Source organism: Cyprinus carpio, chromosome B21 (genome assembly GCF_018340385.1).
Source record: "Cyprinus carpio isolate SPL01 chromosome B21, ASM1834038v1, whole genome shotgun sequence".
NCBI classification, from domain to species: domain Eukaryota; kingdom Metazoa; phylum Chordata; class Actinopteri; order Cypriniformes; family Cyprinidae; genus Cyprinus; species Cyprinus carpio.
In genome coordinates, this window is record NC_056617.1 from 16687088 (window position 1) to 16827605 (window position 140518).

The 140518-nt window shown below is 36.1% G+C and overlaps 7 protein-coding genes and 2 long non-coding RNA genes across 11 annotated transcripts; 5 read left to right on the forward strand and 4 right to left on the reverse strand.

The window, feature by feature from the left end:
- Positions 1 to 15983: 15983 nt before the first annotated feature.
- On the forward strand, positions 15984 to 18461 carry LOC122141324. The gene is made up of 3 exons (XR_006157709.1): positions 15984 to 16197; positions 17269 to 17370; positions 17451 to 18461. It is a non-coding gene; the product is annotated as an uncharacterized LOC122141324 (long non-coding RNA).
- Positions 18462 to 25448: 6987 nt separating this feature from the next.
- On the forward strand, positions 25449 to 27546 carry LOC122141277. Its single transcript, XR_006157657.1, has 3 exons — positions 25449 to 25833; positions 27021 to 27122; positions 27203 to 27546. It is a non-coding gene; the product is annotated as an uncharacterized LOC122141277 (long non-coding RNA).
- Positions 27547 to 28934: 1388 nt separating this feature from the next.
- traf4b (tnf receptor-associated factor 4b) lies at positions 28935 to 38426 on the reverse strand. Its single transcript, XM_019098053.2, has 7 exons — positions 38074 to 38426; positions 35439 to 35490; positions 32657 to 32761; positions 31565 to 31726; positions 31281 to 31442; positions 31035 to 31190; positions 28935 to 29756 (listed from the first exon to the last, which is right to left on the reverse strand). Exons 1-7 carry the CDS (start codon positions 38214 to 38216, stop codon positions 29097 to 29099), a joined length of 1440 nt encoding a protein of 479 aa, XP_018953598.1. The 5' UTR covers positions 38217 to 38426; the 3' UTR covers positions 28935 to 29096.
- A 1457-nt stretch (positions 38427 to 39883) lies between these two features.
- Positions 39884 to 47570, reverse strand: LOC109083225 (aldehyde dehydrogenase family 3 member A2-like). The gene is made up of 11 exons (XM_042747595.1): positions 47417 to 47570; positions 46103 to 46265; positions 45784 to 46015; positions 44802 to 44887; positions 42937 to 43145; positions 42741 to 42858; positions 42500 to 42641; positions 42220 to 42384; positions 42032 to 42133; positions 41644 to 41882; positions 39884 to 40850 (listed from the first exon to the last, which is right to left on the reverse strand). The coding sequence occupies exons 2-11, from the start codon at positions 46262 to 46264 to the stop codon at positions 40833 to 40835; spliced, it is 1473 nt and encodes a 490-aa protein (XP_042603529.1). The 5' UTR covers position 46265; positions 47417 to 47570; the 3' UTR covers positions 39884 to 40832.
- A 6314-nt stretch (positions 47571 to 53884) lies between these two features.
- On the reverse strand, positions 53885 to 66392 carry LOC109045859 (vitronectin-like). 2 transcript variants are annotated; one of them, XM_042747593.1, is made up of 9 exons: positions 66232 to 66392; positions 66019 to 66138; positions 61732 to 61956; positions 61502 to 61641; positions 59410 to 59566; positions 58844 to 58993; positions 58533 to 58764; positions 58266 to 58423; positions 53885 to 54379 (listed from the first exon to the last, which is right to left on the reverse strand). In XM_042747593.1, the coding sequence occupies exons 1-9, from the start codon at positions 66284 to 66286 to the stop codon at positions 54258 to 54260; spliced, it is 1359 nt and encodes a 452-aa protein (XP_042603527.1). In that variant the 5' UTR covers positions 66287 to 66392; the 3' UTR covers positions 53885 to 54257. The 2 variants fall into 2 exon arrangements, with proteins under 2 accessions (XP_042603527.1, XP_042603528.1); XM_042747594.1 differs by lacking the exon at positions 66232 to 66392 and adding an exon at positions 64049 to 64050 and having other exon boundaries at positions 66019 to 66135.
- A 5131-nt stretch (positions 66393 to 71523) lies between these two features.
- On the forward strand, positions 71524 to 79923 carry LOC109046202 (solute carrier family 13 member 2-like). Its single transcript, XM_042747523.1, has 12 exons — positions 71524 to 71695; positions 73369 to 73497; positions 74738 to 74874; positions 74962 to 75194; positions 76251 to 76434; positions 76573 to 76695; positions 76796 to 77005; positions 77107 to 77237; positions 77337 to 77476; positions 78571 to 78732; positions 78860 to 78997; positions 79118 to 79923. The coding sequence occupies exons 1-12, from the start codon at positions 71594 to 71596 to the stop codon at positions 79253 to 79255; spliced, it is 1827 nt and encodes a 608-aa protein (XP_042603457.1). The 5' UTR covers positions 71524 to 71593; the 3' UTR covers positions 79256 to 79923.
- A 631-nt stretch (positions 79924 to 80554) lies between these two features.
- Positions 80555 to 103418, reverse strand: LOC109083230 (protein unc-119 homolog A-like). The gene is made up of 5 exons (XM_042747524.1): positions 102893 to 103418; positions 87654 to 87767; positions 85688 to 85787; positions 84662 to 84834; positions 80555 to 81997 (listed from the first exon to the last, which is right to left on the reverse strand). Exons 1-5 carry the CDS (start codon positions 103401 to 103403, stop codon positions 81885 to 81887), a joined length of 1011 nt encoding a protein of 336 aa, XP_042603458.1. The 5' UTR covers positions 103404 to 103418; the 3' UTR covers positions 80555 to 81884.
- Positions 103419 to 105805: 2387 nt separating this feature from the next.
- Positions 105806 to 108803, forward strand: cryba1b (crystallin, beta A1b). The gene is made up of 6 exons (XM_042747525.1): positions 105806 to 105952; positions 106388 to 106460; positions 107151 to 107269; positions 107359 to 107500; positions 107783 to 107925; positions 108111 to 108803. The coding sequence occupies exons 2-6, from the start codon at positions 106416 to 106418 to the stop codon at positions 108256 to 108258; spliced, it is 597 nt and encodes a 198-aa protein (XP_042603459.1). The 5' UTR covers positions 105806 to 105952; positions 106388 to 106415; the 3' UTR covers positions 108259 to 108803.
- Positions 108804 to 109417: 614 nt separating this feature from the next.
- On the forward strand, positions 109418 to 120781 carry cpdb (carboxypeptidase D, b). 2 transcript variants are annotated; one of them, XM_042748257.1, is made up of 21 exons: positions 109418 to 110192; positions 113571 to 113771; positions 113864 to 114006; positions 114078 to 114244; positions 114326 to 114669; positions 114757 to 114948; positions 115019 to 115201; positions 115286 to 115368; positions 115516 to 115606; positions 116281 to 116426; positions 116509 to 116678; positions 116755 to 117030; positions 117272 to 117467; positions 117973 to 118111; positions 118185 to 118316; positions 118627 to 118722; positions 118829 to 118890; positions 118990 to 119121; positions 119218 to 119403; positions 120173 to 120269; positions 120513 to 120781. In XM_042748257.1, the coding sequence occupies exons 1-21, from the start codon at positions 109598 to 109600 to the stop codon at positions 120722 to 120724; spliced, it is 3843 nt and encodes a 1280-aa protein (XP_042604191.1). In that variant the 5' UTR covers positions 109418 to 109597; the 3' UTR covers positions 120725 to 120781. The 2 variants fall into 2 exon arrangements, with proteins under 2 accessions (XP_042604191.1, XP_042604190.1); XM_042748256.1 differs by having other exon boundaries at positions 109419 to 110189; positions 113568 to 113771.
- The last annotated feature ends 19737 nt before the right edge of the window (positions 120782 to 140518 follow it).

Here is a 140518-nt window from a genome sequence, read left to right on the forward strand (position 1 = left end):
CTTAAGACTGCACTGAGAGGTATTTTTTTTAAATGCTGAATGAAACACAGGTTAACCGAGTATATAAAGTTAATATAAAGGGGGCTCAAGTCTCGGGTCGTCAATACCATGACTGAGGTGCCCTTGAGCAACTGCTCCCTGGGCTCCGCAGCATAAATGGCTGCCCACTGCTTGGGGTGTGTGTTCACTGCTGTGTGTGTGTGCACTTTGGATGGGTTAAATGCAGAGCACGAATTCTGAGTGACTTGTTTTAAAACCACATACTCTCTTGTTGCTTACTAGCCTTTACATTCAAACGTTACAGCTAAATGTATTATGTTACATTACATTTAATCATTTAGCAGACGCTTTTATCCAAAGCGACTTACAAATGAGAACAGTAGAAACAATCAGATCAACGAGAGAACAACAACGGTATACAAGTGCTATGACAAGTGTCAGTTAGTCTAGTACAGAACACATAGCCAGGGTTTTTTTTTTTTTTTTTTTTTGAATATGAGCAAAGTTTCCCTGGCAACGACGATCACGCAGTAGTCTAATGAGAAAACGAGGCAAAAACACTTACAAACTGCTGTCCTTATCTGTCACTCGACTGTTTCTGCAATAAATAATAAATAATAGTAAATAACAACAGCAGTAAATTTAGGATTTATAGACTCTATAGTGTTAAGTGTTTCTTTCCTGAAACTTTGTGCCTGCATGGAAGTTAAACACAGAACTGAAACCGAAAGGTCTGACTCTACCTCAAGACTCAAGAGTTCCTGTATCAAGCTACAGTATATTGGATTTGAGTATGAACACGTTAACAAACAGTTTTGCCTTGCTTAAATGTGATGTTCAATCCTAACATGTCATCGGCCTGAGTAATTTGTACCATTATAGATTTGTGACTGCACAAGTAGTGTAGTAATTTAGGAGGTGAAAATACTGTGAAATTACATATGTACAAATGGCAGGAAATTTGAAAGCATAACAACTGAACGTCTGGGTCAATATCACCATAGTGTGCCTTTCAACTCTCAATTAAAAAACAATTAATTTCCCATTCACTTTATGTTATGTCATAAAGAGTAGACACTTAAGAACTATAGAAACATATTAGCTGAGCTCCCACACATTTTTTTTTTAATTATTCGAAGCATAAACCATAAGATATGTCATAAGTTTTGTGGACTTTTTTATTTATGTTTTATTGTTTTTTATTTTTTTATTGTGATGTTAATTTTAAAATTATATGTTCTAAAAGGCCCTTTCCTAAACAGTGTTATTTGTTTGCTTTCAAATTATAAATACATAAAAGATTTTATGTAAACCATGTGTTTTTAAAGAAACTCATACAATTTGCACAAGTATGTTTTCTTACTTGGAGAAAACTGTGATATTTGGATGCAGTTTTTTGTTTGCATATTATTGCTCCCACACCTAGCTGATTGAAATGTTATTTAAAATATCATTTTCAAATATCAAGATGACAGGGTGGACCAGCACATGATGAGGTGGACACATAAAGCAGAACACACAAAGCATGATAAAATATGTCAATGAAAAATGTATTAAACTTAAAAAAAATATATATATAATAATAATAAATAATGTAATTCTTAATCACGTTGATATAGCAATTTTAATTTTTTAAGCAATATTAATTACAAATTAATGGTATGTCCAACATTTTGGAATGACAGGGTGGACCTTGTAAGCTTCAATTAGCATATTGGCTTACAAAAAACTGTGACTAGCTAAATAGTTAGTCTGGTTGTTGAAGAGAATTTGATATATTTAAACTTACATATTTTGAAAAATATTGTATTCTAATCACTTCCAGCATATTTTATGCCGACAGGGTGGACAAGTTAAGCTTTGGCAAAGCAAGCAAACTCATAAGTAGAAAATTTGTCAGTTGAAAAGTCACCAACTTACTCACCTCAGCCGTTAGAATTTCCCGCCACTGAAGAGACAAAACAAACTGTTGTTCTGATGTCACTAAAGGGGAAGGCCTTTTCTTAAATGGGTGGATTCCCCAATATGACAGGGTGGACAACCATTGAAGGGACATGGATGAACTCTTCTTTTTGAAAAAAAAAGAAAAAAGAAGAAAAAAAAAAAAAAAAAAAAAAAAAAAAAAAAAATATATATATATATATATATATATATATATATATATATATATATACAGTACAGGTCAAAAGTTTGGAAACATTACTATTTTTAATGTTTTTGAAAGAAGTTTCTTCTGCTCATCAAGCCTGCATTTATTTGATCAAAAATACAGAAAAAAAAATGTAATATTGTGATATATTATTACAATTTAAAATAATTGTTTTAAAATTTATTATACTTTAAATTATCATTAATTTCTGTGATGCAAAGCTGAATTTTTAGGATCATTATCACATGATCCTTTAGAAATCATTCTAATATGATGATTCATTATCAAAGTTGGAAACAGTTCTGCTGCTTAATATTTTTTCAGAACATGTGATACTTTTTAAGGATACTTTGATGAATAAAAAGTAAAAAATAAAAAAAGAAGCTATGTTTTTAAAATATAAATATTTTGTAATAACAATATACACTACTGGTCAGTAATTTGGGGTCAGTAATTTTTTTTCTTTCTTTTTTTTTAAATAAAATCAATACTTTTATTCAGCAAGGATGTGTTAAATTGATAAAAAGTGATAGTAAAGAAAATATATTATTAGAATACATATTTTTAGATTTTTTGTTTATTTTGAATAAATGCAGTTCTTTTTAACCTTTTATTCATCAAATATATTAGACAGCAGAACTGTTTCCAACACTCATATTAAATCAGAATATTAGAATGATTTCTAAATGATCATGTGATAGACTGGATGTTACATGTGACACTGAAGGCTGGAGTAATGATGCTGAAAATTCAGCTTTGCATCACAGGAATAAATTATTTTTTTAAAGTGTATTCAAATAGAAAACTATTATTTTAAGTTGTAATAATATTTCACAATATTACAGTTTTTTTCTGTATTTTTTATCAAATAAATGCAGGCTTGATGAACAGAAGAGACTTCTTTCAAAAACATTAAAAATAGTAATGTTTCCAAACGTTTGACCTGTACTGTATATATATATATATATTGTTTTTATTATCAAATGATCAATACATTCAAATTGAGTAATCTTTTATTTAACAAAATATTAATAGGAGAACAAAATTTTTACATTTTATGATTTGAGGACATTCTACTGTCATTCAAATTTAATGAACAGTGCATGGGACATAGCAAAATAACACGCATCCTCTTACACAAACAAAAAATCTAGAAAATGTATCTAAAGAGCCAAGTTATACTTTTGTTTTGAATATAAAAACTTAGCCTAATTAAACACACCCTTTCATAGTCATTTTTATGTTAAGTTATCATGGCAGTTATCATTAGTTATTTATGTACTGGAAACCAAAAGGAACCCTACAGTGATATTGACCCATCTATGAAATGTCAGTCAATAAAGCATTTTTTAAACAATGGCACTTAAATTTTTTTGAAACCATATAGCCTATGAATGCATGAAAATGATTATTTTTCAATTAAAGAAATCTTAGAGAGTTTGGGCTGTTTCTGCTGCTTGGATTTGTACTTAAGCAACTAGGTCCAAGTTTAAGAATTAATTTACATTACTTTTACATTTAATCATTTAGCAGATGCTTTTATCCAAAGCTAATTACAAATGAGAATAATAGAAGCAATCAGACCAACGAGAGAACAACAACAGTATACAAGTGCCATGACAAGTCTCAATTAGTCTAGCACAGAACCCGTAGCTATATATATATATATATTTTTTTTCCAAGAATAGGATAGACAAGAAAAGGTAAGTGCTAGTATTAGTTGGTCAAGTGCTGGTGAAAAAAATTAGTCTTTAGATGTTTTTTGAAGATGAGTAAAGACTCGAATTGAGATCGGGAGGTCATTCCACCAGCTGGGCGCAGTCCAGGAAAAGGTCCATGAGAGTGATTTTGAACCTCTTTGGGACGGCACCACAAGGCGTTGTTCCCTTGCAGAACGCAAAGTTTCTGGAGGGCGCATAAGTTTGAACTAGTGAGTTCAGGGATATTGGTGCCGTGCCAGTGGTCGTCTTGTAGGAAAGCATCAGTACCTTGAATCTGATGCTAGTGGCTACTGGTAGCCAGTGTAACCTGATAAGGAGAATAGTAACGTGAGCTTTTTTTGGCTCATTGAAGACAACCCTCACTGCTGCATTCTGAATCAGTTGTAGAGGCTTGATAGTACATGCAGGAAGGCCTGCCAGGAGAGCATTACAATAGTCCAGTCTGGAGAGAACAAGTGCTTGGACGAGAAGTTGGGTGGCTTGCTCTGACAGGAAGGGTCTAATCTTCCTAATGTTGTATAAGGCAAATCTGCAGGACCGGGTTGTTGTAGCAATATGGTCTGTGAAGCTTAACTGATGATCGATCACAACTCCTAGGTTTCTGGCTGTCCTGGAAGGAGTTATGGTTGATGAACCCAGCTGTATAGAGTAGTTGTGATGAAACAATGGGTTAGCTGGAACCACCAGCAGTTCTGTCTAAGTAAGATTGAGCTGAAGGTGATGGTCATTCATCCAGCTAGAAATGTCACTCAGACAGGCTGAAATGCTACCGTCGGATCATCTGGTTGGAATGAGAAGTAGAGTTGAGTGTCGTCAGCATAGCAGTGATAGGAAAAGTCATGCTTCTGAATGACAGATCCTGATTTCGTCATGTAGATGGAGAAGAGAAGTGGTCCAAGTACTGAGCCTTGAGGAACCCCAGTAGCAAGAAGTTGTGACTTAGAAACTTCACCCCTCCAAGACACCCTGAAGGATCTATCTGAGAGGTAGGACTTAAACCACAGGAGTGTGGTTCCAGAGATGCCCATCTTTCTGAGGGTGGACAGTAGAATCTGGTGATTAACTAGCAAGATGAGTACTGAGGATTTGGAAGCTGCTCTTGCGAGTCGCAGGGTTTCAGTAACTGAAAGCAGGGCAGTCTCAGTTGACTGGCCACTTCTGAAGCCAGATTGGTTGCTGTCCAGGAGGTTGTTCTGGTTGAACACAACTCACTCAAGTGTCTTTGCAATGAATGGAAGAAGGGATACTGGTCTGTAGTTTTCTAGAATTGCTGGATTTAGAGATGGTTTCTTAAGCAGTGGGCTTACCCGAGCCTGCTTAAACGCTGAGGGAAATGTACCAGCGTGAAGAGAGGTGTTGATAATATGAGTAAGTGAAGGTATGACTGAAGAGGAAATTCCTTGAAGGAGGTGAGTGGGGATAGGATCAAGTGGACAAAGTAGTAGGATTGTCTTATTTGTGACGAAAACTGCAAAGTCGTCAGCTGTAAGAGTCGATGAAGGAGGAGGTGGAGGCGGACAAAGAAGAGAAGAGAAAGTTTTAAAAAGTGTGCAAGAGTCAGAACAGTTGTTAATTTTGTTGTGGTAGTATGATGTTTTAGCAGTGAAGACATTTGCAGAGAAGGAAGAGAGGAGAGACTGATACACACTGAAGTCGGTAGAGTTTCTTGGTTTATGCCATTTCCTCTCTGCAGCCCTGAGTTTAGAACAATGTTCACGGAGAACATTGGACAGCCAGGGAGCAGATGGGGTGGTGCGTGCTGGTCTGGATGACAGTGGGCAAAAGTTGTCCAAGCAAGAGGTTAGAGTAGAGCAAAGAGTGTCAGTAGCACTGTTCGTGTCCAGAGCTGAAAACTGAGAGAGTGAAGGAAGTGAGGAAGAAACCATAGAGGATAGGCAAGATGGTGAGAGTGAGCGAAGGTTCCGTCGAAAGGTGACCTGCGGTGGAGTGTTTGCCGCTTCAGGAGTAAGTGTGAGGTTAGCAGTTACGAAGTTATGAGGAAGTGGTCTGAGGTGTGCAATGGAGCAACTAAAGTGTTGTCCATGGAGCAACAGCGCGTGTAGATGAGGTCCAGTTGGTTGCCTGAATTGTGAATCGCTGTAGTAGACGCTCACTTTAGATCAAATGAGGCGAGCAGAGTGTTGAAGTCAGCAGCCTGGGGTTTATCTAGATGGATGTTGAAGTCACCAAGCAGTACCAGAGGAGTACCATCCTCAGGAAAGTTTGATAGTAAAACATCCAACTCCTCCAAGAAGTTTCCCAGTTGACCTGGGGGACGATAAACGACCACAAAGTGGATTTTAACAGGGTGCGTTATAGTAATTGCATGTGATTCAAATGAACTGTTACCTGTCCATTCTTTTGAGATAAGGACACCAGTACCTCCACCCCTCCTGGTCGTATGAGGAGTGTGGGAACAAGTGAAATTAGTGGAGAGGGCTGCGGGAGTTGCAGTGTCTTCAGGTTAGATCCAAGTCTCAGTTAGGGCCATGAGGTTGTGACCGTAATGTGTAGCAATAGAAGAAATGAAATCTGCTTTGTTAACAGCAGACTGGCAGTTCAAGAGACCAACTGGAATAGAGAGTAAAGTAGAAGAGGTCAGAGGGACAGGCCGTAGATTATTGGGATAGGCCTGCCTCTGACGTACAGTGCGTGCTCTCAGAGTGTTCGTAGTAATAGTAGAGATCTGAAAGCACATAGTGAGTACAATTGACCTAAATAAGTATTTGAGAACAAGCTATACAAAAATTAAAGAAAGGGGAGAAAATCAATACTCAAGTGCCTTGTCGGTGTCCTTGCTTGGTGGAGTTGCGTAGTTAGTCACACGAGGAGGCTTCACAAAAGGACTGCACCGAGAGGCAGTTTATTGAAATGACTGAACAAAAGAGTGTATAAAGGTAGTAAAAAAAATTAATTGGCAGTAAACATTCAAATTTATTCACCCCGAAGCTTCTAAGACCTTTCTACTGGAATCTTGGCCCATTCCTTCAGTTTCAAGATCTTCGATTTTCACGTTACCTTTGCTTTCTTCAAATTTCAAAAAATATTTTAAAGGGGTCATCGGATGCCCATTTTCCAGAAGTTGATATGATTCTTAAGGGTCTTAATGAAAAGTCTATAACATACTTTGGTTAAAATTTCTCAATGGTAGTGTAAAACAACACACTTTTACCCTGTCAAAATCAGCTCTGTTTTCAGCAACCCATTTCAGTGCATGTTCCTTTAAATGCTAATGAGTTCTCCCCTCTCTTCCCTGGTCTCATAAGTCTCTTAACTTTAGCCGCCGAACTGGCTAACTAGCACTTATTAGGAATGGCGATTTGCAAAGATTCATAAAAAACCCTTATACTCACTTCTTCTGTAGGAGAGGTTGGATCTCAAATTATTTGCGTGAACATAAATGCATTTAGTTAGATCTGTGGCGCATTCAGCTCACTGAGGGCGAGTCTAAGGTAAAACGCTAGTGTCAGTCAACAATCATGGGAGCGGCCTGGGTCTACGTGACGTCACACAGACAGACATCTGAGAATGGCTTGATTTGAGAAAGGGGACATTATTTAATGAGATTTAAAAAAAAAAAAAAACACACTGGGTGGACCTTAATTATTATGGGGTGGTTGTGTAAACACAATGCCAACACACATTTCAGTTCAAACTAAAAAGTGCATGTAGCATCCAATGACCCCTTTAATGACATTTAAATCTGGAAACCAAACAGGCCACTCAAGAACATTCTATGACTGATCCCTGAATCAAGATTCAGTAGATTTTAATGTAGGCTTTGTTAAGATAGTCCTATTGGAAAGTCCAGTAACTGAAATGAGCTTCAGTCTATTTACAAAAAACATCACAATATTTATCAAAATGGACTAATACTTTAAAGAATCCATGATATCTTTCATATAGTCAAGATTTCCACTTCCTGCAACAGCAAAGCATCCTCATAAAAAAAACTGATCCTCCTATGTGTTTGACCATGGAGAGGATCGCTCTGGTCCCTACTGTGTGTAGCAAGACAATATGCCAGTTCTGTGACATAATGCTATTTCTTGTCTTAAAACCACATACTTTTTTGTTGCTTACTAGCCTTAACATTCTAACATTATAGCTAAATGTATTATATTAGAATTGAACATCACATTTAAACAAGTCATAATTGTTTGTTAACATGGTCATACTCAAAGCCAGTATAGCTTGATTCAGCAGCTTTTGAATCAAGGCATAAATTGAGGCAGAATCAGGCATTTCAGTTTCAGTTCTGTCTTAAAAAGAAACACTCAAGCAATCATGTACATATTTAATACTATATATATATATATATATATATATATATATATATATATATATATATATATATATATTACCCCTGAAGTCTTCTTAAAGTTACAAAAGCATTTTGACATGTTTTGATTAAATGTTTCTCATGTAAGACAATACAGGAATGAAAAATCATATTCAAAAAATGATACAAAATTCTATTTAATTTTCAATTTAATTTCTGTTTTAGCTTTGAAATTAACTTTTTATTAACACTATAGTTAATAAAGTGTTTGTTTTTATAAGGATCAAAAGCACATTTAATGCTATTTTATGGTAACTAAACAGAAGTAACTGTTCACATTTTATTCGCATGCTCATTCTTAGTGGGTTGTGTTTTGGGGTTTTGGTTTTTGATCATCAGAACTGCATCCTGTGTAAGCTTATATAACGCTTTCATTTGTAACTAGAAAACCACCGCATCACACATCGTTTTTTAGAACAATCAAACAAGTTTTTTTAATTATATTTTTTTAACTATGTTCAGATTTGACATGTTGAGACCAAAGCTCATGGAAGAACCTTCAGAAGACCCTTGAAGAGCAACTAATGGATATAAACCTCTAATGTGGTTGTGACTGGAGATGACAGATAGAGAAGTGACAGATAAGTTTGTTTAAAGAAAAAAATTCTGCTTTTATGGCTATTTATTTATTAATTTGTTTATAAAGCCTGTAATAGACATGTAATAAATGTGATGTTACAATATTAGACAATATTAGTTGTTAAAATAAAAGTTTGTGACTCCTACTAATTCTGTCCAAAATAATTATCATATATGCATTTAATATATTGTTAAACAATTTATGCTTATTTTATAAAGTGATGTAATTATTTTCATAATTTTATTTGTTAGCCATCTATTTTTTTTTTCGTATAATTTTTTTTACTGCTAGTCTTTGGAGGACCTTCGTTAGGCGGCGCACTTGTTGTCAGTTGTGGAAAAGCAGTTGTTATGGTAGGCTAAATTTTGCTCACGGTAAATATTTCCATCTAAACCTTTATTACCTTATCATTTTTAAAGAAGACATGATAATATTGAGTAACTATTGAAGCTATGTTACAATGTCAGCAGTGCTACATTTAGGTTGCTACAAAAATCAGGCTGTTAGCCTATTAGCCTTGTGGCTTTTGTAAACTGCTGCAGGTTACTGTTACACTCTCTGTGTTTGGTCTATAGAGACTATAAATTGCTAAAATCTTAAATTTACTGCTATTGTTATTCACTGTTATTTATTTTTAGTTGCAATTTTTGTTGGCTTCTTGTTTTGGGCACATGTTCATCCATCAAGATGCTTAACCACTTTAACTGAGGCCTATAATGAGGCCTTTTGAATATTACCGTTGTGAATATTACTTTGTAGCACATACAGTTTTAAAAATGCTTTATGTACAACTTGTGGTGTAGTGGTTAAATTTCTGGTTTGGAAACCTGCGAGGCCCGATCCATGAGCTACCGTCATGATAAACTGAATTATTCATTTTTAGTTCACTTGAATTAGGTTTTCAGTAACTTCAGGACAGGGTCATGATAAAACATGCAGTGTAAACATATGACTTCTTTTGAGGAGTTCAAGTCTTCATTACGATGGTCAAACGTCCTTATAATTCACACTCTGGATTGGGGTCCTGATAACTACTGTTTTATTTGCATTTGTTTTCAGGGTACATTACATTGTCTCCCTCATCAACCCTCAGTGGGTCAAATTAAGGTATTTGTGTTTGTGAAATGTTTTGTATTGCCGTATGAAGTCAGAAAAATGGCTGACTCATAATTTTTTAAATAATGCTTACCGTAAACAGCTAAGTAGCCTAATTCATGACATTAACAAATGCAATGGTATATTTAGACCCCTGTCCAGTGTGCGGAGAACCCTAAAGGATCAGGTGGAGTTATAATATATGACCAGATGATGTTCGCCATGAACAAACAACACTTGGTAGGTTTACATGCTTTACTACTTCCACTCCAAAACTGAATGACTAGCATCTTAGTTTATTAAAAATCTGATTTTGTCTTCTGCAGGTGGCAGTTCTTCTCTCTAGAGGTGAAAAACTCTGTCAGACCAGTTCTGTTGTAATGGCAAGTGAAGACAAGAAAGAGAAATGATTCCCAAGACCTTAACATCTCACCATTTATACTTCAAATAAAGGCATTTTACCATCATTTGTGTCTTTGTGCCTTTCAAGAGGTCTATAGCGACTTCGAATATGTCAATGTGAATATGTCCCCTCCTGAATAAAGGAGCAGGAAATCTGTAAAAATGAAAGATCCAACACAAAACTAGACCTTCAAACCACAATAGTGGCTAATTCACACAAATACAGTGAGTGCACTACAAAATACAGGACTACAAGAAACAGAAAAAAACTCACTTTCTAGATGCTAAAGCTAATACAGACAGGCTAGTTAAAATTTTTTATTTTTTATTTTTTATTTTTTACAGTGACCCATAGAAAACCTATAACTAGCTGTAAGGATGAGAATAAATAGGCCTACGAACTTTATATTTAAAGATTAGCAGTCCTCCCTTATCATAAGAGAAGTGCACTTTAGCATAGGCCTACTAAATATTTATAAAATAAAAAAAAAGGGGTCTTCTGTGTCAACCGCGCGACAAGGATACGTTTTCTACATGTATTTACGCTTTGATTTGAAAGAAAACAGCGCATCCCTGCAGCCCGGCTGACAGAGACGAGCATACGCAGTTTGCGTTCAGCAGGTGTTTTCCAAAATTGCCCAACGGTGATGTGGGGAGAGACAGAGGAGACGAATTTTTGAATAAAGTCATTATTTTTGTTTTCTTTTTGTACAAAAAGTATTCTTTTTGTAAAAGTATTAGGGGTTGATAAGTTGCAAAGTTGTATATATGTGTATGCTGCCCCAGTGACCAGTTAAAGGTAACATGTTTGGACATTTTTCTGACAATATATCAAATGGAATTGACTAGCTATACCAAGAAAGCCAAAACATATATCATAATATATCACCTGAACAAGCAAGCAACAGATGACGTAGAAGACATGACGTAAACACGCAAAGACGTTGCATATAAAATTGGCTCCATTTCACACATGCAGTGACACGGGCCAAGAGAGGCTTTTACAATTTCGAACGATTACAAACAGCTATAGATTGGTAAATGTTGAATAGATGTGAATTTCCAAGGATAAGAGTCAGATACATTCACTTTTGAGATCCAAAAACACCATTAACTGATCAACGGCAGTTTTAGTTGCTCTTCGACATCTCCGTCACCGAAGCCATGGTATGTGAAGTAAGGAAAATATTACTGTCGTCATCTAATTTGTCAGTTGTGATAAAGATAATTAGCTTAACTCTATAACTTTTTGCTGTAAGTTAAGTCTATAACTCATAACAACACTTAGCATATGCACAGTGAGTGTTCACAGAGGGTTTAGATTTAAAACCATAGCATGCATGAACTTGTAAAGGCATCTAATGCGTTTTATAATGTGTTTTAATCAATGTAGTTTCTCATTTAAATTAAAGAAACATATTTAAATCATTGTTGTATGTGTTACAGAGTGAGACAGTAGCAGGAAACACTGGAGAAATTCACCCTGAAGCTGGTTTTGATAAAACAAACACATTTAGAGTAAGTAAATAATACCTGTTATATTATTAGTTTACCATGTTATTATTTGCTTTTTTATTCCTAGTTTTTGGTTTCCGACTACTGATAGCTAGCTCAAATGTTACATGAAAATTTATTTGTATTTCTCAAATTTTGTGAAATTCTTGACTTGATTTTAAAAGATTCTATTGTTTGATATTTTAAGGTTTCTGTCCAGTATGTGGACAACCAAGAAGCGATTTCTGAAGACACATTTGAGGACAATAATATATTAATTAGGCCTACTGTAAAGGTAATGAGAAGAGTGCTTGGATCACGGTTACCCTTAATGAATTAAGATGCATTACTAATGATTACACATCTTCAGCTTTCAGTGCAATGCATGGAGAACCAGAGAGGCCTTCATGGGCAAATTGTGTATGATGATGTGTCATACCCCATCCATCTCCAACCTCAGGCTGAGCCAGATGATGATGAAGGCATTGTAATCGACACAGAGGAAGATAAAGGCCTATGTGCATTTGATGTGAACTGCATCATATAGAAGGTCAGGTTATAGCTTGAAGGTCTTTTCACATTAAGAAAGGTTTAGTTAACGTGGAATGAGATGAGGACAAGATTATTAATGGAGACTACCTTCAATTATAAAGCATAGTGTTAGTTCTGGCAGGTCACATCAGTCAAGCTCATATCAGTTGACTCTCTGCTATAAGAATACAATGCCTATCTCATTATATATAGTTCTTCAGTATTATCAGCAGCTTTCTCATTGCTCAATAGCTAATTACTTTCCTCCATTCCAGCTCCTCCTCTCGTTCAGTCAGGATTCGGCCTTTTGATTCTCCATTGAATCAGACTAATTCTAAAATGTGTACATTAAATTATTGAACAATAATGATCTGCAATACATTTATGTTGGTTCTGTTCTGTTTACCCTGTTTATTGCTGCACTCTCTATTCTTATCCATGCTAGGCAGCATGAATGCGCAGGGAGTTCAGAACAGAACCATACTGCCAATTCAAACCATATGCTAATTGCTACCTGGTCTCATGGCAAAAACGTACCTGGCGGCACTTTTTTGCGAGATGCGAAATATGTACCAATAAATACTGTACATATCATTGCAGTTTCCAAAAAAATGAACACTAGAGGCAGTAAAACTCCAACATATTTTATTTCTTTTCACACAAATTTACAGAGTTTCGATTAATAAAGCATAATTTTCACACAATTACTTTAAGAACACCATGTTATGACGTGATGCAAATCCCACAGACCAAGGTACACTTTGTACCATTGGCTCATTTTGTTACCACTCGAAGGTGATTGGGCTCTCGGGCGAGACCCCATTCGTCAGTCTCTTTCTGCCGTAACATCTCCGTTCCCTCCTTCAGGGAACGAGGGTTACATACGTAACCTAGACGTTCGACAAAACAGTTCAAATCTGCATATAAGAAGCTCAATTGGCATGGTTGCATCAACAAATATGTTTCAACAAATACATTTTTATATCAGTTTTGCATTTGTTAACACTATCGGGTAGGTTAAGGGTTGGGTTTGGTGTAGGGTATATTTCCAACACTATAGAGCATTAACTTTTTGCGACAATCCCCGGATATTTGAATTCTGAACTGCCGCAATACATACCTGAATGTCAAAAAACCACAGCAATACACACCTATATCATCGAAATAAAAACGTGCCAAGGTTCACGTATTGAACCCGTGTTTTAGCGCCATTCAGTGGACATTTTCTCATTGAAACTGCAGCTAAACATGCAGTAAGGTATACGTAAAAACGATGTTGCAGAAAAGTACCCAGAGTTACGTATTTTTATGAGACCAGGTTGGCTAATTGTCAATCATCTTTAACAATAGTGGTCCTGGCAGAAATCCTTGTTCAGTAGTGTGGAAACAAAATATTTAACAAGCACTTTTCTCTGAAGTAATGTGAAAAATTTCAAATGAATGAATTAAGGTGGGACATTATTAACGTCCACTAAATTACAAGGTATGAATGAAGTTTACTTAATTTGATTTTTTGCACAATTAAACATGAAGTATATCATTTTTGCACCACTAAATTCCCCAAACGGAATTGTAGAAGTGATTAGGGTATGGGGTTCCCTCAAATTATTGACTCACTATTTTTCTTATTAACACTGTAAAGCTGCTTTGACACAATCTGTATTATATAAAGAGCTATATAAATAAAGATGACTTGACATACTTCTGTCCAATTCTCTTGAATGTCAATGTAATGCTATATAGCATTAATATTTGTCCTCAAAGGAATGACCAAAATAACCAAATCCATACATTTGATTATTTATCCTGCCTTATACTACGGGGCCATTGAATGCTTGAATCTGATTGGCTGACGAACGTTCTGAGGTGTGCAATTATTTTCTGGGAAACACACGGCGAACGTAGTTCCAGGCAGCTCTCTGAACGCATTACAGTTCCATATCACTTCGCATAGTGAAACTGTAATAACGGAAATTACAGGACTATCAAAAAACAATAACATGACCAGTGTTGGGCAAGTTACTCTGAAAATGTAATCAAATTACTGATTACTTATTACTCCTTTTAAAAGTAATCATGTTACTGTTCTGATTACTTTATTTCAAAAGTAATTAGTAATTAGTTACATTAGGCTACTTTTTTTTCTCCATGAAATTTAAAACACCGCATTCTGTCAGCAATGTAACGCGGCAGTAACATATAGAGACCTCGGCTTGTAACTATAATCTAATTAATTTAAAATTAATTTAATTTACAAATTATAACGCGTTAGATTACTATGTTACTAAAAAAAGTAATGAAATTACAGTAACGCGTAACTGCCCAACACTGAACATGACAGACGATTTTCCGAAAGTAAAATACACATGACATTTCTCACTAGCGAGGTAATAACAGCGCTGTTTAGAGACGCTGCTGCAGAACACTGTTGAGGGACGCGCAGAGGTAGCCTAATTCACACAAGTGCTCTCTCTCTCTCTCTTTCTCTTTCTCTGTGTGTCTCTGTCTCTCTCGCTCTTCCTAATAAATTGATTAATAACTGCATTAGAATGCTATCAACGGCTCAAGCCTCCATTACCAGCTTTAAAATGATGTTTTGGAACTAGCAAAAGAGGCGTTGGATGAGATGTGGAAGAAATAATCCTACTCACAATAGCGATTTAAGTACAAAAACCGGACGGATCCATTTAAATATATAATCTGATCGATGTCTTGAGCTGTGGTAACCATAGTATAAGTGGAATAATTGACTCCGGGCCAATTATTAAAATAATGCACACCCGAGGTTTAACGGCCACTCGGGTGTACATTATTTTTTAATAGGCCTAATTCAACTGCCAGGAGTCAATTATTCCTTACATATTCCACAGCAGCACCAAAAAATAAAATAAAATAATAATAATAATAATAATAATAATAATAATAATAATAATAATAATAATAATAATAATATTAAACCTTTCTTTGACCTCAAAAACATGTTTTTTAAACTCCAAAAAGCATCATACAGTACATGACTCATTCTTGTGAAGTCATACAATATCTACATTTAAGTCATTGTTCACTGTAAATCTTAACATTCACTCCAGCCTTCTGTGAGAGTTCATGAAAAAAGTATGATGTCTGATTCAAAAATTAATCATTCACAAACTGAACAAATTGTTGAAAAGTTTCAAAATAAAAGAACAATTCATTCGCAGTTTCAGTGATTTATTTCTCAGGATTTCAATCAAGTACGTGATTACCTTAAAAAGTTTTTTTTTTTTTTTTTTTTTTTAAACAAAAGAAAAGAAAATATGCTTTATAGAGATTGGGACCATGAAACCTTGAATAGTTTATTTGTAAATAAACTGATTATTCATTTTATTAACCCTGATCCTGGAAGAACTGAAAACTGATGAATGCTTAGTTTTTTATTGGCGAGAGCACATTTTTGGAAATTTCCAGTACCCTTGTTATTTTTCTATGAGTTTTGTCATGTGCTTACTGTATGACTGTCATATCTGCAGTTCTCTCTGTTCCAGTCACGTTTTTGAATCAGCACCTGATAAGAAAGCACAGAGAACCCTGCTTTTGTATGTGTGGTTAACCAGTGCTCTGCATACAGTAATAGAAGCAATGCAGCACTGTTATGATGTTCCTACCTACAGTACTTTCAAATCACATCAAGTCATTATCGTTCAGAGATTACTAGAATGAGAGACTGTAAAATGAGACTTGATGGCTTAAAATCAGAAGCTAAAAACTTTAATTTCTATTATTTTACATATTTCTATTTAACACATTTCTATTATGGGTTTGGACTGGATTGAATATAAATAAATTGACTACTATTTTGAACCCAGAGAAGACAACTGGAACATACAACCAATGGATTTTGGAGGTAAGTTCAAGTAGACATAATGCATTTTCACAAATGACTGAAAATTAAATATTTGATTAATCAGTTTTAGGCCTATAGATGGATAAGAAAGAATCATTCAACTTTTTTCCTGATTTTACAGCAATTTAATGCTGTGGGGGAAAAAAAGAAAAAAAAAAAAAAAAACCTTGAGATTCTTTAGAAAACAACATCAGGCATAAGATTAGAAAATAAAATACATTTTTATTACATTTATTTGTTTTGCATAAATTTGAAAAATGATGAACAAGTCCCTGCAAGGAAAATGCAATTTTTTTTAAACTAAACCTTTTGGATATCTATATCCTTGTAAATTATTTGTGTGTGTGTGTGTGTGTGTGTGTTTTGATGTTTTACTTGTTGCTCTTAGCTAGTATGATGTTAGAATTTACAGTTTATGCCATTTTATCATACATGTAGTGTGAAATAAACATGTGCTGTGTGTAATACGGTCTCACTCTGAAGCTATAGTAAGCCCAGCTTGGGAATTTTCAATTTGTTTCCATTATGTATAGTTTTTTTTTTCTTTTTTTTTCTTCTTGTGCACATTTTATGATTATTTTAATTTAATTTCTGTAAAGCACTTTGAATTACCATTTTGTATGCAATGCTGCTCTATAAGTAAATCTGCTTGACAAGTTTTGCTGCTGTTGCTTTTAGATGATTATCTGTACAGTAGCAGATAAAAAAAAAAAAAATTGTGAATTTGATGTATGGACGAATCCATCCAAATCTTATAGGTCACAATATAGGTCACATGTGCCATTCAACCCGGAAGGTTAATATTTGTTTCCGGTGGGTCGGAAAAAAAACACCAAGCCATTTTCCAACAACAGTATTCATCTTAATATTTATTAATTAATTGTTCTTATACAACATCTGTTATTAAACAGCTTGGAAAAGATTGTCAACACAATGGTAAGGTAAAACTATCATTGCGTTATGACCTCGAAGTGTTTTAAAAGAAAACTTGCATTACATTATATTTATACATACTCTTATTTCTAAAGTTCTGTTTAGATAATAATAAAATAACGTTTTTCATTAAATAAGGGTCAAACTTGCTGCAAATTTGCTCAAGGCCCGTCTGTAGAGAAACACATTCTCTTGACAGAAGAAGCTGTGGCTGATGAGCTGTTATCTAGTCAAGCTCAGGTATATCATTATACAGACAGAATTGTTTTAGGAATATGAATGATGCACAATCTCTACAAATGCCTGTATGAATATTTCAGATTTCCATCCAATGTAAAGAGAACTCTGAGGGTCAAGACGGAATGGTGCTGTTTGACACGGAAGCCTTTCCTTTGGTCAACATCCACTGTCATACCAGTGCAGAAGATCTTCCTGAAGGTCAATGTAAACAGCAGTAGATCTCTGCAGATCTCCTCATCGGTTATTTGGGGATTTTAGCATCAAAAATGCTATTGTAACTAAAGAGCCTATGCATACTATTTTGGATTAACCATTACAGAAACATACAAAAAAATATTTTGGTAATCATTAATACTGTGGCACAAACCTTACACTTGGTGCTGGTCTAATAAATTTGTCAAGTGTCCCTAATGTGTTGTTGTGTCTCTAATAAGATTGGTCACAAACATGATCCCTGAATAATCTAATCTGTTACGTTTTATTACGTCACTGTCATCCATTGTCTGTAACACCTTTCTTCTCCCTCGTCATCTTTCAGCCATTTCCTCCTAAAGAAACTTTTAAGCATCTTAAACATCTTCGGAATTATCCGCACAGCCATTTGCCACAGTTTTTACACTGGATGCCCTTTATGCAATCCAGCACTAATTCATGCAACCCAGTTGAAGCAACCATATAAATAGTTTAAATAATGTTTGATGTTTAACAAGTTGTCTACATGACGCAAGGAGTGACTCATTAAACATGTAAGCAAAGTTGAGAATATTCATTTTGAGTCAATAATGACAACAGCAGCAGTGTTGTTATTGAATAAAGTCACCTATTCTGTGTCCTAAACTCCTGAAACTTTGGTGTTCACGCAGCTTACGAGCGAGCGCACGCTGTCACTGCTGAATTGCCTGAGTCCCGATCTTTGGAACCTACATGTGTGGGTTTTGGACGGGTCACAGAAGGTTTAGGTACTTTGCCACCTCAGGTGGTAGCTACCATCACTTCGGCTAGGGCCTTGTCTACAAGACACGCCTATGCTTTGAAGTGGAATCTCTTCGTCACTTGCTGTTCACTCACTCACTTCTTCACATCGTGAAGACCCCTGGAGATACCCGATCGGGTCAGTGCTTTCCTTTCTTCAGGAAGGGTTGGAACGAAGGCTGTCTCCTTCCATCCTAAAGGTCTATGTGGCCGCCATTTCGGCTCACCATGACCCTGTTGACGGTAAGTCTCTTGGGAAGCATGATCTGGTTATCAGGTTCCTGAGAGTGGCAAGGAGGCTCAATCCACCTCGCCCTCAGCAAGTTCCCTCTTGGGATCTAGCAGTGGTTCTATCCACACTGCAGAGGGCTCCCTTCGAACCCTTGCTCTCAGTAGAGCTAAAGTTTTTATCATTAAAAACTGCACTCCTGATGGCTTTGGCTTCGGTTAAGAGGGTCAGGGACCTGCAGGCATTTTCAGTTGATGAAGCATGCCTGGAATTCGGGCCGGCCAAATCTCATGTTATCTTGAGACCCCGCCCTGGATACGTACCCAAAGTTCCCACCACTCCTTTTAGAGATCAGGTGGTGAATTTGCAAGCGCTGCCCATGGAGGAAGCAGACCCAGCCCTGGCGCTGCTCTGTCCAGTATGTGCGCTCCACACTTACGCAGACAGAACTCAGTGCTTCAGGACCTCAGACCAGCTCTTTGTTTGTTATGGAGGCCAGCAGAAGGGAAAGGCTGTCTCCAAGCAGAGGTTATCCCACTGGATAGTGGAAGCTATTGTCTTGGCTTATTAGGCTCAAGACCTGCCCTGCCCCCTAGGGGTGAGAGCCCACTCAACTAGGAGTGTGGCTTCCTCCTGGAAGCTGGCGCATGGCGCCTCACTAACAGACATCTGTAGAACTGCAGGCTGGGTGAGATCTAACACATTTGCAAGATTTTATAATCTCTGTGTAGAGCCCGTGTCCTCCCAGGTACTCGCCCCTTCAGGCCACTAACAGGACCTGCTCGGTGTCAATCCACTTGCTGCGCCATTCCACTCCACGGACTGGATGCATGCGCTATTCTCCTCAGGTGAGTTCCTCAGTTTAGAACCCTGGGTTCCTCCAGCACGTTGATGTCCAACACTTGCGTGCATGCCCTTCGGTCAGCCCATGTGTTGGACTAGGTGCCTCCATGTGTTGTGTTTCTCCTTTTTTGGGCAATCCCATGTGTGTATTTTCACAGTAAGTCTCTTGGTAGCATGTGTCTTTCCCTTGGCAAGCCACCTTGCCATCTCTGTCATTGAAACATTCCACCCTGCGGGCTGGGTACCTCAGAGATTCATGTTTATCACCGCCACGCAGTTGGTATCTGCCCTTGTAAGTCCTCCTACGAGCAGGCAGCCTGCTAGCATACGTCCAGCTGGGATATGCTACCCAGTACATTCTGTGTCTGGTATAGGGCCTCACTCATGCTGGCCTCACGACAAGGTGCTATCACTTACATGGGTCACTGGAAGACAGCCATGTGGAGTTTTGTAAGGGACCCCATTCGTCAGTCTCTTTCTGACATAACGTTGAATGTGACCGACTGAAATGGAATGTCAAGATTACATATGTAACCCTCGTTCCGTGAAGGAGGGAACAGAGACTGTTCCGCTAAACAGCCGGGGTCATTTGGCTTGGCTCCTCAGTGAAGATTGAATGCGAGTTGAACGCGCTGCTCCTTATATACCCACACAGTGGGGCGAAGCTCGTGATGCAAATCCCACAGACCAAGGTACACTGTGTACCATTGGCTCATTTTGTTACCACTCGAAGGTGATTGGGCTCTCGGGCGAGACCCCATTCATCAGTCTCTTTCTGCCATAACATCTCCGTTCCCTCCTTCAGGGAACGAGGGTTACATACGTAACCTAGACATTCGACAAAACAGTTCAAATCTGCATATAAGGAAGCTCAATTGGCATGGTTGCATCAACAAATATGTTTCAACAAATACATTTTTATATCAGTTTTGCATTTGTTAACACTATCGGGTAGGTTTAGGGTTGGGTTTGGTGTAGGGTATATTTCCAACACTATATAGAGCATTTTTTTGCGACAATACCCGGATATTTGAATTCTGAACCGCCGCAATACATACTTGAAGCAATGTCAAAAAAACACAGCAATACACACCTATATCATCGAAATAAAAATGTGCCAAGGTTCACGTATTGAACCCGTGTTTTAGCGCCATTCAGTGGACATTTTCTCATTGAAACTGCAGCTAAACATGCATGAAGGTACATAAAAACGTTGCAGAAAAGTACCCAGAGTTACGTATTTTTATGAGACCAGGTTGGCTAATTGTCAATCATCTTTAACAATAGTGGTCCTGGCAGAAATCCTTGTTCTGTAGTGTGGAAACAAAATATTTAACAAGCACTTTTCTCTGAAGTAATGTGAAAAATTTCAAATTAATGAATTAAGTAGGACATTATTAACGTCCACTAAATTACAAGGTATAAATTAAGTTTACTTAATTTGATTTTTTGCACAATTAAACATGAAGTATATCATTTTTGCACCACTAAATTCCCCAAACGGAATTGTAGAAATGATAAGGGTATGGGGTTCCCTCAAATTATTGACTCACTATTTTTCTTATTAACACTGTAAAGCTGCTTTGACACAATCTGTATTGTATAAAGAGCTATATAAATAAAGATGACTTGACATACTTCTGTCCAATTCTCTTGAATTTCAATGTAATGCTATATAGCATTAATATTTGTCCTCAAAGGAATTACCAAAATAACCAAATCCATACATTTGATTATTTATCCTGCCTTATACAGGCCATTGAATGCTTGAATCTGATTGGCTGACGAACGTTCTGAGGTGTGCAATTATTATCTGGGAAACACACGGCGAACATAGTTTCAGGCAGCTCTCTTAACCGCATTACAGTTCCGTATCACTTCGCATAGTGAAACTGTAATAACGGAAATTACAGGACTAACAAAAAACAATAACATGACCAGTGTTGGGCAAGTTACTCTGAAAATATAATCAAATTACTGATTACTGAATACTCCTTTTAAAAGTAATCACGTTACTGTTCTGATTACTTTATTTCAAAAGTAATTAGTAATTAGTTACATTAGGCTACTTTTTTTCTCCATGAAATTTATGAAATCCCAGCATACACGCGCCCGATATTGTTATCAAAGCATCAACATTCACAGAACACTTATTTTTAACTAAGCGGCTGCTGCGTGCATGGTTTGGCAGAATGCCAGAGCTCTGCATTTAATCTCTAAAATAAATCTCAGTTCATCGCAATCTCACATCTCTGTCATAACACAATAAATAGCCTATATGCATAATGAATCTTTCATAATGTCTACAATTCGGGTGTTACTCACTTAAAATGAGAGGATTCGTGAGCACACAAATTTGTGCACTGCATTGCTCAACGCTGCAAACGCGTGTACTGTAGCCTTAATAGAAACTCTGCATACGTTTGCGCCTGTTAAACGTTTATATTTTATCAGGGGCGTACAATACGCGGGGGACGCGCCCCCCACCCCCAACTTTTAATATCACGGAAAATTCGTGCCCCGCACTTTTTCGGTCAAGTGTGTTCGTACAGAGGTTTTCAAGAGCTGGTGTGAATACATATAGATTTAAACTCAAAGAGACAGAATAGTCTGCGCATGACCTGATCTTTTATTCGGACCCAGAATCAAGCGAGATGAACATCAAAGAGCGCTAAACACTCATGCAGTGTGTGTTTCATTCAACTCGAAGCATGGGGGCGCTCTCGCGCAGAAAGTCGAACCAGGAAATTCCTAATATGGACAACAGCGTCCAGCTATGGCTGTATGATAGGGTTGGGCATCTAAGGTATAATGCCGATCCGATACGCATCTCGATACAAAGTATCCGATCCGATATATTAACGATACATGTGTGGCATTTTGCGATGCAATACGATACGATTCACACCCATATCACGATACGATGCGATAATTCAGCAAAGCTAATTAGATCAAGTTTATGTGGTTTGTGAAAGAGGATGCGGTGCCATTGAATTAGTTTGATTATTATTAACCAAGTAAAACCAATACTTTTTTACAAACTGGCTTTTCTCTCAGAGCCCAAGTGTCGGACACAGTAGAGGGCCATTTTATAACACATGGCATGGCACATTGTTATTAAGTATTTCCAAGATAAACAGAACGTATAAGTGCAATATATACTAAAAAAAAATCTTTCCACTCTTTCAACAGAGTGAAGGCTTACCATTGCAGCAGGAATTGTGATTTCACTTTTCAACAATGAAAATAAGTTTTACAAAGATTTAGAGGCAGGGGATGCTGGGGCACTGGCAGACGCTTCCACACACAACACCAGCCGCTTCAAGTGAGATATCAGATTAGTCGTACTGGCCTTGTTTTTTTTTTTTTTTTTTTTTTACAGATGCGCTTCTTTTACAAATTGCATCTGTCTTGTCAAGTCGTCCGTCTTTCTTGTAAAATCCAAGTGTTCCCAAACTTAGATTAAAATTCAGTAAAATTATCTCGGCGTCCGACATGTTTGTTTTGCTTACTCTTCGCGCTTTCTGACAACTTTGGGCGCATCACTGGCTTCATTCGCGCAGCTGATACATTGAGTTGTAGTGTGCAGTACATGTCAAGTCCGTTGCTTAGGCCTATTTTATTGTAGGTCGATTAAATTATGCGCAAAAAAACTGACAACACTTGTTAATAAATAAAGCATACATTCTGTATTAAAAGGATAAGCTGTATTCGGAAAAACCGATGCGTCTCGCAAAAATCTAATGCATCTCGATTTGCTCCAAAATTTCATTCATCCTCTGCTGCTCTACCGACTGCACTCGCATCGTGCACGCGCATGACCGCGTATCGATACATATCGGTTAATCTTCCCATCCCTACTGTATGAAAACATTTATTTTAGCAGAAAACAGAAACTTTTGGAAACACGAAGACATTAAACATTCGATTGTGAAAATATATGGTCTATATATGTTTTTTAAGTCATCTCCAGCAAGTGATAAATAAAGTATATGAACAATGCAGTGCTAATTGACATAACATTTACAGTATAGAAACTATACTGCCTTATTATGTGATAAAAAAGTGTTTGTAGTATATAAACAAATCATTATTATTGGTCATTGTCCAGCAGTTATAGATTCCTGAGCCAATTTAAAGCTAGAAATTAGAGAAAAATTAAAGTTGCCTGTAGTATCCACTACCAGTCAAAAGTTTTTGAACAGTAAGCTTGTTAATGTTTTTTAAAGAAGTCTCTTCTGTTTTCCAAGCCTGCAATTATTTGATCCAAAAATACACAAAAACAGTAAAATTTTGAAATATTTTTACTAGCCTATTTAAAATAACTGTTTTGTATTTGAATATATTTCAAAATTTAATTTATTGAGATTTCAAAGCTGAATTTTTAGCATCATTACTCAATCCTTCAGAAATCATTCTGATATTCTAATTTGCTGCTCAAAAAAACATTTATTATGATAATGTTGAAAACAACTGGGTAGATTTTTTTCAGGTTTCTTTGATGAATAGGAAATTCAGAAGAACAGCATTTATCTGAAATAGAAATCTTTTGTAAAATTATCTCTTTATCATCACTTTTGATCAATTTAAAGCATCCTTGCTAAATAAAAGTATTCATTTCTATAATTTATTTTCAAAAAAATTAAAAATTATACTCACTCTAAGCTTTTGAATGATATAGTGTATAATGTTGCAAAGGCTTTTTGGATCTTTGGATCCTTCTATTCATTAAAGAATACTGAAAAAATGTACTCATCTGTTTTAAATGTTGATAATCAGCATATTAGAATGATTTCTGAAGATCATGTGATACTGAAGACTGGAGTAATGATGCTGAAAATACAGCTTTGATCACAAGAATAAATTACAGTTTAAAAATATATTCAAATAGAAAACAGATATTTTAAATAGTAAAAATATTTCACAATATTACTGCTTTTGCTGTACTTTGGATCAAATAAATGCAGGCCTGGTGAGCAGAAGAGACTTCTTTAAAAATATTAAAAATCTTACTGGTCAAAAACTGTTGATTGGTAGGCAATAAAGATTACCGAAATGTTATATTGTAATGTTTTTATATATATATATATGTTTGTGTGTGTGTGTGTGTGTGTGTGTGTGCGTGTGTATATAAAAAATTTCTGTCCCCCTCACTTCTGAAAAGATGGCTACGCCCCTGCACACAAGTGCTCTCTCTCTCTTTCTTTCTCTTTCTCTGTGTGTCTCTGTCTCTCTCGCTCTTCCTAATAAATTGATTAATAACTGCATTAGAATGCTATCAAGTATCATGCTCAAGCCTCCATTACCAGCTATAAAATGATGTTTTGGAACTAGCAAAAGAGGCGTTGGATGAGATGTGGAAGAAATAATCGTACTCACAATAGTGATTTAAGTACAAAAACCGGACGAATCCCTTTAAATATATCGTCTGATCGATGTCTTGAGGTGTGGTAACCGTAGTATAAGCGGAATTGACTCCAGGCCATTTAATTATTAGAAAAATAATGCACACCCGAGGTGTAAAGGCCACTCGGGTGTGCATTATTTTTTAATAGGCCTAATTCAACTGCCAGGAGTCAATTATTCCTTACATATTCCACAGCAGCACAAAAAAACAAACAAACAAACAAAAATTTAAGTCATTGTTCACTGTAAATCTTAACATTCACTCCGGCCTTCCGTGAGAGTTTCTAAATAAAAGAACAATTCATTCACAGTTTCAGTGGTTTATTTCTCAGGATTTCAATCAAGTACTTTACCTTGATTACCTTAAAATGTGTGGGGGTTTTTTTTAAGAAAAGAAAAGAAAATATGCTTTATAGAGATTGGGACCATGAAACCTTGATTAGTTTATTTGTAAATAAACAATTTATTAATTTTATTAACCCTGATCCTGGAAGAACTGAAAACTGATGAATGCTTAGTTTTTTATTGGCGAGAGCACATTTTTAGAAATTTCCAGTACCCTTGTTATTTTTCTTTGAATTTTGTCATGTGTTTACTGTATGACTGTCATATCTGCAGTTCTCTCTGTTCCAGTCATGTTTTTGTACATCTCTAATCTTTAATGAATCAGCACCTGATAAGAAAGCACAGAGAACCCTGCTTTTGTATGTGTGGTTAACCAGTGCTCTGCATACAGTAACAGAAGCAATGCAGCACTGTTATGATGTTCCTACCTACAGTACTTTCAAATCATATCAAGTCATTATCGTTCAGAGATTACTAGAATGAGGGACCGTAAAATGAGACTTGATGTCTTAAAATGAGAAGCTAAAAACTTACATTTCTATCATTTTACATATTTTCTATTTAACACATTTCTATTATGGGTTTGGACTGGATTGAATATAAATAAATTGACTACTATTTTGAACCCAGAGAAGACAACTGGAACATACAACCAATGGATTTTGGAGGTAAGTTCAAGTAGACATAATGCATTTTCACTCTTGCTGTTTTAGAGCAAAATGAACTAAAATACAAATGACTGAAAATTAAATATTTGATTAATCAGTTTTAGGCCTATAGATGGATAAGAAAGAATCATTCAACTTTTTTCCTGATTTTACAGCAATTTAATGCTGTGGGGAAAAAAGAGATAGAGAGAGAAAAAACTTGAGATTCTTTAGAAAACAACATCAGGCATAAGATTAGAAAATAAAATACATTTTTATTACATTTATTTGTTTTGCATACATTGTAAAATGATGAACAATGCCTTAAGTCCCTGCAAGGAAAATGCATTTTTTTTTAAACTAAACCTTTTGGATATCTATAATCTTGTAAATGATTCTTTAAATATTCCATCAATTTTTTTTTTCTTTTTTTTTGTGTGTGTGTGTGTGTGTGTGTGTGTGTGTGTTTTGATGTTTTACTTGTTGCTCTTAGCTAGTATGATATGTTATAGTTTACAGTTTATGCCATTTTATTATACATGTAGTGTGAAATAAGCATGTGCTGTGTGTAATACGGTCTCACTCTGAAGCTATAGTAAGCCCAGCTTGGGAATTTTCAATTTGTTTTTGTTATGTATTTTTTTTTTTTTTTTTTTTTTTTTTTTTTTTGCACATTTTAGGATTATTTTAATTTAATTTCTGTAAAGCACTTTGAATTACAATTTTGTATGCAAGACTGCTCTATAAGTAAATTCTGCTTGACAAGTTTTGCTGCTGTTGCTTTTAGATGATTAGCTGTACAGTAGCAGATAAAAATATTCTTTTGGCATGTATATGGCGGTACTTTTTTGTGAATTTGACGTACTGTATGGACGAATCCATCCAAATCTTATAGGTCACAATATAGGTCACATGTGCCATTCAACCCGGAAGGTTAATATTTGTTTCCGGTGGGTTGGAAAAAAAACACCAACCCATTTTCCAACAACAGTATTCATCTTAATATTTAATAAATAATTGTTCTTATACAACATCTGTTATTAAACAGCTTGGAAAAGATTGTCAACATAATGGTAAGGTAAAACTATCATTGCGTGATGACCTTGAAGTGTTTTAAAAGAAAACTTGAGTTACATTATATTTATTCATACTCTAGTTTCTATAGTTCTGTTTAGATAATAATAAAATAACGTTTCTCATTAAATAAGGGTCAAACTTGCTGCAAATTTGCTCAAGGCCCGTCTGTAGAGAAACACATTCTCTTGACAGAAGAAGCTGTGGCTGATGAGCTGTCATCTAGTCAAGCTCAGGTATATCATTATACAGACAGAATTGTTTTAGGAATATGAATGATGCACAATCTCTACAAATGCCTGTATGAATATTTCAGATTTCCATCCAATGTAAAGAGAACTCTGAGGGTCAAGACGGAATGGTGCTGTTTGACACGAAAGCCTTTCCTGTGGTCAATATCCACTGTCCTACCAGTGCAGAAGATCTTCCTGAAGGTCAATGGAAACAGCAGTAGATCTCTGCAGATCTCCTCATCGGTTATTTGGGGATTTTAGCATCAGAAATGCTATTGTAACTAAAGAGCCTATGCATACTGGTGTGGATTAACCATTACAGAAACATACAAAAAATATTTTGGTAATCATTATTACTGTGGCACAAACCTAACACTTGGTGCTGGTCTAATAAATTTGTTAAGTGTCCCTAATGTGTTGTTGTGTCTCTAATAAGTGCAGTATATGCAGTATAATATATATAACTATGTTTTCAGAGGTGTATAAAGACCTTACACAATGAACCATTATGTTTTTATTAACTTAGAATGAGCAATTTATATCTACATACACCGCATGTTCCCTTACATGGAAGTCGCCACCATGTTTGTACAGAAGCCCTTAAAGGACAAACTGAGTGCATTTCATCACTGTGTTGTTCTTGCAAATAAAACAATGACACAATGATGAACAAGAAACAATAATACTCACAATACCGTATCGTTTTATTGAATAATTAAGTAAATATAATTCCTTATTTTACCTTTGTAAAGAAACCTCATTTGTTGTGGATGTTATATTATTTTTTGTATTGGCATATGTTTTTTTTCTAAAGGGGGGGATGGGACTGAGCCAATGGTTGAAATTCACAACCTGACCACTAGATGTCGCTAAAATTTACACACTGCATCTTTAAGTACTATAACAAAGTATTATTACTTTGTTACATTACACCACTGCATATCTGCACATTTCCCTGTGGTTTGCTGTTTGCTGCTGAATCAAAATGACCACACATTTGGACTAGAAAAGGCATGTTTTTGAAAACGGGTTTCAAAGTGCAAGTTTTTGAAAATGGTACACTTAGCGTTTCCGTGTAAACACCCAATACGGGAATCTTTGAAAATGGTGACATGCGCGTACGTAGTACATGTTAGGTTTGTAGACATGTGCAGTACGTGTTGATTTTAAAGGCAAGTGCTAACAAACATACACAACAATGGCATGGTACTGTTGTTGCTGCTCAAGAGTTTCCTAACGCTTCTTCAGCAAAGTGTGGATTTACTTCACAAACATTACAACCAACAGGGGAGAAACATCATACACATCATATAATCGTCACTTCCCTACAGGTACTTTTTACTAACAAGGTGACAGCGCCAACTACTGGCCTGGCATACATAATACAGCGTTTTTGGCCGCTTTCGTGAATTTGTGTAAACGCGAATTGTTTTGAAAACATTGTCCTGTATACGTGAAACATTGTAAAAGTGCAAGAGAGAAAAACGTTTCCGTTTTTTGACTACATCGTTGTCATATAAACGTAGCCTCAGTGTGATTCACTGCTAAAGATTAAATGATAAAGATTAAATATGAAGAATTTAAATACATTTACACAAGAGGATAAAAAGAGTTAATAATTCTATAAATCATATAAAATAATTCTAATAAATATAAATCTAATGTTAAAGCTAATATAGCTTTATGTTTATATTTATAGGTCCAAGCACTATACACACAGAACATGAAAATTCACATAGTTTCATAAAAATAGCACCATTAGTCATTTTTAATATCATGTTTATTTGAAAAAAAAAAAACATTTGCATTTGCAAAAAAGAATTTGCATTTCTTATCCTTCTCAGTATCTAAATATCCTTCATTTGTGTTAAAGCCCTGATTATATTTAAACAAAAAATTATACATCTTTACTTTGAATATAAGCAAAACGGGCCACAACTGATCATTTTTCACATTATTTAACATTTATTTCAGAACTCAAGAGTTCAGTATCTTCTGGACAACATCTATGGAGGCTTTAATGAAAATAGCGTTGTCTCTGATGTAGTTCCTTTTCCTCATCTCCTCATGGGAGAGGAACTTTGGGTAGCCGAAGCCCAGCATGCTCTCATCCAGACAACCCCCACGAACACTTCCCAGAGCTCCAGGCCGTGGCCTCTGGAAGTTCTTCCAAGTGGGATCTGGACTAAAGGTCTCTGTGATGTGCTGAGGTTTAGTGAGCGCCGGGTCGCTTTGATCCAAGAGCGAGAAGGAAACACAGTAAGGGAAAGGCCACTCCAGCAGCCCATCATACTCTCCTGGCAGAACGCGAATATAGATTGACAGGTGAGTGCCCTCGCCACTACCGTTCCCATTGGGAAAGGCGGACACTTGTAGACGGTAACCATAGTTATGGGAATAGAAGGCGGGACTAAACAACTCCAAACTCCCAGAAGTCCTGCTCTTAGCTTCCTGTAGCCGTTGACTGAAGTCTGTGAGCTTCCAGAGCAGCGTGCCATCTCGACTTCCAGAGAGTTCCTCCACTGCTCGCCGGAGTTCCCTGAGCTCCAGCCTCTGGCGATTCACCAGACCACCGAGAAGAGAGAGGTGGGTGTGTGTGGCCTCCTCAAGGTGTCGCCCCACTGCAGTCTTAGGGCACTATGAGTGGAACAGATAGAGAGATGTCATGACAGAAGAGGTCATGATACATGATACATTCTGATATTCATGTCCTTCTTTAAAAAAAATCTTGGGTTTACATTTTTTCTCTATAGAATTCAACGATGCTCACCCACTTTATATTTTAAAAGGCTTTGTTAACAAGCCATGAACCTAAACAACCATATATGAGATGATTCACAATACTTTTTACATTTGAAAATCAACCAAAAGATAAAGGTACAAACTGTGTACTTGATGACTTTAATGAGAGAAAGAATATAAGATATGCAAATGACAATGTGCAAAACAATTTCCCTATGAAGAAAATGAATGTGATTTTTACTTCTGAAACCCAGCTGTTGCACGATATAGCATTTTTTCTCTTTATTTTGTTCTACAAAGTTTTTTTTAAATAAATAAAATAAATGCTTGCCAGTTATCAATTAGCATTTTTCTTTCTTTTATACTAATTTTGCAACTTGGAACATATGAGTCTGAAGTCTGAATAATAATGTGTACACTAAATATGCAAATATAACTGTATTTAACATATAATTATGTGTATATATGCATATTTGTTGATTTCATATGCAAGTTACTGTACCATAATTGTTTGTAAATTGAAAGTTTAAAAAATTGGCAGGCCGTACCAAACATGGCCACTAGGGGCCACTACCAGAAATCATGACATAGCTTACAATGTGACAGAATATCAGTGTGATATGTTATATGTTTATAGTTAATAATACAATTACAAAAATGTTTTACAAAGAAAAATTTATTAAATATATAAATATAGCTATTAAAAATGGCTTCAATTATTACTTTAAGAACTGTTTTATATTTTATATATAAAATCTTTCATCCTTCAAAGGTTAACTTTAATAGACTTGGTACTGGTCTTTAATGCACAGGACAATGGTGATACCACAACAGAAATATTTACTATTCTATTTAGTAAATACTGAAATTTATTAAATCATGTATTTTACTTTTAATCTATTAATAATAATGAATAAACATGGAAACTCAAATGTGTGACCATTCGGGTCTACCATATTTGATGTGCCATTACCATATTTGATGTTAAATTAAATGAGTCAAAATTTCATTTTGGTTGAGCTATATATAATATATATTGTCACCATCCACAATATACATTCCTGCATTTTTGTATTGTGATATATTGTGACACAATATATTGTTACACCCCTACAAAATAGTATTACATTTAAATTTATCGGTTATCGTATAGTTATCAGTAGTAGATCATACCTTATGTTTGCAGCCAGCCTCCTTAAATGGGCAAAGCACCGTCGCAGTGCTGCATCCTTCCTTTACATGTGCCATTAAAGTCTCTCGAGTGATTCCTGGTGTGCCGCATCTGTTAGGGCACTGCATAGGGAAGCGTGGACACTGCTGCTGATGATGCTGTGAACATAAAACACCTATAAATACACTCATTTTACCATAAAAGGAATAAATACATAAATGTAGGATGGCAGCATATAGTCCACTGACCTGAATAGTGTCATAGAGGAACTCTTTTCTGCAGTATCTGCAGGGCAGTTTGCGTTTAAGACACTCGGACACAGAGTGCTGGTCCAAGAGTCTCCGCACCATACGAGCCCCACATTTATTCTCACAGTACATACTCTCTTCTGGACAAACACCCTGGTGATTCTAAATGAGCACAGAGAGGAACAGAAAATATTAAACATGCTTGAATGTTTTGAATGATAAAGTATCAGAAGAGGGACTTGTGATAATAACAAAACAACAATGAAGAACTGCATGTGTCTGACCTCATACGCCTCCCCAGTGAACTCGTCACCGCAGTGGTCACAGTGTAGTTTTCTCTTCACGCAGTCATGCTGCAGGTGCTCCGGCAGTTCACGTCGCAGCAGCTTCACGGAGCAACGGTTTGGACATGACACCACGTTAAACTCACACACGGACAAATGGGCCTGGAGGAGCAGCCAGAAATCCAGTGTGAAAGTGAGAATAGGGTGTTTAATGTTTCTGAAAGAAAATGTTCACCGAACCTGCATCTACAGTACTTGATCTGGGCCCATATTCACAAAACATCTTAAGGCTAAAAGTAGCTCATAACCTGCCAATTAAGGAGAAAATCTTAAAAATATTGGGCGTGTCATTCCTAAATTTAGGACTCCTAAATTATTGCTCTAATAGTATTCCACAAATTGTTTTAAACTAGCTAAAACTAGCTCCTAAATCTATGAAACGAGTAGTGAAGAGGAGTCCTAAGTCACTAGGCCACAAACTATCCTAAAACGGCTTTTGCCTGCAATCTGCCTTGGAACGTAAACATTTACTATCAGCCAATCACTGTGTGCATGCTGACGAGGTCAACCCCGCCCTTTCTCTCAGACTTCTTCTCTCTATTCCTTAGTAAAATTTGTCTCAGTAGCTTAGTGAAGAGTTTTTAAGAGAAAACTTTTACTGCTCTTTAGGAGAACTCTTAGTGGTATGATTAAATGTTTTGTGAATAAGGGCCCAGAAATACAGTGTAAACAATAATATCGGTGAACTATTATTGCAATTCATTCCTCACCCCCCAGTTGAATATTAAAAAGTGAATTTTCAGCAGCCATTACTCTAGCCACATGTCACATGATTCTTCAGAAATCATTCTAATATGCAGATTTGGTGTTTGGTGCATGTTGAAAACAGCTTTTTCCATTATTGGTATTTGTACATACATTTGAAAAGTACTGTGACATACAATAGCCTACTAACATATGGACAGCATCTAAAATGCAAACACTTTTAAGAGACTTGAGGAGCCATAAACACATATATTCAATCCTACATAGATGTATGTAGAAATATGTACAAATACGACTGAGATTTGTGTTTTTGTGCCATTTGTTCACCTGCAGGAGCTTGTTCTGTGCAGTCCAGCGGCAGCCCTCCTCACTGTGGATGCAGCGGATGGGCAGGGAAAGAATCTGCTGTTCCAGCTCCATATCTGGAAAAATCTGCGGTCAGAATGACAAATTTATGAGATTTATTAGAGTAGAACGTATAGGAAAATTTGAAAAGCATGGAAGTTAAGCAATAAATAAAACATGAGCTAGATTGCTGTTGTTCAGTACAGCTGTGATTACTAGCAAAACTGGGCACGAGATATTGCTTTTATACAATTCAACAAACTCAGAAAATCAGTAACTTATATTTTAGACACAGAATTGTCAGTACGGTCTATTTTTGTAAATAATTCCAAATGAAGTCGCGCACAACAGTGGCGTTTCTGAATGAATTAGGGTTGTTCAACAAATCACTCGAATAAATGATTCAATGACTATGTTAACATGTACTCTTATAATGTGATTATAATGAGATTTAGGCAATATGGTGATTAAACTTTACCTCATGTAAACACTCAAAATGATGTGATGAAGCTCACATCGTAGTACCCATAATATGTGGTGTAGGCCCATTTTAATCACAATAAACAGGAATGTAGAACACCTTAATTGCATTATTCATGCTCTGACTCTGACATACACAGATCACATGTTTTTCACACAGTTTCATGAATGCGTGATATTCAGAATTTTTCCCACCAATCGCTTGACTCTGTCAACACAACTCACTATCACGGGGTCATTCCTATGTTCCCCATGATTATATGGCCCATAAGGAACACATGACAATGTTACCAGACTATAAAATATGTTTTAATCACTTAAGGATTATATCAGTGGTCTTTGATAATTAAACCAGCTGCACTGAACATCTACTTCTCTCGAACAACTTTCCAAAATATTTTTTTACAGTCCTTCACAAAGTCTTCTCTTCTCAACACCAAGTTCAGTAAAGCAATGAAGGGGTCTCTATCTGTGTTGTTACATTGAAATATGAAAATATGTTGTTCTATATGAAATTTATGACTTTTTTTTCTTTTTTTCATCTTGGGCTAGGTTAGGGTTAGGGAAAATTAGTCTTGACCTTTAAAGTTTACTTAATGTGTGTTAACAGAGCATTAAACTGGGAAACATATAGGACCTTTTTATGTGTACCATGTAAATCTGGGAAACATACTGTAGGACCCTGTGAACATAGGTATGCCACCACTGCCACCAGTCTCTGCTTCTTATCTTCATTCAGAGACGGTGTGTAGCTTACTAAAGACGGGGCAGCAAAGTCAACCCCAGTTAAAGCGGCATTTGTGCGTGCTCATCATTTGTGCTGTGCATTGGGGTTTGTGAAGAATGGTGGGCAAAAACATATTTCTTAGCAAACAATCATAAGAATGAAAATTGCATGTAAATGGGAGCGAAGAGGTTTGCTTGTGGCATCTTACTGCAATTAAGTCTTTACTTTGATAATTGGAAATAATTGCATTATTGGTGCACATGTAAGCACAGTCAATGACTCACTCGTGTTACTAGTGGCATAACAAACAATGTTAATGGACTTTGTATCAGCACTCTTGCAAACACTGCTTAGCCAATCAAATTTGAGCAAAGAATCTAACTGTTGTAGGCAAGTTTAATACATTCAGGACTGGCCTGTGTAAGTATTTAAAATAAGTAAAATTTCTATGTTTAGTTTCTATGTTTAGTTTAAGGTTAAGCATGCATTTTTTGGATGTTCTATTGCAGCGATTCTCAGCTGTGGTCCTGGGGACCCAGTGCTATGCACATTTTGTATATATCTCTTATCTGACACAGTGGCTACATCCGAAAGCTGAAAAATACAGACGTAGGAAGTCAACAAGGCACGTCCGATTCCAATGGTCACATCACATCCAGTCTGCTGAGATACCTTCACTTGATTGATTTTTGAAGGCAGCATGGCATGTATCATTCACTGTCCTGTGTGTTCAGTTCTATTACAGTTGAGCTAAAAAAAAAAAAAGGCAGCTAAATGTTGCAGTTGGTGGTCAGTTTGTGCGTAAACCCTGTTGAAAAAAACAGCATATGTTGGTTAACTATATGTTTTGAAGCATGGCTGCTGGTTTAAGCTGGTCCTTAGCTGATCACGAACTGGTTTAAACTAGTCCTTAGCTGATCATGAACTGGTTTAAGCTGGTCCTGAGCTGGCACTAAGCAAATATAGCTCCTGCTCAGGACCAGCACATGACCAGCTTAAACCAGCTCAAACCAGCAGCCATGCTTCAAAACATACAAGCATACAAGCATATGCTGCTTTTTTCAACAGGAAATGCATGTTTTTGACCAACCTTTCCCAATTTTGATGTATTGTCTAGAGAGAAATTAGAATTGTGGTTTGTAGAATTGTAGAATTGTAGTTAGTTAGTTAATTGTAGTTAGTTATCACCAAAGCTTTTTTCTGTTACAGATCACTGAACTATTATGCTGCATCAATAACCTGTCTGAAATCAGTTTTGGGGGTTACTTGGGCAAACACTACCTGCAAAATTTTGCCTGATAGGGCAGCAATGCAAAAAATCAGCTGCCTAAGATTTTTTTGTGCTGGCACTAATTTCAGTTAATGGATCTCTTTCCTAACAAGCGCTTTTGAGCAGTCAAGAGTTGAGAACCATTGTTCTATTGTATAGTTTAATGACATTATACAATGTCATTAAATTATTCAATTATACAATAATTTATGACATCAGGACAATGATCATCCTTTGGACGAAATCAGAAGACATTTGAAATTGTTGTGTTATGAGGGTGCACTTACTTTGGCATAATCCAGCGGCAGCTGGTCCTCTGGGCACTTGAACACACCTTCACTATTAAAATTTAGCAGAGAAAAAAAAAATTCAGATTCCTGAAAGTTAATGATTCACATACATTCTGAAAGCTATGCTGTATATTTTGGAAAAAAATCACCATGGTAAATATGTTGTTTAATATGTGCTCAAATTACAAAGTCAACAAATAAAAGCTGGTTGTCTATTCTTAAAGCATTTTTTAAAATGAAGAAAATATGTATTTTTGCTCTCCTACATAACGGAAAGTGACACTTACACATGAATGTGTTAGAATTTCATTTGCATTCGATTAATTTTTACATTATACAGTATGTAGTGGGTTGAAATGCAGTTCACAACTGCCACCGACTGATGCCTCCATGTTATAAAGCCTAAATGAATCACAGCTGAACTGATTTGACAGGAACTTCAGAATCACCTCCCACACCACAAATTGACGAAGGGCCTTCAGGAGAATATGAGTGAATCATCCATCTGGCACAGTGACGTCCCGCAGCATACATTATATGGGGAAGCAGTGCGACCAACACAACACATATTAATAGAGCTGTGATCTTTCCATTACGTGTGACACAGAAGCACATCGTCATTTCAAAATCCTACAGGGAATTTTCCCAAAAGTCCCAGGAAGCTTCATAAGAAGATGCAAAATGTGATTGCTGCATTTTTGAGGCAGATCAAAAATTTCATGCAAGTGCCATCTCAAGCTTTTCAACCAAGTGGATTTTGATGTTATTTAGATTAATAGTTTTAATTTTATTTTTCTTCAGTTGGTCATGTCTTATCTTGCCTAGATCAGTGAATTAGTCAGAACTGCAAATGACGCCCCTGAAAAAGCAACGCATCATGCCCTTCAGGCAGATACATGCTATAGCATGTTAAAAATGCTGCTATATGAAATCACAAATCATGTGCGAACTATTGTATGTTTCTAACAATATTACTTTAAGGTGACAGAGAAAGCATATGTACTGTATCATTCTTGCTCTGAATGTGAATTATTAATTCATTTAAATGAATAGTTTATTTGAAAAGCATGTGTTAGTCTGACAGATTGTGAATGGACAAATGATAACATCCACAGGATAACACAGGACAATGAATGTAATTGTTTCACTCATTACACTTGTGAGCAACACAACTCTGTGTTATGACTATAGGACTGAGAAGACGAGGCATGGAATGCTAAGAATGGGTCATAACCCAAAACTGTGCAGTTGAGTAATACTACCAAATAAACTGACTTACATACTTTCTTTTCACTTTAATTCCTTTAGGCTGTTTTGAAATCACAATACTTCTAAAAATAATCATAAAAGAATCCTGTAGTATTCCTGTAGTATTATCTTTTAAAATGTAAAAGAGAAAAACATGTTATTTTATGTAAACATGACCATGTAAAGTCTACTGAGACAGAAAGCACTACTCTGTAGCCTGAGGCATTTTGTGTCACTCTAACATCTTGCTTGGCCTGTTTGGCATTTGTTTATTACTTCTCTGTCACAGAAGCAATTCTTTGTAAGTGAAACTTTCCACACAGACAATGACCAAAGCTATTAAATTATTTAAAAGTAAATTAAAAATGCAATGGTAAATACACCTCTTGTATGATTAAAACTAAAATGATCTATGTGATCTGATCTAAAGATGTATTTGTTTTAAAATGAAACTCAGTGTAAAACCATAAATGTTACCTCTGTAAACCCTTAAGACCTCCTCACCCCTAACCCCAATATTAAATACACTTTTGTAATCTTTTATTTAGTTATTTATTTTTACTTAGAAGGTTTGTTAGATTTTAGATGGAATAACCCTGAAAAAACTTCATGATGTTCATAATTCAATAATATAGATATATAATTTATACTAATGTTCAAATATTTTGATTCATTAAGGTTTATAAAAAAAATGTCTCTTAAATGTTTAAGTCTGTTATGTTTATTTATTTTTTCATAAATACAGAACAGCAATATTGTGAAATATTATTTTCTATTCAATTTCTATTCGAATATATTTGAAAACTTTTATGTGACAACAAAGCTGAATTTTCAGTGTCACGTGACCCATCAGAAATCTTTCTAACATGCTGATTTGCTGCTCATGAAACTTATTATCAAAGCTGAAAGCAGTGCTGATTAATACTGTTGTCCTTGCTGAATAAAATATTAATTTCTTTTTTAAATGTAGTATATACTTAGAAAAATGTTTGGAAAATTATTAGAATTATATTTAGTTTATTAAACTCACTTGACCAATGATTTACACCTAACACTTAAGTATTAAATATTTAAGAAATATATTGTGCTGCATGCTATGGTTACACCTCTTGACATTTTGAAATATTCATATTAATTATGAAATAATTAGAACACATTTATAACTTTGAACGTGTGTTTTAATGTTTCTTTTATCTCTTTTACTTTCATAATTTGTCCCAGATATAATGATCTATAATTTGTTTTTTAGACATGTCACGTTAAAAACTACGGTTTGCACATTAAAAATTCACTTGGAATAAATATGAAAGTAAACCATTAAAATGCAAGTCGCCACAGTTTGGCATCGCTTTGATCATTCAGACAGGTTAAGGGCAAGCTTTACCTGAGGTACTCCTGCAGGCAGGTGTCGCAGAATCTGTGTCCGCAGGTGGACACCTGCACGGGGTCCCGCATCGGCTTCTCACACAGAGGACAATAAAACCTCCTCCTCGGTCTCTCCAGAAACTTTAAATCTAACCCTGGCATAATACCTTTGTGTCTATCAACTGCAAACTGATAAACTGCTGGAATTAAACTTTACAAAGAATCTTAATGCAAAGGAGAAGAACCACTATTAGTAGGTTAATCGCTCGTTTATCGAACAAACAATAAACACCAACCGACCTCTCAGGACATTTCCGTCTTTAGCAAGGTACAGCACAGGGAAATGTTTACTCATTCCAACTGTAGGTCTGCACTCAAGGCCGCCCACAGGCGCGAGAGGAGGAGCCACCAGCCTCCACTTATGATATTGCATGGGCAGTGTTATTTTACGGTCATCAACATTTAAATCAGTTTTCATTCATATTTTGAATTGTTTTTTTTTTATTATTATTTTTAAGTTTTAATTTTTAATAAAGAGTTAAATGTAGATATTTGATGTTTTTGTCATTTTTATTTGTTAATTGTTTTATTTGTTTATTTCGGAGGATTAGTAGCCTACTGAAGAGGATAAGGGCCAAGCAATAATAAAAAAAAATTAAACCATCTCGAGATTAAAGTCGTTAAACAGAGGTTAAATTTAGAGAATATTTTGATGTTAAGATAATTATATTGTGAGAATTTTGTGGTTAAATTGTGTGAATTAAATTTTGGGGATAAAATGTTTAGAGTAAGATAATTAAGTATTGTGAATTGTGTTCGAGAATAGTTCCTTAATAGGAAGCTTCATTTCAGTTTTAATTATTTTAGCACATCAAATTATTATTATTATTATTGTTGTAATTGATTGTCTGTATAGTATATATTATTTTTTATTGCAGTTTTATTTATTTTTTTAGTGCATTAAGTTAAACTAAATGAAAATAAGAAATATTATCAATTAGCTGATTTTTATTTATAGGCTATATTTATTTTTTAATTCATGTTTATTTTAAATAACAAACATGTTTTATGGTCTATAACACTGAATATTTAGTCAAAATTTAAGTAGAATTTAAACAATGATGAATACAGGTGTCTCTTTCCTCTACCCCCATCCACCTGTTTTACAGGAGAGCATAGCACCCTCTGTGTTAATGTTGAAATTTGATACCGCTACACCTCCCAATGGCTCTCACATTGTCTGAGACATATTCATTTACCACATTTGCTGTTGATTTGCTATAAACACCCTTACAGTGGGTTATTTACATTGCATCACAAGTAGCTACTGATTCTTGTCTTACTAGTGTGTAAATGTAGACATTTTAGACGGTTTCATCGAAACAGGTTTCAAGCTGTAGAACCAGTTTTACTTCCTCGTTCCACAAAGGAATATTCAGGTTGACCTTGGACTCCTTGTATCAGCAGTAAAAAGCACAGAGCTTGTTCAGCACAGCTGCGTTAAACTCTGTTTGGAGCATGTAAAAGATGCGTTCATGCTCAGCTATTGCGACTCAAATAACCCTTCTGAAAAGGGCTTTTGTTTGCTTTTAAAAATGATTCATTTTGGTTAATGTGTCAGTGTGCCGAAGAAAAGCAGTGCGTTTAATTGGTGTCAACCACGAGAAGGAGTACACGTGAGCTTTTGTATATTTGTGTAGGAGGGCAACAAAGAGCCAGATAAAGAAAAGAATAATAAAACTCAAGAGAAGCAACAACAAACATGACAAACATTCTTCCACCTGCTTACACAGTCAGTGAGATGCCAGAAGCTACACAATTAAAACAGCTGTGTAAAATCAAGTTTATTGTTGCATTAAAAATTATTTCTCTATGTCATAAAAGTCTTTCAATATCTATGGAATTATTATAAGACACATACAGTATGTTAGGACTAATGGAAATGTGGAAACTGTGGATCCATCCACATGAAATGTTGTTTACATATTACATATATTGTAGTTGGTCTGCTTTTTTCAATTAATAGTTCACCATAATTTTGGCACTCACACTGTTGTGTGGCAGACCCCATTCACTTCATTGTATGAAAAAAGAGCAGCATGGCTATCTTTCAAAATTTCTTCATCTTGTCTCATAGAAAAAGGAAATACAAATGGGTTTAAGAAATCATGAGGGTAAGTATACGATGACAGAATTTTCCTTTTTTGAGTAAACTTCATTTAAATATAAAATAACTACACATTCTGTATTTCCGACAATAATACTTTCTTCACCTGAAACAATTCTTCATAAATCTGACTGAACCATATACTGTAACTGGAGCATAAACTTGTTAACGAGTCACAAAACTCACATTTAGACTCTGTTTGAAATGTGCATTTCTTCAAAATGCTGGACTTCTTATTCAAAATAGCAAAAATTATAAGTTATTTTTTTATATTGCATAAGAAAACAAAATCATTCTATTTTGAGAAACCTTCATTTCCTTCTTTAAAAAAACATCCTAGACACGTCGGACAAGATGGCAAGGTTCTTTGATCTTAATTAAAAGAGTGTATTCTAAAATAGACACTGATATCATAGTAATTTGTTATAAAACTGCATGTTGGTTTAAATGACAAAAATGCAGCATTGTCATAATGACTGAAATTAGTCACGGCTATGATTATAAAACTACGGCAAATGAGGGAAGCAGCACTTCAGTAGGAGTCAGCCGACCTTCTGTCCAAGGTCTTGTGTTCAGGGTGGAGGTAAGATTTCTTCATATTATTCACAATCTTAGTCAGTAAAGTATCCCTGTTAAAGAAAAAATTATAATTAGTAATTGTGAATTAGTAATTTATTTAAAAAATTACTCTGTCACATGAAAAGCTCATATGCTTTTTATATCTGATTGGATGAGCCATCCACACTTTTCTGATATTGTATTTAATTTTATTTGAGTTGCAAATTATTTTTAACATTTCATAATTTAAAAAAAGTTGTTTATGTTTATAATACAAAATAACAATATCAAATATGAAACTATTTTAAATCATGTTTATACAGTATATTTATGTATAATTTATATGTGGAAGAATTTACTATTTTGACTATTAATATTAATACAGTTTATTAACTGAACATTGGCATTTTCAATCATACAAGAATTTCTGTTTTTATTAAAAAAATATTATCAATATATTTTATATGTATAACAATCTAATCTAAAATATTTTAACAATGTTTACATATAATATTATTCATCAATCATGTTTATTATATATTAATATAATTATAATACATAATAACTATCTAGTAGTATTTTGATTTAGATTATTTTTAGTAATAATGTATTTTAATTTGTATATATTTATACTATAAATGTATAATTATATCATTTATATTAAATATAAATATTATATTAATATGTATATTACATTTTAAAATATTACAAAATGTGTATGTGTACATTATATACAAATATTCTATAAACTTCTGTATTTAACACAAAACAAATGAATAAAATCTCTAATAAAAAATGAAAATTCTGATGTATGATTCAAAAGTTTCAAAAATCTTATTTCACATGGGTAGAATGATCTGTTACCTGTAAAATCACTGCAACAAAGACGGCCATCAGAGCCAGCAGCACCATGCGGCCCAGGCTGCCGAAGTCGACATGTTTGAGGATGAAAAAGCGTGCCCAGCCCAGCTTATCTGCTGTATGTGGTGGGTAACGCATCTTATTCACCCCCTCCATCTTCAACTGTTTGATTAGACAGCCGCGCAAGTGGCTCAAGTTATCAAAGCCATACTTGCCATGATAGTGGCCCATCCCACTGTTACCTGCAGGGGGAGCCAAAGAGCTGAGATTCAGTACAGTCCACACAACACAGACATGTATGCTTCTGCAGCTTCTCTCGTTGACATCTTTGACTGGTCAGAATTACTGTTATATTTATGAAAAAGACAGAGGTTTCAATAAAAGAACTCACCAACTCCACCAAAAGGCAAAGAGCTTACTGAGAAGTGCATCAAACAGTCATTGGCCACCACTCCACCACTAGAGGTCTCCGCAATCATACGCTTGATCAGCTATGATGAAAGGACAGTTTTTTTGTGTTGTTTTTATTAATTATTTATTTTTCTTTATATTTTTTGTAAATAAATAGCTTTTTTAATTGTTTTTGTGTGGTGTGGAGATACAAGGCAAGGGGTTTCTCTCTCTGGTTGATGAATTTGATGGCTTCATCTGCACTGCTAACTGTCAGGATGGGCAACAGGGGCCCAAAGATCTCCTCCTGCATCACCTTGGCATCCGGCTTCACATCTCTTAAAACAGTTGGACCTGTCAGAAGATACATTTTGAATACAACAGAGAATTACAAATTTGATTACGCTGTTATTAAACAATAAATTGGTTTCATTAGCTTCTAATGACTTGTAGAATTAGTAATTTATACCAATGTAGCACTCCGACTCGTCGTTTTCACCACCCACAGCGATGGTGCTGCCCTCCAACAACGCCATCAGTCTCTTAAAGTGGCGCTGATTGATGATGCGTCCGTAATCCATACATTTTTTGGGGTCTTCTGTATAGAAATCCTGATCATCACAAAAGAAAGTATGTGTTAGCTCATTTGACATTTTACATTCGTAGGTTGTTACCAGGCCAAAACTGTGATTCACAAATAACATACATACTTTAATATTCTTCTTGATCTCTTCAATCACTCTGTCTTGCATACTGGGGTCACACAGTATATAGTCCGGAGCAATGCAGGTCTGACCACAGTTTGAGTACTTCCCCCACGCAATACGCCTGTAAAGTCACAGAGAACATGTATTCAAAATCATGTTACAGCTTCACAAACGAAGGATTCGTTCTGAATCGACTGACCGGCAGGCAATGGCGAGGTCACAGTTGTTGTCGATGTAGCACGGGCTCTTTCCGCCCAGCTCCAGAGTGGTAGGGGTTAAGTGTTTAGCAGCGGCCTCCATGATGATTTTAGCCACTGTGCCGTTTCCAGTGTAGAAGATGTGATCAAACCGCTGCTTGAGCAACTCTTGGGTCTCTGTCACCCCACCGGTGACAACTGGATACAGCTCCTGAGATCAACCCAAACTGTTAGTCCTTTTTATTTATAGGGGTCATGATTGTTATTTCAAAAACAGCTTTTATTGAAGCCAAGCTGTCAAAAGGACTCGTTTTGGAATTTGTCACATTATGATGTCATAGTGCACCTCCTAAAGACCGCCTCTGCAGAAGAAGATCAACGCCTACTTCTACATCATTGCCTCTTTAGCCCCGCCCACTGATTGGTGCATGTAGTAGGAGGAGAGGAAATACTAGAGAGATGCAATCGCAGGATTACTCCATCAACAAAACCACTGAGATGCCTGCATTTCTCTTTCACGCCAGAACCAGTGTGAACGCTCAAAATACGTCAGAAATATGGGAGAACGGGACATCAGTTTACTGTTGGGGTTTTGTTGTATCAATCCGTGCCACATCCAGTGAAGACAGAATCACTGACTATAAAGGGTTCTGTTGTCTTTAGTCATGCTGCGCTGCTCTCATCCGGTGTAAACATGCTGTAAGATTAGGAAAGAGCTCCAGAACGCCTCAGTGAAACACTGTTTGTTGCCTTTACTTTACTGTGGATTCATTTTTAAACAGAGAAACTGAAAGAAATATGATGCAGTGCTGAGCCTGACTACATTGGATCCAAGTGTGAGTATATGTGTTTTTACCACTATTGCATTGTCTTTTCCAGATTGTTTGATATATAGAGACCTTTTTTTATACGTTTTAACCTCCCGGCAACCTCCAGGCTCTCTCATGAAGCCAACATGGAAGTTACTAAAACTGCAACTCATCGACTGGCCGCTAGAGGCTGGCTCCAAAAGGGACTCAGTCCCATGGTCTCCCCATGTTAAAATGCCCAATTTACAGCAGATAAAAATGTGTTTACAGCCTGGTAAAAAAGTGGTTGTGGTCTATATTGCTGATTTTTTTTTTATAACTCATCCGTTTAAACTATATTAAGCCTTAAAGTTCTGCATAATTAAGGGCGTGGCCACTTGAGTGACAGGTGAATTGCCACTGCAGTCACCGCTGTCGAGCTAGGTGGGCGTGGTTTCAGCAACTAGCTCCCGCCTCTTTGCCCATTTTCGATTATCCGGGAGTGACACACGGTGACACGCTGCCAAGATGGCGACGGCCCGCTCCGCCCACTTTCAGCTTCAAAAACGCTCTTCAGAAATCTACGGGTGACGTCACAGACACTACGTCCATGTTTTTATACAGTCTATGGTTTTAACCTAAATGACCCATGTTGTTTTCAGAGTATGTCACAGCAGTATCCATCTATTATGTTAATATGCAGTGGGGGTTTACTTCCGAGTCACCTTTAAAACAGAGTGTTCTGCAGAGACGGTCAAAAACATGATATAATATCCTATTACTTTTACATTATGATGTTTTTATTGTGAAAATCTTGCTAATATTATAAGCAGACCTCAGAGAATATTAGCCATATTAGGCCGTTTTTTACACTTGAAATAGGTCATTCTACACCGTCTGATAAATGGTTTAATAACCTTTAGAAAGCGGTGCTAACCCTGCTTCAAAATTACCACAGTAAAATGTACCTTTATTTGGGGTTAATCATTGGGTTTAGAATGACAATAACCCAAGATTAAGCACAGTGTAAAAAGCCCTTTTGTGTTCATTCAGAAAATTATGAATAAATGGAATCTCACTTTGTCCAGGTAAAGCGGTAAGAGATCCTCCATTACTTTGGAAGTGTGAGAACTGACTTCAGATGGCTTGATTACAGCTGCATTGCCTGCCAACACAGCATTCCTTGTAATATGACAAATACTAAATAATTACAGTCATTCTTTATCACTAGTAAAATCCTAGCTCTTTAAAAATAGTGTAGATGTATAGCTCAAATAAAAAACTCTTTCACCATTAAACACTTCAAATTTATCTCTGGTGCTAAATATTCTTATTTTATACACTTGCAATAATATTAGCAACTTGTATATGAAATATACAAAACCTGACATTTTAAAGAGTAAAGGGTGACAACATTCTTAAAGACAGATAACAGACAGAGGGGTAAAAGCTAGTTTAGAGTTTAAATCAGTTGCTGCATTTTTACTGCATTTTTTAAATTTAGGATTTGCAAATAAAGTTCAAAGAATAAATAAACAAACAAATAAATATAAATTTTGTATGTCTTATGTCATGTAAATGCCTTCCTGAACTTTACCACAAACTTCTAAAATATCTCTGGGAGTTCTTTTTGCAAGTGTACTTTGGTCTGTTAGCACAGGGCAGTGTCGCATAAGTAGGGCAAAGTACAGCCCAGTGTTATTTTAGTATCATTAAGTATCAATAATCCAAACATGAAAATAAACAGAAGATCTTGACTTTAAAAAGTCATGGATGGTGTAAATCATTAAGAAACGTTGGGCGATGATAAAATGATCATCAGCTTTTGCAGAAGTTTGTGGAGCTCATGCAGCTTGAGTGTTGCTATTATTAAAGCAAAATGGTTGTTAAACTGATATGTGAAAAGCATTAAATTAGAAAAATGCCACAGCAGTAGTTTAAGACCACATAAGTCCTCTAGATATGCTTATTGGTTACATAAAGAATTCATAAGCTTTAGTCATAATATTTTGCACATTTCATGTAAATTGTTTCAGATGGTCTTCAATAGACCTCCATTACCTGCTGCTATAGCTCCTATAAGGGGTCCGATGGTGACTGCCCAAGGATAGTTCCAGGCCCCAATGACCAGCACTACTCCCAGAGGCTCAGGCTGGATGTAGACCTGGTCTGAGATGGTCATCATGCTCTTGCTCACAGGTCGAGGAGCTGCCCATTCTTTCAGATATTTCACAGCCAGGTTAATCTCACTTTCCAGACCTAGAGTCTCATACAACGGAGTTCCACCCTCACTCTGTCACCAGGTATATAAAACACAGATCAGTTACATCAGCAAACAATGTTTAGAAATGAACGATACACAAGCTGATGGGTCACCAACCCTTCCGAGATCCTTTTTGAGACCCTCTGCGATTTCATTTTGCCGTTCTCTGACAAAACGCAGCATGTTTTTTAGCTGGGTGATGCGGTACTCCAGTGCTTTGCTCCGGCCGGTGAGAAAGGCCTTCCTGGCACGATCCACTGCTTTCTGCTCTCGAGACATACTGTGAAAGGGGAAGTCATTCATTTCACTCAAGTTATACTTCTGTCACATTTAGGTAAACTTCATGCAATGATCTCATAAATTATAAGTGAGAGTCAAGTATAAGATCTATAATGGACTGACATTTGGGCCTTTAAATAGTGGATGATGGAACAAACAAATCTTTTCAAAACTGTTTAACAATATCAGAAATCATATGACAGCTCATGACCTAAAACTTTGCATTACAACATGGCTGTCTCTGAGTCTGCACTTTTTTTTTTGTTTTCAACATCATGTTATTTATAACCACATCTCTGTTTCTGTTGATTTAACATAGAATTTCTGTCATTTATACTCAATTTTATGAGCTTTCAGAATGTCAGCTTTTTTATTATCATTAACAATTCAATTCAAATTGATTAGAAAAGTGCAATGATCTTATTGCAGCAGGTTGTAAGTTTAACACCACCTTATTTACAAAAGAATGCCAGCTTTTTTTTTATCATTTTATTATTAGTTTAGAGGGTAACTTTTTTCTACAGTGTAACAAATTATCTAAATAATTTATATAATAGTAATAATAATTGTTTTATTATTAAGTTTAATAAGAAGAATATAGTGTAATTATAGCTGTAGTAGTAAATACACTAGTACATAGTATACTAATTACTAGTGTCTAATAATAAATATCTAGTAACTAATAGTTACTAATTAAGTAATTAAATAACTACTAATAAAATAAAAATAGATAGTAGTTAGGAAAAAGTGTAGTCACGTGACAGCCATGATTTCAGTTTAGCAGTAGTGCACAGTAGTTTAGAAATTATGCAACACACACATAGCGGACTATGAGACTGTCATAGTCACACAGTCATGTAGTCACACGTGCATGCAGAAACACAATGAAATTATACGTATTTGCCGTCCATACGGGTTATAGGGTCTCATCTCTCTCCTATATAGTTAAGATTCTTATTGTCTCATAGTCTTGTGCAGTTGCAATTACACGTTTATAACAGGTTGGAATCTAAAAAAAATGGATTACACGGGTTCCGCTCTTGCTTTTATTACATTGTTGCACGACATCGCTGCTGTCAGAGGCTTGCTACTAAGTAATCGATTAATACGCTTTCGAGAATGACAACAAAAAGCCTTAGTTCCGTACATTACCTTCGCTTATTTCACAGTGCGTCCACGCCTTTCGCTGTGTATGTTGTGAGGCGTTCAAATGAAGCGTCCAGATCAGATAGCGAAGTCAAGCGGAACGATCGTAAACATTAAACTATACTGTTCCGTTAACAGTAGACACGCAAGCGGAGGGGGCGGAGACTCGCAGTGGGCTCGGCCACAAAGCTTCAAAGCCAGCCCTGAGGCAGTGTATTTAGGTATAATAAATACACTGACAGAGGACTACAGCAGGCTAGATGTAATGCGCCAGATGTAATACTTTCAGAATCATATTTATTTTAATGCTAAATTAGAGAGAACATGTTATGTATTTTACTTATAGTCTAAAGAGTATTTAAAACATAGCTTATAAGTAGGCTACTCCATGCTATTTATTCTTGGTTAACTGCAAACGATGGGAAAGTTAATATTTAACCCAACAGAATCAAAATTTAAAACGATGTGTTAAAAAATGTATAGCACAGAGATAGGAAAGAGGTATTAAGAACTTAAAGTGAATGACTGTTGTTATACAGGATCAGGCAGACAAATATACAGCGTGCACAAATGTACAGATGAGAAATGCAAATGAATTCAAATGACCTGAGAAAGTATTTGTTTTTATTTGTATTGCACATGTAGACTTAAACTTATTAAACTACCCAGCTCTTCACCAGCCATTGAAAACAGTTCCTCAGCATCTGTGCACAATCTATCATAGCCCCTTCTCTTTCAGGTGGATCTCTGTGGCATAATTTTGGCTTTGTATCAAAAATTCTTCTCAGTAGCACTATACCTCTAAAGTATGAAAACTGGCAGAACTCCTTGAAATATTACCCCAAACTGGCAGAATAAATGGTAGATGTTTCCACATCAAACAAAAAGACAGCCTCAGGTGTTTGCAGACTGTGAATGGAGAGGAACGCAGCTGCGATGACACGTCATTAGCACCATTGTGACAGTACTGTGCCCCAGGAGTGGGAAAAAAACAGAGGATCCATTGGAAAGAAAATGTATGAATGCAAACACACACATTCCCACATACCAGGCATATATGCACTCATACACAGAGTAGAGACACACACACAAATTACTTTGTGGCTCATTACACTTTTTAAGCCTATGGGAGCATCAGAATTCTGAAATGAATTGCTGAACACAAAAGAAGGTATTTCAAAGAATGGTAGCCTTTGAATTTCATTGTATTTTTTTTTCATACTAAGGATTTCAATGGCTACCGCAAACTGTTCAGTTACCACCATTCTTCCATATATCTTCCTTTATGTTCAGCAGAAGAAGAAACCAGTGTTGGGGTAATAATGCAAATAATGTATGTAATCAGATTACTTTTTTCAACACATTACTTTTAAATTTATTTTAAATTTATAGAAGGTTCTTTATAAGGTACTTTTTAAAAAAATTAGTAATTTTTTGTCTTTTATTTATTCTATCCCTGTGTTGAGAGAAATTGGGATTGAGGTGCAGAGGCTCTTCCTCCAGCCTGAGTGAAAGGGTGAGAGAGAAAGGGTGTGAAAGGGCCCTTACAGTTGCCAAAAATATAACTTTTGGGTATTTTGTTATTTTAAAAAATTGAGCAAGCCCAGGTGACAAAAAGTAACTCACAGCAACTTTCCATCAAAAGTGACTTAATAACACAATTAGTTACTTTTTATGGAGTATTACAATATTGTAATGCATTACTTTAAAAAGTAACTTTCCCCAATACTGAAAGAAACTAATACAGGTTTGAAGAAACATGAGGTTGAGTAAATGATTAACAAATGAATAATAACATTTTTGTTGGGTTGACTATCCATTTAAGAACAATGCACGTTTACTTTTAAAATGTAACATATGTAGATATACGTTTAGCATGTGCAGAGTGATGATGCAGCAGTCAATCTATTATTAAGGGAAATAAATAGAAACATTTGTTTAATTGTATTTTGACAATTTAGTTAAATAATCGAATAACCGATGAAAGACAGTAGGATCCCAGTAAAAGAGATTAATCTAAAGGTAAATTTATTCTATGACTTATGTATAGGCATATTAATATTTACATATTTAATTGCCCATATTGCCCAGATATTTAATAATAGCGACAATATAGTCAAGTCATGTCAAGTCATCTTTATTTATATAGCGCTTTAAACAAAAAAGATTGCGTCAAAGCAACTGAACAACATTAATTAGGAAAACAGTGTCAATAATGCAAACTGACAGTTAAAGGCAGTTCATCATTGAATTTAGTGATGTCATCATTCAGCTCAGTTCAGTTTAAATAGTATCTGTGCAATCATTTGCAATCAAGTTAATGATATCGCTTTAAATGAAGTGTCCCCAACTAAGCAAGCCAGAGGCGACAGCAGCAAGGAACCAAAACTCCATAGGTGACAAAATGGAGAAAAAACCTTGGGGTGAAACCAGGCTCAGGGGGCCAGTTCTCCTCTGACCAGACAAACCAGCAGTTCAATTCCAGGCTGCAGTAAAGTCAGATTGTGCAAAAGAATCATCTGTTTCCTGTGGTCTTGTCCCGGTGGTCGTCTGAGACAAGGTTATATACAGTAAATGCAAATTACATGAGTTCACTCAATACATTTATAGGTTTACATGAAAGTATAGGTCTGAAAGGTTATTCTTGAAAAATTTAAACCGATGAAAAAGACAGTAGGATCCCAGTAAAAGAGATTAATCTCAAGGTAAATTTATTCTAGGACTGATGTATTTAATTTTGGTGTATGTTATATTATATTATGTATGGGAGCAGTAATAGCAACAAAGGTTATATACAGTAAATGCAAATTACATGAGTTCACTCAATACATTTATAGGTTTACATGAAAGTATAGGTCTGAAAGGTTATTCTTGAAAAATTTAATAATAACCCCACTCATTACAATAAATATTACATTTTAAAATAATAATGTAAATAACAACGTGGCACTCGGTCCCATTTTAGGGGAACAAAACAAACAAACAAACAAAAAAACAAAACTTTTGATATTAAAGAGCAGGTCATATGCAGTTTATAATGTAGCTATCCTTAAATGAAAACAATCTGCAAAGTTGTTTATCAAAAAAGTGCATGATAAAGATATTGTCTCTCAAAATAGAGAGTCGGCTCTGAATCGCCTTAACGAGTCATCATATTTTTGAATCTTTTGCCTGTTACCGGTATACGTCACTGGGTAATACATTTGCATAATCCCCCCCTGCCCACGAAATACGAACAGAGTTTGACCTGCTCACAAAACACTTCTTTTTCATATTACTGTTTTATGTAACTTTGTCAGTGGTAGCGCTGGTTAACTGACTCATTGACTCCTCTCTGTGCCAATCACAACAGGCTTGTCCAGCTGACCAATCAGAGCAGAGTAGGCTTATGGAAGGGAAGGGTTCGCTCCGAACTTGCTTGGAACTAATCATTTCGAAATCATTGGCAAATGACTCTAATATTAAACGTATATTTTGAGAAAATTACAATGTTTTCTGATCTTAGATGCATTTAAACCTGTTGTAGGGGACTCCAACACAATATTAGGACACTTTAAAATACCATATGGCCTGCTCTTTAAACATAATACAATCTCATAGATCACTATTTTCAATCTCATTTACATTAGTTATCCTCAAAACTGTTTCAGCTGACTAAATCTCACAAATGCTGATACTTGGATAAAATGACAATGAAAAGTGTTGATATGAGATTTAGTGCCATCTATTGGCAGGAGAACCAAACTTAAGGTGATGGGGGTCATCTTCACCCTGGGGTATCTTACCCCTCTTACTCTAGTTAAAGTTAGTTAATATTAATGTGAAAATATGCTGAGCGTGATGTGACTTGCAACTATCAGCATTCTTCAGAGGATCTCTTGTTATCACAGGGACTTTACCCATTCAGAACAGCCCTCTAATAAAAGTGAGCTAGCTTTTTGTAAGAGGATATCACTTGCTTGTACTTGCTTACATGTCACAGCTCAAGAAAAGTGCTTGAAGGACTACAAGAGAAAAGAATATTTATTTCAACATCTCCAAAGTTTGCTGAAGGCAAAGGGTGTTTAAAATGCAGAAATGTTACACTTCCGCATAACCAGTGTAAAAAAAAAAAAAAAAAAACCCTGCAAATCCAACACTTCACATGCTTTCATTCCTGTCTTGGGTTGTTGTGCAGCAGTTGTCTACACTCTAAAAAAAAGATGGTTCTTTAAAGGTTCTTTACATGTAGAACCAGTTCTATTTAGAACCATAGCATCCTGAAGAGCCCTTTTAATGCTGAAATGGTTCTTTCTGTCAGGGTTTAGGGTTCTTTATTCCCACCCTTTTGTTTTGTTCTGTCAAAGCACTTCATTCGTTTCTGGAGTTCAGTGATCCAACTACAGACTGTCAACACACTCTTCACAGGTAAATTATTACATTCTTAAATTTAAATACAAATTTAAGTTTAAAATTGTATCTGTTTTTCAAACAAACATGTTATTTTCTCTAAATTTTTAATCACATGTAAGTGTGAGCAGCTCTGGCTGAAGATACTCCTCGTCTCAGAGTAACAGAGACATTAATTTATAATCCATATAGTTAGAATTTGTTTAATAATTACTTATTTATTACTAACAGAGACTACACTCTAAAAAAAGATGGCTCATTAGGCCTACTGATTTTCTAGAGTTCAACTATCCAACTACACAGACTGTCAACACACTCTCAGCAGGTAAATGATTTCTTTCTTAAAATGTCTATAACTTTTAACTTTCAAATTGTAAATTGTAAATTGCAGCCCTGTTCAGTTAAGGATACTTCTCTCCACCACTAAGTAACAAAAATATTTAATTTACGGTCCTTTTTTTGTTTTGTTTTCACAAAAACAAATGGAAAGAGACACATTGTAACTCAGTTGTGTATTTCAGATGCTGTCACATCCTACAACCTCATCATCTGCAGAGAGAAACGGCCACTCAGTCACACAAAAATAATAATAATGATGGTGTTATTGGGGTCATAGTGGATTATTATGATACAGTATTACACTGGAACTTGGTCTTCATTTCACTATTTCCAGGTTCTATTTTGTTTTACTTCTTTAAGTATTGATTTATGTTCAATGTCAATTGTCATTTATTAATGTATTCTGCCAATAACTGTTGTTAGAGCACTGTCATTTTTGGTACAAATTCACATGTCATTAAAAAAAATAAAAGTACCTCATTGACATATTGTTGTTGTTTTTATGTAAAACCCTAACAGACAGGCAGATAGGGGAGTAAAAAACAGTATTAATAAATAATATATACAGATAATATTTATAATGATATAAATATGTTAATATACTAATATTAATGAAAAATAAATTAAATTTAATTAGGTTGTTTATTTTGTTTATATATTTTTTTTTAAAAATGTTTTTTTTTGTGGATATATATAAAGAGTTTTATTTTTAGCTATAAAGGGTTCTGCTATTGTTACAAGCCGAAGAACCCTTTTCTGGGTACTGTTTAGAACCATTTTTCTTAAGAGTGTATGTATGAACATGTATAGAAGTGTATGGGATTTAGCCGTTGGAGTGGTGTTCACTCATAGCTCAATACTCTCACACTCAGTCACCTTTAGTGGCCATATCTCCATATTGCTGTTTTATGAGTGCCACACTCTTGTGTGCCACTAGAGGATGTTATTGTCATTGGGATTTATACGAGGATGTGAAATCAGAGGAACTTCTTCTTCCATATCTTTATAACTAAGCTTACACTTAACCTACAGTACCAGCTTTTTAAAGATGCTTCAAGATACAACTGGATCACATTAACCTTCTTTGAGGCATGCATTATTCTTTGAATTTTTCTCAAATTCAGGTAACAAATTCTTTTTTAATTTTGTTTCTTAAAGTTGATCCCTCATTAAATAATAATATAATATAATGTAATATAATATAAACATCTTTCTGCTTAAATTCAGGTATGCCGTTTGCATCTCTGTAAATTTGTTTCATACATTAGGTCATCTGTTACACTTTCAAAGTAAATAAAAACATTAATTTATTGTAGATTAAACAAGTTTTGCATAATAGCATAAATTGAGATCTTTGAATGAATTGTTTTTTAAAAGCTTTTTTAATTTATTTTTCCCAAATATTGCTTATTATAAATTGCTGACCAGCATGCTTAACCAGATATTCATCTTACAATGTATTACAGTACTACTTTAGGATATAGGTTTTATTAGCTAGATGTTTTAAACATATCAAAGCATGACAAATTAAGAAAATAACACAATACTGATTGCACAGTTTATTATTCAGTATTTTCATACTTATAACAAGGAAAAACAGTTCATAAGTTCAATTAAGATCATTAAATCATACTGAATCATAGTAATAAGAAGCTTAAGAAGTTTTATCCTAATGCATGCAAAACTATTGTCAGATATTACTATAGTGTAACTGTCACAATTCGCTGGAGCCAGGGAACAAGGAGATTTCACAAAAAGAGAGTCTTTAATGAGCCAACAGGGAGACACTGGGCAAAAATAAGACATTCATGGCCCTACAAGGAAACATGAGGCAAACTACACATTTATACTAAACTTAACGAGGGCAGACAAGTGTGGAGAATCAACTAATAATGAGACAATGAGAACAGGAACATGACTAAATAAGGGAACACAGGAACAGAAACAGGGGCAACACACAATAAAAAAGGTCCATGCTCCTGACAGTAATACATCAGGAATACTCAGAGAACTATAAAATTGATGGTAAAGATTTATCCTCATAAATGGCATTTAATTAAGCAATAAAATTATCAATAACAAATCTTTATTATCAACTCAAATATGGAAATCTTGTTTCTTATCTTTTTTCTGACATGTCCTTTTCTTTACATCCCAGCCAATATTTGCCAATGGATCTTGGGTAAGGAGGGTTTACGTAGTCAATCCGTTTAGTCTGCAGGTCCACCCTGTAATATTTATCTAGTGGAGAAATACCACAAAATTAATATGAATATTGAAAAAATACAAATACTATATGTTTTATTAAGATAAAACATATACACTAAACTGTGTCGGTGTCAGTAAGAATGTTGACCCAAGGCTGCATTCATTTGATCAAAAATAAATTTAAACAGTAATATTGTGAAATGTTATTGCTAATTTAATAATTGTTATAGTTAATTCAAAATACCTTCAAAAAGACTTGACTTGGTGCTCAAGAGACATTTCCTATTATTATCGATGTAGGCTGCTTAATAATTCTACGGAAACCATGATCAATTTTTTTTTAGGATTCTTTCATGTATAGAACAATCAAAGGAACAGTTTCAAATAGTTTCAAATAGGAACTCTATGCTTCGTCCCCTAGAGGGTGCTTTTGGTGAATGTCTTTGGCATGACCGGTGTCTGAAGCATGAGTCTGAACACAACGATGAACTTGACATTGGGACAGTATAAAAGGGCACCTGTAAAATACATCATACATTTGTCTTCAGGGAGACCATTTGTTTGTGTGTTTCTAATCAAGGCAACTATGGCAAGCACTAGCACTGCGAACTTTCAAATATCTGTTTATCCATGTCAGCATTTCTTGACACCTGAGGAGAGTAGGAGACTGCAATTGTGGGGTTCACAGGTGGAGTTTGTCGATGAATTTGAGAAAGTTATGAATTATTCTCATTTGGGATTGAGGAATATCGTTATGTGTCAATGCCCTATTTCTCGGTTGGTGAGGTGCCCGCATTGAAGATGCCATTTCTGCCGACTAACCCACTGCGTGTTACATCATGGCTGAATGGCAGCGCATATGCAACAGTGGGTCAGGCTGCAACGGCTTTGCACACAATGGCCATGCTGCAAGCCTACCAGGCTGACCTGCTGAAGGACCTGGACCAAGGCCAGGGACTCCCCCTGGAGGCGGTGGTGGAGCTGCACTGTACCACAGATTTGTCACTGCGGTTGATTGGTTGATGGAGGCAGTCATGGCCTTATGGATAGAGAGTCGGACTTGTAACCGGAAGGTCTTGGGTTCGAGTCTCAGGTCTGGCAGGGATTGTCGGCGGGGGGAGGGAATACCCAGCACTTTCTCCACCCTCAAAACCATGACTGAGGTGAGACCCTTGAGCAAGGCACCGAATCCCCAACTGCTCCCTAGGTGCCACAGCATTGGCTGCCCACTGCTCCGGGTGTGTGTTCCCTGTGTGTGAGTGTCCATGTTTGTTCACTACTTCACGGACTTGGATGGGTTAAATGCAGAGCTCAAATTCCAAGTATGCCCCACGTCACGTCCTTTCCTTTTTTCCTTTCTTTCCCGATGGTGGCTATGGAGAGACATCTGTGGCTCTTCTGCTTTTAAAAACATTATGCCGCACCGGTCCAGGGCCAATACTCAAGCCATAAAGTGGGTTGGCCCATCCCAGTCTGAGGATTTGAGGCAAGAACACCGCTTCTCGTGCTCCCCCCACCCCCAATACCCTGACTACGGTTAGGTGGAGGCAATGATGCACTTTTGCACTTTTTCTGTAAGTAGTATGTAAGTTACTTACTTACTTACTTACTTTTTCTGGCCCGAAGCTGGACCTATGATGATGACATCTGTGAGTTGTAGGCTTTCTGTGAGCCTCCTTGCATGATATCCTATGCGTGGGGCTGTCTGCAAGTTATAGGCTGTCTATGAGCCTCCTTATAGGATTCCCTGAGTTTGTCCATTTACTGCGAGCATTGTCAAGCCTCCTCTCGCTAAGATAGTTATTTTCTTTGAGGCCTTAGGACGCCATAGCTCTGCTAGGACAGAATCTGTGAGTTGTAGGCTCTCTTTGGGCCTCATAACAAGATGTCCTGAGCATGGGACATAATAAGGCCTCCTCTTGCTTAGAGGGTCATCATGTTGAGGCCTCCGCTCCTAGAGCTTGGCCATCTACTGCGAGTATTGTCAGGCCTCTGCTTACCAAAGCTTCGCTAGGATAGGGTGTAGTTAGGCAGAATCTGTGAGTTGTAGGCTCTCTGTGAGCCTCCATACAAGATGTCCTGAGTGTGGGGTATAGTTAGGCCTCCTCTCATTTTAGAGAGTCGTCATGCTTAGGCCTCCGCTCCTAGAGCTCGGCCATCTACTGTGAGCGTCTTCAGGCCTCCTCTCGCAATAGAGAGTTATCTCATTGAGGCTTCCACTTCCCAGAGCTCTGCTAGGACATGTTCTGTGAGTGGTAGGCTCTTTGTGAGCCTCCTCATAAAATGTCCTGTTCGTGGGGTGTAGTTATGCCTCCTTTTATTTCAGAGAGTCATCATGCTGAGGCCTCTGCTCCTAGAGCTTGGCCATCTACTTCGAGTGTCATCAGGCCTCTTCTCACTACAGAGAGTTAACTTCAATGAGGTATCCACGTGCCAGAGTTCCACTATGTCATAATTTTTCAGGTTGTAGGCTCTCTGTGCGTCTCCTTGCAAATTTTCCTGTGTGTGGGTTGTAGTAGGTCTCCTCTCGTTGTAGAGAGTTGTCATGCTGAGGCTTCTTCTCCTAGAGCTCGGCTAGGTATTGGCTAGGTGGAATGGAGTGTTGCTAGGCTGCCTCTCATTTGAAAGGTGTTGTATTTAATAATAATTAATAATTCCTTACATTTATATAGCGCTTTTCTAGGCACTCAAAGCACTTTACATTGTCAGGGGGTATCTCCTTATCCCCCACCAGTGTGCAGCATCCACCTGGATGATGCGACGGCAGCCATATTGCGCCAGAACACCCACCACACACCAGATTATTGGTGGAGAGGAGACAGAGTGATGAAGCCAATCAGTGTATGGGGATTGTTAGGAGGCCATGGTGGTCAGAGGGCAATGGGCAAATTTGGCCAGGATGCCGAGGTCACACCTCTACTCTTCAAAATTTTTTAATGACCACAGAGGGTCAGGACCTCGGTTTAACATCCAAAGGACGGTGCTTTGTTACAGTACAGTGACCCCATCACTGTACTTGGGCATTAGGACCCACCCAAACCACAGGGTGAGCACCCCCTGATGGCCTCACTAGCACCTCTTCCAGCAGCAACCTAGTTTTCCCAGGAGGTCTCCCATCCAGGTACTGACCAGGCTCAGCCCTGCTTAGCTTCAGTGGGCAACCGGTCTTGAGCTCCAGGGTGATATGGCCTCCACTCTGCAGAGCTTCATGGGCCAGCTGGCTCTGAGTGCTAGGCTCTCTGTGAGCCTTCTTGGTTGCTGGCCTCAATAAGAGCATAATTAGGCTTCCTTTCTCCTGTGAAGGCCTCCTTTTTTTGAGAAGCTTTGGTCTATGGCTTTGCTGGAACAGGGGTGAGGACCCCTCTGAGTCTTTGACTTAGTTCAGTCATTTAGGCACTCATCCCTTCAGCATGGCGGCATGGGTATTCTGTTCCCCAAAAGCGCCCCCTCTAGGGGATGCAGTGTAAAGTTCCCATTCGAAAGGGAACTTCTCAGGTTACGCTTGTAACCATGGTTCCCTGAGAAGGGGATAAGAAGCTGCATCCCTTTGCCATGCTTCAGTAATTCCTGCAGGTCTCCTTCAGACAAGAAGTAGATGACGTATTTTACAGGTGCCCTTTTATACTCATGCTTCAGACACCAGTCATGCTGAAAACATTCCCCAAAAGCGCCCTCTCAGGGATGCAGCGTTTCTTTCCCTTTCTCAGGGAACCATTCTTACATGCGTAACCTGAGACATTTTTCATGATGTGAATATGAATTTTTTTAGCCAAACCTGGCCCAGCTGCTCAAAATATTAATTCATTATTCTAGACTTACCATAGTGAGTCAGGGTAAGACAAGAACACAGTTTTAAACAGATTTTTTTTAATGATTTACCTTAAAAGGAGAATCAACAGAACATCTTTGTCTGAAGTACCTTTCTTAAAGAAGTAGACATTCTGCACAGGTGTGGCCTTTTCTTGGACAATCTCCATATCTATGTAGTCATCCGGGTCATAGCTCATGTCAAACCAAAATGGACGTCTTCCACGTCCTTTTTTCTGTTTTTTACCACGCTTCTCTGCTCCATAATACCTAAATAACACATATTTAAACATACCGTATAATCTATTAATCCACTATAAATTAACAAGGTATACATCTATGCAAATGTCCTTTTAACAAACCTCAGTAATTAACAAACCTTTCCTCATAGTCCAATCCAAAGTCTTCCCAGAACAGCGATCGGCTCACTCTGACTCCTCGACCCCTGGTCTTCTTTCTCCGTCCAGTTCGGCCCCTGCTCAGGCCGGTGGCTGGAGACGGTGAGGGACCAGGGCTGACGTACAGTCGGCCAACCATTGCTGCATCTATGGGAGGTTTGATGCCAATCCAGTCTTTGGAAATTAAACGTGGCCCTTTGTGATGCCCGTGAACTGGATGGACGGGGAATAATTCAGCAAACCGGACATTTATTAAAACCTCTGCTTAAACAACATATGCACACACACTTACTGTCTTGAAAGAGCAGATCAAACACATTATCCAAGTCACAGTACAGATTTGTATAACGTGTGAAGGCAACAGAGGGTGAGGATTTGGTCATGCGGTTACATTCTTCATGGGAAGGCTGGTGTTTGAACTCATATTGGTAGTACTGCTCTCCTGTGGGAACAAAGGAAACATTAAATATTGAAGAAATCTATTTCCTAAGGTGCACAACCATATTTTCAACCTATGGAGTGCTGCTGATGTATTTTTTAGTCCAACCCAAAAGTAAGTATCACCCCAATTCCCTCAAAAAGCTCTGTAACCAACAAAAGTTTAAGGCAATCTCTGTATTCCTATTTAGCCACATGCTAGTAAAATGGGGGTATTACTGATTTTACTGTCTTGAATAAAACTTGAAAATATCTCGAGCTTGTGTTTACCACAAACCTTATTTCAGGCATAAAAACCCATTCAAAAAACCTACTGACTTCAGGACAATTGAACCAGAAGTGCTAAAATGCTAACTTGTTTCTGGTTTTGGCCTATAAAAATACATCCACTTTGCAGCAATCTATTTTGACCTTTATTACCTTTAAAAAAATACACTTTTTCCTTTCCGTGATGGCCTGGAGCCGGGATTGCAAATGCAGCATCAATATCATCTGGAATCTTCTCAAAGCCCACGGATATGTCTCTTGGATAATCTTCATCCAAGACGTCACCATCAAAACGCCAGTACTTGTTACCCTGTGATTCAGCATGCAGTGAAATATCAGTAGTTCTAAATATTTTAGTGTTGTTCAAACCAGTATATACATTGTGTCCATGATAAATAAATATTTTTAAAAAAGGAGAATATTTTTTTATCTAGTTTAAAAGCATGTGATAAGTAAAATGCATGTGTTAGGAAAAACCTATATAGCCTAATATTTTTAACAAAAGTCTACATATCATGACTCTATAATGTCATGTGATGTAACCATAACATATTTCTCTTACAGTTGAAACACATGAGTAAACACCTAATTATTTTCAGAAATATTTTAAAAAACATTTTGTTCTTTGGAAGTGTCCAGCAATTCAATCTTATTGGTTAGAGGTAATCACTGAAATAAAACTGATATTGGGATTCGAAATTGAGAACAGCTTTGGTACCTTATATTTAGGAAACATACCAACTGATTTTAGTACTCAAGATAAGTACTTAAACTATTATTGGTTGCTGGTAAAAAAAAACCAATAACTAAGAAATGGTTGCATGAGAATCCACCAACAAAAGTATAATGGATAATGATTGTAAAAGATATGTATGATATGGAGAAACTCAACTTCTCTCTAAGATTAAACATGGATAAATTTTACAAGTACTGGTCAAAATGGTTAAAGTATAGGAGTATGGATAGAACATAGTGAGCTATTGTAAGAGGACTGCAATGTCTTTTTTTTTTTTTTTTTTTGTCTTTTAATGCTTTATGAGATGACCTTGAACCCTTTATTGACAAATATTCTCCAGGTGGATTTTTTTTTTTGTTTTGTTTTTATTATTATTATTATTATTATTATTTATTTTTATTTTTCCCCCCTCTCTTTCTTTCTCTTCCGAGACTATTGGACGAGCAACCCCTGATATGAAGTTAACTGTATATGAACAACATAATGGCTATGTGATACCCCTAGTGACCTGTCTGTTCTGTTCTTTTACATGTGTTGCATAAAAAAGAAATAAAAAGTTGAAAAAAAAAACATTTTGTTCAAGGTTAAAAGTAATTTTACAAATATCATGTGTCATTAACTCATCATTATTATTAAGTGTTTGTAAAGTCGCACCACATGTAATTTTACATCCTGAACTAACCTTGCCTTGTCATAAAAATGTCAGATTATCTGATATTTTTATAGAATTGTTGACCTTGAAACACAATTATAAGAGTATGCAGGGGTCCCGTCTATGACATGATTTCCTCCTTTGATTTTTTTCCCCAGTATGTTGGTTGCATAAGAGACTTTTAATAAAATAAGTGTTCAAATAAGTCAATCAACCCTTAAAGGGAAAGTTCACTCAAAATGAAAATTCTATCATTAATTATTCACCCTCATGCAGTTCCAAACCTGTAAGACCTTCAGTTATCTTCAGAAAACAAATTAAGATATTTTTGATGAAATCCGAGAGCTCTCTGTCCCTGCATAGACAGCAATGGAACTGACATGTTCAAGGCCCAAAAAGGTAGTGAGAACCTTGATAAAACAGTCCATGTGACATCAGTGGTTCAACCTTAATTTTATGAAGCTATGAGTATACTTTTTGTGCGCAAAGTCATGAACGCACTTCAAAGACTGACAGAGAAGAGAAGAAATTGTTGAATAAAGTCATTATTTTTGTTTTCTTTGTGCACAAAAAAAAGTATTCTCGTAGCTTTATAAAATTATGGTTGAACCAATGATTTCACATGGACTATTTTAACGATGTCCTTACTACCTGTTTGGGCCTTGAATGTGGTAGTTGCATTGCTGTCTACGCAGGGTCAGAAAGCTCTCGGATTTCATCAAAAATATCTTAATTTGTGGTCCAAAGATGAACGAAGGTCTTACGGGTTTGGAACAACATGAGGGTGTGTAATTAATGACAGAATTTTCATTTTTGTGTGAACTATCCCTTAAATATTTAACCTGATGTACACAGACCTTGAATATATATGTTTTTCCCTGGCAGTTGATGCGTGTGAAAGCAGCATCAATTGGACCGGAGATGCCCCACACATCCTTGATGAGTTTGGGATACCCAGGCATGACAGATTTGTCATCTAACTCAAAGAAATAGTCCCCTAGAAGACAAATGAAGAAAGCACTGTGTAGCCAGCCTGAACTTGAACTGAGGAAAATGCATAGTAATTCTATTCAGCCTCTAAACTCACCTCTAAACGCGTAGATTGAACCATTCTTCAGCTGCATGAAGGCGTCAAAGGTGCGGCCACTACAGGTGACGGCTTCTGGATCAGGTGGAACTGAAGGAGACATAGGAGGGGAACTTTTGGTGGTTCGGAGCGGAGCAGTGGTGGCTGTCACATTTGATTCTTCAGTCGGTGACACAGAAGAGGTTAGATCATCCTCATGTACATCAAACATGTCACCACGGGAAACTGAGGAAGAAATTATAACATTCAAATAGTACAGCATTTTCACAATGTCTGGTTCTCTTTCCATTACTAAGATATTAAAAAGCTATTCAAGATGTAGATGAGTTTGTTTGTTCATCAGAGCAGATTTGGAGAAATTTAACATTACATCACTTGCTCACCAATGAATACACTGCAGTGAATGGGTGCCGTCAGAATGAGAGTCCAAACAGTTGATAAAAACATCACAATAATCCACAAGTAATCCACACCACTCCAGTCCATCAGTTAATGTCTTGTGAAGTGAAAAGCAGTAGGTAAACAAATCTTTAAGGCATTTTAACTTTAACCAAAATGCATAATAAAAGCATTTCCTCCAGTGAAAATGTCCATCCCCTGTTGTCCCATCAGAATTCACTGACATATTTGTCTGGAACTGTTTGTTTAGAAAGGTTTTGGTTTATAAAAATTGCATGATCTGTGTATATTTCACTCCTGATTCAGATGAGACATATTTTTTTCCTAGAGAAAGCAATATAATGGATAGTGGACGGAAGCAACGGTTTGAAGTAAAAATCATCATAATGATGGATTTGTTTATTACATGCAACTTTTTACTTTACAAGATGTTAATTGATGGACTGGAGTTGTGTGAATTACTTGTGGATTATTGGGATGTTTTTAATCAGCTGTTTGGACTCTGATGGCACCCATTCACTGCAGAGGATCCACTGGAATTTCTAAATTTCTCCAAATTCTCCAAACTCATCAACATCCTGGGCATGGCCGTAGCCAGGTTCTGAAAATTAGTGAGGTCCAGGGGGTTTCTGTAATAACCCCCTTATTATAGAATTGTGCTATAATAATCCCTATAAATACAACTAATTATATACAATATTAAAACTTTAAAAGAGACAGAAATTTAGATGTTTGTGAAAGATGTTTTCTTTGTTTTGGAGGGATGATCATTTTTAAATGTATTATTTATTACTTCAAAATTTGTTAATACATACTATATTTATGGGTTGGATAATTTTATCAATTATTATTGATGCAACCATACATATTGCTGTTATAGTTTTTATTTATAACCATTATATAGCTGATAACTTTGTCTAGTGCTATTATGAATGTTTATATAGTGTGATTTGTGAAAATCTAACTACTATACTGAATGACTTAACATAGACTTCTAGTGTTTGCGTATTTCATTTCATTGTGTTATTTATTTTTTTTGCGTATTTCTTTTAAAGTTTTTGAGTTCGTTGATAATGTTTCTGACAGATAATATTATGATTTATTTATGTTTCCCTTACTGAATGTTGTATCTTGTCAGCAGTAACCAGTCCATTGACTTTTTTGTTTACTGCCATTGCTGGCGATGCGATGTTGCCAGATATTGCTATTAAAATAAACAAAAACCTATATACTGTATAAATAAAAATAAACCAAAATTATTTCAAATCTTTAGTAAATTAGATAAGATAAAGATATTGCTGACCCTAAACCACAACTTCCTACTTTATTAACTTTCTAAAGTATCAAATTAAAGGTATAATTCGCCCAAAAATGAAAATTACCCCATGATTTACTCACCCTCAAGCCATCAGTGTATATGACATTCTTCTTTCAGACGAATACAATTGAAATTATATAAAAGAAAAATGTCCAGGCTAATTCATGCTTTATAATGGGAGTTGGTGGTAGCCCAAAATTTGAAGTCCATAAAATTGCACTCATCCATTATAAAAGGAGTCCACTTGGCTCTTGGTGGTTAATAAAGGTCTTCTGAAATGACGCAATACATTTGTGTAAGAAAAATATCCATATTTACAACTTTATAAACCTTAATCTCAAGCTTCCACTAACTGTCGTACGCGCATTCACGAAAGAGAAGCTCCAGCGAATGACATAGGGTGTAGGCGTAGCATAAGGTCTGGTGAAAATATGCAAGTCTCGCGAGAAACAAGTTTTGTTAACAGCAAAGGAAAACCAGTGTCCTCTTGGCTTATATCGAAATCCTCTGACATTTTTCTTTACAAATCCTTGTTTTGTACTACTAATTTGTGAACGTTGATTTGTTTTGCTCTCTCCCCTGTGCTTCCACACTCGTCACTTCTGCGTTCACCACTACATTTGCCTGCATCCTACATCATCTGCTGGACGCCACTCTCTCGTGTGTACGACAGTTAGCGGAAGCTAGAGATTGCGATTTATAAAGTTGTAAATATGGATATTTTTTTCTACACAAATGCATTGCGTCGCTTCAGAAGGCCTTTATTAATATAACATTTTGGGCTACCATACACTCCCATTATAAAGCATGGATTAACCTGGATATTATTTAATATAACTCTGATTGTATTCGTCTGAAAGAAGAATGTCATGTACACCTAGGATGGCTTGAGGGTGAGTAAATCATGGGGTAATTTCATTTTTGGGTGAACTAACCCTTTAAGTGGAAAGGACAAGTCAAAAAAACACTTTCAATAGCTGCGTCTGTGCCCTCACTCACAACTCTCTCAAGCCTCGTTCACTCCGCCAGCATCTTGCAACGATAATTTTTATACCACGGACACTAAACATTCTGAATTAAACTGAATTATACATACAGACATTCAACAGCAAATTAGTCATTCAGAGAACAAATTTTATTTTTGAACATAAAAAATGTACAGAGTTCCTGAACTCAGTGACCTCATAGCTGGCTATGAGTAAATTTTTTAGCAAATTTTCATTTATGGGTGAACTATTTCTTTAAAAGTGAAACGTGTACTTTTTGTCACCAAACTGAATTTCAGACAATTTGTCTGTCCTATGGGTTGATATTAATGAAAATATATTATTAGATATTGTTTTACCCTTGTCACTGACATTTAAATGTACCACGGTTCATTTTCCCAACAACAAACAATTTTGCAAGTAATAACGTTTTATCAAAGGTTAGTGTACTTGTTTAACAAGAGGGTAATTGGGGTCATTGAAGTGCATGCATTAGATAAGACACATGTGATGTGTGAACAAAACAAAGCAAAATCAGGTTAAATATCACCTGTGAACAGGATTTTTTACTGTGAATCGTTTCCAGTCAAGTTGTAAATTTGGTTACATGAAGAAATGCAGGTGGAATTTCAAGATTCTGCAGGCCAATATTTTTAATCAGAGATGGTTTAGGTCTCTGGATTAATCAGAAAATGTCTTCTTTTATTTCAGTGTGTTTTATTTAATTTTTGTCTTTCTTTTCTTTTACTCAGGCATTATGTATGTGTATAGTATATGTTTAATTGTGTTTTAAAAGTTAATTTCACAGAGAAGTTATGTCAGGGTTAAGTCCACAGGGCCTAAAGTGGCCAAAGTAGATGCACAACCTAATTGTAAACAGGTTTCCCAAACCCTCCCCTTGACTGCCATTGGTCAGACTAGACAGAAAGCCCCTCCCCAAACTTACACCATTGGATGAGCTAGTGTTGCAGTGTAGGACTGTTCCAGCTGCTTAAACAAACACAGCAATGTTTTGAGAGCACCACAATGTTTACACTTGGAAATCATCCCATACCAGTTGTCTCTGTTTAATAAGCTAGAATACTAGAAAGTTCTATAGTAAAATATAAATGAATACATACATACATACATAATAAACACTTTAGCTAATAGAACATTCAGCATATTCAAATACAAATATACACTGCCATTCAAATGTTTGGTGTCAGCAGGTTTTTTTGTTTTTGTTGTTTTTTTTTATGACACATTAAATTGATCTAAAGTGACAGTATAGGCTTGTACAATGTTACATTTTCTTTTTTATTTCATATAAATGAAGTTATTTTGAACTTTCTATTCATCAAAAAACTTGAAGAAAAAAATGTGTCATGGTTTCCACAAAAATATTAGGAGAGCAGCTATTTTCAGAATTGATCATAATAAGAAATGTTTCTTGAGTATCAAATCAGCATATTAGAATTCACCTTTGCAATCACAGGAATAAATGATTTATATATTAATATATTATCAAAGTGTATATTAAAATGCATCAATACAATTTTAACATTTATCACTATTTGAATATACATTCTTACAAGTTCTTACTTTTTTTTCGACAAGCACTGTCGAAATCCACACAGCAGCTTCCATAGTACTTGCACATTTTATCACACTGGCATTTCTTTGTAGGATCAAAGCCACTCTGACAGCGTCCCACGCATGTTTCTGTGGAAAATGCAGAAAAGGTGAATTTTTTGAAAGCTCAAGAAAAATAAACCAGTATTTTAATAATAACGAAGCAGACTGTGGGACACTTACCTTCTGCAGCGAAACAAGTCGGCAAAACAAGGCACAATAAGATAACAAATTTCATTTTTTATGGCACATGTGTCAACAGCGAGTGCCTAAAATGCTCTAGAATCACCAGTGTAAAAAGAACGACGGAGGACAGCTCAGATATCTTTGCCGATCGATGGCTCCAAAAGTCAACCACCCCCTGTTTGTTTAGTCTGAAAAAAAAAAAAAAATCAATGATTACTACAAAGTTGTCCTGTTATCATTAATCTTCCATGTTATGATTAAGGCCTTTTAATTGATTTAAAGTTAAGAAAATTTAACAAGGATTTAACCAAATAGATCTGAAAATATGGGTAACAGTGTATTTAACTAATAAGTGGGACTGTGTCAGTTGCCTTTATAAACTATTGAACTACTATTGAGCTGGTTACTATTGATTTCACTGTCTGAGCAGCTCAACTCACTGTGTTTGTAATGCTGTTCAGTCTTTAGCATTGTAATGAGACAAATTAGAGATTGTTATTTCAAAACATTTATATATAAAAGGCTTGAGCTATAATCTCTGTTCGAGGAATGCCTTCAACCCCACTACAGAGGTATTTGCATCAAAAGATGTAAAAAAGGCTGTTTAGAGTTATATGACACATGTGCTGCTGACCAAGGTGCTGAAATAATTTTGAGGTAATAGCAGAGATTGTCTTACTATTGGGAGATGAGAGAGTCTCTATTACTTAATATTGGAGAAAGCATAACGGCTAACTTGGATCATGTGTACCTTAATAACTAATCACATTACATTACTAATTACATCATTGAATTTCAGTCAGAGTTGTACAACAGTTAATCGTTTACGGATACCAAAGGAATGAATGAGAAGTGCCGTAAGCTGAATCCCACCTATCGCAAAAAGTCAGTGACTTCTCCTCTCTGTCACAGTATTTTTTCATGGTAAACTCTAAAAATAGTTCAATCCAAAAGTATTGCTTAGTGTAAAATATGTTGAAGATGAGCAAATAAACTGTTGATTCATTAAATGATAAGTCGTTTCCTCTAAAAAGCTGTTTATTCAGAGTAGTGAAGCCTGTCCTTCACTGACATCCATTCAAAATGGCCTCTGGTCTCCTTTCCCACATACTGCCAGACGGAAGCGTTAGCATTAGCCGTTATGCTTTTTCAGGTAATGGTTGCAGGCTTGCCTTCTAGTGGCTTTACTATAACTCCATTAGCTGCTCTACACTATCAACTCATTTGTATCACAATCATTTCTGTTGTTGATTTCTTTTTAAATTCTTTATTTTATTGTGCTTGCCCTGCTTTACTGTACTGATACTCTACCAATACTGATAACAGTCTAGTTTGGGCTTGTTCTAAAACTTTTACTTTTTCATTTAGCAATGAAAGCATACATTTAGCCTGTGTCACTTAATGTAGATAATCCATTTGAACTTTCTTTTGTGGATGTCAGTCTTGGGTGTTATGTATTTTTCAGCATTCTATATATATTTCTATTATTTATACTTGCTGTGTTAAAAATGTTATAACAAAGATGTAAGATTTGTTTGAAAATCTCCTGTCAGTTTATTTTTAAGCAAGTCAACAAATTTTGAGATTTTGGGCATTTTTGCTTTCATAGCATGTCTTCTCTTAGACTAGTGGAAAGAAAACATTTAAAAAAATAGATTTAAGTGATTACTTTATTAAACATTATATTTGTGCCTGTAGCTTTTAGTTAAAATACACATTTTTAAAGGCCACTTTGTCAAAATTATTATTTTTTAGACCAGTTTTATTCCTATCAACTGTAGGTTGTTATACATACAGTATATGCCATTCACTTTTGACATATTATTCTCCTGATTTATCTAACATTTAATTTCTAAAAAATATGGTGTGTTTTTTTTTTGTGTGTGTGTGTTGGGGGGGTGGATGTTGACAGTATTTTCTGATTTTATATTAAAAATGTATTCTGCAAAAAACTCAGAAATTAGTGCAGATTTAATTAGATCATTTGCATGTTTAAACATAACATTACAGAAATGCTGTAATACAAAACAATGGTCTAAAGGTACTGTGACTAATCAATCTATCAGTTAAAATATCTACCCTTTTCAACTGTGATGTCTTGCATTAATAGAGTGTTTCAAAATAGAACTGACAGTGATGACATACTTAAATCTCATGTATTTGCAAACTGTTTAAACTGATAAATAATGGATCAGGAGAAACAGAAATGGCTGGGAGAAATGTCATGCATCTTGGAACTAAAGATTATTTTGCTGAATTTTTATTGTAAATATTTTTGTATTGCTACTACTGTTTTGCTACTACTACTACTGTGATATAAATTGGAATTTTTTTTTTTTATTATTCTGATTAAGTACGTTGTTAGATATTTCAGTCAATAACTACTAATTTGTACTGGAGTGAAGTGGAATTTCAGATAACTCATATCACTTTGGTTCCTTGACATTTCCTTTTAGGCCATAACTTGATGTCCTGCCAGACATTATTATTCAGAAATAGCACAAATTGCGTTGTGTAAATTGGATGATAATGTAAGGTGAAAGGACTTCGTCCTTTATTGAGGTCAAAATCCATAAATGGGTCATTTAAAAGAGATAAAAGTCCAAATTCAGGAACAAAGAAGTTCCTTATTTAAAGTATTATCTTGACTTAATCCATACAGCCACTGCCAAATTCCAACTGAGTAATTGATATGTCAAGTAATATTGGTAATCGGAATACCTTGAGAGAGCCCTGACCTCTGTTTGATGAGAACACACTGCGACAGACCAGCTGTCTCTGATATGAATTGCCAATATTAAATATTAAATTCCTCAAAAAAAAAAAAAAAATACAACAGGTTAGTTTTAAGGTTAGGGAGGTGCATGCACTCAGAAACAATAGTTAACAACCTTGAGATTATTTCCCAATCGACTGTGTCAGGAAGACTTGGTGTCTGTTAGACAGCCATAAAGATGACTACAGAGTCCTGCCGCAGCCAAGGTCTAGCATCAAAGCTCAATGTACTAAAGAGGATCATCTATAATCATGCAGAACAACTCCATAAAGCTACTGTTATTATGGCATTGTAAAGTGAGAGCAGTACCTATATATTCTCAGCACCTAGACAAGGAAGAAGAAACTGACAGTAACATTTGCATGAATTACATTTTATTGAATTACATACTGGTAAATTTTTTTTTTTTAAATATGTTTAGCCTGAATGCACTGTAAGTCGCTTTGGATAAAAGCGTCTGCTAAATGCACAAATGTAAATATCATACTTGAGCTTTGAAATTATTTTTAAATATAGAGGAAAAGTTATGGGTTTCATTGAAAGCTGTCCTTATATACCACAGAACATACACTCCAAAGGTTGTGTAAGTGAGATTATGTAACACGCAACTGGCTTTATCTCTAAGGAACAGACTCTATAGATGGTAAAAGAAGAACAAAGCTTTGGAGAAATATATATGTTGGACCTTTAGCACATAATAGATGAAAGAGACTTTTCACAGTACTAGTCAATGGGCTTCAAAGATGAACAACTGGTAGTACTTGATTTAATTTCCAAAGTATGTCCTTAATAATCACAAGTGGAGAGTTCAAAGCCTGTAAAGGTTACTAATTTATATTGAAAAAGCTGTCAGTTCTCAGTTTGTACCAAACCGAAGATTATCAGGTGTATCACATGCTTGGCTGATCTGTTCCTCACTAATCTGAATTTATTACAGTGATCCTGCTCAGCACATCATTCTTGTGCATTAATTTGGGTTTTATGAAAAGGCTGAGTTTTGTATGAAACATTCTTTAACCCTTATCTTTTTTTGTCAAACGTAAAATAAAAGCCATATTGCTCTTGCACAAGGCTATATAAAACTATGACATTTTCAAAGTGAATTTATAGAACTGTAAAAGTCAAACGGTAAAGGCACAAAACATTTTCTATGCAATGAAAGAAAACAAAACAAAAGTGAAAGGGACAAAACAAGGAAATAAATAAAAAAAGAAAGAAACAAACAAACAAACAAAGACAGAAACAAAGTATAGTTAGTGGCAAATATTAACTAGTTAACCAGAAACATACAATATGTTTAAATTAGCTGTTGTTGATTTTCCACTATTAGAAACATCCAGTCATCTGTTCCATACATGAACTCATTCTCATTTATTAACAGAAATATGTAAACTTCTGTTCAAAGGTTTGTGGTCAGTAAGATTTTTAATGTTTTTGAAAGAAGTCTCTTGTATTCACCAAGTACATTTATATGACCAAAAGTACATGTCACATGATCCTTAAAATCAGTCTAACATGCTGATTTGGCGCTCAAGAACAATTTATTCTTCTTCTTATTATTATTATTATAATACATATTTAAAACAGTTGGCTGCTTAATATTTTGTAGAAACATTTTGTAATCACCCCCCCCCCCCTTCAAAAAATATGATGAATATAAAGTTCAAAAGAGCAGCACTGCTTTAAAATATAATTCTTTACTTTCAATCGATTTAATGTTTAAGTATTAATTTAAACCCATTAATAATTAAATAACTCATTAAATAAAATCTGTTATAAACCATAACACTTTTTAATAAGGTTGAATGCGCTAACATCCATTTTTAAGCATTATTAGTCTTGGTTAATGTTAATTTCTATATATAGGCTACCAGTAAAATAAAAAATTAACATTCTTATAAATGAACACAAATGTATTATTAATGACCATATGAATTAACAATAATATTTAGTTATTTATAGTATTTTTAAATGAACAGTAACCTAGAATAACAAACACAAACAAACAAACAAAAAATATTTTATGATATCTAATTAATTAAAAAATAACAAACAAACAAAAAAATATTTTATGATATCTAATTAATTAAATAAAAAATAATTTTCTAAAGAACTCATAGGGCAGTGACTTTACAAGCCAGCTCAATGACAATTCTGTTCATACATTCCCACACTTTCCCCACATTTTTTCCAGAAGTGAGCAGTAAGAAACATTCTTTACATATTTCTGGTTTAAAAGAGACATTTATCATGGTGACACCTGCTCTTCCATGATGACATTGGCGGTGTGAAAAGTTCATATATGCTTTTAATAAATCCATTAGTCAGTACTCCAACAATACAATGAAATGTGGCCTAAGAAAAAGATAACAAAAGGGTTAATCTTTTTTGTTTGCCATCTCTTTTACCCTCCCCTCCTTCATACCCCTATTTACCCTCCCCTTGTTCACACAGTTAATGTTTAATTTTCCTTATGTGACGATACCTATAAACACATTGATCAGGCACAACCTCCTTTGCTGATACTTTGCTGTCCTCTCCATCCAGCACACACCTGACATCTGCAGCTGAGGGCCAGAAGACATGGCATCGGTTCTACGCTGGCTGTGGGTTAACAGAAACTACTTCATCATCTTCATCACCCCCTTTCTTATATTGCCCCTACCGCTGGTCGTCCCATCTCCGGTAAGTGCTTTTTGTGAAAATCTTCTGCAAAGCCCTTGACATGAACTTAAGCAAATTTTTGTGTGTGTTTGGGAATTGATATTAGCCAAAGGACTGAAATATTAAAAGGGTCATCTGTATATTTGGTTTCACTTTATTTTGATGGTCCCTTTAACACATTCTGCTGACTATAAGTAATGTTGCACCTATCTACTTACTCTCATTAGAGTGTTAGTAGAGTATTAGTACACTGGTAGGGTTGGGTTAGAATAAGCTAACATGTTCTTGCAAAGTTACTTATAGTGAGTAGAATGTCTGCTGGGAGACCATCACAATAAAGAGTTAGCAGGTATGAAGCAGACAGTTTACTAATATTCTAATGAGAGTTGGTTGACATGTAGCTGCAATATTACTTATTGTCAACAGAATGTTCAAAAGGGACAGTCAAAATAAAGTGCTATCGCATATTTTAAAAAAATCGCCTCATCAGCAGCTGAATGATGGCTGGAAAAATGCACTGTTCTTATTCATGAACTGCAATTTACACAGCTTGCAGAGGTCATCCTCAATTCACAAACAGAGAAAATAAAGTCATATGGCCCAATAAAGTAACCTAAAGATATTATAGCCTATATTATATTATATATACAACCTATTGAACAAAACTGGATATTTAACTAAAATAATGACATTACATTCTTAATACAATCAGACATTTAAGAACCCCAAGTGGCTAAACTATTAAATGCACTTTATTTTTTATATTTTTCAAAACCTTATTCAAGATAGAATTACGCTATAGGCTATGTATTGTTATGTATTTTTTATACATAAAACCAGAAGGTATTGGAAAGTTTAACTCTGTAAAGCCTGTGTCATAGGTGATTTACAATATTGTGCCTCTAAATTAGCAACATGATCAAAATTTTGGTGAAAAACCTGTTCTACACAGTCTTGTACTATACATGTTTATACTTTTTTTTAGCAAGTACATGACTTAGTAGAATTTTAAAAGTGTTCACCTTCAGGTTGTTGTACATGTGTGTTGCTGTAAAATCTTTAATGGTTTTTATTAAGTAAACGTAAGAATAGCATTGACATTTTTAGTAATATTTCTGAGCTCCATATTCTCATGAAATCATTACATCACATTGCATGTACCATAAATGCTTGATGTATCAAATATGATACATATGCATTTTTTTTCAATATTTAAAAAAAAATATATAGATTGTTAAATGTTTAAAAAATGAGATTTTTCTGACTATATTTCATATGTCAGATGTTACAGGGTTAAATAGATTATACTGCCTTTTCCTGTACTGATAAAATTCCTCCATAAAATAAACCCACCCATAAAAGAAAATGCATTCATGCACTAAATAGTTTATAGTCGTTTATGGTCAAGGGTTACTTTTATCAGCATTCTGAGAGCGATAGATGAGTCTAAATACATCTTCAAGATATACAGTAGTGACCCCTGGTACCTTCACCAGATGTAATAGATAGATCCGAAACCAACCTTTTCCTCCCCTAAGATAAAAGGATTGCCATAGATCTGAGATTGCATCATTGATGTGTTATGCATCTCATTCCCATCCAATAATTCTCTTCTATAGAAATGTGTGCCACTGCTACTCGAATAGGTGATGTATTGTCAAGATCACTTACCTTGTGACACTTCTGCTCTTCAGGAGGCAAGATGTGGCTTTGCCATCATCCTGATGGCGCTGTACTGGTGTACAGAGTGCATGCCGCTGGCCGTCACTGCCCTGCTGCCTGTCATCCTCTTCCCAATGATGGGGATCATGGAATCTGGAAAGGTATCTTACAGAAAAATTCCATAATAAGCATTTTGCATCATTATATACCTAAACATAATGTACAAGCAAACTACTCTTATAGCAATCATTTAAAATAAATATGTGTATATATAATAGTTATCATAAACGAAGATCAATTTCATTATCATTATCACAAGCACTAAAGACACACACACACACACACACACACACACACACACACACACACACACACACACACACACACACACACACACACACACACACACACACACAGATTTACCTTCATCAGCATGAAATCTATTTGTATAAGTGTTATCTCTAATGATTCAAGAACTTTATGGACCATAAAAGCAGTTTTTATGAACACCTTGGAACATGTCATCAAGCAGATTGTAATCTGTCTTTTATAGGCCTATTCCTTATCTTTCTTTCTTTAAAGAGAACTGATTGATTTTAGATATTCAGAGCATGTCAATAAGGAAATACAACAATAGCAACCATAATTGCACTGTTTACCGTATCCCACAATACAATGCTCTCAACTTGAACGATCTTGAATGTTTTTCTCAGATTGCCAACCCATTTTTACACAAAACTGGATTAAAAATGCGAAATGCCCAATGTTATATCAGAGAGGTTAACTTTATACTACTGAAATGTTTACCACTGCACAATGCATTTTCGTATACAATTTGGAAAAATACACTATACGACAAAGCCCTGGTTGGACATGGTGATAGAAAAAATATGAGATAGAAAGAAAAAATGATTTTGGATTCACTTGCAAAACTTTTGCCATCTCTCAAAAAAGTGTTGTGTTTCCCCAAGAAACTTTGCATTCACTTGGAAATCTTCCAAGGTTCTAGCTCTTGCATGCCTGAGAAACTTTGCATTTAATCTTTTGCGTGCTCTTGAAAAAGTATTAAGTTCTCCAAAGAACTTTGCATCTACTCGCAAAACATTAGCATTTCCTTGCTAAAGTGTTGCGTGTTCCAGGGGAACCTTGCATTCACTCGGACATCTTTTGCATTCTCTTGAAATAAGTGTTGCAAAAACAATAAAATAGTTTTCCTCATATTATTTGCAGAACAAACGTTTTGCGAAAGAATTATTGAAATATAATTTTTCCTAACATCTCCATTAGCGTGTTATTTTGATGGCTCTGTAGTGCAGACTGTAAACAGCAGGCTAGTATTGCACTGTAAACTGAAACCATATTGAGCAGATCCAAATGTGTAACTGTTACTTTACCTTTCAGGTGTGTGTTGAGTACCTAAAGGACACCAACATGCTGTTTATTGGGGGTCTGCTGGTGGCTATAGCTGTTGAACACTGGAATCTCCATAAGCGCATCGCTCTGAGTGTCCTCCTAATAGTTGGAGTTCGGCCTGCTTTGTAAGACCACACACATTGAAAACTTATAGCCTACTTTATTTCTGTTTCACACTCACCTGTTTTTTTTCTGTCTGTTAACTTCTGCAGGCTGATGCTGGGGTTCATGATCGTAACAGCTTTCCTCTCCATGTGGATCAGCAACACGGCCACCACAGCCATGATGCTGCCCATCTCTCAAGCTGTTCTTGAACAGCTCAGTGCCACAGAGGCAGACGCTGATGAAAAAGAGCTGAGGGAAGGCCAAGATAACCATGCGTTTGAGCTGGCCGAGGTCAACATCAAACAAGCTTTAGACAATGTCACTGGAGACAAACCCAACAGTAAGTCTGACATGTTGACACATTTTTTTTTATTATTATTTTTATTATTCTGCTGCTCAGCAAATAAATACATATGTGGACACTGAATTGAAATTATTTTATTGTTTTATAAAGTTAATCTACAGTATATAGAGCTTAGTCAGTGTAGCTCCATATTTTAGGCTACTGATGTTTTACAACATAAATGATTTTCCAAATGATTAAACATCTTTCTGAAAAAAAGCACTATAAAACAATTTGAAGTTGTCCGTTACAAAAAAATACATGATCTAGGACCTTTATACAGTGCATTTCATTGTAAAGACTATACTGTAAGTCTATCCTTCACAGCCTCGTTTTCATCCGCATTTAATTCAATATGGCATCCAAACTGATTAAGGTCTATACTATCTTAATCATCTCATAAAGCTTTGAATTTGCATGATTTCAGCGAATGATGTCCCATTATGTCATACTATTTGGGTTTCTAAGCATTTCTAAATCTCAGTTGTATGTCAGAGGGTGTTGATACGATAAACCAATGAACCAGTGTCTAATATACGGGTTTAACTGATTTCAGGCTTATTTTATAATGTAGGTTCAGTTTATATATTATATATATATATATATATATATATATATATATATATATATATATATATATATATATATATATATATATATATATATATATATATATATATATAACTTTTACTAAAACATTTGCAACTGGTTTTTAAAGTGTCTAAATTTAAAGTTCTCATTGCCTAGACACCGTTTTGACAATCAGCCATCAGTGTTCATGTTTCAAAAGCTTCCAAAGGAATGAATCATTTTGTGAAGCAATTGGTTCAGTTAATCTGAAGTTTCAAAAAGCTCATTTTGACTGCAATCGACTGCAAACTGAGAAGCAAAGTAGTGCCATGGTTTTGAATGAAATGAGAGACTGAGCGTGTCACTGAAAGGAGTGTACTGTTATACAGCATTGCCAATATTGACCAATCAGAATCAGTAATAATAGCCTAAAGCTCAGTCTTAATACTTACAGTACATCCCACCTGCTTTATATCTTGATAGACAACCCAGACATGGAGGCAGGAATCAATGCACTCTTAGAACGCAGGAGGAGAGAACGGGAAGCAAAGTACCTTCGTCTCTTTAAAGGAATGAGTCTGTGTGTGTGTTACTCTGCCAGCATTGGAGGAACAGCCACCCTAACAGGCACCACACCAAATCTTATTCTCAAGGGCCAGATGGATGAGTATGTTTGTCAAGTGTCCTGTTATATATATATATATGTGTGTGTGTGTGTGTGTGTGTGTGTGTGTGTGTGTGTGTGTGTGTGTGTGTGTGTGTGTGTGTGTGCTCTTCTCACACATATTCTTTCACAATTTTGCAGCATTTTTCCAGATAACAATGACGTGATCAACTTTGCCAGCTGGTTCGGTTTTGCCTTTCCTAACATGGTGCTGATGCTTGCGCTCTCTTGGCTTTGGCTGCAGTTCATGTACTTGGGCTTTAAGTAAGTAACTTGCATGCTTTACATTAAATTAGAGTGTGTGTCTAGGACATAAAGTGTTACTAGTTTGATTATTTCAATTCGAGTTGATTTTGTTTCTCAGTTTTAAAAAAACTTTTGGCTGCGGTTCAAAAAATGAGGGAGACAAAGACGCTTACAGAGTGATGAAGAATGAATACAAGAAGCTGGGAACGATGTCTTTTGCTGAGGGTGCTGTGCTTGTCATCTTTGTGATCCTGGTGATCCTGTGGTTCACACGAGAACCAGGGTTCATGCCAGGCTGGGCTACTGAGCTATTTAACAAAAATGGACAGTGAGTCAACTTCACCCGAAAACTTTAAGCAATAGGTCCCATTAAAAAAATTAGTTCTTTGCATATTAATTTCTTTATACTTTCTATTTTTCTCTGCAAAGATATGTCACCGATGGCACTGTGGCCATTTTCATGTCAACCCTGTTCTTCGTCATTCCATCTCGGCTAGACTGTTCATGTTTAGCCAGTGCTAATGATGAACACGATGAAGAAGCTGAAGAAGTGGAGGAAGGTAAGGTGCCTCTGCATTCAGAGCATTTGAACAGAACATTGTGCCATAAGTTTACACCAGTTCTTAAACCAGATCTACTGGACTATCTGTTTTATAAAGGAGGAGAAAAACCGAAGAATGACAAGAAGAAACTCAAGGGCACTCCTACTCTTCTAAACTGGAAGGTGGTACATGAACGTATGCCCTGGAACATAGTGCTGCTCCTGGGTGGAGGATTTGCCTTGGCAAAAGGAAGTGAGGTAAGATGACTTAAAGGTGACATATCATGAAAATCTGACTTTTTCCAAGTTTAAGTGCTATAATCGAGTCCCTGGTACATCTACTAAGCCAGAAAACATGAAAAAGAACAACCCAGCTAACTTACCTTCACAGATACAATCAACTGTTTGTGCAACTCATGTGTGTTTTTAACATAAACTTGTGTGTATTTGACAGTTTAAGTGCAATAAGACATGAAAGAGAAGAAGAATTTAGTAATCACGTGCCATGTGACTGTGCACTCAGAAAACCCTTTATCAGATGTTTAAACTAATATGGTTTAAAACACATGATTTCAGCACGATAGACATGATAATCAAAACCAAACAGATGTTTTTAACACAGTATCTGAGGAAGGAGCTGTAAAGGCACACTTGCAGTTCCTATTCTGGAAAAGGGGGCGGGGAGCAGCAGCTCATTTGCATTTAAAGAGACATGCACGAAAACTCAAATTAGGCATTATCAAAATGAAATAATAAATCATCTGTTGAGCATTGTGAGCTGAAACTTAAAAGACACATTCTGGAGATGCCTGAGACTTATATTACATTGTGTAAAAAGGGGCATAATAGGTGTCCTTTAATTTTAAATAAGTTGTATTGAAATAATTTAATGCACTTTAGATGCTAAAAAACACATAATAAATATAATATAATTAGTGGTGTCAAATGATTAATTGCGATTAATTGCATACAAAATAAAAGTTTTTGCATAATATATGTGCGTTTTATGTATATTTATTATGTATATATAAATACACACACATATAGTATACATTTTGAAAATATTTACACGTATTTGCATGTCTATATTTATATTCATATAATTTATATTATAAATAAATATACTTAATATATAAATATAACCTATTTTTCAGAAATATATACATGCATGTGTATTTTTATATACATAATATATATATACACAGCACACATACTTATATTATGTAGACAAAAACTTTTATTATGGATGCGATTAATCACGATTAATCATTTTACAGCACTAAATATAATAATATTTATAATATAATATAATAATGTCATTGTGTTTTTTTCTGTTTGTTTGCTTTGTGTAGGTGTCTGGACTGTCAAAATGGCTGGGTCAAAGTCTAGCCCCACTGAGGAGCATCCCGCCCTTCGCCATCTCTCTGATACTGTGTTTCCTGGTGGGAACATTCACAGAGTGCTCCAGCAACACAGCCACCACCACACTGTTCTTGCCCATTCTGGCCTCTATGGTAAGTACACAGCATACAGAGCCTGAAGTAGCTTAACAATACCTACCACGTTATTCTATGTTGCTGAGCTTTTCAAAAATGTAACTTGAGTACGGAAGTGCTAATAATATGTCACCGCTATTTGCAGGCCACGACCATCGGGCTCCATCCTCTCTACGTGATGCTGCCCTGCACCATCAGCGCATCGCTGGCTTTCATGCTTCCTGTAGCCACTCCACCCAACGCCATTGCTTTCTCCTATGGCAACCTCAAAGTCTTGGATATGGTATGGCATGAATACATTTTACATGAGTCTTTGATGTTTCAGTGAGTTGACTGGGAGTTACATTTTTGAGACACTGTTTATGGAAAAATGGGTGGATAATTGTATTTTCTTTTTGTTTGGGCAAAGGCAGGTTTCATTCTCAACATCATTGGCATTTTAAGCATCAACCTTGGCATCAACACATGGGGAACAGCCATGTTCAGTCTAGGAACCTTTCCCTCATGGGCCAACGCCACAAATGTCACAAGCACACCATGAACACATCTTCACATATAATTCTTTGGTTTTGTGAGAATGCTGAAGGGAGAGAGACGGGGAAAAAGAAGCTAATCCGAAAAGCACCATCATCAAATGGACAAAAGGGTCACAGTATGCAGAGCATGTAGCGCCCGTCCCCTCTGGAGCAAAAGCTCAGTTTCTCTCAAACCTTTAGACAGCGTCTTTTCAAGCACTATGTAAGTGGCTGGTAAGAATTTACAGCCTCCATTTAGTGTTTGAAATCTCACTCAAGTGTGAGGACTTTGTAAGTGTGTGTTGGCTTCCATGTAGCACTTTTCAGGTTTTCTGGTCTTTTATTTGTGCTGGTTCACGAAAATTAAATTAATTTATAGGGTCTGGAAAAGACCTTTTATATTTTAGATCCCTTTTTGGATCACAGTCTATTTAATGCATTTTAATACATGGCCGAATCATAAAATCTAAATCTGTTAAAGCTGCAGTCCGTGACTTTTTTTGTGTTCAAAATGTACAAAATTTATATAATAAGTGAGTACACCATGAATGCCAAAAGTTACAGACTGCAGCTTTAAGTAACACAGTTGAATTTTTTTAAATACCACTACTTTGTAAAAGTAAATACTTGTAAGGAAAAGTCAAAGTATTTTTCAGAATATGTGCCTTTTCTCTAATAAAATAAATTTTGTGAAGTCTTGTGAGAAAATTTATTTACAGCACCTGCCGCAACAACTGATTTCAAGTATTTTAAGTAATAATTTCATTAAATGTCATTTATATTATTGAAGAAAATTGCTATTACAAAGTAAATATCAGGACCATATGTGTATGTTTTACTCTTACATTACTGATCAAAAGTTTAGGGTTTTTGAAAGAATATGATTACCAAGGCTGCATTTATTTTATGTTTTCTATTTTAGTATATTTATTTATTTCTGTGATGGCAAATCTGAATTTTCAGCAGTCATTACTTCAATTTGATGCATAATATATTATTACAAATATTGGAAAAGTTGTGCTGTTTAATATTTTTGTGGAAACTATGATACACTTTTTTGGGGGCATGCTTTGAAGGATACAAATTCTAAAAGAACAGAAATTTTTTGGAAATAGTATTATTATTATTATTATTAAAAAAAAAACATTTCTTGTGAAATAAAAGTATTAATGTCTTAAAAAAAATTACTGAACCCATTTTTTAACAGTAATGTAAATCATTTAAATTCATTTTGATAGTGCTAAGCACTAGATGAAAAATCTGAAATAAATGTTCCTAAGAAAATAAAGTGCTGTGGAAAAAAAGACAACTTCAATCATTTCAAAAAAATTCAACATATACATTTATTTCTCTTTTATTCCAGACTGGCGTTTGAACTGTCCGAAACATACATTTCCTTTTCTCCCCCCTCAAAATCATTTACAATAAATCACAATCATAAATAAAGCACATATTACATCTGACTAGAAACATTTTTCAAGTTATTCCTCCATTTTACGCGCTTGTAGAAGTCTTTGAAAGCCTCATTTTTATTCAAAAACCAAAAACAGGCAAATCATTCTCCTAAATCCACTTTTTGCACTATGAATACAAGGATCATAGATACAGCACATCCTTGGATAAGATGTTAAATCTAACCTCTGCTATGTGCACTAAACAGCCATGAAGGGCCTGGCTTACTGGAATGTGTGAGGAAGGGAATGCTAGATGGAGAGATGAGAAGAGACTACTCTTCTTTAGACAGCTCAGAATGGCTATTTCTTTCTTTTTGTTTTGTACGAAGACAAAAAGAAACCACACGAACCAGACGTTTGAAATGTCAAGGCTTATAACGTGTGCTGTGTTCCCTTTTTAGTAGGCATTTTTTACAATGTCGTCTTATCTACACAACCTCTCATTTGGAGCGTGAATTACGTATCATCAGAAACTTTACACAGACCTTTGAATGCAAAAGTTATTCGTTTTCAGTTGTACACCATGAATATCTGAACTGATTAGACTTAATTTTTTGCTTTTATCCACACAAATAATCAACATCTCAAAATTGAAAGCTTGTTCACGTATCAAAATATATCTAATGCAACACAAATCTATCAATTATGTCAAGGTCTCAACATAAAATTATATCATTTTCTATTTAGGATGAAAAGTCCACAACTATCAAGAAACATGATGTAGCTTATTCTGACAGGGAAAGAAATACTCATCAACATCAACAATATATAATGGTCTTATCAGTGTTAAACATCCCCCTCACACACACACACACACACAAAATCCTTTAATCAAAACCCACACACACACACACAGAACGAATAGTAAAACCTAAGTACCATTCACATTACGGTGCCTTGCCCATACAAAACATGGGACTGGAGGGAATTTACTCATCATTGGGGTATGTTACAAAATAAACACTTTAATATCTATATTTGCTGATGTGAACAATGGCAGTGTGAAATCAGAATAGGATATGTATGCATTGGACGAGACCTTATGATATGACTCTCTTGATCTCAAACACAGGCATGACGCACTGCAGGCGGTCCTCTATGACACTGATTCAAGGAAGGTGTGAATGCTGGACAAAGACATGTGATTGGTTCTTAGGTATGTCAGTCAAACTCTCTGCCTCAGTCCCCTCCCACGGCTGTCCTAAGGGCCTCCGCTGTACGAATAATCTGCTTTGTTGTGCATGACCAGCTTGTTGTCAACAAAGTAGAAGCTGTCAGACTGCGTCTCATAAGGATGGAGGATCATCTCACGTACTGAAATAAAGAGAAAACACATAAAGTGATACACAAACAACAATTAAGCTTTTTAAAAGCTATAGTACTTTCCGTTCATAGATGCTGGTAGGTCAAAGACATATTAATTTCTTTTTGGGTCTATTACTACATCCAAAAATACATAAAAAATGCAGTATATTAATTCAGTGACTTCAATATATCTCTTTGTCTTAATGTATTTTTGTATATATTAATATCTTGCATTTTTGTGCTATATTCAATATTGGGTTAAAAATGAAAAAATAAATAAATAAACTACAGACCGGTTTCCCTTCTTCCTTTCATTGTAAAAACACTTGAACGAGCTGTGTTCAACCAAGTCTCTGCCTTTCTCACACAGAACAACCTCCTTGACAGCAACCAGTCCGGTTTCAGAAGTGGACATTCAACCGAGACTGCGTTGCTCTCAGTTGTTAGCCATAAGACTGGAAAGAGCAGATTCCAAATCTTCAATACTTATCTTGCCGGATCTGTCTGCTGCTTTTGACACAGTTAACCACCAGATCCTCCTGTCAACCCTATTGGTAAAGGGCATCTCAGGAACCGCACTCCAGTGGTTTGAGTCTTACCTCTCAGATAGGTCCTTCAAAATATCTTGGAGACGTGAGGTGTCCAAGTCGCAACATCTAACTACTGGGGTGCCTCAGGGCTCAGTTCTTGGACCACTTCTCTTCTCTGTCTAGTTGACTTTCTCAGACCACGTTGCTAAAACTGCCCGGTCCTGCAGATTTTCTTTATTCAACATCAAGAAGATCAGGCTCTTTCTTTCAGAACATGCTTCACAACTCCTTGTTCAAGCTCTTGTTCTGTCCATGCTGGACTATTGCAATGCTCTCTTAGCAGGTCTTCCAGCCAGTTCTATCAAACCTTTACAATTAATCCAGAATTCAGCAGCAAGATAAATTTTTAATGAGTCACAGAGAATGCACGTCACCCCTCTGTTTATCAATTTGCACTGGCTACTAATAGCTGCTCAGATAAAATTCAAGGCATTAATGTTTGCATACAAAACCACCACTGGCTCTGCACCCCTTTACCAAAATTCATTACTTCAGACTTATGTGCCCCCTAGAAGCTTGCGTTCTGCAAGTGAACATTGCTTGATTGTGCCATCTCAAAGAAGCACAAAATCACTTTCACAGAATTAAATGTTCCCTCCTTGTGGAATGACCAACCCAACTCAATCCGAGCAGCTGAGTCCTTAGCCATCTTCAAGAATCGGCTAAAAATACATCTCTTCCATCTTTATTTGACCCTCTAACTCTAGCACTCTCTATTCTAATTCTATTCTTAACAAAAAAAAAACTTGTCCCTTTTAGACTCAAAGCCATTATCAATCATGAGTATGTTTTGATTTAAATGTCAGAAGCTATAGCTTACATGAATTAAAATAAATAAAAAACAAACAAACATAACACTTGTAATTTAAATAATTTGATATATACAGATTTTTTCATTAATGTGTAATACAGGGTTATTCAAATCTTGCCCTGGAGGGCCAATGTGGTGCAGAGTTAGGCTCCAACCCTGATCAAAGTCACCTGCCTGTGATTTTCTAATGATCCCAAAAACATTGATTAGCATGTTGACTAGGGTTGGAGCCAAACTCTGCACCGCATTTGCCCTCCAGGGCAAGATTTGAATAACTCTGGTGTAATATTTTATATTTTTTAAACAAATTAGGAGCTCTAAAAGATTTTCAGGATTTTTACAACTCTTTTGCTTTAAACCATCTACAAATGTTAAAATCATGATTTAAGCAGCAAAACTTTTTCAACATTCATAAGAAATGTTACTCGAACCTCAAATATTAGAATGATTTCTGAAGGATCAGGTGAAACTGAATGCTGAAAATTCAGCTTTGCATCACAGGAATAATTTTTGACAATGACAATATTATGTTTTTTGTTGTATTTTTGAATGTGGTATATCTAATGATCTTTACTGATTTTTATTGTCATACCAGCATCTATGGCTATTTTCAAGGCAAGATCAATGTATTTTAAAAGAAACAATAGTAACAGTAGTAAAAACAACAATTGACAACCAACTCGCATCAGTATAACAAAAAAACAAATATTTGATAAAGTTTAAGATTATTCCTGGTGAAATATTTTTTATTAGATATATATATATATTTTCTTCCATTAGTGAACTTTGAGCAAAATGTTGCCAAGTGACATTTAAAGTGGTACATTCTAACAAAATTTGCGGTCCCACTTTATAAAAAGTGGCCTTAACTACTATTTATTGACATTAAAATATAAGTACATAGTAGTTAAGAAAACCTAATATAAAGTTGGATCAAATATGCTTTATACACAGAGGGGTCTGACAAAAATTGCAAATTGGTCAGAAATTGCCTTTCAGTAAAAACAAATGAGTAAGTTTGGCATAACCAATATGGCATCTTGTGTAAACCGCCTGTTGATGTCAAGAAAATTTGGAAAAAAAAAAAAAGAAAAGAAAAAAAAAAGAAAAGAAAAAAAAAACCGTTCATGCATGACTGCATTGACTTCATGTCACTTATTAACTCAGTTGTCCCATTCAGTTTGAATGATGTATATCAGTACTGAGATACAGACAAACAATCAGCATCATTTTGCAATAATATCTGCAGTTTACGATCTTCATGGCACTTACTGAGATCCTCTGAGAGCGGTGGGAACTCATAGATGTGCTCACAGGTGTTCTTGCTGCTCGGGATGCAGAAGCCAAACTCAAAGTCGAAGCTCTTCAGCAGCTGTTCACGGAAATAGTGTCTCTCGATCATCCGGAAGTTATTGATGGGGATGTCTCCTACTGTGAATTCAACACTAAAAACACAGAAACAAGGCAGGGAAGATATTCAGTTGACAGTTTTAGTTCTTCTGTGTTTCATTTCACTCTATAGTTCTTCACTTGGGTTTGCGGTTAACTACACCCTATTAATTTCCAACAACTGTTCAGCATTCCATTCCTCAATGTATTGTGTGAACCGGATTCATTATTTATAATGAGTAGCTTACTGCATCTACTTCTATATTCTGCCCTTTAGCATGATGACGAGATTCATTCGACAGGTTTAATTTAGAGAAATGAAGTATGCTCGCTTTGTTTTGATCATTATACCTGACCTCAATAAGCATGCAACTGTTGTTCTGGAATATGAGACAGCTCCACTAATGAATATCAGCTGTCTGTCCTTTCATGTGCTACTGGGTTTATTTTCTAAATATGTAATATATTTGCAAGAGAGGACAATATGATAAGACAGCAGGACTACAGTGATGATCTAATCATGCAGATGCTTAATAATAACCTGCATGGGCTCATTTTTAGTAACTTTACTTAACTCCAGTGTTTATTTTAAAAGATATTGAAATTCGAAGAACAGATCATTTAGTAAGCTTATGGTTTCTAGGAAAACTAGTTTAAGCCAACATATATTACCATTCAAAAGCATGGGATAGATAAGAGTTTTAATGTTAAAGATTTATCTTCTGCTCATCACGAAGGCTGCATTTATTTGGGGGAAAAAAAAAGTAACTGTTAAATTTTAATATTTCAAATAACTATTTTCTCTTTCAATATGCTTTATATGTTTGTGGAAACTCTAAAACATTTTTAAATGATTATTTTTAGGATTCTGTAGTGTATACACTATCTAGTTTTATGAACTGTACTTACGTGGCTCCTACTTGACGTAGCCGTAAAAAAGCTGGTGTAAACTGATAACGTACAAACCGGCCAGCATTTGGATCAACATCTCTTTTATCCCCTCCTTTATCAAAAAAAAAAAAAAAAAAAAAAAAAGATTACAATGAGTATATAGTTAGTAAAATTATTCATTGTTGGTGGTGATGATTGTTGATTAGTAAGTATTCTTGGTGTTCTCTTAAAATTATTAAAAGGACTAAATCAACAAAGCAGAGACAACAGACTTTTCCATTCTTCCTGTTCCTCATTAAAGTTATGGACAGCTGTTTTCCACAGCAAATACACATCACACACATTCAGTGCAGTTACTCCATGAATCACATCCCAGTTCAGTCTAGAAAATAGTATATGTTCACATTCAAGCACAGCCATGACAATACCTGAGCAGTTTCAGGACAGTTCCACCTAGTGGTCAGAAAACTATAATGAAGTGTCTATTTACACTAAGTGCACATAGCCTGCCTTGTTGGCAGAGGCAATTTACACTAACTCCACCCACCAACCTGTGTTTGGTCTAGTCAACATTACAAAAACCGGATGTTACTCCTCCGCTCCAGTGGCCCAGATGGTAAAGCATGTGTCATACTCCTTTTGACGTGTTCGACCCAGATTCAAACTTTTCTCCCTTTTCAAATTTCAAATCACATCAGAAAAGCATTTATTTTGAATAAAAATTAAGGAAATAATCAAAAAGTTGAAGATAAAGTATCGGGTAGGGTTAGGGTAGGTGTAGGGAGGGCTTCTGTCCCAATAAGGTGGCATCATTTAATAATTTGAATTAAAATTTAAATTTACACTCAATAAGATATTATTGCATACGGTTTTATAATGCATTATAATACTGAGTTGCAGATAATTGCCACTATTTGCAATAAGTACTATAAATAGTTGAAAGTGTTGCTATTTTAACAGTGTAAATAGAATCTATAACTATTTGCACTTAATGCAAATAGCCGCTGCCAAATTATCATTACCTCTCTACAACTCTGGAAATCCTTGTACGTGGTTAAAATAGTTTAATTTCCTCAAAACACTGAACTGCTCTGCATAATATTATGCTTGTGGAATCATCAGATTCTTCAGACATGCTCATTTGTCTCTTCAGACTGCATTTGATTTGCTTGCCTGTAATTACTGCTTGCAGCTGCATTTAAAAAAAAAGAGCCACGAATAATGAAAGTGAATAATGAAACTGAAAACAGTCCTGGAATATTCTTTATAACATGCAAGTCAAAAGCCAAAAGGCTAGTTATTACATAAATGGTAACCTCAAACTCCTTTTTAGAGGCAAAAGATATCTGATATGCCAGCATATCACATATCACTGCTGCGCCTGATTATTAATTGATTTTATCTGTAACCACACACTCAAACATTTCTTTGCGATGTCAAATGTGAAGCCCATAAGTTTGTTTTAATAAAAGGACTGCATTAAATGATGTGTAATTAAATTTAACAGCTGACAGCTATTCAACCAATACATATCTTTCTATCAATTTTATCTGACATTATCAAGATGAATTTGTTCTGACACAGTTTAGCTCTGAGTTCGTCATATTTTGTTACTATTTTCTAAACTATAGCGAATAAACTGTGATAATGTGAGAAATGTTGTAGGTGTCTGAATAAATTTTGGTTTGACTGTAACTTGTTCAACATGACCCAAAGCAATTAGTAGATGTAATAAAATGTAACTTGTGTAACAAAAGTTTGGGTACACACACACACACAAAGCATAAATTAATTATAACTGTGTCAGTTGCTGTGTATTTATGGATGTAACGCATTTATATTAGTAGCAAGTCCAATAAAAATCTAAGAGAATGTGCCTGACTTGGTAATGTTAGTTAGATGCCCACGAGATCCAATAACTCTCCATGCCACTGATCACATGACAGGAAGCAGTAACCTGCTGGAAGTGGCCGCTCACACTCACCTGTGGCTGGTGGTTTGGTGATCTCAAACAGTACTGTTCCTGTCTCCATATCCCTGATCTTGAACCGTGTGAAGTCAATATTGTATACATTGTCTTCTGGACCACACAGATAGTCTGCGGGAAAAAAATAAACATTTAGATTTTACAAATTTAACTCTACAAATTAAGTGATCCTGCTCCCTACAAGCATTATATAAACTTTGTGAGTCAATGTTGTAATGATAACATCAGCAGTTCAAGTTGGTATCTTAACTATTTGTATTGATAGAGAGCCGATAGCCTCATGGGCTGTTTATGGAGCGGCTGTGTTTCTGTATAAAATATAAATACAAACTTATTCAAGTGATTTCATATGTCCTTACATAAACTTTCCCCTCAGACTTAAGACATAATATTCCACGGCAGTTTTCTCTTTTGCCTCTGGTTAAACAACTTGTGCGACCTTTTAAGCAATGATTATTATTAACTAGTTCCTTATTAGCATTCATATGGTTGCTAGTACTTAAAATGCACATATTAATGCCTTTCTACATGCCGATATTATAGATCCCTTAATATCCTACCCCAAACCTAAACTTAACTACCTTACCGACTATTAATAAGCAGCAAATAAGGAATTTGAGGCAAAAGCCATAGTTCAATGTTCAGTTTAAAAAGTCAATAGTTATTTAATAGTGAGAATTGGTCCTCAAACTAAAGTGTGACTGAAGACACTGCAGTATCTGCTACAAATTCCCATGCAATCATTCACTTCATAGCAGATGTTTTATCTACAGGAAAAAATTTATCTTTCATTTACACCTGAACTGGAGTATTCTGTTAAAAATCACACAAGGCCCAGATGCTTGATTTAGTAAAAACGGTCAAGATCAGTGTGTTTCAGCAGGGATTTTCACTGTCAACACTAAACCTGCACACATGTAAACACGTGCACTCACAGACCACACTATTTTTGCTTCAGTAATCGCCGCAACCATGAGAAGTGACAGTGCCAATTAGTGTTTGCTGCTCCGTAGGTAGTGCATTGTGGGTATGTTTTGCGAGACGTACCCATGAATTGTGCAGATCGGAATTCTGACTCATTCTTAGGCAGTTCATTAGAGATGCCAGAAAGACTGTTCCCGTGGGATGTTATTTGACAAATAAATTAGACCCTGCTTAGACAAACAGAGGCCACATTAAAAATAAGCCATTACTAGTCAATGATTTGGTCATCACCCTTATGTATTACTCAGAGCAACGGTAATCAATTAGTATTTTAGGCTAAGAGCAGGGATTCATGATTTCCTGTTCAGAGTGCTAAAACAAACTACTGGGTATTTATAATATCTGTATTAAAGGGTTAGTTCACCCAAAAATGAAAATTAGGCTGTGTTTTACTCACCCCATGACATCCTAAGTGTATATGACTTTCCGCTTTCAGACGAATCCAGTATCCAGAGTTATATTAAAAATTGTCTTTGATCTTTCAAGCTGTTTAATGCCACTCAGCGGGTGTTGCATGCATCAGTCCAAAAGAAGTTAAATAAAAAGTGCCCATCCATAAAAAAAAAAAAAAAAAAAAAAAAAAAAAAAGTGTTTCACACGGCTCCGGGGTGTGAACAAAGGCCTCTTGTGGCGAATGAATGCGTTTTTGTAAGAAAAATATCCATATTCAAAACATAAAAATCACTTTAATCTAGCTTGCGCTCACTGTTGTAAATGGAAGCAGTTCCTGTTGGCGCAAGCTACAAGTGATTATTTTGTTTTGAATATGGATATTTTTCTTACAAAAAAAGCATCGATTCACTACAGGAGGCCTTTGTTCTCCCCCATTTTATGGATGGGCGCTTTTTATTTAACTTCTTTTGCACTGATGCATGCAACACCTGCTGAGTGGCATTAAACAGCTTGAAACAATTTTTAATATAACTCTGACTGGATTCGTCTGAAAGAAGAAAGTCATATACACCTAGGATGCCTCTGGGGTGAGTAAAACAAAGCCTAAATTTCATTTTTGGGTGAAATAACCTTTTAAAATCCATCTTGAATAAACTTCCAAATGAGCACCAACAGAACTAGTCTGGACAGATATAAATGTCTGAAAGGGAACGAACCCCTATCCACAGCATTAAGCCAAGCAGGGACAAACAATAATGGGAGTAAAAACATCACATGCAATTCATCAGGGCTTACACAATGGCAGCATTTAAATTGCAAATGAGCTCTCTATTAAAATGCACAGTTGTTGGCACTTAATATTCAGATTTTTTTTTTTATGTCTGATTTCCTGAGCAGACATTCTGAGGAGTGATTTGAGAAATTAGGGCTGGATAATGTCATTTCAGTTTCAAAATAAAACCCCTTTTAGACATGATTCTAATTGTGTCACACATTGTCTTATTGTGTAGAAATACATCGCCTGTTTGGTAACAACTAATAATAACATGTTAACTGAAAACTCAGGGTATAATTTGTTAAAGAGAAGCCATAAGAAAAACAGAGACACTTTAAAATCATTAAATAAATGTAAAAAAAAAAAAAAAAAAAAAAAGTGAGCTAATGTAACAATTCTAAAACACTTTTACAACCTAACTGCACTGTATGCAATATTTTTTAAATTGAAATTTACTTTTTATTTGTGCATATTTTTATTGCCATGTTGGAAATTAATTAGGGTGTTATTTATTAAGCCTACAACATCTGACCTTGTATTTCATTTAGTTAACCCTAATAAATTAAAATATTGTTATTTCTTCATTTCTAGTTGTGTGCAAAGTGTTAAATTGTAAATATAATGTAGGCCTATTTTAATGGCTTCATCAGACATGTGTAGGTGAGCTGGGAAATAAGGCCAAAAATTTTACAGTATTTTTTTCCATATCATATAATATTGATATTTATCACACAATTAATTTACCATCAATCGGGAAGGAAATGCTTTCCACGTGTTTGTCAGACCTTGAGAATGAATGTAAACATATCTTGCTTGTTCACAAACTCCACAGAGTAGCTAACTTAGGACCCCATGGCATGAAATTAAATTAATTTTTCCCTTTATTCTGTGTTTTTTTTTTTTCATTTTATTTATCTGGATTCTGCGTTTTATGATTAAATAATACAAATGTATCAATTAAAGGGGTGGTTGATCAGCTTTTTTCAAAAGCTTCATTGTGTTTATTGGGTGCAGTGTAACGTGTTCATGCTTTGTTTTTTTAAAAAATGCATTATTTTCACATATTTTACCTTTATTCTACACCACTGTTTCCATTCTCTTCAAAACGGTCTGTTGAGTTTCCTGGTTCTATGAAGCCCCTCCCTCAGAATTACGCAGTGGGCTCTGATTGGTTAGTGGGCTCAGTGTGTTTGTAATTTGCTAACCGCCTAGTGCACATTGTCCGGAAATGTCACGCCCCTTTACCATTAAGGGTAGTTGCGTGTTCACGGGGGCAGGGTTTATGTAAACATCGGGGTTAGTGATGTCACAAACCCAGGAAGAAGCTCGTTGTAGTACCTACCAGCCGTTTTTTGTAGTCTTTAAACAACTTTTTTTTTAATATAATATATATATTTTTGTTTTGATCTGTGAGTGTTTTTTTTTTGGAGATTTTTTTTGTTCTATAAGAGAAAGTGTAAACTATATATAGGTAAAAAGTTAAATCATAATCAACCACCCCTTAAAAAAATGGTCTAATTACATAAACTAATCAAGCTAACAGTTTATCCAATATTTTAAAATGTAAATAAAATTAAAAATAACAATTAATTTAGAAGAAAACACCATTTTTATTTTTTTTGCCAAACAAGATGCTGTACAACAGAACAGTAAAAATTAAAACATGGAATAAAAAAATTTCTTGTATGATATTCCTGAATAATAATAATAATACAACTAAATATAATATAACTTATTTTGTCAGGCTGTCATGAAGATTTTTGAGTTTCAGTGTATTTGACAGTAGTTTTGTCAAAAACTGCACCTGGACTGCACCGAATAGTAGTACCCTGTGGTCTTCATATTTGCTGTCCTGATATTTGCAAATACCGCAAAACCTTTTTTGTGACAAATTCTTCTATACCAACGAATATGCACATCCAAATACATCTAATGAATATGTCCGATCATATATTCCCCAATCATGTGTAATAATGTTAAAACCTATCTCTATTCCGCAGTTTTACAGATCCAGCATCAGTGTTTATCACCACATCCATGCTGAATAAGCCCACCACATTCTGAGAGAAGGCGCATTCCCATGGTCACATGCCACATTTTAGCCCCTCCTCTCTGGACAGCGTACATGTGCTCCCCTAGGTGCCCAGATTAGGCCCTAAGCAGCTTAAGGCGTCTCAGCACGGCAGGGCCGGATTGGGACACGATCAGGAGATTTAACGGGTAGGCAGGTGCTGCAGCACTTTAATGTGATGTAACTACAACCGACTAAACACAGTCCTCAATCATACATTTTCCCATCCAAAACCGGTTTTGTAATGGCATTGCTCACAAAAACAGACTCTGACCTGGAAATGACTGAACGGAACACCAACTGACCCATAATGCAGACATAAGTGAGCTCTCCAGTATAAGTTGGTTTTATGTTAATAATAATAATAATAATAAAGTAATTTATAAATAATAAAAAGTAATTTAATAAATCAGCAAAGTACCTGAATTTGGCTTGACAGATAAACACTTTACAATAAAGTTTAATTTATTAATATTACTTCCCACATTACCACATTCACTAGCATGAACAAAACATAAAAATACTTTAAATTCGAAATTTCTAGATTTCTTGAAATGAGGTATCAAATGTATATAAAACATAAATAGAAAGTAAACATACAATAGTCATTAAGATGAAAATTCAATGATCCGCTGTATTAACATTTTGCACATGACGATCAGTTTTGAGATATGAAAGCACAAATGACACTGATGTGAAACTTTGTGAGATTGGCAAATGCAAGATTTTTTATGCATTTTTTACCTGAATTGAAGTAAATACATTTATCTACTTTCTCATTTCTCTACTGTTAGTGTCTAACAGTAGAGAAATGCTCAACTTCATGCAAATGAAAAGGCAAAATAACTCTTGTTCAGAAACCAATTCTTGATGTGAACACACTGACATCTGTCATAGGACTTTCAAAACACGTTGATGCTTAAAGCTGTGTATTTCTGTTTTTAATTCAGATTTCAAATGCAGGAAACCAGGAAGTGAGCCATTTCTATAGAGGTCATAGGTCAAACAAAAACAGGTGATGTATATTCATTCACTGGAAGATGTTTACAACAAACTGACTCACCATTAAACCCATTAAGTAATCTGTGCAGTGAATGACAGCGATAGTAATGAGGATTATTGCAGCGATGTAATTCCGCTACATAACTAACACCTTCAGAGCAACACAAATTAATTTAACATCAACTGCTGTTCACTGACCACAAATTAAGCTTTGTGCAAATTCACCTCTCCACCCCATCATGCCATCTGGCTATTCATCTATGCCAGATTTTTATCCAAGAGAGATGCAGAGAGTGATGGAGTCTGCACAAGCGTGTATAGGAAAGTGTGTAGTGGTACATTAATAAGAGGTGGCTTGTAATCCGCACTCGGGCATGTCGCCCAGAACAGTGAGGTAATGCACAAGAGTAGCAGGTGTGTGTCTATGAGTCGGGAAGGAGCCAGTGTCACACAGTGAGACAGAGCGTGCCGGAAGCGTTCTACTCAACAGCTCCTGGAAGCTACACTAGACATTTTCTCTTTAGGAATATGGCCAACATTTTGTCAGAGCCATGGTTGAGGAGTGCCAACATTGAGCTGTGGTCATGAACACTGAATCGAGCATGCAACTGTGAATGGTAATAATACCATTCCAGTTATGAGGGACAAAGGATTCGGGTTAAATTTTATTTTAAAGTGTCCTTGTTACAATGCAATTATCATTTAAGCACTGAGTATTAATTAACAACATTAGGGTTGGATTAGGGTTTGGTTTAGAGTTGGTTGCATGTAATTATGCAAAATATACTGTTATTACTGTAGTAAGTACATGTAACAAGAGCCATGTAAAATAAAGATTTTATATTCTAAAATTATATATATATATATATATTATATATATATATGGTTGGGCTAATATATCGCTGATGGCTGATAGACATCACAATGTTGAGCCGGCATTATGATCCCCATCCCCCCATAAACAATCAAGATGTTTTTAATAAAAAAAAACATACTATTGAATCCCTGAAAATGGAGGTAGTTTGCTTAAAATGGCTGTAACTCCTAAATGGTAAATGCCATATTTTTGTGGAAGCTCTTAAAGTAAAGCTAAAAGTCTGCACTTCAATCACATTTTGATTATTTCAAATCCATTGTAGTGCTGTATAAAGGCAAAAGCACAAAATCTCAGTCAGTGTCTGAATACTTCTGGACCTGACAGTATGTGTGTATGCGTGTATGTATACCAAGTAAAAATAGACCAAATATAAAAAAACAGACTAAAAAACAAAAATTATATATAAAACAGGCAAAAGACACGAAAATAAACAAACACACAAAGTGCTTCTTGCTTAAAGGGGTCATATGATGCAATTACAAGTTTTCCTTTCTCTTTGGAGTGTTACAAGCTCTTGGTGAATAAAGAAGATCTGTGAAGTTGCAAAGACTAAAGTCTCAAACACAAAGAGATATTCTTTATAAAAGTTTAGACTTGTCTACGCCCTCCTAAAATGCCTCGTTTAAACACGCCCCCACATGTCTATGTCACGATGTGGGAAGATTTACATAATGCCGCCCAAATGTTCACACAAAGAAAGAAGGCCTAACCTTGGATTCTCGCTGTTGCTGGCGGCGACATGTTGTGAAGACGCTGTTTCGTTGTGAAAGTGAAAATACATTGTTTGGCCTTCCAAAAGAGGACACAACTAGAAATCAGTGGTTAAACTGTATTTACAACACTGTTCCAGAACAGTTCAACCCAAATATTTGAGTGTGTGCAGCACATTTTATGGAGGACTGTTTCTTGATCCTGGGAGAGTAGACTACAATGCTGTCTGTTCTGACTCACAGTCTGTAAGTACGTTTACATATGTTAAGGATTTGCCACTGATGATTCAAACTCGAGTTTTGAGCAGTGTGCAGCGGTTCTCAATTCCAGTTCTTGGCCTCCTGCTCTGCACATTTTGTATGTTTCTCTTATGGCTTCAGATGTTTGTTCTATTCGAATGTAAGTGCGCTGCGAAGTGGACATCACAGGATATTCCGCCATGATTCCAATTCGAAGCGAATGTATATGTTCCATTCAAAGTGCATTGAAGTGTGTGAGACCTGAATTTAAATTGTATTCAATTACAGAGTAACATGATGTCACACTTGTCCATGTAGTATAGTGCAATTCCGTGAATGAATGTTCTGAAGTGAAGTAAACTTCGACAGATTTCCCCTGCTCAGGTGGGAGCAATGAACACTGTGTAGAGACCACGGCGCGAGGACTGGAATTGAGAACCGCCGATCGTTCCTCCAATCACAAATGCAAAACATGGTTTTATGTTTACGTGGTATGGCGTGGTGTGATGCGATGCAACGTAATGCGTAAAAACACAGTATAAATCATTATAATCCGTAATTATGTCCCCACTGGATGCAACAAATGGCTCATGGGTTTTATTGTTTTTTTTCTTGTAGTTCTGACCGGGACACGCATCACAGTGTAGGAAGGGGCGTAACATTTCCGTCCCAGGCTTGAGGTATTCAGCCAATCACAACACACTGGATAGCTGGCCAATCAGAGGACACCTCGCTTTTCAGAACGATGAGCTTTGTAAAAATCAACGCGTTTCAGAAAGGTGCAGTATGTGGAAAATGTGTTTTTTGAACCTTAAACCGCATAAACACATTTCATTACACCAAATACACAAAATTATGTTCTTTTTAGCATTTTATGACCCCTTTAAAGAATTCAGTGCTGCTATGGATTGTGAAGTTTTAATCTGGTATAGATTATGGCCAATACAGCACAAATACAGAGACGTGCATGAAACATGACTCATTAAAATGAGAACATCAGTACTTTTTTGACCTTTTGGCACAACATAACCAAGTATTTAAAACATGCTGTCGTATATACTTGCTCAACCACAAAAAAATAACCACTAGACAGCTGCTACATTTAGGCAGTCATACAGTAAATTGAAAAACAGTTTGCTAAAAACAGTAAGCAAAATAAACAAACACAAGGTCTGGCAAGCCTATACATGATTCACTAATCGATAGTATATCACCAATCAGACATGGAATTCCACTTTACAGTGTTTATTTCATACCAATACATTTTTCAAATAAGTTCTGAGAATGCAATCAAAAGCTAAAACTAGATGTTTCAACATAAGTACAAAGCAATCCTTAACTGGCACTGACATTTCAAATGAACGGATCTAGAAGTGGTTCTGAACTGACCTAAAATACACCACAGGTCTGTTCTGATCTAGATGACACACTGATGGGACCAGAACATTTGTCATTCTGAAAGCATAAGAGAATTTCAATGGTTTTGCGCGGTCTTGCAAGACTTGCACATGCTCACGAACAGGAAGTAAAAACCTCAGTAGGTACTTGATGTTCTTATCAGACAAACACACATGCACATTGTAGGGCAACAGAACCTGATAGAGGTCACAAAACGATATGTCCGGTAGATTTAGGCTCAGCTTTGTAAATGCCCAGCCAAGAAATTCACTGCATGGCCAGCACAGGCATGACCGCCGTGCCTTTGGCAGTTTTAACGTGACCCTGGATCATTCTATATTAGCATCAAGCAACGGCAGGGTGAGAGGATGGGCCGCTGTAGAAACAAGACCAGCAACCTACTAGCATGATATAGATGAGTTTGAAGTGCTGAACAAGAATAGAAAACATGAGTCAAGTAATAAAAGAGCAACAAGAAGTCACTGAATGTATGTATGGCAGTGGATGTGTGTGTGTTATGTGAACTCTTTCTCTGTGCACATGTCCTTAAGCATCAGCGCTGAAAACTGAACAAATCTGTCTCTTTAAATAACTGTTCTCTGATCACAGAGTCTGGCTTTATACAAATATGCAAATCTATGTAAATGACTCATATGACAAGTTGGACTTGTTTCTCCAGTTTGTTTCTGATCAGCTGAACTGCTCTACAAAAACTCTTTGAATTAGCTTTCAGATGTCAGTTTGTCTTAGTGATTCATCACTTTGAATATTACAAAATTGACAAAAAAATACAAGTTAAAATAGCTCAGCATTATTAGACAGCCACACAGCCAATGGCATATAATGCACACAAGAATCATCCAACGTTATTCCTAATTATAATACAAGCAGAAAAAAATATTGTATGTCTTAAACAACATTAAATGAACCAAATGCGTCTAATTATTAAAAGGAACTGTTCACCAACATGTCACTCCATGAAGCCCTTTAAACATAAAATGCAAATTGTATAGTTTTTTTTTTTTTTTTAAGTACTGTATTTAGTGCCCAATGGGACTGAGGTTTTCAAGCTTCAAAATGGCTGCAGAAGTACAATACATTTCTCATAACAATAATCAAAACAACAGATGCACCATGATCCAAGTCTTGTTCAAACAGTAGCAAAAATAGGCCAAAATTTAAGTTATTCACTGATAATCCTCCTATCTGGTATGCACATAAGGCACATACATTTAGATTAAATTGTAGTACAAAGGTTATTGATGAATTATGATTTGTTAGTGAAAATGTTTGCATGCAAATTTCATTATTTGACATGAAAATGTCATACTGATATGTACAACACATATGGTCAAATAAAACAAGCCTGGTTTTCAGTTAGCATACGAACCAATTAGCCTACCAAGCTAACATTTCATCATCCATATCCTAAAGTTTGGATACTTAACCATATCAAAACATCTGATATTAAATATGTGATAAAATGGACATGGCAATACCATACATTCTATTCAAAAATATTAATCTTCAGATGTCAAAGGGAACACATTTATTATTAACATTATCATCATTTCTGAACAGGTATTAAAAAGGGCTTTCCCTTGGGGTCCAAGGGGGATTGGATTCTGCAGGAGGATTGCATCTTTCACAACACTGGGCCGTGCTAAGGACACTAGGTTGCAAAGTAGTGGTGTACATTTTTAGCACATTAAGCTTGGCAGATTAGCCATCTGGAGTTTAGAGGTGCAGATATAGACACTAGACAAGACACAGGAAATAACAGTAAGTGCAGACAGTGAAGATCAACACAAACATTCAAATGATGCTGTCAAATAATCTTATCAGTTTATTTGTGTGTGTGTGTGTGTGTGTGTGTATATATATACACATTATATATATATATATATATATTAGTGATGTCAAATGATTACAGATTATAATTTACATTATTAATAAATATATTTAATATATAAACAATCTATTTTTCTGAAATATATACATGCACGTGTTTATTTATATATAAATGATAAATATAAACAGCACACATACATATATTAAGTAAACAAAAACTTATTTTGGATGCAATTAATTGCAATTTATCGTTCAACAGCACCTCTATATATATATAGAGAGAGAGAGAGAGAGAGAGAGAGAGAGAGAGAGAGAGGTGCTGGAGAAGATAAAGTTATGCAGTGTCTCCCATCTAGATCACATGTTGACCTATTCAACCCAGAGTTAAGAAGTAAACAATGCAAAAACTGCAGTTTAAGACTAACTGTGAGATAAAACAGGACTGGGTATGATTTTTACACTGTGCACACACTGAATGCAGACTTAAGGAAAAACAACAATGTTGATGAATTTAGGAAGAGTAATGAGCTTTTTCCTAATTTTCTTGTCTGCTACAGTACAACCTTGTATAAATTACTTTCTATTAATTGTGTGCATAGAGTTGGAACTGGAACAGGATATTGCATTTGAATTAGAAATGAATATTGGAGAGGACAAGGGTTTTTGTTGACATACTATAAACACCTAGTCCATTCCTAAACCATATAAATACAATTGGAAATATGGCCTGTTCATACCAGTGTCAATCATTAAAATAAAGGCTAATAATACTACATTATTTATATTAGGTTAATATTAATACTAAAATAAATATTAAATTAATATATACTAATATATTTGCCAGGATAATTTAAAATACAATTCTGCCAATTAAGCACAGTTATTAAAACAAGAGATTTGCAGTATTTAATTGAGAAAAAGTTCACGAGAAAAGGACAGGAGTTTGACTCTCGCATGTCTTTAGCACTGAGGGACAAAAGTATATGAATCATTGTCATTCAGACTGAATATATGAATATGAGATTTTTCAATGTTCAAAGTTAAAAAGTTATACTGTCTGTAATCAATTTGGCCTGGAGACAAATAGGTCAAATATACTTTCGCAGCAAGAACCATTAATTTGTTTAGTTAAAGGACAGTCTTCTGAAATAGTGCCTTAATAGTCAAAATGTGATTTAAGTTATCCCATTTTTAACCATTTTAGAACTCCATCCCTGTCTTCCACTTCATTAGTACAACTGGATTCATTTGGAACTAATTACAATGAGAAATGGATTTCAACAGGCTGAAATCTGAACCTGGCTAACAACACAGAACAGAAGTGAAATAGACACCGTCTTCTGGTGGGCTACTATTTGATGCACCTTTCACCTAGTATTGGTTAAGGTTACAATGAGGATTAACCAAAGAAGCAACACTAACTGTTTGAACAAAAAAAAAAAAAAAACAGGAATACTCAACTCTACAGGCCTAAAAGCAACTGACAAAGTAATTTTGATGAAATTCTGGCCTGATACAGACTTATAGTCATGCTCAGGAATAACATTCACAATGATTAAAAAAAAAACAATAAGCTCATCTAACATCCTGTGACCTTCATGTACTTCCCTTCCCGGTGCGGACTGTATAATAACTAATTTCATGTGGCATATCCTCTGCAGTGACAGGAAATGTTGATACAAGGTAATTCGGATATGACACAAATCCAACCCTAGACAAAAGCAAAAATAAATGCAATTAAATGCAAATGGCTAGAAGGCCAGGGATTTAGGACTCAAAAGTCAAAGTTTGAACCTGATGAATTTGGAATGGTTAGACACTAAACCTCAAAATAATGTTTTGTGATCAAGGCTACGTTTACAGAACAACAATGTAGTCAAAAACAGAAAACGTTTTCCCTTGCGTTTTTAAAAAGTTTCACGAGTACACAAAAACATTTTCAAAATGACTCACGTTTATACGTATCCGTGAAAACGGCCAACAATTCTGTATTACGTATGCCAGGCCATTAGTTGGCGCTGTCACTTTTTTAGTAAACAGTACCTGTAGGGAAGTGACGATTATATGATGTATATGATGCATCTCCGCTGTTGGTTGTAATATCAATGAAGTAAATCCACACTTTGCTGAAGAAGTACCATATATACAACAGTACCATATACTCCACCACTGTTGTGTATGTTTGTTCGCACTTGCCTTTAAAATCGACACGTACTGCATATGTCTACATACCTAACTACGCACACACATGACGTCACCGTTTTCAAAGATTCCCGTATTGGGTGTTTACAAAGGAAACGATAACATTGCATTTTTCAAAAACTTGCACTTTGAAACCCGTTTTCAAAAATATGCATTTTCAGTCCCCAAAACGCCGTTGTCGTGTAAACGAACAGGTAAAACGCATAAAAAGTTTCCCGTTTTTGGCTGAAAACACTGTCATGTAAACAGCCCCCAAACCTACATTATAAAAATTACAACTTCATACAAGCAAAGAAATATATTTTATATATTACAGTACGTTTATAATACTATAACCATTTCTACATAAAACTGCATTCTCCAAAGCTTCAGGTCTCCGGGAAACTTGCTCTTAATGAGGCGATAATGAGGGGCTCCTGCCCCACCTTCAACCTGCAGAAACAGTTGCCATGGTAAAAATCTCAACATATGCCTCAACAATTACTGAACATGCAATGTATTACCTAAAGGTGCTAATATTGGTCACTCAGAATAATCAAGTGCCAACACATATTTCTTCCAAGCCTCTGTCAGTTGCTCTCAAGAAGATATGACATGTTAATGGCTCAGCAATAGATTAGATTAATATACAGATTATGTTGATATAAACAGATTATATCAACGGGCCAAATTAAAATAGCAATGAGAATTTTTTTTTTTAGTATTTAAATGAGTGCATATCAATCAAAATAGAACAGTGGAACCATTTTGCATGTTGACAGATCAAAAAGAGTAGGACATGGTTATGGTGCATTAAAATGCCAATAATCATGGCTGAGGTTATAATCGCTTGATGAGTCAGAGCAAAATATCAAAAGAAAAGTATGTCTTGTGTACTGTGAGCAAAGCACAGGTTGGTTGCTTTGAGTGGGCAGCATTTTTCAGATGTTCAGAGAGGCCCAACAGGAAGTCAAACACAGCAAATAGGTGAAATTATGTAACTGCTTTGAGCAAATAAATATGCTGGTTGAGTGGGCTGGAAACAAACCTGATCTGCACATTTGTAGGGCACAAAACTCACCACCTGATAGAAACCAGGCCCACTACCCTGCTCATTTATATATGCCACTTTACCAAGATATGGTTATCAGTGTGGCTAAGACAGAACAGAAATAGTCTTGCTAGTCTCGAAAAAAATAGAACAAATACAAGCAGAATTTTCCAGCAAGAGTTCATAAATATTTTTTTGTTAATGAATCTGTATTATTGTTGTCATGAGTAATTATAATTAATAATAATGTTTATAAATTTTGAATAGCTGTTATGGGGTGACATAATTATTGTAATTTCAATCACTTAAACTTTTAACATTTTTGATTAATTTCTTTGAAACATAAAAATGTGTAGCCAGATATACAATTTATCATGTCTGGTGTTCATTCTTCATCTTCATTTGAACTTAACTTGTATTAAAACACTTTTTTCCTAAACTTTCAATCCTTCCCTAAATTATAAAAAAAAAATAACAAGAAGAAGAAGAAGAAGAAGAAGAAGAAGAAGAAGAAGAAGAAGAAGAAAGTCAGGTCTTTTATACATGATACAAAAATGATGAAATGATGCGCTTACGGCTGGACTGTAAACAAAGAAAGATGGCTACCATGATTGAGAAGGATATAATTTTAGGAAGTGAAAATATTTTTCATATACTTTACATAATTTATACACACAAACACATTTCAGGAGTGTTTTCAAATTTGGTTTCAGTAACTACTGAAGTCACATTACAAGTTATTCAGTGTGTGCAAAGTTGCTCAAAAGTCACTAATGGACAAGTTAACCATGGGACCTCAACGGTTTTCTGCACCCCATCGGCGGAAAAAAATGACAAAACTGTACTTATAATTTTATTGTAGATCTATATATCATAATTATGACCACAAAAATAAAAATAAAATAATAACTGCTGTTTAAAATGATAGATGCACGAAGAAGGGCCTCGACACACAAATCCTGATATAATTCGAAAACTGGTTGGAACTGATCAGCTATTTATATTAAAAAAAATATAATAATCATTAATTAATTAATAAATAAATAATCTGAATGCAAACTTTTTAGGAGGCATTATTAATAGCTTAGTATTACATGCAGCCTCTTCATAAAGGTTCATGGGATGTGGATGTTGTATAAGCCATTGCACAGGCCATTAAAACAGTGATGGAGGGCTTATTGGCCACCTGTTACCTAACCATACTTAGGACTGCAAGGCTGAAGAAGGGTAATTATAGTCAAACCTTGGGAAATGACACTGTCCACACCATTTATTTCTTCCTATTTCCAAAGTCATTCAATAGCTGATGAGTTCAATTTCAATAGTATTACAAGAGGTCATATAACCCTTATAAAGACCTCTGAGGAGTGAGCTACATTGATGCACTGTAATGTAATATTTGCACACCAATAGGTCGAAATGATGGTGATGGTCTGTATAAAACCCAATGTTTGGTTCAGTTTGCTCCTCAAGCAAGTAATTTTTCAGTCTTTCTTGTTAAAGAAACCCGGTGATCTAGAATTGCTACAAATATGGCGTATATACGTTAGCATAGTGAAGTGTTCATAAACAAGGGGATCTGATATTACTCAGTCGACTGAAGCCTGCGTTGATACAAAGCGCAACCTATTCAATAGCTTTGCGACAATGCACGATGTTTGGCGAAATGTTCCGAGCGTGTTCCGATCCACTCGGTCACTTACTTTCAGTGATCTTCTGCAACCCCAGCACATCCTCCGGGGAGACCGTTTTGTTCGCAAGCAGTTCCTCCTCTGTGGTGACTGGGACCCCGACGTCTGTCGTGTTGCAGCCCTTCTTGACTTTCATGGCCTCGGATAAATCAGGGTTCGAGTTCGCTTTGCTGCCGCGGATGCTGTGGCGGTTATTGCCGGTGTCTCCGCTGCTGCAACTACCGGGATTAACGCCGCCGGACTTCTTAGAGCTCGATGGGTCCTGGCTGTTGCCTGTGCTGGTACAAGAATAGCTCATTATCCGTTCCTCCTCCTCCACCCCCCTGCTCCCCCGGTCTAGAAAAGACACAAAACAGTCACCCTCCCACACCCGAAGGGCTGAGCAGGTCGCCCGCTTAGAGGTATTTAAATCCACTGTTCTCCGCTCGATCTGAATCTCTCTGGCGCTCCAACTGAGGGACGTACCACTGCACGCCGGAGGGGGTCGCCTGCCGGTCAGTGGCGCACGGCGACAGCAGATCATACTGTTCGACTAATAAAAAAGGCAGCTTTGAGTGCAGCGCGTTGTATTTCTAAGGAAATAGTTTTAGATAAAATCAGTCGTCGAGTCTGGATTGAATTAGTCATTCTAGCATGTAGTGTGCGCCGGATATCTGTTTCAAATTCTCCCCCGTTTGTTGTGTGGTATGATCCAAGTTTAATCGTGAATTGTGTGAACGTGCATTAAACCAAACTCAAAACAAATCTAATAAATAAAATACAAACCCCATCATATACGAGACGTTGTAACGCCAATTATTTATACTTTAAAAGAAAAACTTATTTAGATTATATAGCTGTATTCAAGTGTTTTTTTTTTTTGTTTGTTTTTTTTACTTTAAATCTAAATGTAATTTATTTTAAGTTTGCTTTGACATGTTTTACAATTCATGTCAAATTCAACACTCTTAAAAATAAAGTTTCCATAAAGGCTCCCAAAGAAACTTTTAATAGACATTTCTTAAAATAGCCCATTTTTTTTCTTTTAAGAAATAAAATATATATATTTAAAATAATTTAAAGAATCTTTTGCCACCATAAAGTACTTTTTGTGCAATAAAAAATTCTTGATGGAACCATATATGCCAATAAACAACCTTTACTGAATTTAGTGTAGCATTGAAGTTATCACGGTCCACAAGAGGACGCCACACGACAGTACAACAAAAAATGACCCAACCATTGACATAAAAGAAATCAACATTTCTAAACTGATTTCTAAACACTTTGAAGAAAAAATAAATAACTCAAGTAGTTAATTCAGCAAATAATACAATTATAAGAGCTTGTATTTTCATGGTTTTGGTTTGCTTTAAAAGTTTTCACCAAATTATACAATAATGTTCTCTAATTAAATGTTGTCATCCTCGGATAATTTAAAGAACTCCCTTTTAACTAATATAGTTGTGCTTATTGGTATAATAGCCTATTATATTACATTATGATACAAAACTAAGATAGAATCAAACCTTTATAGCTTAAAATACAGAACAAAAGCATAAATAAATGTCATCAGCAACAAGTTTATATTACAGTAATGTTCATACAGAGGTGAGTTTATTAATAACATGACTGATAGTGTGTATGTTTGTAGAAGAGAACACACTCATTTCATCCCATGGGCCTGCTGAGCTGGCTTGTCTCTTTGTCTTCACCGTGTGGCTGCTCTCATCAGCAGAAATCCACACACACACAAACACACACATGCACATACAGACATTTTTACACACAAGAATTACATTTGACACACACACACTCAAACAGAGCTTAACAGATACACACGTCATACACATTCGACACACACACCTCCACCCTGGACAACAATGTGCTGACTGCAGTCTGTGTACGGCCATTGTTTTGCAACGAGACCTGGGTCGAGGTTGTGAGCTGAGCATCAGAAGTCATTTCACAATGAATGCTAAAGCTGTTCAGTCCATTTAAAAAAAAAAATCATTTTTGAAATTAAAAAAAAGATACGTTTTACAAGAAACAATTTTCTTTCAGCTTCAAAATTTTGCATTAATTCAATGCCATTCCTTTGTAATTATTTGTGAAATTAACCAGAAATTGTTGCAAAGTAAATCCTACACCATTTTTTTTCAATGTAAATGTCTACTAGTACATAGTTTTTCTAAAAACCCATTAATTGTTCCTGAATTTAATATAAGTTGTGTTGGAACACAGTAGTTTTAAGACATTTTAAGTGCTGTAATGTTATATTTGTCTGTATTTAAAGTCAAGCAGTATCCGCTTCATCGCTTTAGAAAACACACTGATTCATATTAGCATCTGCATTGCCATGTTTTTCCATTTATGGGCCAGAAACTCATCTGCGTTACTCACTGCATTAATCAGACATCGCCTCCGTAATCTGACCAAACCCCAGAAAACGATGTAAGCAGAGGCTTGAAGTTTGCACTCAAGCAGAGGCTTGAAGTTGCACTGGAGGCTAAAAACTGGAAATATAAATCTTCATTTTTGTTTAGATTATTGTCATTTCATTGCAAGCATCAACAAAGTCAAACCTTGTATGTTGAAAAAGTAAATATATTTCAAAACTGTTTTAAATGTAACTATCTCCGAAAAGAGTCTGTGACATTCAAAATATTATCGCAAAGATGTCTTCGATTCAAATTTGAAAGGCCTGAAATGAAAATCTCGAGTTATAGTAAATAACCCGTTATGTAATTCACATAAATATGACCTAAAATCAGATATTGGTATGCATTGCTACCTTTATAGAGTAAAAGTGAGGTGATCATCAGGGAACACGAGAGATGGTCGTACGGCTGCCATGCAGCTCCATGGCCGCTCATTGGTGGAGATCACTTCATTGTAAAGACTATGCGGAGGAAAGAAAGGCCTACAGCCCAGGTCAGAAACAAAAGGCATCCAAAGTAAAATGCTGACATCAGCCGGGTCTGTGAGTCAGGGAGCCCCATTGAAGCGGCGTCTGTATAAATAGCCCCACAGATGCCTGAGCAGGAGACCGCGTGGTGGATTCCCCTCAACACATACAGCTCATTCTATTGGGTAAGTCTGGTAAACCCTGTACCTCTGCCAACTTTAAACCAGATAGTGATTAAACAAGCTTGGAATGCCATAGTGAGCATTAAATATACAAAATGATAAATCAAACAATGATCCACTGATACAATCAGACATGCTAATTATAATTATGATAGAGGAGATACTTATGATTCAACAAGGTATTTGAACAAGATGTTAAAATACCAATAGATGAGCATTAGACAGTAATATAAGCCACTCGGTTTAATTGATCCAACAGTGTTCAGGCTTGTCCCACAAAGAATGCTACATGTAATTATACTTAACAACACTTTTTTTTTTCACAGTAGGACAAGTTAGTGAAAGTAGAAATGTATGAAAATTGATCATCGTTTTATATTTTATAGATGTTAAACAATGTGTGGTCCAAACTCTTCTGATATGATTCCTTGCATGCAGGTCAGTCAGCGCTGAGATATCTGAAACAATGGCTCTGACAAACCCTATGTCAATGCCCATGGGACCATGGAAGGTGAAGAGATTTTATTTTTTTTAGAAGAAGAAAATGTGTATTTTATTTTATTTTATTTTATTTTAAATATATAATTGTATTAAATTTTTTGTCAATTATGCCCACCAAGGCTGCATTTATGTAATCCCCCCAAAAAGATAAAATAATATGTTTATTTTGCAAGGGTGCTGTTTTTCTGTTCATCAAACAATGCATCTCAGTTTCCACAAAAATATTAAGAAGAAAAGTATTTTTATTATAATTAATAATATTTGAGTGCCAGTAAAAAATGAGCATCAAACCAGCATATTAGAATGATTTCTGAAGGATCATGTGACACTAATGACTGGAGTAATAGCTACTGAAAATTCAGCTTTGCATTACAGGAATAAATCATATTCTGAAATATATTCAGATAGAAACCAGTTTTTGAAATGGTAATATTTCACAATATTACTATTTTACTGTATTTCTGATCAAATAAATGCAGCCTTGGTGAGCACAAGACAGATTAAAAATCTTAACTATTCCTAACTTTGTTGATGTATGAATTTATTTTAAAGTTTTCATTTTCAACATGAATTTTAAATCATTTCGAACCATTTTTAATGCAATTTGGATCAAACTAAATGGGTATCTAATAAAATCATCACTAACAACATGCTGAACTAAAGATATTTGTGTGTATTTACACATTTCTTTCTTTTTCAGATTACCGTTTATGATCAGGAGCATTTCCAGGGCAGGCGTTGTGAATTCACCTCTTGCTGCCAGAACATCATGGAGTACGGAATGGAGACTGTCCGCTCCCTGAAGGTGGAGTGTGGCGTGTGAGTAACAGCAAGCACCTTCAATTAACTAGAGTAAATCTCTTTTCCTCTTTCCAGCCCTGTCTCCTAATCATTTCTTCTGACTCTAGCTGGGTAGGTTTTGAGCACTCTACCTTCAATGGCCAGCAGTTCATCCTGGAGAAGGGAGATTACCCTTGCTGGGAGGCCTGGAGTGGCAACAATGCCTATCGCATTGAGAGGATGATGTCCTTCCGCCCCATCTATTCTGCTGTGAGTGAGACCATCTGCACCAGGGACACACAATACACCCACCAGCAGACTCTCTGATCATCACCATTTCTCGACACATTTACATTTTTTGACATAGTTGTAGACACATGGCATTAAATGGAATTGAGAATAAAGGGAATTTGAATTGAACTAGCAAACAAATTGGTAGTTTAATTCAGATTGCAAGCCATGAACTTAAAGGGAACCAGTTCTTCGAATCAGATTTTCACTCAAGAGGGCATTCAACAAGTTGTATGTCTTTCTTTTTTCATTCTGAAACAGATGCACAGTGATTGCCGTATGACGCTTTTCGAGTGTGAGAACATGACTGGAAAGCAGTGGGAGGTGTGCAATGACTACCCCTCCCTGCAGGCTATGGGATGGTGCAACAATGAGGTCGGCTCCATCCAAGTCACGAGTGGCGCGTAAGTATGGATTTTAATCACCTGATCATTACGGAAGCTGGTTTTCTGTTTTTTCTCTTATGCTGCTTTTGATCTGTATCTGAAAAAGCCTGGCGTCAGTGTATTATTCATCACTGCATTCATCAATGTTTTAGAAATCAAATGCTCCACAGTAACAGGCCGCCTCTCTGTCCCTATTTCTCTAGCTGGGTATGCTACCAGTATCCCGGTTACCGTGGTTACCAGTACATTATGGAGTGCGACTGCCACGGAGGCGAGTACAGGCACTACAGGGAGTATGGCTGCCACGCTCAGACCCCTCAGATCCAGTCTATCCGTAGGATCCAGCATTGAGAGGAACCAGCCGTGTCTTTCCCCCCTTCCCTCCCTTCTTCCTCCTTCTGAGCCCTTCAAACTTCCACTTCCTGCATCCCTCTGTTCCCAGCCTTGGAAGATGGTTTGTTGACCCGGACGGCAGGCTGGTATACTGGTGCTACACTAATGTAACAAGTCCACAGCACGTTTTGTACCCACTACACAAGGAAAGAAAGACAAACTATTGACGGCAGGAACGATAAGACGAAAAAGTCCTGTATGATGGCAGAACGGACGTGATGCAGTGAGAAGCCGGGAGAGTTGCTCTTCTTTCCTCATGACTTGATCATCATGATCATAGCCATTGCAGTTTCCATGGTCAACTTCTGTATGAAATTTGATGAATAAAGGACATGAGCATAAAATCTAAGAAACAAAAAAACTGAATAATTGATATCAGCTGACTGTGGTGTGTGGATCTTCCCTGACCTTAAATGAACATTAAAACAAACACTGAACTCTCACATCAGTCATTTTCAGAAAAGGTGTAACTAATTGTCTAACATTAAAATTTGAAATGAAAAGATATGTCTCAGAATTTACATTAAAAGATAACAAGGACAGCCTTTTGTACTCATATGGAAAAAGATGGGCCTTTAATTTAATTATATGTCAAATGTAAGTCAAGTCACCTTTATTTATATAGCACTTTATACAATACAGATTGTGTCAAAGCAGCTTTATAGTATTAAACAGGAAAACAGTGTGTTAATAATGCAAGAGGACAATAGTAAACACTCAATTTTCCAGTTAAAGTCAGTTTATCATTGATTTAGTGACATCATCCAAATGTAATCCACTAAATCACCTTTAAGGTGCTACTTTATCAACATATAAAATGATTGTAAATGAAATGGGCAGGTGGTAATGTGAAAACAATCTAAATGTATATATATATATATATATATATATATATATATATATATATATATATATATATATATATATATAATTAAAGAAATTGTGACAAATACATTTTACATTATACATGCACATAAGTATGCACATTAAATTTAAACTTAACGGTCAAAAAAAAAAAAAAAAAAAAAAAATAGGAAAACTGACAACCACCCCTTAAAAATGGCAGTGGTTTAATCCAGATTTTAGTTTGACCCTGTGCAAACCAATTTTATAATGATTATGCCAAGTGCAATCTATTAGTGTTCCTAATTTTGCCTCAATGCGTTTAACCTGCACATTGACAGGCCAGAGATCAACAATTTGTGATGGCTCAACAAAAAGCCAACTAACGATAAAACAACTAACAAAAGATAAAAAAAATAAATAAAAAAAATCACTACTAAGCTACAATCACATAATGCATACTTTGTGGCTCATTTTGCCGCATATTTTAATAGTTTCGAACCAAATACTCGGTTTGAGACGCACCAACGAAGTTCATGAAGAAACATACAAAGGATATTACAACTACGCTGACATGACCGAGCGTCTTCAGCTTTTTTCTGAAAAGTACGCGCATATTTGCAGCCTCTCGAGCATCGGACGGTCAGTCGAGGGAAGGGAGCTTTGGGTCATGAGAATAACGACGAGTCCGACTACGGACGTACCGGGCAAACCGAGGTTCAAGTATGTGGGCAACATCCACGGGGACGAGGCTTTGTCGAGGCAGCTGTTAGTGTATCTGATTGAGTACCTGTTGACTCAGTATGGCCGTGATGTGACAGTAACAGAGTTGGTGAACCGGATTGACATCTATATAATGGTCAGCGTCAATCCTGACGGCTTTGAGCGCGCGGTGGAGGGGGACTGCACTGGCAGCAGCGAAGGCCGCGAGAATGCCAAACATCATGACCTCGATAAGAGTTTCCCAGACCGGGATGAGTCCTCCAGCAAGACCTCAGAAGACCTACCGGAGGTCACAGCTGTCATGAAATGGATTCTTGAGAAAAAGTATGTTTTTTGCTTTGTAGTTTTAAGTCTATTTCTCTATACAGTTATTAAATTCATTATTCAATTCATCATTATAGTATTATTATTATTATTATTATTATTATTATTATTATTATTATTATTTTATATAAATTTACAAATCGTTTAATCAAATCATTTGGCACTGACAACCTCAATTAACCTTGGAATTTAAATCCATGTCATTAAAATTATTTGATATTTATTATTAGGAGGGTCAGCAGGGGTCTTCCCTTTTGATTTTCTTGCCACATAACAAGTGCCGGCGCTGTGGTGGGGCATTCGAGGGCCGTGCCCCCCCCTAGCGGTCATTGATGCCCCTCCTACAGGCCATGGCGTGGCCCAAAAAAAAAAATCCCTTTTAGTTATTATTTTAATATTAAATGTTCAAACTGTAACTTAAAGTAAATAAAATAAAAAGAATGGGGAAAATGCATAATTTTGGTTGCTCATGGCACGTTACTAGGCTTCGTCATGGTGAATGCTTATTGGTCGCCGAGTAAACTTGTTACATTTGATTTGCAGCGCGCGCGCAAAATCCATTTCAAGTTGAAGAACAGTTTGTCCGTCTATATTATAGACAGTTGTTAGCAGCTAATTATAAAAAAAAAAAAAAACACAGGTGAATTGGTGATGAATGTTTGTGGGTTCTAACTGCATTTGTGTTTTATACTTGGCTGTCTGTAAAGATATACGGCCTTATGTCATTTCTGCTTGGTGCGTGCATAAACTGTTGGGAGGTGTGTAACCCAGGTTAAAACCAAGTATTAGCATAAAGTAATAGCAGAAAATACATTTATTTTTTGTCCTTTATTTATTTTGTTTAGAAAATGAGTCCTTTAGAGTATTTTAAAGTCCTTGAAACCCTAAGAAAAAACGGTGTTTAAAGAAATTATTTTATTTGTTGAAGCACACTTTGTATTTTCTGTATTTTTATTTTTTCCATTTCCTGTATTTTCTTTTCTTTTATCTATTTCTCAAGTTCTACAGAATTTGCATTCTACGCAAATCAAAAACTACAAAATCAGTTAAACCTTATACCCTGTGTGAGTGGCTCATTATTGTTGTGACATCCTTATTCTCTGCAGGCGAATTTTAGTCTTCTGTTGGTCCATACGCAGACATTTGTGTGATGATGTCCAACTCGTTTTTATTAAGAAAAAAAGCCTTAAGTTTTCAGAAACATCTATACGAAAACACTTTGTCTGATGGGGACATTTTTTTTTGCCGGTTTTTCCAAAGCTTCAAACTGATTCAGTGTTTTATTTTTGTCGTCGTAATTTGTAAATTATTTAAGTATAAAAAATATATAGCTATTCATTGTAGGCCAATTTTATGTTTTTTATTTAGCCTATATTATATTTATATTATTATTTTCTGTCCTGTTCTGTTGTTTAGGCTATCTGTTCTGGGCCGGGTTTCCCTCGATGTAGCCTAGCCTATCTTAGCTCTTAAAAGCGCTCTCTACGTGCAAGGTTATAAACGTTAGCCGCAATTCCTCGCGCGTTTCCCAAAAATGTACATTTTCCCAAAAATGTAACGCGAGAATGAGTCGCTGTCCATTCGCTGACGTGCTGAACTAGGCTATACTAACCTTATATTGAATCGTATTCTGAACGTTTAACCTAACAATCGTCATCTGTTGTGTATTAGGAATCAAGACAGGTATAAAAAAAAAAAAATAAAAAAAATTATATAATGACATTCTATATAGATAGATCATTGGAGCTAACATTATAGGGTAGAATGTCATTCTATATAGATCATTGGAACCGTATCCGGTCGGCAAAACAGCAAATTTCAGCGCTGTCTTCTGTTCCTCTTTTAGATAAAACCCAAAGTCTAAAGGCCCGTTCACACCAAGGACGATAACTATAAAGATGACGATAAAGATATAGTTCTAAAAATCGTTTTCAGTATTAAAGAACAGCAGCGTCCACACCACAACTATAACGATAAAGACAAAGAAAAACGATATCGTTGGAATCACTTTCAAAACGATTTTTTCCAGCTGATGAACGATAAAAAAATTGACAGCCAATCAGAATCCATCCTGTTGTAACGCGCTCGAGAATTTAAAGCGCCAGACGAGCGTGCGCTTAGAATAAACAGAAGATATCGTTCGCTGGTGTGGACGCTAATATCGTTATCTTTATAGTCATCGTTCTTTGTGTGAACGGGCCTTAAATCTTTCATTGTCATTCTATATAGATCTTTCAGATTTAGGTCTGGATTTCCATGCTACTATGATGTTGCCAATGCGTCAAAAAAATATTTATCAAACGACAGTGCCCCCCCGCCGATGATCCAATGCCCCTCCAGTAGATCTGCTCTGACGCCGACTCTGCACATAACAAATTGGCTGACTGCAAGTTGGTTATATATATCACACTGACTTTGATTTAAATAATAATAATAATAATAATAATAATAATAATAAAGCCACATTGACATTTTTATGATATTCAGCTAACTGATTAAAACTATTAACACTTTTAAATTTAAAAATAAATAAATTTAGAAAGTTTGCCATGGCAGCTATCTGAAAATATTTTGTGTTGAAACATTAAGGTCTGGTTTCACAGACAGGGTTTAGACTAAGCCAGGATTAGGCCATAGCTCCAATACGACATTTGAGTAATTTTATAAACATGCCTTAGTTTAAAAAAAAAAAAAAAAAAAAAAACCTTACTGGTTTCTTCAATCAAAGTTTCTTTCAGTTGAAACAGCTCAGACTTTTATTTTAGTCTGGGACTAGGCTTAAACCTTGCCTATGAAAACGGGTTAAATTATTAACTGGAAATAAAAAAGAAAAACTGAACTCAAATGAAAATTAATCAAAAAAATAAATAAAATGAGCCTAACTAGTAATACTTTTTTTTTTTTTAAATAATGAAAATTACTACAAAATTAAACTTAAAAAAAACTGAAAATAAAAACTAATAAGTCATTCAAAATGTTAATAAAACACATAATACTCATTCATATATATATATATATATATATATATATATATATATATATATATATATATATATATATATATATACATATACATTAAACAACACCGTATACACTACAAACATTGTATGCACTACAAAATATCAAATTTTATTTGAATAAATTATTTTTAAATTAATTGATCTAGACACCAAATTGATTTTTATGTTATTTTTTAATCATAGGAATTGGTGTAACATTTTATTCTAGCCTGGAAAACATGAATCTATGATTATTCAGTGATGAAACCAATTATTCAGTGGTGTAATGTTCTCTTGCTTCTGATCTGAGATTTTCACAAGTCAGATCTTTTCTCAAGAAGTGTTTCCTACCATGCTTGCTTCCTCTGTTATCTTTTCAGTTTGTCTTGTCTGGTAGTCTACATGGGGGCTCAGTGAAGGCCACCTACCCCTTTGATGACGGCAGTTCTTATGCAACCTCAGGGCTGACAGCAGATGATGCTGTGTTTCGCCATTTAGCACAAACCTACACTGAGAACAATCCCATTATGAAGATGGACAATCCTGGCTGTTCTGACATTCCAGACAAACACTTGGGAGATGGTATCACAGTTTGACATTAAAGTCAGGCCTTGTATCCAAGTGGCACTCCACTGAAGTTTGGTTCAATGATTTTGTGTCCTGTCTGTGCACAGGGGGGATGCAGGATTACAACTACTTCAAAGGGAACTGCTTTGAAGTCACTTTTGAGTTGAGCTGCTGCAAGTACCCACCAGCTTCTCAGCTTTTCACAGAATGGACCAATAACAAGGAGGCCCTTCTTGCCTACATACACCAAGTGAGTTGATTTGAATGTTTTGTGTAGTTCCATGAATTGCCTAACAAACCTTATTTCACTTCTGTTTATAGGCTCATATTGGAGTGAGAGGTTTCGTAATGACCAGATCAGGCTTTGGTCTCCCAGATGCAACAATCTCCGTTTCTGGAGCTGATCACAACATCACGACCTGGATGTTTGGTGATTATTATCGTCTGCTGCTTCCTGGAACATATGACATCACTGCTAGCTCACCTGGGTGATTATATTTAGATGCATAAAAGAATAATTATGAAATGGAATTGGCCCAGTTTAATGGAATTTCTCATGTTTCCTTCAGATATCTTTCAAATACTGTCAAGAATGTGCCAGTGATTGAAGGCAAAGCCACGCTGTTAAACTTCACTCTTGAGGAACCTGTAGAGGAGATGTTAATGCTAGATGCCTCTGAACAACTTGTAGTAACCAATAAAGGTCTGAACACACCTGGGCCTCCCACCTCAAGGTCTCCAATCCATACTTTGGATTTCCGATATCATAGTTATGATGAAATGGAGATGTTCTTGCAACTGCTTAGTGCTGTCCATCCTTCCATCACACACCTGATCTCTGCTGGACTATCAGTGCAGGGCAGGAATCTTTATGTAATGGAGATATCCACCAATCCTGGTGTTGATCAGAAAGGTGCGACTGCGTACGATCACATACATGTACAATATAAAAATATTTCTCAACTGATCATCTATGTGATCATCTCTTTACTTCATCCAGGCAAACCAGAGGTCATGTTTTTGGGTAACCTGCATGGAAATGAGTTTATCGGACGTGAGATTCTCCTAAACCTGGTTGAGTACTTGTGCCGCAGTTATGGCAACGATCCATTGGTCACACGTCTGGTCAGTAGTACAAGAATTCACATCATGCCTTCCATGAACCCAGACGGGTATGAATTAGCACTAAAAGGTATGAGCAAACATACTGGCAGGTTGTTTCATTGTTGTCTTCTATATTTACCCTTATTTTCTTCTCGTAGCTCACAACGAACGGGTTTCAGGAGACCTAAGTATTATTGGACACAGTAACAGTCACAGTGTTGACCTGAATGCAAATTTCCCTAAACAGTCAGGATCGGGAAATACTGTTGAAGCAGAAACTCAAGCAGTGATAAACTGGATCAAGGATCACTCCTTTGTACTGTCTGCAAGTATATGTGGAGGTACAGAAAGTGGCTTGGTTTTCTCTTTAAAATGTTAATTAGTTTTTTCAAATAATGAAACTGTACTGCTACCGTTTTCTCTAGGGTTTAGGGGAGTTGTCTACCCCAGTTCCCTTGACTCTGTTGATGAGGACATGTTTAAATCAGTTGCAAAAGCCTATTATGTGGTACGCATATTGTATCTGCTATTGAATTATATAATGTTAATGTAACATTTATGACATTTTATTTACCTAAATCATCAGCAGAAAACTCAAGTGCTTGTATCACAAACCTTTCTTAAATTGTCCAATACTGTTGTCATTTCATTCCAGCAATCCCAGGATTTTCAAGAGCCTCAGGCCTGTGATGTGCCAAGAACCAGAGAGAAAAAAAGCATTAAGTACCATCGTCCACTAGTCACAGGTCAGAGGAAAGCATAATCACTTATTTACTGCTCAAATGTTTGGGGTCGGTAAGAGTAGTAGTATTTGTCATTGAAAGAATTTAGTATGTTATCTCTTGTGCAAACTAAAGCTGCATTTATTTGTTCAAAAATACAGTAAAACAGTAATACTGTGAAATATTACAATTTTGATTGTATTAAGTGTCATTTATACCTGTGATGGCAAAGCTGAATTTTCAGCAGCCATTACACCAGTCTTCAATCACGTGGTCCTTCAGAAATTATTCAAATGTTGATTTTGCTCAAACTTTTTATTATTATTATTATTATTATTATTATTATTGTTATCAATGTTGAAAACAGTTGTGCTGTTTTAATATCCTTATGGATAACATGATTTTCAGGATTCTTTAAATGGAACTTTCAAAAGGACGGCATTTTTAAAATGGATCTTTTGTATTATTATAAGTGTCTTTACTGTCGCTTTTGATCCTTTTAATGTGTCTTAGCTGCATAAAATAATTTCTTTTAAAAATCTTAACTTGCCCTACATTTTTGAAGGATATTGTACTTTTTGTCTTTTTTATTTATTTATTTTTATTTTATTTTTTTTTTGTCTTAATTGTTTATTCATAAGTACATATTGCTGTTTCACATGGAAATCAACATGTTTTTGGCTTTTGCATAATGGTAGGAATTGATATGCTGACTTGGGCATATCAGAGCACAGACACTTTAGCTGTTAACATTGGACTGAGCTGTGAACTGCTTCCATCAGAGGACTTGCTCTCAGAATACTGGGAGAAGAATTATGGAGCGCTCTTGCACTTTATACAACAGGTAATTCGTTCTTGATCATGATCAACACATTAGTCATTTTCTTGAGTGATTTGCATGGTTTGTGTGATGTCTCATATGTCAGGTTCATTTGGTTGTGAGGGGTATGGTGACTGATGGTCATTCTGGCAAAGGCATTGCTAATGCCACAGTCGTGGTGGAAGGCTCAAGCCATCATGTCCACACCAGCAGCACGGGCCAGTACTGGAGACCTCTGGCTCCTGGTTCTTACCATATCACCGCTTCTGCTCCAGGGTGAGAAATGGGCAAATTAACAGAACTCCAGTTATAAAATGGGTCAGCCATTATGTTTTCTGGGATCTATCCACAGTTATACTCCAATATCAGCATCTGTCCGGGTGTTGGAGACTCGGGTGGAGCAGGTGGACTTCAAGCTGACCAGAGATACATTGCAGCCATCTGTTGAGGAAGGAGAACAGAAGAATTTTGAGAAACTGGTGGAGTGGCTTTTAGCCCCTGGTGGGTTGGATCAGTTGGTCCGCAGCCTTCTCCCTGCTCAGACCTTGCGGTACCGAACCTACAGGGAACGCTCGGAGTTCCTGCGTGGATTGACTCTAAACTTTCCTCACATCACACGGCTGTACAGGTATGTAACACTGAAGATGTGTCTTTTGCTTTTTAGCAAGCACCGCTAACCATCTGATTAAGACTTGAGATGATTGCGCCGGCAATTAACCATCTAAAACGGCATAAGCAAAACATGTAGATCATGGGTGTTTATTGAATGAAGTTGGAAGGTAAATTGTTGTGAATCTTCAGTTGGTGTTGTTCCTCTATCTTTTTTTTTTTTTTTTTTTTTTTTTTTTTTTTTTCCCTCCTGGGGTCAGTTTGGGTCAAAGCACTGAGATTAGAACTATCTGGGCTCTTGAGATCGCTGGCAATTTGGAGATCCCTCAAGCTGCTGAACCCAAGATCCGTTTTGTGGCCGGAGTCCATGGTAATGCAGCAGCAGGTCCAGAGTTGCTGCTTGAATTTGCTTCTGTTCTCTGCCTAAATTATGGCAGGAATCCCACCATCACTAAGGCAAGCTTCACAAAACCTCTCAATAAACCCATAATCTTTCAGTTATTTACTCTGTGCCGTTGTTTGCAAGAGAATGGAAAGTTGTTGTTTTTTTTTGGGGGGGGGGTAAAACATAGGTTTTGCAGTCAAATACAGAGCATGTTAGCACATTGCTAAGCCAATAGAAAATATACATATACAAATACTTATTGAAATATACATATTGCATTAAAATACAAATTTTCTTTTTCAATTAGAAACCTTACAGGGTTTAATTAGTATATAAACAATCATATTTTTTAAACTGGGCTTGTATTTTACATGAAATGCATTCTGATGTTATTTTCACTGTGAAGGATACATGCTGTGATGCCTTATAATTAGGCCAAAGGAACCCAGCACAATTATTCTTCCTACCTTTTGGAACATCTAGTGGGTCAGGAGTGCGTTTATCATTTAGACCGCTCACTAGGTTTAGAGAATGGAGTTTGTGTATCTGTCATAGTTTTTGTTTCTTCTTCTTTAGCTGATTGACAGGAGCAGGATACTGATTCTCCCTTGTGTGAACCCTGATGGTAGAGAGCAGGCACAAGAGGGATCATGCTCGTCCAGTAAGGGGTACACCAATGCTCATGGCACAGACCTGGACACCGATTTCTTCTATGGTCAGTCAACACTCAGCAGTGAAATCATGTCATTGAGCACTTCAAAGCTTTGAAGGTTTGTCTTCATACTTAGGCAATGCATCCACACAGCCAGAGACGCGTGCAGTGATGGATCTGATCTATGGAGGGGGTTTCTCTCTCTCAGTAGTGCTAGAGGGAGGCTCTCTGCTGGCTACGTACCCCTATGACAGGCCTTATCAGCATGGTAACCAACAGCACAAAAGATATTTTTACATTATAAATGTTACCAATTCTTTGTGTTTGGGAAGTACTGAACTCTGGCATATAAATGATCCAGCACAGTTTATGCTTGAGTGATTCGACTTTTTTTTTTTTTTTTTTTTTTTGTGTCTGTTAAAAATTATCCTTTTTAGAGGAATAGGTTGTATATTTGATGGAATTCGTATCAGAAACGATGCAAAGATTTCACTTGCTCAAAGTCGTGTGATGGCAGCTGTAGTGGAGATTTAGTTTTAAGCAGGTCATGAAGAATTTGATTAATCATGACTCCACAGCACAAAATGAGGAGACGTTGAGATATTTGGCCTCCTTGTATGCTGGCAGTCATCCTTTAATGCACTTGGGTAACCTGGGATGTACAGAAAAGTCAGGTACTTTCAAAAGGCTTTCAAATTTGAAGATTAAACAAAATATCTGGTATAATAACATATAATTGTGGAATCATCTTCATATCATGATTTGTATACAACCCAATAGAGCAAATCCCAGGAGGGATCCTTAGGGGTGCGGATTTCAGCGCTCACATTGGAAGTATGAAGGTATTGGAGTCATTTCTCCTCCAATGTAGCTCTCAAATTTAATTTTCTGCATATTCCAAGTTGTATGTCTTTAAAAAAAATCAAATCTTGCTCTTTCAGGACTTTAGTTTGGATGTGGGCGTTTGCCCTGAAATCACGGTATACACTGGCTGCTGTATGTTCCCATCCGAACGTCAGCTCTTCTCGCTGTGGAGGGAGAACAGACTGTCTCTTTTCCGCATGCTGTTGGAGGTGGACACATTTGAACTACCTTTATAATCTAATAACCAGAATTTCAGGCACCTTAAACTCATTTAAATTCATGTTTTTCTCCTGTTTAATCTTTGGGTTCACAGAAGGCTGAGTGGTGTTGTGAGGGACAGTAAAGGCCATCCGGTGTCAGATGCTGTGGTTGTGGTGAACGGCTCTATGAATGTTCATGCAGACCATCAGGGTCACTTCACCACTCTCGTGGCTCCAGGCACACATCAGCTGCTGGTTCAGGCCCATGGATATCAGCAAGAACTCCAGCAGGCAGGTTCTAGTTTACTAACCAGTTTAAAGGGGTGTTATCACTTTTAAATGTTAAAATAAATGTATACATTAACTTTTTTTTTTTTTCCTTCCATTTAATATGGATGATTCTGGCATAATAAAACCATAAGTTAAATTAATACACTTCCTTTCAGATGTTTGGGGTCAGTGAGGGTGTTTTTTTTTTTGTTTGTTTTTTTAGAAACAAACATGTATTCAGCAAAGATGAAATTGATCAAATGTGGCCATAAAGACATTTATATATGATAATTAAAGATTTGTTTTGTATAAATGCTATTTGTTTCTATATTAAAAAAACCTATTCTAACCTTCTATTCAAAAAAAAAAAACAGAATCTTGAAAAAAGAATAAGGTTTCCACAAAAAAAGAGAAAATTAGGGGAAAAATGTAGCAGTTTGATAAGTGCTGATAAACACCGCAAAAAAAAAGTCAGTTATTTCATGATGAGCTTAAAATATATTGAAGATAAAATATGAAACTATTTAAATATAAAATTATTATTAATTAACAATATAAGTTTATTGTATTTTCAGTAAATGCAGCCTGCGTGATCACTTTAAAACCTTTTTTTTTTAATCTTATGAATCCCAAATCTTTAAATGGTATTTTAATAATTTATTATTATTATTATTATTATTATTATTATATTGTGTGTAATATTGGGCTGAGTTGATAACACTGCTTCTGTCCAGCAGGTGGCGAAATCACACACATTACTATTATCTCATTCTCCTTCCTGTGGTTTTAGGTGACTGTATCCTCAGACAAAGTGACCAGCCCCATTGTGATCGACTTTACAGCGGACAGGGCTTCCCCAAATCAGGCAGTCTTTGTAATCGCCACAGGTATTTAAAAAAACGCTTAAATCTTTACTCTTTTCTGTTTCCAGTGATCTTATTGGTCAAAATTCTATTCTAAGTTACTATATGCAAAATATATATTTATATATAATTTTATTTATTTTCAACTTTTAAAATTAGGCTGTAATGACTGAGTTTAATGACTGCTGCTTGAAAAATCCTTCACGAGTGAACTGAACTAATAAATGTAAACTGTGATCTGTCCTGAAATTCTTAATCCTCATCTAGCCTCTTTGATGAGCATCTTGATCTGCGCTCTCCTCATCTGGCACCTTCGTTCTGCCAAGTTCAGCCGTATACGAGACGGGGTTCGTTGGTTGCATCGTAAGAGGGACGTCCTCCAAATGGAAGCAATGGCTTCAGAGAAGTCACCGTTGCGACAGGAGTTCCTGGATGAGAGCGAGAGTGAAGATGACCCTTTCCTTGTGGAGCGTCGCTGAATGTGCTGTCAAAGTGTTCAAGAATAAAATGGCATTCTGTGTTCATAGTACATCAAATGACTTTGTGAACGACACATGCAGATCTGTCAACGTTTAGTAAACAGTGTATTTTGCAACCTTTGGTCTCCTAAACTTCATATAATATATGCATTTACCAAGCTTGTTGCTAGTGGTGGATGCACAGCTAGTCAGGTGTTCAAGAGTGTAGTGCATTGGATTAACAGCAGGTGTCAGTAAAGCACCTAGACATTTGACAAAAGAAATAAACAAATGGGAATGGGGTGAGGACTGATGTTTAAGGGGTTCAGTGTGGAGGGCCACACGCAGTGCCAACCGATACCTGGGGCTTGTTTCATAAAACAAGTTTACCAAGTAAACCAGGTTTATTTCAGTTAGTCTGACTTATTGTCAGCTGATTTGGTTCAAAATAAGTCAGACTAACTGAAACAAGCCTGGCTTATTTGGTAAACTTATTTTATGAAACAGGCCCCTGGATTCTAATGGCTTCGGACTGAAGATCTGGAATCTATGGCAGCTTTCATTGGCCAAGGTCCGACATGTCAAACAACCAATCACAGTTCGTTTCGTTCATAGTCATGTTTCGAGGCGTGGAAATGTCGCCACAATAACAGACCGGTGTGTAAAGCTCTCTGACATTTTGTAAAGATTCTATGCTGTGAACTTTAAATATTTCACATACTTTTGAAAATCCAGCATTTAGTTGATCCTGATAAGCACTTGTTGTCACAGTTGTAAACACTAGGCTTTCTTCTTTCTTGAGGGGGTTTGGCACCACTGTTATCTTTGTTTCCAGATGGAATGTTAAAGAACGCGACACACACGTCTCGCGGAAATCCTGTAGAATTCAACCAATCCGATGATGACTTTGACACTCCTGAAGTGTTTCTACTTTTTTTGTGCCATATGCATCAGACATTCAGCCAGCGGTCCATGGGTGTGACGGCTGAGGCTGGGACTAAGACAGAACAATATCAACTAATATAATAATAGAAAATCCTGATTGCATAACAGCATAGTAGGTGGTGATATGCTCAAAGATTGAAACTTGCCATAAAACCAAGAATAGGACTGATGTTCCATCATATAATCATACCCTGCGTCCCAATGTTCATACTATCCATCCTAAATGTGAGATTAAAATAAGTGTGTCCCAAAGCATAGTATGCTGAAAAAAGTATGCCAAAAGTCTACTATTTCAGGTTGATTTTTTGAAGTGTGTATCCGTGCACACTCTAATGGCTAATATTACCCACAATCCATTGCACTTTGACAAATGATTTGGTTAAGAACAACAAACATCAATAAAAAGCACTAAAAAACTACAAACATGGTGGATGCGTGCGGCCAACGGTTAAGTAGAGAGGTTTAGATAATGGGGTTTGAGTTACTAATAATCAACATTTAACCTGTTAAAAAAGATTTAATGTTATCTGTGTTATGTTTCATCTGCAACCGTAATGTGAACTTTTATAAACATACATTTGTTCTGTTAACTTTTAAATGCATCATGCAGAAAATATGAGTTATTTGCATGAAGACCCATGGCTCGCAGATCAACATGCTACTTTTTCTCTCAAAACTTTCGTTAGTCTAAAAACAGTTTATATTGAACCCAATCTGCCACAACGACAGGTTTTGTAATGTGCCAGTTTATGACATAATAGTGTGGCTAAACACCGCCTTCACAAAAGGAGATCAACACCTGCCTGTTTAGCCCCGCACACCGATTCGCACACATACTGTATTTAGTAAATAAGGCAAATGCAGGTCTGCGCAGAAATCCAAAAATAAAGATGCTCCGAAAACAAGTTGCTGTTCAGTGCCAAGTTCGGAACAAAAAAACAGAGTCATTGCATTGCCTTCCTTCTGATCCTAACATTAAGAGTGGATGAACTTTTGGTTGCACTTTATTTTACAGTATGTGTACTTACATGTACTTATAGTGTACTTACAGTGTATTTATCTAAGAAAGTTCTGTTAATACAAGGTAACTACATGGGGTAGAGTTAGGTTTAGGGGTAGGTTCAGGGTTAGTACCTAGTTATTACATAGTTATTGTAATTACTATAATAAGTACATAGTATGTACATGAGGAACAGGACTGTAAAATAAAGTGCTACGGAACTTTTTTAAATAAAGATACAGACCACATCAGTGTGAACTTGGTTCTTTGTTTACTTTATACAACGGATTCATTTACAAACAAGGCACAATTCGACTTGAGACTTTCAGAAAGATTGAAACTAAAAGACAATGCTGTGCTGACTATATTGGATGCAACAATTATTACATGATCACGCTTGCTTTGTCTGTTTTTACAGATAATTTGATATGTACTGATTATTGATGTGTTTTTAACCTAAATCACTGCAGCTTCCATCTATGAAGGATGTAACCATGTAGAAAATTTGGCCATCGCTACCGGAATGGTGAGTCCATTAAAACTCATTCAATTTCATTTTCCCAGTTTATTTTCTCAGCATAGGAGTACATTTCCCATGGTGACAAGTGCTGGTAATTGTTGGTTTCTGATAAACATAAACAAATAGAAACAATTAGTATATACAAACACATTAGCACAAAACATACATGAAGTCTAAATCAGCTTTAACAAATCTAATAAAGATCAAAGAGAAACTGGACATACATCAATATAAACATGTAAAAAATCACATTATACATAATCAAAGAAACAAGCAAATTAACTTATTTTTCCTGTGTTCCATTCGGATGGGCTCATCCTTATGCCATAATCCCTTCAAAGGGTTTACCCACCGAAATGAGAGCTTTGAAGGGTGTAGAGGATCAACCAACTGTTCCTTGAAGTGCCCTTCCTCGTCATCATCTCACGCCCATATGGAGGTGCCGTCATCATGGAAAGAATCAGCACAAAGAATCATGGGGGGCCAAAGTGTCCATCAGTTGTACCCTTCAAAATCCTTCATTCAGAAGGGCCCTCTGAAGTGGCCAATTTTGAGCACTTCGGTTTGAAACGATCCTTCAATTATGGCGGCCATGATTGTTTTCACTCTCAAGTGCCCTTTGGAGGGCAATATATCCTGTTTGGAACGCACCAATAGTCAGCCACTCAACAATTCCACACAGGCCATGCTTGCATGGAGAGACGGCTTCTCACACACAAATGCATTGCTACTGAGGGTGCTCCTCAAATGGAAGGCTGCATCCTACGAAGGTTACATATCTTGGCTACCACATCATCAAATGTCGCTGAAGACCATCTCAATCGGAAGGATCCTTGGAATCTGACGTTGCCACACGCGTCTCATTCTAGCATTTAATGCTGAGAAGGACTCTAGCCTACAAGACTCTGAAGGACTGAACTAGGAAGGACGCTGCCTTGGTAGAATGCAGCCTTCCATTTGAGAAGCACCATGCGGCTTAATTAGTAAAATGCCACAGGTGTTCTTATTAGGACTCAGTCAAGCAATCAGATGACAGCATAATTTTCTACAGCCAACCCTAAATATGTTAAAGGTGTCATATGATGTTGCTAAAAAGAACATTATTTTGTCTATTTGGTGTAATTAAATGTTTATGTGTTTTAAGGTTAAAAAAAATTTTTTTTCCACATACTGTACATTATTATTCCTCCTCTATGTCCCGCCTTCTGAAACGCGTTGTTTTTTACAAAGCTCATCGTTCTGAAAAACGAGGTCTGCTCTGATTGGCCAGCTATCCAGTGTGTTGTGATTGGCCAAATACCTCAAGTGTGTGATGGATATGTTACGCCCCCTGCCATACTGTGATGTGTGTCTCGGTCAGAACACTGGCTCGACGAGATGAAAACAGTAAAACCCATTACAAACGAGCCAATTGTAGCATCCAGTGGGGACATAATTACGGATTATAATGACTTATACTGTGTTTTTACGCATTGCGTTGCATCGCGCCCTTAGACTGTATAAAAACATGAATGTGGTGTCCGTGACATCACCCGTAGTTTTCTGAAGAGCGTTTTTTAAGCTCAAAGTGGATGGAACAGGCCACCGCCATCTTGGCCACTCCTGGATCATCAAAATGGGCAAAAAGGTGGGAGCTGGTTGCTGAAGCCATGCCCACCTAGCTCGATAGCAATGTCAGCAGCGGCAATCCACCTGTCGCTTAAGTGGCCACGCCTTTAATTATGCAAAACTTTAAGGCGGATGAGTTATAAAAAAAAAAAAATCATCCCCCTCATAGTTTCCATGAAGGGCAAAATTAGCTATATAGACCAAAATCATTTTTGTACCAGGCTGTAAACATTTTTTTATACTGTAAATTTGGCCATTTTACCATGGGGAGTCTATGGGATTGACTCCCTTTTAAAGCCAGCCTCTAGTGGCCAGTCGATGAATTGCAGTTTAAGTCTCTTCTCTTTTGCATGTCTCTTTGTTAACACAGCTGATTCAGATAATCAGCTCATTAGAAGTGAGATCATGAACTGTGTTCCCTTTGACATGGTCCCTACACATTGTTCATTTCTCCCTATCCCTGAGCAGGGGAAAACTTTTGAAGTTACCTCACTTCGGAACATTCATTCATGGATTTGCGTTGCGCAAACGTCTGCACACACAGACAAGTGTGACATCATATATCTCTGTAAATAAAAACAATTTAAATTCACGTCTCGCACACTTCAATGCTCTTTGAATGAAACATATACATTCACTTTGAACTGGAATCATGGAAAAAAAAAGTTGGGACACTGTACAAATTGTGGCTAAAAACAGAATGCAATGATGTGGAAGTTTTAAATTTCAATATTTTATTCAGAATACAACATAGATGACATATCAAATTTTTAAACTGAGAAAATGTATAATTTTAAGGGACAAATAAGTTTTAAATTTTAAATTTCATGGCATCAACACATCTCAAAAAAGTTGGGACAAGGCCATGTTTACCACTGTGTGGCATCCCCTTTTCTTTTTATAACAGTCTGCAAACGTCTGGGGACTGAGGAGACAAGTTGCTCAAGTTTAGGAACAGGAATGTTGTCCCATTCTTTTCTAATACAGGCTTCTAGTTGCTCAACTGTCTTAGGTCTTCTTTGTCACATCTTCCTCTTTATGATGCGCCAAATGTTTTCTATGGGTGAAAGATTTGGACTGCAGGCTGGCCATTTCAGTTCCCGGAACCTTCTTCGACGCAGCCATGATGTTGTAATTTATGGAGTATGTGGTCTGGCATTGTCATGTTGGAAAATGCAAGGTCTTCTCTGAAAGAGACGACATCTGGATGGGAGCATATGTTGTTCTAGAACTTGTATATACCTTTCAGCATTGATGGTGCCTTTCCATATGTGTAAGCTGCCCATGCCACATGCACTCATGCAACCCCATACCATCAGAGATGCAGGCTTCTGAACTGTGTGCTGATAACAACTTGGGTTGTCCTTGTCCTCTTTAGTCCGGATGACATGGCATCCTATTTTTCCGAAAAGAACTACAAATTTTGATTCGTCTGACCACAGAACAGTTTTCCACTTTGCCACATTCCATTTTAAATGAGCCTTGGCCCAGAGAAAATGCCTGTGCTTCTGGATCATGTTTAGATATGGCTTCTTTTTTGACCTATAGAGTTTTAGCCGCCAACGGCAAATGGCACGATGGATTGTGTTCACCGACAATGTTTTCTGGAAGTATTCCTGAGCCCATGTTGTGATTTCCATTACAGTAGCATTCCTGTATGTGATGCAGTGCCGTCTAAGGACCCGAAGATCACGGGCATCCAGTATGGTTATGTCCGGCCTTGACCCGTACGCACAGAGATTGTTCCAGATTCTCTGAATCTTTGGATGATATTATGCACTGTAGATGATGATAACTTCAAACTCTTTGCAATTTTTCTCTGAGAAACTCCTTTCTGATATTGTTCCACTATTTTTGCCGCAGCATTGGGGGAATTGGTGATCCTCTGCCCATCTTGACTTCTGAGAGACACTGCCACTCTGAGAGGCTCTTTTTATACCCAATCATGTTGCCAATTGACCTAATAAGTTGCAAATTGGTCCTCAAGCTGTTCCTTATATGTACATTTAACTTTTCCGGCCTCTTATTAGTACCTGTCCCAACTTTTTTGGAATGTGTAGCTCTCATGAAATCCAAAATGAGCCAATATTTGGCATGACATTTCAAAATGTCTCACTTTCAACATTTGATATATCTATATTCTGTTGTGAATAAAATATAAGTTTATGAGATTTGTAAATTATTCCATTCCTTTTTTACTCACAATTTGTACAGTGTCCCAACTTTTTTGGAATCGGGTTTGTACAACTTAACCACTTATTTCTAGTTATGTCTCTTTTTGAAGGCCAAACAAAGTATTTTCACAATGAAACAGCGTCTCCACAACATGGCGCCAGCGGCAACAGCATGAATCAAAGTTATGACTTCTTTCTTTGCGTTAACATTTGGGCAGCATTATGCAAATCATCCCACATCGTGATGTAGACATGGGGTCGTGTTAGAATGAGCCGTTTTAGGGGTGTGTGGTTGACTCTTAACTTTTATAAAGAATATCTCTTTGGGTTTGAGAGTTTAGTCTTTGCAAGTTTACAGATCTTCTTTATGCACCAAGAGCTTATAACACTCCAAAGAGAAAGGAAAACTTGAAATTGCATCATATGACCCCTTTAACATATTTACATACAAGAAAATTCATAATACCACTTAATTTTATAAAATACTGTACAAGTGACATATTTCCATTCAGCAAAACTACAGCCATCTTAACCCACTGGAATATCAATGAATCCCTATACAATTAACCACAAAAACTCTAACAATTGTAAAGTCAATATTTGTATATGAGGAACTAAATAAAAGGTACCTATTTTACCAATACATTAAATGGAGATAAATCATTATGAAATAATGTAAAGGTGGAAACCATGACTATGGGGAAACACAAGACAAAAGGAGCCATCCTGAGGCAAGGTGCTGAGCCAGCTTTTCTGCACCAGCAGGGATGGAGGCAATATGCAAAGTCTGGGCAGGCTTCTGAGTTTGAGAGAAAAGATGTACAACAACTTGCCATAACTTATCCACATCCTTATGCAGCTGATCTATGGAGTGGGAAGCTTGAAAGAAACACTCTGTCACAGAATTAGTCTTCTCACCCAAAGAAGTAGGTCCCTGCAGTGTCCACCCCAGGCAAGTATGCAAAGCAGCTGGACGTCCAGGAGGAGCGAAACATACATCCTCTTTGGAGCAAAGAAGGTAAAGGATGATCAGCCCCCACTAGTAACATTGGTTTAACCACACATTTAGATTGTTCAAACACTTTGATAGCTAGATTCTGACATTCTGATTCCTCTTCCAACCAAACAGAGAAATTAACCAAGTCACAGGGCTCATCTGGTCAAGTTGTTTTGGCATATCTTGCAAAACTGGCAACCTGTTGTCCTGGTAGCTTACTATGCAATTGATGGACATGTGATGCACAGGATAACTCTTTTGATCCTTCATGATCCCAGAACTGCATTCCAAAAAGAGCTTGAACTCGTACAGCAAATTTACCAAACCCAACAGGATCTCCTGAATGTAGAGCTGGCAAATTCTTAATAGCAGCAATCTCCCGAAGTACCAGCTGATGGGGTTGACCATACCTTTTCTGGCGAGCCTTCAAAGTGTAAGGCTGGGAATGATGGGCATAAGCCAAGGCTAAATGTTGGCTGCATCAAACTTCAAATGCTCCAGAAGAATACGGTATGATACATTAATGGATTAACTTGCTGCTCCATAGCTGTTCTAGCTTGATGTTGCGAGGGAATTTGATGAGGATCACCAAGAGATGTATAGGAAAATCCATCTGACAAATCTCTAGGAGGCAACGTCACAACTCTTAAAGGAACAAATTAAACAGAGCATGTTGGCCATGAGATGGATATAATACTGGATAAGGAACAATCCTCCACTTGGAAAGAAGGGTTCTTTGAATTCAAACAGAGAATTCTTCATTAGAACTGAATTCGGCGCTAGTAGAAAGTGAAGACCTTCTTTTTCTTTGCATATCCTTCATCATTTGTCCCACATCCAACAACATTTACTTTATTGGTTTAATTTCCTCAGACAAAGACTTCACCTAATTTTGGGTTGCTGTAATGGAAGCTCTTTGTGATGTAACCTGCTGACTCAAATCCTTTGGCTCTTGTGACGGTTGTCCACTTGGATGAATTGAAGGATTTGACTGAGCAATCACATAATCTTGGTGCCATCTTGGAGGCTTTACAATCCTTGTTGAATGATTAAATCTCACACAGTCATCCTCAGTCTCCATTCTAGCAGCCTTTCCAGCTCGAACAACCATGTAGAAAATTTGAAGGAACGTTGAGTCCATTAAACTCATTCAGTCATCAATCTCATTTTCTCAACATGTAGAAGACATTTCCCATGGTGACAAAAGCTGGTAATTGTTGGTTTCTGATAAACCATAAAGAAATAGGAACAATTAGTGTCTACAAACACATTAGTACAAATCATACATGAAATCTAAATCAACTTGAACAAATCCAATAAAGATCAAAAAGAAACTAAACATACCTCAATATAAACAAATCACATTATACATAATCAAAGATACAAGCAAATGAACATAGTCAACCACTCAACAATTCAACACAGGCCGTGCTTGCATGGAGAGATGGCTTCTCACACACAAATGCATTGCTACTGAGGCTTAATTAGTAAAAGCCCACGGGTGTTCTTATCAGGACTCAGTCAACCAATCAGATGACAACTGAATTTTCTACACTTAGGCCACATCCACACAAAGCCAGAGCTTTCCCTATCTGATCTTATTTTTTTTCTTGTCTCAAGAAATATCTGCGTACACACGAAACTGACTCAAAACAATGTCATATACATGCCGACCAGCATGTGGCGCTGTAATTCTGCCACAGAGATACACTAAAAACAGAGTAGTAGACATCGCATCAGTCTGGACGAAATGCAGATACAATACAAAACTTTGTATACATCTTAATGCGTCTCCATGTGGACGGGGCCTTAGGTGGTCAAACACAACTGTTAACCAATCGTAGCAGTGGGTGTTTACTTCCGAGTCTACAATCTCTCACACCTGTTCAGCAGAGCGTTCTGATAAGGGGGGGTCAAAAACAGGATAGAAAATAGCCTATTACTTCTAAATTATTATGTTTTTTGATATAAAGGTCTTGATAACATTATAAGGGGACCTTATAGAATGGTATTAAAAAAGGACTGTCAAATGTATTTTTTGTTGTGTGAATGTGTCTTATAACCACAGAAACCCTGGTATGATGGAGAATATTTCACAGCAAGCATCATTCACAATTTCTTTAGAAAGAGTTCAAATCTAGTATTGTACATTAAATTTGTGGACATTGAGTGCTGCATCAGTCTGAGAATTCAGATGGGAATGAGCTGATGGAGAAGCTAAGTAATGCAGAAGTCCCATCACGCTCATTTCCTGTAATGATGCAGAGCAGAGCGAGTCCATGTGCTGCCGGGATGGGCGTTTAAGTGTGACCAAAATTTTAAAGGAACCCAAAGATAAAATATCTTTGATTTACTCATGCACCCTTCATGGCATTTCAAAGCTGTATGACTGACATTCTTGCTTAGAACACAAAATTAGATATTTGATACTGTTCACATCAAGGACAACGACTAAATTGCTAACTATAATGATTACTATATTCCACACCAACAAATGATAATGCTGTTTTTTCACAAGTGTGCACTGCAGTTATGTCATCTGCCACTTTATGCTCAAGCGCTTTAAAATGGATTCTGATTGCCTGATGATGTTTTTATCATTCATCAGCTTGAAAATAATAGTTCTGAAAGTGATACTAATTAAATCGTACCTACACTCATCGTTATGTTTGTGATATAGACTATTCTATTAAATGTTTTTCAAGATTCTCTCTTAATTGTTATATTTATGGTAATTTGTGTGGACTTGCCTTAAAGGAATAGTTCAGCCAAAAAAATATAAGATTTCAATATATCATCAGGAGCCACGGGTATTAATTTAATCTTGCCTGTAATTGGCCTATGTTTTTTTTTTTTTTTTTTTTTTTTTTTTTTTTTTGACTCTCGTGATGGTAACCATTGACTTACATTTTATGAACCACCATGGTTTCAGCAAAAAAAAAAAAATCTTTCCTGTTCTACTGAAGAAAGAATGTCATCTACATGTTAGATGGCCCAAGGGAACATAATTATGAGGGGACATGAGTAAATTATGTCATTATAAGGGGACATAAGTAAATTAACATCAAATTTTCATTTTTGGGTGAATTATCCCTTTAAAAGTGAATGATATGGTGTCCAAGAGAACTCAACACCCTGCAACTTAAGAAAACACATGCAAATATAAAAAGCACCAGAAAATTAAGAAAACATCATCAGTTTGCCAACACATGTGCTGCAAGTACTCACAACACAACCAAATACAGAAAAGTGTTGCAAGTAGCACAGGCCACAACAGAAATGTTTCAAGGGGACCCCAACAACCCTTACGAAAATTAACCATGATTTTATCATAGTAAAAATGTAGTAACCAAGCTTTTTGGCATATTGATAACCATTTGTATAACTACAGTTGTACAAACACCATGCTTAAACTATGGTAAGTGTAGCAAAACCATGGTTAATTTGTGGTTACCATAGTTTAACTATAGAAACTTTTTTTTCTCTCTCTCTTCTTAAATAGTAAAACCATAGTTAATTTTAGAAAGGGAATTTGTAGAAGTTAGCCAGCTTAAATAATGTTTCAGTTACAGGAATTGTGCATTTTGTCAGCTTATTTAGGCTAATTATATCCAAAAAAGCTAAGGAATCATATGTTAAAAAAAAAAAATCGTTTGACATTGACAAGTGTTGTCCCAGCCAGGTTCATCACTTGTTGCAGTTTCCTTAAACATTTCCGATGTGGTCCATGCATATTTGTAGCACGTTCCTGTATTTGGTCGCTCTGTGCATATTTACAATGTGTTTCTGTATTTGGTTGCGTTGTGCATATTTGCAGTACGTTTCTGTATTTGGTTGTGTTGTTGGTATTTGCAGCGCATTTCTATATTTGGTTGCGTTGTGAGTGTTTGCAGTGCGTTACAGTATTTGTGTTTTGAGTGTTTGCCGCATGTTACAGTATTTGGTTGTGTTGTGAGCATTTGCAGGGCATTTCTATATTTGGTTGCGTTGTGAGTGTTTGCAGCGAGTAACAGTATTTGGTTGTGTTGTGAGCATTTGTAGCGCATTTCTGTATTTGGTTGTGGTGTGAGTATCTGCAGTACATTACAGTATTTGTGTTGTGAGTATTTTCAACATGTTACAGTATTTGGTTGCGGTGTGAGTTGTAGCGTGAACCAGACAAATTAAAGATTCGATCGGGAGCCTGGTTGAAACATGAGCCGAATTCCACAGAAAGGCAGGATGTTGTAAATCAACTCCCAGCACCACAGTCTTAACCAACTCTTTCACAGAACAGCTTTCAACATTAACACCATTAGAACAATTATTGACAATTTAAATTCGAAGAAGAGATTGTCTGATTTGGGGCAAGTAATCGAAGAGATGGACAGTCTGACACTCACATGTACAGCCATGAGAGGGCAGATCGTTTGGATTGACTTCCCCCCACCTCGACCAGACTGAAATTCCTAAGGAGACCTGTTAACCCCTCTGGTCTTCACAGGACATATCCTTACTCCCCAGAATGGCACAGAGAAAGCCTTCCATGCATATATGCACCAAAATGACCAAAAAAAGATCTAAATGGATTCGTCCAACTTAACCCCCCCCACCTAGCAAGAAATTCCTAAGTCTTAATTTGTTTTAATACGCTTTAACCCCTCTGGTTCTTCACAGGAGAAAAATCGGACATGATGGGGGGGACCAACAATGCAACACACCGAAAATGCAATATCTAATGGTCACGAAAACTTTGAGGTGTGGCCAAAATATCATTCCCTCAAAAAAGACTTCTACTACCCTGGAATTCCCAATAGCATATATGCACCAAAATGAAAATCCACTCACAAAGACTTCTAAAGTGGATATCAGTCTCATTGCTTAACTCCATTTTATACCTGTAACCCCACATTTGATTTTAATGTTTCTAATCACTTATTGTGTATGTCTTTTTAAATAACTCTTGAATAGCATTAAGGGATCATATTCATGTTTAGTATGTGTGTGTTTTCGAATCTTCTTGCTTGAAACGTTTCTGACCATCAGTTATTTATCAAATGTATCATATTCTTGTTATAGGAATCATGTCCAAATTATACCCTGCAAGAGCAGGAAATTCGGACCTCGTGCTTGATAAGATAACATATGATTTATGAATGGGGGGGCAAACAATGCAACACACCGAGAAAAGACAATATCTAATTGGTCAAGACAACATTTGAGGTGTGGCCAAAAGGCCAGTTTAAATACTCAGGACACCATCAAATTTTTGCTTTTAGCGTTTAGCTTTTGCTATCAGTCATGCCGGCTTTTTAGCTTTAGCTTTTAGTCATGCTTTGTCATCACTTTTAGCGTTCTTTCGAGCGCCGTTCCAGCGTGCTTCGGCCTGCACGCCTGGTGCTACTTAGGCACGATGAGAAGAAACACCACCTAGTCTCGTCAAACTTTACTTCTTTTCTTTTCCGTTTGAGAGTTTCGTGTTCTGAGTTAAGTTTTTTTGTGCCGAGTCTGACCTCGCGTGCCCGTCTGAAACTACAACCAGCCCCACAACTCTGCATCTTCAGCCAACGCCCAACCACGGGCTTCCCAAGAACGTCACTTTCAACGACTACTGACTTCCAGCCAATCAGCAACTTCGGGAAACCCCTTTTCAGCGACAACAAAAAGGAACCCCGTTAAACAGGCAACGCAAGTAACCTCCAGACTCACATCTGTACTGGTGTTATCTAATATAATTTTAACCTCATTGAGGAACTCAGTGCGAGGGTTAATTAAGTGATTAAATGGTTGTTCATGTCTATGCAATTTCACATATTGCTGTTAACTTGGGATTTTTACATTTTCATTCTCTTAAACTCATTCTTTCATAACTTTCTATCCTGAATGTCACGTCACTTTCACTTTCACGTTCGTGTGCTTATGTGTTAGATTAGTTTATATGTCTTAGATTTATCTAATAAAGCCTTATTTATATTGAAAAGAGAAGTATCTTGTGTTTTTGTGCTCACAAGTTAATGTCTTAAACTGCCGATCTTGTTACTGTGCTAATTAATAGTGTTTTCACTATACTTTGGATATTAATATCCAGCGCAGATTTGATGTTATACGGCTCGTTCAGTGAATCGCTGGCCGTTTCAGTGATCAGCCGTGAAACAGTGATTCTGTTCAAATTCCCTTTAAAATCTTAAATGATTCCCTTTGAGCTAAATTGTTTCCCTTACAGAGTATCTGTAGTACATTACAGTATTTGTGTTGTGAGTATTTGCAACGCGTTACAGTATTTGGTTGTGTTGTTAGTATTTGCAGCACATTTCTATATTTGGTTGCATTGTGAGTGTTTGCAGCGCGTTACAATATTTGGATGTGTTCTTAGTATTTGCAGCGTATTACAGTATTTGGTTGTGTTGTTAGTATTTGCAGCGCATTTCTGTATTTTGTTGCGGTGTGAGTATCTGTAGTACATTACAGTATTTGTGTTGTGAGTATTTGCAACGCGTTACAGTATTTGGTTGCATTGTGAGTGTTTGCAGCGCGTTACAGTATTTGGTTGTGTTGTGAGTATTTGCAGCATATTACAGTATTTGGTTGTGTTGTTAGTATTTGCAGCACATTTCTATATTTGGTTGCATTGTGAGTGTTTGCAGCATGTTACAGTATTTGGTTATGTTGTGAGCATTTGCAGTGCATTTCTGTATTTGGTTGCGGTGTGAGTATCTGCAGTACATTACAGTATTTGTGTTGTGAGTATTTGCAACATGTTACAGTATTTGGTTGTGTTGTGAGTATTTGCAGCATATTACAGTATTTGGTTGTGTTGTTAGTATTTGCAGCGCATTACAGTATTTGGTTGTGTTGTGAGTATTTGCAACGTATTACAGTATTTGGCTGTGTTGTTAGTATTTGCAGCACATTTCTATATTTGGTTGCATTGTGAGTGTTTGCAGCGCGTTACAGTATTTGGATGTGTTCTTAGTATTTGCAGCATATTACCATATTTGGATGTGTTGTTAGTATTTGCAGTGCATTTCTGTATTTGGTTGCGGTGTGAGTATCTGTAGTACATTACAGTATTTGTGTTGTGAGTATTTGCAACGCGTTACAGTATTTGGTTGTGTTGTGAGTATTTGCCGCATATTACAGTATTTGGTTGTGTTGTGAGTATTTGCAGCGTATTACAGTATTTGGTTGTGTTGTTAGTATTTGCAGTGCATTTCTGTATTTGGTTGCGGTGTGAGTATCTGTAGTACATTACAGTATTTGTGTTGTGAGTATTTGCAACGCGTTACAGTATTTGGTTGTGTTGTGAGTATTTGCCGCATATTACAGTATTTGGTTGTGTTGTGAGTATTTGCCGCATATTACAGTATTTGGTTGTGTTGTTAGTATTTGCAGCACATTTCTATATTTGGTTGCATTGTGAGTGTTTGCAGCGTGTTACAGTATTTGGATGTGTTCTTAGTGTTTGCAGCGTGTTACAGTATTTGGTTGTGTTGTTAGTATTTTGCAGTGCATTTCTGTATTTTTGGTTGCGGTGGTGAGTATCTGTAGTACATTACAGTATTTGTGTTGTGAGTATTTGCAACGCGTTACAGTATTTGGTTGTGTTGTGAGTATTTGCAGCGCGTTACAGTATTGGTTGTGTTATTATTTGCAGCACATTTCTATATTTGGTTGCATTGTGAGTGTTTGCAGCGCGTTACAGTATTTGGTTGTGTTGTTAGTATTTGCAGTGCATTTCTGTATTTGGTTGTGGTGTGAGTATCTGCAGTACATTACAGTATTTGTGTTGTGAGTATTTGCAACATGTTACAGTATTTGGTTGTGTTGTGAGTATTTGCAGCACATTACAGTATTTGGTTGTGTTGTGAGTATTTGCAGCACATTACAGTATTTGGTTGTGTTGTTAGTATTTGCAACGCATTACAGTATTTGGTTGTATTGTGAGTATTTGCAGCGTATTACAGTATTTGGTTGTGTTGTTAGTATTTGCAGCACATTACAGCATTTGGTTGTGTTGTTTGTATTTGCAGCATGTTACAGTATTTGGTTGTGTTGTTAGTATTTGCAGCACATTTCTGTATTTGGTTGCGTTGTGAGCATTTGCAATAAGTTACAGTATTTGTGTTGTGGTTATTTGCAGCACGTTACAGTATTTTGGTTACATTGTGAGTTTTTGCCACACATTACAGTAATTAATTATGGTTTCATTATAGTAAAAGTTTAGTAACCAAGCTTTTTGACATATTGATTACCATTTGTATAACTACAGTTGTACAAATACTATGGTTAAACTATGGTTAGTGTAACAAAACCATGGTTAATTTGTGGTTACCATGGTTTAACTATAGTAACCATGTTTTTTTTTTCTTAAATAGTAAAACCATGGTTACGTTGTGAGTCTTTGCAGCGTGTTACAGTATTTGGTTGTGTTGTGAGTATTTGCAGAGTGTTTCTGTATTTTATCACATTGTATTTGCAGCACATGCATTGTCAAACTGATGATGTTTTCTTAATTTGCTGGTGCTTTTAATTTTAATTTTTATTTGCAGCCCGTTAAGTCTCTTGGCCAGCATAGAATGAGGATCAGGGATTGTCCATGGTCACCATTAAATTTCATTCTATATTAAAAAAAGAGTAGTTGTGACATGCTGCTAAATATCATATTTTCATGGAAGATAAAAATCCATGATGGTTAGAACAACGTAAGAATAAATGAATAAATCCCATGGTCATATTAATTTGAATGTCCAAGATTTTTTTTTTCATCAGATTTCACACTTTAAGTTATACAATGGACATTTGCTCATTACAGTTAAACAAATGAACCTAAAGCTTCCAACTGCTTTACGTGATTTATTATTTAATTATTTATGTCATTTATCAAATAACCCTCTCCCCTTCATCTATACCAATACACTAAAGTACATTGCAGATAATGTTCTTTTTTATTGATGGCCTTTCAGATTATTCAGAGTATTGTCATGCTCACTACATTCTGGTATACTGCCATGATGCCAGCTTTCTCACGTAGGGGTTCTGAGTGGGAAAGTCCATTAGTAGTTTCCTGGAATTGGCCTAACAGCTGTGGTTTACCTCAAAAGCTTCCACAAACCTGTCTCTCTATTTAGCAACAGTCGCAGGAAAATAATCAGAGACAACAGAGCTCCACTTCAGCACTGACGCTAAACCTCGTTTCAGCTCGTTCACATCGCATAACTCTTTTTTTTCATGGCTTTATTGGCTCTTCGGCTTTCATTGGCTCCATAAAACACATTTCTGTTCTTATTAAATCCTGCAAGCTTTCATGCTGTGCTCACAGGATATTTGAGCTGAGGAATCCGCTCTCCGTTTATACGTAAGTGAAGCTCAAAAGCGTGCATTACTCCTGCTGGGCTAACTGGGCCTTTCTGTCTGCAAGAGAATAAGATAGACTAAGTGCTATTGATTTCTAAACATTTGAGCATCCCACGATCTGCTTAAACACATTCTCCATAGGTCAAAAGCTCAATAATGTGGGTGTTTGGTTCAAGTATAAGATAAGAAGATAATAAAGATTCAGTCATTGAATTCATTCAATCATTCATTCAAAGATGTTTGAAGGGGAAATAATTATTACTGAATACAGTTTGAATGCTCTCTAGACTGTGAATGATCTGAAGTTTTATTTGGTGCTATTTGTGACAAAAAAATAATTGATCTAACGGGATAACCTAATTATTTTAAGAATTGGCGATTTTGTATGAAATAAATAAATACACCACGCCCCTGAACCTCACCCTTAGTGAGAAGATTGTACACATTCACACAAATGCATTATTTTCCAAAGCGTAAAATAGTTACGACTGTCATGACTGTTGTGATATAAATATTAAGAAATCATTTTGAAAGTGTTGTGAGATGATAATAAGATCTAACTATATTTTATATATATAAAATATTTATGTATATAAAATATATAAAATTTTTATTTCAATAAATTTAAACTATTATAGGCTATATGGTTATGTATAACGATAAACTATATATGGATATTTATTGTCTTACAAACAGTTTTATTAATGATTATTATAAGAAGGCAATATACATTGCACATCAAATATTATATTATTGAGACATAATTTTGTGTGTTCTGAGAAATAGTATTATTATAATTTAAATTTAGAGATATTTTCTAAAATTCTTTAAAAGAATTGCAAATTGCAAATATGCAATGAAAATGATTGTTATTTAAATTTCAACAGCTTTATTGTCTATACCCAGTGGGGTAAAAAATTGTCTTCAGACAAAAGGCTCAACACACAAACAGCACAAGTATTCCTCACATACATACATAACATACACATACATTAAAAATAATAAATAATAAAAATCATTTTAAGATCCTATTTAAAATACCAAATGGCAGTTGGAATAAACGTCTTCTGACGTTTGAGAAGAGTCTCCCACAATAACAGAGGCTTTCCTTATTAGTGCCACAGTGAAAAGATCAGTGAGAGGTGTTTTCTCTCACCAATTATTTTACTCGCCACATTTATAATCCTTAAAAGTCTATTTTTGCTTTTAACAGCGAGAGAGAGAGTTAAACCAGGACACAATATTAAAAGTAAGAACAGATTCAATAAGTGATTTATATACAATCATAATATCCTTTTCAATGTTAAATTTCCTCAGTTTTTTTTAAATAAGCCTAGATGTTGATAAGCCTTTTTAAAAACATTATCTGAATGCTTATCAAATAAAAATTGGGAGTCAGTCTCAGTACCTAAGTATTTAAAAGATCCCACCTGTTCAGCTTCCTCTAGATTAACTAACGAAGGTTCAAAAAGTGTTCATCTGTTGTTAACCTCACAACACATTTCTTAAGTTTTACTAATGTTAGAGAACTCTCCTCTGTCGAAAATATAAAATTAAAATTAACAAAACTGAGGTATCTAATGACTGAATTACACGTCCAACCAGTGCCATATCATCTTATTTTATAACGTCAAATCATCAGTATCACAGGTCATTTTCATTTATATAAATAGAAAATAGAATTGGTGATAAAACACACCCCTGAGAACGCCAGTGTATAAAACCAAATTCTCCAACTTTTTTGCTGTGGACAGTCCCGTAAAAAACTATTAATCCATAAAATGGTGCACTTGCAACTCCTCCAACCTCCTCAAAATAATATTTATGTTCACAGTATTAAAGGCGGAAAGAAAAATCCATAAATAAAATCCTAACACAACAATCTGCCGCATCCAAGTATTTTCCAATCTTATCCATCAGAGTGAGGGTGGCATCTACAACTCCACGCCCAAATCTGTAAACAAACTGCAAGGGATCCAATTTCCCAATCATTGCTAGGGAGAGTTGCTGACAAACTACTCTCTCCATGCACTTACAAAGCACAGATGTTAAAGCCACTGGTCTGTAGTCTATAAGGTCATTAGCATGTGTCTTTTTTGGCAGTGGAATAATGGTACTCTCTTTCCAGGCCTGAGGTATGACATTACAATCAAACTCCCTTTGGCTGTGTTGCACATTCCCTCAGCACCTTCCCCTTTATTCAGTCAGGACCTGTTGTCTTTTGGGTTTAACTCGTAATAAAACCTTTTCCAATGTCTTTTCCTCTATTATTATAGGGGGAAATACTGGATGCCCTAAGGGAGTCCATTTCTCATCAGAATTAGTATTAAAAAAAAACTGATTCAATTCAGTAGCAAAACTGCCAGAATCAGAACACTGAATATTTATGTTACTTCTTCTGATTTCTCCCTATTATACTATTTAGGCCTTTCCAGGCCATCTGCTCATTGCCCATTTTAAACTTTTCCTCAACCTTTCGTTTATACTGCCGTTTAGCATCCTTAGTTTTTTGCTTCAATTAAATTTTTGCAGGAGTTTAACAGCATGTTTATCACCATTTAAAAAAAAAAAAAGCTATTTTTTTTTTAGATTCAAACAGTGTTTAAGATCCTTTGTAACCCAAGGTTTGTTATTAATATTAGGGTAACGTTTTACACTTTTTACAGGAATAACACCTGTATACATGAAAATTCAACATATCATCATCATTTCCACAGCCCTTTAAAAACAAATCCCAATCTGTAACTTCGAAACAACCTTTTAGTGTTCAATGGAATCAAAGTCCCATACCTCAATAGACCTGGTTTGCACTTTCTCAGTCTTAAGTTTTTGCCTGTACCGAGTGCAAAAGAAGAACAGCATTATGATCAGATCAACCCAGAGGGGGACGTACCTTAAAGATGTAAGCACCAGGTATATTTCCATAGCACTGATCCAATGTGAATGGCCAATGTTATATGCAACAACACTGCACATCAAATATAATGTAAATTTTTTTTAAATGACCATTCTTGAGTAAACGGATAAACTACAGCAATATATTATACATATGTAAAGTTGTAATATCACTTTTATGCTCCTGTGGTCAGTTGGCCTCTGCATCAAACCCTTTACACACGGTCAAGCTTTTTATCATCCTAACTACCCCAAGTGACCACGCAAGCCATTTAGTGGAGGTTTGGAATTCATTTATGAACAGGAAGCAAACGAAAGTTCTGTGGTTTTGGAAAATACATGC

Coding starts and splice junctions, on each gene's coding strand:
- traf4b (XM_019098053.2), bottom strand. CDS start 38,216: ATGCCAGGGTTAGATTTAAAGTTTCTGGAGAGACCGAGGAGGAGGTTT. Junction 32,762..35,438: donor TGCCGCTGGATTATGCCAAA/GTAAGTGCACCC, acceptor TTCTGACCGCAG/ATTTTTCCAGATATGGAGCT. Junction 31,727..32,656: donor CACAGAACAAGCTCCTGCAG/GTGAACAAATGG, acceptor CTGCTCCTCCAG/GCCCATTTGTCCGTGTGTGA.
- LOC109083225 (XM_042747595.1), bottom strand. CDS start 46,264: ATGTCTCGAGAGCAGAAAGCAGTGGATCGTGCCAGGAAGGCCTTTCTC. Junction 43,146..44,801: donor TACCGCTTTACCTGGACAAA/GTGAGATTCCAT, acceptor GGTTGATCTCAG/GAGCTGTATCCAGTTGTCAC. Junction 42,859..42,936: donor GACCTCGCCATTGCCTGCCG/GTCAGTCGATTC, acceptor GTGACTTTACAG/GCGTATTGCGTGGGGGAAGT.
- LOC109045859 (XM_042747593.1), bottom strand. CDS start 66,286: ATGAAATTTGTTATCTTATTGTGCCTTGTTTTGCCGACTTGTTTCGCT. Junction 61,642..61,731: donor TTCAATCTACGCGTTTAGAG/GTGAGTTTAGAG, acceptor TTTGTCTTCTAG/GGGACTATTTCTTTGAGTTA. Junction 58,424..58,532: donor GGATTGGACTATGAGGAAAG/GTTTGTTAATTA, acceptor TGTGTTATTTAG/GTATTATGGAGCAGAGAAGC.
- LOC109046202 (XM_042747523.1), top strand. CDS start 71,594: ATGGCATCGGTTCTACGCTGGCTGTGGGTTAACAGAAACTACTTCATC. Junction 74,875..74,961: donor GTTGGAGTTCGGCCTGCTTT/GTAAGACCACAC, acceptor TAACTTCTGCAG/GCTGATGCTGGGGTTCATGA. Junction 77,238..77,336: donor AGCTGAAGAAGTGGAGGAAG/GTAAGGTGCCTC, acceptor TGTTTTATAAAG/GAGGAGAAAAACCGAAGAAT.
- LOC109083230 (XM_042747524.1), bottom strand. CDS start 103,403: ATGATCTGCTGTCGCCGTGCGCCACTGACCGGCAGGCGACCCCCTCCG. Junction 87,768..102,892: donor GTTGCAGAAGATCACTGAAA/GTAAGTGACCGA, acceptor TTTTTCCCGCAG/ACTATCTGTGTGGTCCAGAA. Junction 84,835..85,687: donor CTACGTCAAGTAGGAGCCAC/GTAAGTACAGTT, acceptor CTGTGTTTTTAG/TGTTGAATTCACAGTAGGAG.
- cryba1b (XM_042747525.1), top strand. CDS start 106,416: ATGGCTCTGACAAACCCTATGTCAATGCCCATGGGACCATGGAAG. Junction 107,270..107,358: donor CTGAAGGTGGAGTGTGGCGT/GTGAGTAACAGC, acceptor TTCTGACTCTAG/CTGGGTAGGTTTTGAGCACT. Junction 107,926..108,110: donor ATCCAAGTCACGAGTGGCGC/GTAAGTATGGAT, acceptor CTATTTCTCTAG/CTGGGTATGCTACCAGTATC.
- cpdb (XM_042748257.1), top strand. CDS start 109,598: ATGCATACTTTGTGGCTCATTTTGCCGCATATTTTAATAGTTTCGAAC. Junction 116,427..116,508: donor TCTTGCACTTTATACAACAG/GTAATTCGTTCT, acceptor CTCATATGTCAG/GTTCATTTGGTTGTGAGGGG. Junction 118,317..118,626: donor TGACAGGCCTTATCAGCATG/GTAACCAACAGC, acceptor ATGACTCCACAG/CACAAAATGAGGAGACGTTG.